Below are 144,179 nucleotides of genomic sequence, written 5' to 3'. Positions count from 1 at the left end.
TTTAATGCATATTCAAATAGCTGCTGTTTAAGCAGCCTTTTATAAATTATAATGCCACTAAAGCTCCAGGCCCATATCCACGAAGCAGCCTACGGCTAAAAATAGCTCCTATTGATGTTATTCTAGGAAAAATCTTAGAATTCCTCGAATTCTTAAGACGTTTCTTACAATTTTCCCTTGGTAAGATGAAAGTTGTCCGCAAAGCACCTTCGGCCTTGTACAACGGAGTTTTAGGGCCACATTCAATTTCTTTTGTTTTTTTGTTTTTTTTTGAACTTCGAGAATAAAGTCATAATATTATGAGAAAAAAGTCGTAATATTACCAGAATAAAGTCGTAATATTATGAGAAAAGTCATAATATTATGAGAATAAAGTCGTAATTTTATGAGAAAAAAGTCGTAATACTACAAGAAAAAAGTCGAAATATTATATTATGACTTTATTCTCATAATATTATGAGTTTATTCCCGTAAAATTACGACTTTATTCTCATAATATTACGACTTTATTCTCGTAAAATTATGACTTTATTCTCATAATATTACGACTTTTTTCTTGTAAAATTACGACTTTATTGTTGTGGCTGGCGTGCCTGGCTGGCTTTTGTTTGTCTTTTGTTTCTGTCTTTTGGTTTTCCTTCCAGGTGGTGCGCATTTGGGACTGAGTGGCTGTGTGGCTGAGATATCAGGACCTCACCCTGATCACCTGCGGCTCGTCAGGACTCACAGCTGTGGTGCATCTACATGGATTGGAACATGGTGGCATTTAAGACTGGAGTACACAGTGTGTATTTGCCAGAGACTTGACCTTGTGACCAGACGGGTGAGATCGTCGTCTCTAGAGCCATCTCCCATCAGTGGATGCAGAGAACGTCCAGGTTTGATGCATGGTCTGTGAAAGAGGAGGGGGTGAGGTCTCATGCTCGTCAGCACACTTCCTGAGGTACGTTTGGTTTTGTGACTAACATTTATACAGTCAGTAAATGTGGTGTCCCTCACACCTTATTATATTGAGCTGTATGTTAGTCGTTTAAATCAGCTTCCACTGCAGTGGAGTTTTGTGAACAGGGTGTTCTATGCCTGCAGGGTGGGAAGCTGATTTGCAATTAAGCCAGGAAGTGTTTGCTGTTTGTACACCTTTGAGTGGTCTCTCTGTGTTGAGTGTGGACTCACATAATGATTTCTTCTTTCACAGACTCGGTTTGTCGCGGCCACCTGGGGGGTGTCGGCGGGGTCCTTGGGGTCCGAACTGGTTCTGGCTCCGGACCGTTAGCGCTGCTGGGAGCGCACCGCAATCCACCACGCCAGACCGCGCACTTTTATATTTATCACATCACTGTTATGTTTATTAAACTCTGTTATCCTTTGTACCGTGCTCTGCTTATTTTATACTGGGTCCTTCAAACGCTGGTCGGTTCTCCGGGCTGCGTCCGATACATAACAGTAGTCTCTGGCCAAACATCACAGACCCAGCGGTAGCAGAGACGGTAACGCGCCGGGAAGGCGGCAGCAGACGTTCAGAAGTTATCCGGATCAGTTGCGGGTGCTCTCCGCCCGGATAGTGCATGTTTGAGAACCCATTACTGAATACTGATTCGTGCTCTCTTGCAGCCGTGTTTCCTGTGTGTGCCTTATCCGTGGGTCGTGGTGGAGTGTGACTGGCGACGGCTTCGCGTCACGCTCCGACCGGATAAGAGGTTTAAACGGGAGCTGCAAGAGTGTGTCTGTAATGGGTGAACACGCACGGCGGAGCTCTGTGGCACGGGTCGCTGAGCTTCCCGTGTTACAGTTGTAGCCCCGTTTCCCCGGATGAAGATAACTACTGTGGCTGTTGTGACAGCTCCGGCGTTATTTAGTTGAAACACATTTTGGTTGTGTGTTACACACAGCTGCGCACAGAAAAGCAGCTTGAGTTTGTTTTCTCTGTCACCAAAGGGGTTTTTATTTTTAGCACTCTGGCTCCCTCTTTTGGTGACTGAGTCACATTACCGTTAAGCTCTTAAGTTGGAACAGGTGTGTTCCATTTGTTTGAGCTTGACGGTATAAATCACTTATTAGTTTTGTGTTAGTTCATTTTGTGTGGGTGTTTTTTGAGTTGGTTTTTGTGTGGGATTTTTTTTTTACACTATTAGTGTCTGGGGTCGTGTCCCTGCAGTCTGTTTGGAGCAAAAAACGGACCCAAGCAACTTTATGTTAGTCTGTTAGTCTTTCTTTTTATTTCTTTTAGTTTCACCTCCCCAGGGTTTGATGGGACGGTCCCCTGGGGGGTGATGGGGGGGTAATTGGGTTGTTTTTTCTTTTTTTTTGTTTGTTTTTTGTTATGCCCTCTCTTCTCCTCTGACTCCAGCCGGGTGAGCCGTACGTGTCGGCGTTGCTGGAGTGGTGCAGTTTGGTTGTGCTGGGTGTTTCCCAGGTAACCTCTGCACCTGGGGGGCGGGGGGGGGGGGGGGTTCGGGGTGTTGTTGTTTTTTTTTGTTTGTTGATTCCCTGTTCCACCTCCGGCTTCAGCACGCCTTTGAGCCGTCTGCCATCGGCATGGCTGAGGTTTGGGGCAGTGGAATATACCCGCAGCTGGTGGCTGGTTTGGAAGTCGGAGGAGTGACGCCGTTTTGTGCTGTCTGCCATAACCGCTGTTCCACTCCTCCCGGTTGGCTTCTGGGGTATAGTCACGGTTGGTGACGCTGGACGTGCTTCCAGTTTCCACTGCGCCAAGGGGGTGGGGTTGGGGTTGTTTTGTTTGTATGTTTTTTTTTTTCTTTCCTTTTGTTTTTCCCCCCAGTTTCTGCCCTCAGGGTGTGACTGTGGTGTCCTCTGGGGGGAAAAGGGCTGTGGGTCCATCTAGCCATAGACGGCCGGGGCTGGGTCCGTTGGTCATGAGGGGAGGCGTCTCCTGGGGTTGACGGAACGGTCCTCTGGGAGGCGCTGGGAGTCCCCGTAGGTGACCTTGGATCCCAGAGGGACCTCGGCTGTGGTTATTACTCCTGGAGCTGGCGGGATGTCCTCTGGGGGGTGTTGGTCCCTACATGTCGTCGGGGGGGGTTAGCATTTTTATTTGCAAACTTAAGTTTGGGTTGTTTTTCTTTTCTCCTCTTCCCGGGGTTTGATGGAACGGTCCTCTGGGGAGGGGGGGGTGGTTTGGTTGTTTGTGTTTGTCTTTTTTGTTTTATGACTAATCAGACTGTGAACATGGTTGGACAAAGGCTGACTGCACAGGTTTAAGAACTCCTGGCCATACCTGTGATAATTGACAGACAGAAACAAAGGCAAAGATGCAGCCAGAGGAGAAGACATCAACCGTTCTGTTGGATGAAGATTCTGTTGGAAGATGAATGCAGATACGGTTTCCAGCCATGGTCCCTGGAGGGGGGTGTTTCTCCTGGGCCAGGTTTGTGTGGTCGCTGGGAGGCTTCCCGTGAGGGTGGGGTGCTGTTGTGGCTGGCATGCCTGGCTGGCTTTTGTTTGTCTTTTGTTTCTGTCTTTTGGTTTTCCTTCCAGGTGGTGCGCATTTGGGACTGAGTGGCTGTGTGGCTGAGATATCAGGACCTCACCCTGATCACCTGCGGCTCGTCAGGACTCACAGCTGTGGTGCATCTACATGGATTGGAACATGGTGGCATTTAAGACTGGAGTACACAATGTGTATTTGCCAGAGACTCGACCTTGTGACCAGACGGGTGAGATCGTCCTCTCTAGAGCCATCTCCCATCAGTGGATGCAGAGAACGTCCAGGTTTGATGCATGGTCTGTGAAAGAGGAGGGGGTGAGGTCTCACGCTCGTCAGCACACTTCCTGAGGTACATTTGGTTTTGTGACTAACATTTATACAGTCAGTAAATGTGGTGTCCCTCACACCTTATTATATTGAGCTGTATGTTAGTCGTTTAAATCAGCTTCCACTGCAGTGGAGTTTTGTGAACAGGGTGTTCTATGCCTGCAGGGTGGGAAGCTGATTTGCAATTAAGCCAGGAAGTGTTTGCTGTTTGTACACCTTTGAGTGGTCTCTCTGTGTGTTGAGTGTGGACTCACATAATGATTTCTTCTTTCACAGACTCGGTTTGTCGCGGCCACCTGGGGGGTGTCGGCGGGGTCCTTGGGGTCCGAACTGGTTCTGGCTCCGGACCGTTAGCGCTGCTGGGAGCGCACCGCAATCCACCACGCCAGACCGCGCACTTTTATATTTATCACATCACTGTTATGTTTATTAAACTCTGTTATCCTTTGTACCGTGCTCTGCTTATTTTATACTGGGTCCTTCAAACGCTGGTCGGTTCTCCGGGCTGCGTCCGACACATAACATTTATTCTCGGAATATTATGACTTTATTCTCGAAATCTAAAAAAATCAATTCTATGTGGCCCTAAAACGCTGTAGTAGCCTTAAGAGAGCTCCTAAGGTGCCAAACTGGTAAGAATAGGGAGAAGGACTTTTAAGAAACCTAAGAGAGTCTTAAGCAGAGAAGAAAGAGGAAGCAGAGATATTCTCTGTATGTAGTATGACAGTGAGTCAGTAACACGCTACCCGCTTGAGCTATGTAATTATTTTATCTGAATTTACTGTCTTAATGTATTTATAAATTGTTTAGGTTCTTGTTATCATATACACACTGTTAATATTATCACACACTCATCTTCAAGTACTCAGGGGGCTGGAGCCTATCCCAGGAGTCACAGAGCGCGAGGCGGGGTACGCTGTTAATATTTTCATTATTTTTATTATTATCTGTATTAGTATATTGTTATTTTCTTTTATTATTACGTCTATTTTGCCATTTGATTTTAAATGGACCACAATGGAAATAAGTGTTTTCACTTTCTTGTGTCATGCATGTATTTTTAATGTATGTAAAATTATATTATGTACTCAAAATGAATGTACTAAAACTCATGCATGCACGCTTTTAATATATAGATATTTGGCATGTGAATGAGGTATGTTCAAACATTTTCAAGCTGTGTAACAATTCATTTAATTTTGCTGAGTTTGATCATCATAAAGTTATCCTCATGATTACACGTCTTAATACAGTTCAGGTTATATGATCAGTTGATTTCACTGTCCATTCATAACTAGGAGAGCATGTGTGTTTTTTTAATTTCTCCTCCCCTTTCCATGACAATCAATCACAGCTCTTAGAGGACTGCGTCATACCCAGCAACGGTGTCAACCCCGCCTCTTCACAAAATTTTTTCTTTTTCTTTTCTTTGATTGTACTTTTTGTTATACCTTTTGGAATGATATTGCTCTTTTTTAAACAGGAATCTGGACATGCATCTTCAATTTAAAGTGGAATTTGTGTTATTCGGATACTTTAATGATGAAACTCCTGCTAAAAAAACATATCTGATCAACCTTGTTATTATTTTAGCCACATTTCATATACACACCAGCAAATTTTTAATCAAAACCCAATTTTGTTGTTTTCTTGGCTTATTTTAAATCATATTTGGATACCTTGAAACATTGCACGAACAAAAAAGCTGTAAAAACCAAAACCTTATTAAGAGAATTTAACTTTTAATCTGTTTTATGTACCCCGTTATGTAAGCTCTTTATTTTAATGCCTTTCTTTGTTTGCACACCTCAAGCCATTGTTCTTTGTGTTCTATGTTCTTTTTGTTTTATTAACTTGTATTGGTTATATTTGTGTAAATAAATAATTATTTAAAAAAAAAAGCCTCCTCACAAAAATAGGAGTTTCTGTCCCCTCCTTGCTCAGACTTGCTCTCAGACACATGCTGGCTCACTCGTAGGCTAAGATTGCTTGCCAGGAAATTTTAGGCTAAGTTAGGAGCTCTTTCAGAGGGCTTTGAGTTGCTTTGCGGATATGGGCGCAGGTCTTTCTCCTAGTTTTAACACAACAAAAGTAAAACTATCTATCTATCTATATCCCCTCATAAACAAAAGCAAAGCAAATTATTCAGTCATGTTACACTGTGTCACAATCAAGAGCATCACATGGGACCAGCGTTTAACCGTTGTCGATGAAATATCTAAAATAAATGTATTTTTTAGCATACCAGTATCAAATATGCAGTGCTGTGCAAAATGTTTGGGTACTTTACAATTTTGGTATATATGTGATGTTTGTTAGTTTCTTCATTAGTGTGCCCAAAATATAATTTCAGTTATTCAGATATTCTTATTCCAGACAAACAAACATAAACCTTATAATTACTTATCAATTAAAAAAATGTATTTAAATATGTTTTTGTTTGTTGTTGTTTTTTTTGTTTTTTGTTGTTGTTTGTTCTTAAACAGCCAAGTATATGACAACCAGTGGCAGCACTCCAGGTTTCTTGTCTTGATGGGTGCATGATTATTTAGTGGTGACGGGATTTACAGGAAAAATGTATTTATTTATATAATGGGTGAGTGAGTGATAGATCGTGTTGGCTGAGGATGCTGCCTAAGCATTTTGTTGGTGGTACCACCACCTTGAAACACTGCTTCAGGACTATTTGAAACCTTTGCAACATCCCTGTTTCGAAGCATTGTTCTGGAATTAGGAGTCAATAGGAAGGCATCAAGTTCTGTGATAAAAGGGACCTCATTACATAACTGTGTCTAAACAGGTTTTATGAAACAGTTGATTATTTCCCCTCTGGTGTTGCAACATAATGAAACAAGTGAATGAATTACGATCACACTGTTTTGGGGTTTCCTATTTAAAGACGACAGTCAGAGCTGGGGGGCTATATGTCCACTAACCTATATGGTGCTTGTTTTATAAATGTGAAGTCTTTACAATACATACATCCAGAAAGTATTGACAATGCTTCACTTTTTCCGCATTTTGTTATGTTACTACCTTATTCCAAAACAGAGTAAATTAATCCCCCCCCCCCAAAAAAAAAATTCTATGCACAACACCCCATAATGATAACATGAAAAAAAGCTTTTTTTTGAATTTTTTGCAAATTTATTAAAAGTAAAAAAGCTAAGAAATCACATGTACATAAGTATTCACACCAATTGCTCAAAACTTTGTTGATGCACCTTTGGCAGCAATTAGAGCCTCAAGTATTCTTGAATATGATGCTCCAAGCTTGGGGCACCAATCTTTGGGCAGTTTTGCCCATTCCTCTTTGCAGCACCTCTCAAGCTCAATCAGGTTGGACGGGGAGTGTGGTGCACAGTGATTTTCAGATCTTTCCAGAGATGTTCCATCTGATTCAGGTCTAGGCTCTGGCTGGGCCACTCAAGGACATTCACAGAGTTGTCCTGAAGCCACTCCTTTGATATCTTGGCTGTGTACTTAGGGTCATTATCCTGCTGAAAGATGAACTGTCACCCCAGTTTGAGGTCAAGAGCGCTCTGGAGAAGGTTTTCATCCAGGATGTCTCTGATCATTGCTGCATTCATCTTTCCCTCAATCCAGACTAGTCTCTCAGTTCCTGCCGCTGAAAAACATCTCCACAGCATGATGCTGCCACCACCATGCTTCACCGTAGAGATGGTGCCTGGTTTCCTCCAAACATGATGGCTGGCATTCATGCCAAAGAGTTCAATCTTTGTCTCATCAGACCAGAGAATTTTGTTTGAATTTTGCTTTGTTTTTCCCCACCGATGTTGATTTTCTTTCAGCAAAACATCACATCTAGGCTTGCATCTCAGAGGTACCTTCTAGCAAATTGTAACTGAACTTTCAGGTTTTCTTTTTAAGAAAATCTTCCTCTATACCACTTCAGCATGAAGCTGTGGGATACAAAATGCAAAACATGCACTGTGTACAATTTCTCCAATTACAGCCACATAAGCATATAACTTCTTCTGGATTGTCTGGTTGTCTTGGTGGCTTTCCTCACTCTTCTTGCACAGTCACTCAGGTTTTGAGAACTGTGTACTCCACACAGATTTACCATAGAGTGCCATACTGTTTGTAATTATTCATAATTGATGTCAATAAAGTCCAAGACACATTCAGTGACTTGGAAATGTTCATGTATCCATCCCCTGACTTGTCTGAAGCAAAATGGCAATAAACTGATTATTTCCAGGTATTATTCCAAATGATCTATTACTTATGCAACCCATCATCTTGGCTTTTATATTTTTAATTAATTTATATCAAGCTGTAGAGATTTGTTTTCAGTTTGAGTTTAAGATCATTTTAGAATTTTTTAGTTTTGTTTTTGAAATGGCATAAACAAATTAAGATGTGTGAAATACCAAGTGCGCCGATACTTTTGGAGGGCACTCTATGTAGACAGGTGTGTGTTCCTTTCAAATCATGTACAGTCAACTGAATTTACCCCAGGTGGACTCCAATTAAGCTGTAGAAACATCTCAAGGATGAATCAGTGGAAACAGGATGCACCTGAGCTCAATTTTGAGCTTCAGGGTGAAGGCAGTGAATACTTATGTACACCTGATTTCTTCTTTTTTAAATAAATTTGCAAAAATCTAAAAAAAAAAAAAAAAAACTTTTTCACATTCTCATTATGGGGTATTGTGTGTATAATTTTGAGGAAAGAAATGAATTTCATCCATTTTGGAATAAGGCTGTAACATAACAAAATGTGCAAAAGTGAAGCACTGTGAATACTTTCAGGATGCACTGTATGTGTTAATTCCCTAATTACAATATAGAATACATATGAGAATAACTTTTTTTTTTGTTGTTGTTTAGAAACAAATAGTCACCCTTCTAACAGGACACAAAAGCAAATGTGGAAACTGTTGGGGTAGAATAATATTAACTATACCAGTGGTTTTCAAACTGTGAACAACTGTGCTCCCCCCTGCACCAGAATTCTTTGGCGGGGTACAAGAGATGGGTCTCGAGAACCGGTTCTTTTCAAGAATTGTTAAGAAATGATTTGATCCACCGACATCAATAGCCTTTTTGCTTAACGATTCCCTTATTGGTCCTTCAGAGCGGCCATTGTTTTTGAGGGTGTTTTATCGGGACAATGATCATTTCTTTACGTTGATTGCAGACCCTGCAACGGGTCTGTAATCAACCACTTCTGCAGCGGCAGTTCTTGAAGCAATGAAGCAGTGCTCTGACCCACTGCTTTGTTGGTCAAGTCAAGTCCGCTTCTTAACCCCTCTGAAAGCCATTTAAAAATGTCAATCATGAGTCACTTTTGTGCGGATTAAAGTCACTAACTGGGACTCTTGTTTTGTTGCAGGCAAGAACGAGAATCGTCCTTTGTTCCGTTCACACAGCTCCAAATGCTGTGCCACTCTCTGCCGAGTCAAGTTAGAGTCCGGCCGGAATTAATAACTTCAAAGCGAATCACCGTTTTTAATCAAATGACACCTCTTTCCAAATGTTCCCGTTTCCATCACTTATTGGACTGTCGTCAGGCTCATAAGCTCTGACTGGATAATTTAATCGTACACGAGTGAATGCCAATGAAGACAACTGGACTGTTACCTTCCTTTATCTAATTTTCACAAAATTCTGATTCCAGAAGGAGAGTTTAGTTGTTGTTGTTGTTTTTTACAAAGCAACAAACAAAGTTAATCATACTTGCACACATTAACTTTGTATTAAATCAAATCAAATCAAATCAGTTTTATTTATATAGCACCAAATCACAACAAACAGTTGCCCCAAGGTGCTTTATATTGTAAGGCAAAAGCCATACAATAATTACAGAAAAACCCCAACGGTCAAAAGGACCCCCTATGAGCAAGCACTTGGCGACAGTGGGAAGGAAAAACTCCCTTTTAACAGGAAGAAACCTCCAGCAGAACCAGGCTCAGGGAGGGGCAGTCTTCTGCTGGGACTGGTTGGGGCTGAGGGGAGAGAATCAGGAAAAAGACATGCTGTGGAAGAGAGCACTAATGATTAAATGCAGAGTGGTGCATACAGAGCAAAAAGAGGTGAATAAAAAGAAACACTCAGTGCATCATGGGAAACCCCCCAGAAGTCTAGGTCTATAGCAGGATAACTAAGGGATGGTTCAGGGTCACCTGATCCAGCCCTAACTATAAGCTTTAGCAAAAAGGAAAGTTTTAAGCTTAATCTTAAAAGTAGAGAGGGTGTCTGTCTCCCTAATCCAAATTGGGAGCTGGTTCCACAGGAGAGGAGCCTGAAAGCTGAAGGCTCTGCCTCCCATTCTACTCTTACAAACCCTAGGAACTACAAGTAAGCCTGCAGTCTGAGAGCGAAGCGCTCTATTGGGGTGATATGGTACTATGAGGTCCCTAAGATAAGATGGGACCTGATTATTCAAACCTTATAAGTAAGAAGAAGAATTTTAAATTCTATTCTGGAATTAACAGGGAGCCAGTGAAGAGAAGCCAATATGGGTGAGATATGCTCTCTCCTTCTAGTCCCTGTCAATACTCTAACTGCAGCATTTTGAATTAACTGAAGGCTTTTCAGGGAACCTTTAGGACAACCTGATAATAATGAATTACAATAGTCCAGCCTAGAAAAAAATAAATGCATGAATTAGCTTTTCAGCATTACTCTGAGACAAGACCTTTCTAATGTTAGAGATATTGCGCAAATGCAAAAAAGCAGTCCTACATATTTGCTTAATATGCGCATTGAAGGACATATCCTGATCAAAAATTGTCTACCCAAACACAGTAGCCCAAAAACAATTAGCCTTGTGTTTGGGCTACTGGAATTTTTGGTCGGTCCATGGCCCCATCATGCCCCACCAAGCCACCTACGACAACACCACCAAGACAACTGCAGATGATTTTACAATAAAATATAATAAGAACCTTATTCAATGAAACCAGGTTTTCTTATAAACTACATGCATCCACATAAATTAAACTACATAGTTCTATAGCATAGTTTTAAAGGTGAGAGGTGATCACAGATATTTACAGTTATTCATAAATTATACATATCTAACATTTGAAAGGGTGTGGGAATATGAAATATGCTTAAAACATTTGCACAGCACTGCACATGATTATTATTAATTGATTACATTTTGATGTGATAAGACCAACACATATATGTGTGCACAGCAATGTTTTTTTGTATGAAATCTGTATTAAATGTATTATCTACCCACTCCCTCCCAAAAAATAAAAAATAACAATCTAAGCTCATGGACATCATATGTTCAGACTTTTTCCCATCACTAGTTTCAGGTGTTTTCACTATGACCTGAACCCACTGCCACTGTGAAAATATGGACTATTGCTGCCACCTTAAAAAATAATGTAGTTTGTCCATTTTTTAAAGAAATTATGTTTTTTACTGTGGAAATAAAACTAATGAGTTGATTATTGAAGAGTGCATTCTTCTGCCTAAGGTTTCCACAGCCTGAGGAGGCCGTCCTCACAGTATGTTGCGATCAGGTTCTCATGTGGGTGGTGAGCGATGCCAATTACGTCTTTCTCATGGACCTGTGGGACAGAGAGAGAGAGAAAAATCTCCATGTGGTTTATTTTCCCCGTCAGTCTTACAGTTTGTGTCTCCAGGATTTCTCCCACCAGCTGTGACAAATTTGTTTCAGAGAAAATGTGAAGGTAGACAAAAAAAAACAAAAAAAAAACTAATAATAGCAATCTTACAGCAGCAGTGTTAATAAATCATGTCTCAAAGGAGTGAGAGTAAATCGTGCCCTTACGGTCAGCGTTCTCTGCAGCCTCCCTGTTGTGTAGTTGAAGCAGTACAGTACCAAGTCCTCTCCCACGCAGTAAATCCACTCCCCGCGCGGTGACACGGTGCAGCACACAAAGTCTGAGCCTTCCTTTCTGCTGGAGCTCAGCGTCTTCAGCGTCTGAGGGACAAAAGCATAATGATGGTCCTATGGGTGGGAAAAAAATCTGATATCTGGGAGCACCTGCAAATGAAGGTTTAAGTCATTTTAACAAATAAATATGAATTGTCTCGACCCACACATTTGTTTTCTGCATCAAAACATCACATTAAGTTGATGAATATGAGAAACTCCAGAGATGTTCAGCCATCCAGAGTGGTACCATTTAGTGATCTGGGTGACCTCAATTAATTAAACAACCTTAGCAGAGTAAAGTGTGTGGAGTTGTGCCATTGTTTATAAAAATTACAGTTTATTCCATTAAGGTTTTTGAATTTATGGAGGTCACTCGGGTCACTAAATGGTAACACTCTGGATGATTGAATCACGTTTTGCAAAACTATTACGTGTCAAGGACTGGTGTCTTTCTGGATAATTGTCATCATCATCGTCGTCATCATCATAATGAATATCCCTGTGAACTCTTCAGCTTGAGCAAAACAAGTTTCTAAAATACCAAAAAAAGTTAATTAAAACTTCATTTTTGAAACACTACCATATCGTTAACTACCTTTTAGCTAAAAAACAAATGAAACGTTACACTAGGACAGATTATCAAAAATAAACTTCAGTTTTTGCAACGGAACTCTTCAAATGCTGAAAATAGACCTATATATATATATATATATATATATATATATATATATATATATATATAAAATACTGTTTCATAGGGACCATGCTGTTGGGACTATTTTTTTATGCAATTATGAAGTCAGTTACAGAATACAAAAGATGGCTGGATTAATGACAAAGGTTGATTAGAATTCTCAAAGGTTGTTTATCAGTAAGTTGCATTTGGAGTCACGTAGGACTCAGAATGAAATTAGCTGACATCACACAAATTAATGGAAAACATTCACGTTAATAACAGGTATATTATAAGCACTAAGATGGCAAAATTTCCCCATCTTCACAACCCCTACCTTGCACTTGAATCAAGTGGGAGCCAAGACATATCCTTGAGGGATGCCACAATTCCCTGGGAATGAGCCAGAGACTCTGCCATCATTCTACTGTGTAGCATGCTTCTGTGAGCCTGATCCAGTGCACTGGTGTCCCAGTTTTGCATACCCCAGCAACTGGGAAAGGCCAAGGAGACACCCACGTATCATCTGGGTGGTTGCCATTCAGTGCCAAAGGTATTTCTGTAATGTAGTAGATGCAGTGATGTACTGCATGAGGTCATACAGACACTGGACACAGGTGTTCGGTGATGCCAATAACTGAAGAGAATGAAAGGCCAGTTTTTAGGGTCCTGGTGCTTCCTGTCTTAATTTATGGCTGTGATCTTGGATGGTAACCAACAACGTAAGTGATGATTGGATGTCTTTGGTGCCAGTTTCTCTTTGGGGGATTGTTTAGTATGGCTGGAATGACTTTGTGTCAAGCAAACACTTATCTACTCAGATGCAGAGTCCTACGTGCATTATGAGGAATTGTCCAGTTTTACATTTTGACCATGTGTCGCCTTTCTCTGGGAGTGATCCAACACACATGCCTCAGTCATAAAATTTAAAAGAGAGGAAGAAAGAACCCTTCTTTGGGTCAGGCTGTATCTTCTGTAGTGAAAACACAGGGTGCTCTTCAAAATGGGCTTCTAGTTTAGCAATGCAAAAACAGAAAATTTGAGGCACTCCTGATTGAAAAATACTAATGCCTTTAATCAGAATTGGCTACATACCAACACATTTCAATTGTGCAGTCTTCATCAGGAATTTTTGAATTATCCTGGCAATGATGGCCAAAGGTCAATGATCCGTTCAATTACGGAGGTTAAGGTCACATTTCCACCACACAATCTTTTGTGTGGTGGAAATAAAGGAATATCTAGCCTAAACAAGGAACCACACATTTACTGATGCTATACTTAGCCTGCCTGCCTACCATAGTGCTTACTGTCTTCATGTCTACAGGTAATACGCCTATTAGTAGCATAGTCTTAACACAAATCTATGTGAATCTTGATGCCCCACCTTGTTGGAAATCACTGGCACAACAGCTTTTTTTTATAATTCTAGTGGACACACAAGACCATTCCATCCTCTGGCCACTTTCCACCTCAGAAAGGTAGAACATTTGGTGTTCACTTATGATTCCTAAATAAAGTGATATTGCCATCCCTGAAAATTTTCGTCACAGAAGTGAGCTCTCACCTTACCGTGCATGTCAAGATGAGCGCTGTACTGGATGGTGCAAACCAGAAAGGCTCTGGTTTTGGGGAAGAGGAATTACGTTGTTGATGGGGACATCTGATGTCAGGGACAGCGCTCTGAATGTGTGGATGCACTCACAAGTCTTAGCATTCCATATCTGAAATACACAAACAGAATATTAGCCACAAGGAACTTCAGTGTTTTACGATAACTTCCCAGATGTTTAATAAAATGTCATTTGTCCAGTGTGTGAATTGGGCGTTGTACCTTAATAGTACCGTCAGATGAGGCACTGATGATGTGAAGTCCATCTCGAGTGAAAGATGCATCATTTACAAATGATGAATGGCCTTTTAACTCCTTCAATGTTTTGCCTGATTTCAGTTCATGGATTCTAAAAGAAAATGATAGAAAAGCTGTTTAAAATACTAAACAACTAGCATGCTGGTTTAGCAGCCAGTACAGGACCCCGTGCAACTATAATGCTTGATGAGCCTCTTTTATATCCTTTTATATCTTTTATATATGTTCGACTTCTAAGGTGCCAAAAAAAAAAATTATTCCTACGTTTGTATAATTCTCAGTTTTCAGAGTTAAATTTAGACCTTTGAAAGAGTTAAGAGTTAAAGTATTAAATCTTTATTCATGATACCTTTGACAATGGCTGTGTTCAGATGTGACATGTGAAAGGGCCTTTCACACTGACATTTGGACGGAGTGGGACTACACAGAAAGGCATTGAATTTTGTCCAAGGACACAGACAGGTATCATAACTGGGAATCAAACCCAGGTCTGCATAGCAATAAAACAGCAACTTTTCCGACTGAGCTACCTGCTATAGACTCAACTGGTGGACAGGATTCAATTTACACCTTCAGAAAGAAATTACACATCAAGATTAAGCAATACTTGCATGATAAAACAAAAAAGAATGTCAATGCTTGTGCAAGTTTAATTGTGTAATGTATAAAATGATTTTGTCCTGGGCTATGGGCATGTGTGCGTGTGCACAGCTTTTCTTTGATGAGTGATTGTCCATTTTGAACTCTCTCCATGTTAGGCTGCTTTCTTCGCTCTGTGTGAACTATTGTTTTCCCTCCCCTCAGAGCACTCTATTGGTGTCCCTTTCATTGTTTTGTTCCTGCTGCACTTTTTTACACACGTACTCCAATCAAGGGTCAATAGTCTATCACAGGGCCACACAGAGACAAACTTATTCATTCACACCTATGGTCTATTTAAAGTTCCCAATTCACCTAACCTGCATGTCTTTAATGGGAGTAATTGAGGCTTCCTCCCACTTCTAAAGGGAACCCACACAGACACATGGAGAACATGCAAACTCCACACAGAAAGGACCAGATGGGAAACGATCCCAGGACTTTCTTGCTATGAAGCAACAGTACTAATCACCAAGCCACAATGCTGCCTCCTTTCTGGGTGGTGTTTTCTTGTTGTGTCCTTTCCCTTAGAGCAATCATGTGGTTTCTCTGGGTGGTTTTTGTTGTCCTCTTGCCACTCCTCTGTCATTTCCCATGTCAGTGCATATTTCTCTGTGCCTCCTATGTTCTCTCTCTTGCCCCAACCTATAATCAGGGTTGTTCACAAAGTTCCAACAAGTACCTCAACTGCATGTCATTAGTCCGAGGGGTAGCTGGTGCAATTCACTATCGGTTTCCAGACCTGACTGATTGTGTGTGTGGGGCGGGGGGACTTACTTGTAACCCCCACTCCAAAATCGGAGTGGCTATACGCCCAACCGTTGGTTCAATAAAGTAAATACGCAAGCACATACGCCCAACCACAACCGACCAATGAGCATGCTTCTAAGTTCACTTCCGGTTTCAATGCGGGGGTGGTGATATTTTCTCGCTGGACGGGCTGTGATCTAAAGCAGTTCTGTTACACGTGGTCTGTGATTGTGAGGTCGGTTGGATGTACTGCCAAATTCTCTGAAAAACCTTTAGAGACAGCTTATGGTAAAGAATGAACATTCAATTCACAGACAACAGCTCTGGTGGAAATTCCTGCAGTCAGCATACCAATTGCATGCTCCCTCAAAAGGTGCGGCATCTGTGGCATTGTGCTGTGTGATAAAACTGAACAGTGGCCTTTTACTGTGGCCAGCCTAAGGCACACCTGTGCAATAATCATGCTGTCTAATCAGCATCTTGATATGCAACACCTGCGAGGTGGGATGGATTATCTTGTCAAAGGAGAAGTGCTTAGACAAATTTGTGAACAATATTTGAGAGAAATAGGTCTTTTGTGCTTATAAAAAATGTTTTAGATCTTTAAGTTCAGCTCATGAAAAGTGAGAGCAAAACAAAAGTGTTGCATTTATATTTTTGTTCAGTATACATACCAGGTTATGCAGTGCAAAGAGAAAACAAAGGTTTTCCGAGTAAGAAAGGAAGAACTGGCCAAACAAATTGAGAGAAGGAGATATAATTGGCAAAGACGAATACCACAAGTTGGAGACAGAGGAATACCTTTATCTTGAAGCATTAAGCCCTAAACTATGACCCCCCACCTGACCAAAATTGGGGATATGGACAATGAATGTGCCCACCGTGACTCATTGAAGTTCAGAAATGGGACTAATGGCATGGATTTTAAAAATTTTATTGATAATAATTTTGGCAACAGCTGCTGGTCGTCAACGAGATATTAAAAGTTGTGTGGGAACTGACAAGCTGACCAGCGTGAGATATTACCACAGATTTTAATACACAGACAGTCTGACACTGAGATTTAGACACAATAAATGCACGATACAGAATTGTGTCGCAGGAGTTCCACTGAGGTTTATCACCAATCATGCATATTTTTGGTAAGAAGTACTAAAATTGTTTTAGTGTGATATTTCAACAGCATATTGAGGTAGCATGCAGGCAGCATGGAGGACATGAAAACAAAATCACATCTGTGCAATTAAAAAATATTACAAAAATATTCAAAACCAAAACTGACAAATTATATACCTGATAGTGTTTGTTTCTGCCCAAACAAGAGGCGTTTTATTTATATACACTCATATATGTATATTCACAACAGTTCACCATCATGCATTTTCATGTCTTAAGTCAAAAGAGATGAAAATGGGGATTCAAAGTGCACTGGTGATGTTGTGATTTTGTCCTGACGTAGTGCAGCACACCGACACACAGCTGTAAAATTTTATATACAGTTCATAAAAAAGGGGATGTGGTATGTTAAACTATGCTTAATAAAGTGCATACAGTGTGTTTAAACAATTTTACTACTGTTTTCTGCATTTTTAGTTCAAAGGTCGTGATGAACAACACTAAAATATACAGCAGTGTTCAGAATAATAGTAGTGCTATGTGACTAAAAAGATTAATCCAGGTTTTGAGTATATTTCTTATTGTTACATGGGAAACAAGGTACCAGTAGATTCAGTAGATTCTCACAAATACAACAAGACCAAGCATTCATGATATGCACACTCTTAAGGCTATGAAATTGGGCTATTAGTAAAAAAAAGTAGAAAAGGGGGTGTTCATAATAATAGTAGTGTGGCATTCTGTTGTGAAAGTGTCGTGACACGGACCCACAACAGGGGGCGTTAATGAACGGACAATGGATAAGCCAAAAGTAACAATTTAATGTTGTGAATCGCACAACGACGTACAGACAATAACAATATGGTGACTGTCAATCATACAACAGGTGACGTGTGGGCAGGCTCGACGATAGAAGACGCCTGGCGAGAGAAGAGCCGGATCCCACACAGCTTCCACCACCAACGGAGCTGAAGAACACCGGAGCCGCCCAGCCCTGTGCCCCAGGTGGCCGCTGTCTTCAGCAGTCAGACCCGGTACTGGGGAGGCAGAGACAGTCCTGATGAGTGTGAGTTCGCACACTCACTAATCCCACAGTCTGTATACAATTAGGAGGGAGAACCTCCACCTCCAGCAACAATTTCACCCGTGCAGCTCCTGTTGGTCTCTTTCCTGGATGGAGTGAGAGGCGAAGAACGTCGTCCTCTCACTGTCCGCCAATCCAGCCTCCGACAGAGCCCGCAGGAACACGGCTGCACACAGAACAATGTTTTGGACAACAATAATTACAGCAGAGAAGGTTACCTGAATGGTAGCTGATTTCTCGGCGGGGAGGTGGAGTTGCAGTCCGGCCTTTATGGTGGTGGTGATGAGTAGTGGATGAGTGACAGCTGGTACGGATGATGAGTGACAGCTGTCACTCCTGGTCGCTCCACGCCCTCTCGTGCTTGAAGCCCACACTTCAAGCAGGGCGCCATCTTGTGGTGGTGGGCCAGCAGTACCTCCTCTTCAGCGGCCCACACAACAGGATTCAGTCAGTGAGTTCATCAATTTTGTGGAACAAACAGGTGTGAATCAGGTGTCCCCTATTTAAGGATGAAGCCAGCAGCTGTTGAACATGCTTTTTTTTTCTCTTTGAAAGCCTGAGGAAAATGGGACATTCAAGACATTGTTCAGAAGAACAGCGTAGTTTGATTAAAAAGTTGATTGGAGAGGGGAAAACTTATACGCAGGTGCAAAAAATTATAGGCTGTTCATCTACAATGATCTCCAATGTTTTAAAATGGACAAAAAAAAAAAAAACAGAGACGCGTGGAAGAAAATGGAAAACAACCATCAAAATGGATAAAAGAATAACCAGAATGGCAAAGGCTCACCCATTGATCAGCTCCAGGATGATCAAAGACAGTCTGGAGTTACCTGTAAGTGCTGTGACAGTTAGAAGACGCCTGTGTGAAGCTAATTTATTTGCAAGAATCCCCCGCAAAGTCCCTCTGTTAAATAAAAGACGTGCAGAAGAGGTTACAATTTGCCAAAGAACACATCAACTGGCCTAAAGAGAAATGGAGGAATATTTTGTGGACTGATGAAAGTAAAATTGTTCTTTTTGGGTCCAAGGGCCGCAGACAGTTTGTGAGACGACCCCCAAACTCTGAATTCAAGACACAGTTCAAAGTGAAGACAGTGAAGCATGGTGGTGCAAGCATCATGATATGGGCATGTTTCTCCTACTATGGTGTTGGGCCTATATTGCATACCAGGTATCATGGATCAGTTTGGATATGTCAAAATACTTGAAGAGGTCATGTTGCCTTATGCTGAAGAGGACATGCCCTTGAAATGGGTGTTTCAACAAGACAATGACCCCAAGCACACAAAATTAATGCCTCACAGATGTGAAGAAATCATGAAAAACTGTGGTTATACAACTAAATACTAGTTTAGTGATTCAAAGGATTGCTAAAAAAGCAGTTTGAACATAATAGTTTTGCGTTTGTGAACACCCCCTTTTCTACTTTTTTCTACTAATAGCCCAGTTTCATAGCCTTAAGAGTGTGCATATCATGAATTCTTGGTCTTGTTGGATTTGTGAGAATCTACTGAATCTACTGGTACCTTGTTTCCCATGTAGCAATAAGAAATACACTCAAAACCTGGATTAATCTTTTTAGTCACATAGCACTAATATTATTCTGAACACTACTGTAACTGGAAAAAAAAGTCAAGTCATGGGTTTCAAATTGCTCAGTTTTTCATGTCTTCTCATGTATTCTACTGAGCAACAATTCTATACTGTAGTAACACCTTGGATCGCACTGTGTTTCACAACTTATTTTGTAGGTAAAAGGTCACATGGAACTGCATATTTAATGCATATTCAAATAGCTGCTGTTTAAGCAGCCTTTTATAAATTATAATGCCACTAAAGCTCCAGGCCCATATCCACGAAGCAGCCTACGGCTAAAAATAGCTCCTATTGATGTTATTCTAGGAAAAATCTTAGAATTCCTCGAATTCTTAAGACGTTTCTTACAATTTTCCCTTGGTAAGATGAAAGTTGTCCGCAAAGCACCTTCGGCCTTGTACAACGGAGTTTTAGGGCCACATTCAATTTCTTTTTTTTTTTTTTTTTTTTGAACTTCGAGAATAAAGTCATAATATTATGAGAAAAAAGTCGTAATATTACCAGAATAAAGTCGTAATATTATGAGAAAGTCATAATATTATGAGAATAAAGTCGTAATTTTATGAGAAAAAAGTCGTAATACTACAAGAAAAAAGTCGAAATATTATATTATGACTTTATTCTCATAATATTATGAGTTTATTCCCGTAAATTACGACTTTTCTCATAATATTACGACTTTATTCTCGTAAAATTATGACTTTATTCTCATAATATTACGACTTTTTTCTTGTAAAATTACGACTTTATTGTTGTGGCTGGCGTGCCTGGCTGGCTTTTGTTTGTCTTTTGTTTCTGTCTTTTGGTTTTCCTTCCAGGTGGTGCGCATTTGGGACTGAGTGGCTGTGTGGCTGAGATATCAGGACCTCACCCTGATCACCTGCGGCTCGTCAGGACTCACAGCTGTGGTGCATCTACATGGATTGGAACATGGTGGCATTTAAGACTGGAGTACACAGTGTGTATTTGCCAGAGACTTGACCTTGTGACCAGACGGGTGAGATCGTCGTCTCTAGAGCCATCTCCCATCAGTGGATGCAGAGAACGTCCAGGTTTGATGCATGGTCTGTGAAAGAGGGGGTGAGGTCTCATGCTCGTCAGCACACTTCCTGAGGTACGTTTGGTTTTGTGACTAACATTTATACAGTCAGTAAATGTGGTGTCCCTCACACCTTATTATATTGAGCTGTATGTTAGTCGTTTAAATCAGCTTCCACTGCAGTGGAGTTTTGTGAACAGGGTGTTCTATGCCTGCAGGGTGGGAAGCTGATTTGCAATTAAGCCAGGAAGTGTTTGCTGTTTGTACACCTTTGAGTGGTCTCTCTGTGTTGAGTGTGGACTCACATAATGATTTCTTCTTTCACAGACTCGGTTTGTCGCGGCCACCTGGGGGTGTCGGCGGGGTCCTTGGGGTCCGAACTGGTTCTGGCTCCGGACCGTTAGCGCTGCTGGGAGCGCACCGCAATCCACCACGCCAGACCGCGCACTTTTATATTTATCACATCACTGTTATGTTTATTAAACTCTGTTATCCTTTGTACCGTGCTCTGCTTATTTTATACTGGGTCCTTCAAACGCTGGTCGGTTCTCCGGGCTGCGTCCGATACATAACAGTAGTCTCTGGCCAAACATCACAGACCCAGCGGTAGCAGAGACGGTAACGCGCCGGGAAGGCGGCAGCAGACGTTCAGAAGTTATCCGGATCAGTTGCGGGTGCTCTCCGCCCGGATAGTGCATGTTTGAGAACCCATTACTGAATACTGATTCGTGCTCTCTTGCAGCCGTGTTTCCTGTGTGTGCCTTATCCGTGGGTCGTGGTGGAGTGTGACTGGCGACGGCTTCGCGTCACGCTCCGACCGGATAAGAGGTTTAAACGGGAGCTGCAAGAGTGTGTCTGTAATGGGTGAACACGCACGGCGGAGCTCTGTGGCACGGGTCGCTGAGCTTCCCGTGTTACAGTTGTAGCCCCGTTTCCCCGGATGAAGATAACTACTGTGGCTGTTGTGACAGCTCCGGCGTTATTTAGTTGAAACACATTTTGGTTGTGTTTCACACAGCTGCGCACAGAAAAGCAGCTTGAGTTTGTTTTCTCTGTCACCAAAGGGGTTTTTATTTTTAGCACTCTGGCTCCCTCTTTTGGTGACTGAGTCACATTACCGTTAAGCTCTTAAGTTGGAACAGGTGTGTTCCATTTGTTTGAGCTTGACGGTATAAATCACTTATTAGTTTTGTGTTAGTTCATTTGTGTGGGTGTTTTTTGAGTTGGTTTTTGTGTGGGATTTTTTTTTACACTATTAGTGTCTGGGGTCGTGTCCCTGCAGTCTGTTTGGAGCAAAAAACGGACCCAAGCAACTTTATGTTAGTCTGTTAGTCTTTCTTTTTATTTCTTTTAGTTTCACCTCCCCAGGGTTTGATGGGACGGTCCCCTGGGGGTGATGGGGGGGTAATTGGGTTGTTTTTTTTTTTTTTTTGTTTGTTTTTTGTTATGCCCTCTCTTCTCCTCTGACTCCAGCCGGGTGAGCCGTACGTGTCGGCGTTGCTGGAGTGGTGCAGTTGGTTGTGCTGGGTGTTTCCCAGGTAACCTCTGCACCTGGGGGGCGGGGGGGGGGGGGTTCGGGGGTGTTGTTGTTTTTTTTTGTTTGTTGATTCCCTTTTCCACCTCCGGCTTCAGCACGCCTTTGCGCCGTCGTGCCATCGGCAATGGCTGATGGTTTGGGGCAGTGGGAATATCCCGCAGCTGGTGGCTGGTTTGGAAGTCGGAGGAGTGAACGACGTTTTGTGCTGTCTGCACATAAACCGCTGTTCCACTCCTCCCTGTTTGGACTTCTGGGGTATAGTCACGGTTGGTGACGCTGGACGTGTCTTCCAGTTTCACTGCGCCAAGGGGGTGGGGTTGGGGTTGTTTTGTTTGTATGTTTTTTTTTTTTCTTTCCTTTTGTTTTTCCCCCAGTTTCGTGCCCTCAGGTGTGTACTGTGGTGTCCTCTGGGGGGGAAAAGGGCTGTGGGTCCATCTAGCCATAGACGGCCGGGGCTGGGTCCGTTGGTCATGAGGGGAGGCGTCTCCTGGGGTTGACGGAACGGTCCTCTGGGAGGCGCTGGGAGTCCCCGTAGGTGACCTTGGATCCCAGAGGGACCTCGGCTGTGGTTATTACTCCTGGAGCTGGCGGGAGTCCCTTGGGGGTGTTGGTCCCTACATGTCGTCGGGTGGGTTAGCATTTTATTGCAAACTTAAGTTTGGGTTGTTTTTCTTTCTCCTCTTCCCGGGGTTTGATGGAACGGTCCTCTGGGGAGGGGGGGGTGGTTTGGTTGTTTGTGTTTGTCTTTTTTGTTTTATGACTAATCGACTGTGAACATGGTTGGACAAAGGCTGACTGCACAGGTTTAAGAACTCCTGGCCATACCTGTGATAATTGACAGACAGAAACAAAGGCAAAGATGCAGCCAGAGGAGAAGACATCAACCGTTCTGTTGGATGAAGATTCTGTTGGAAGATGAATGCAGATACGGTTCCAGCCATGGTCCCTGGAGGGGGGTGTTTCTCCTGGGCCAGGTTTGTGTGGTCGCTGGGAGGCTTCCCGTGAGGGTGGGGTGCTGTTGTGGCTGCATGCCTGGCTGGCTTTTGTTTGTCTTTGTTTCTGTCTTTTGGTTTTCCTTCCAGGTGGTGCGCATTTGGGACTGAGTGGCTGTGTGGCTGAGATATCAGGACCTCACCCTGATCACCTGCGGCTCGTCAGGACTCACAGCTGTGGTGCATCTACATGGATTGGAACATGGTGGCATTTAAGACTGGAGTACACAATGTGTATTTGGCCAGAGACTCGACCTTGTGACCAGACGGGTGAGATCGTCCTCTTCTAGAGCCATCTCCCATCAGTGGATGCAGAGAACGGTCCAGTTTGATGCATGGTCTGTGAAAGAGGAGGGGGTGAGGTCTCACGCGCTCGTCAGCACACTTCCTGAGGTACATTTGGTTTTGTGACTAACCATTTATACAGTCAGTAAATGTGGTGTCCCTCACACCTTATTATATTGAGCTGTATGTTAGTCGTTTTAAATCAGCTTCCACTGCAGTGGAGTTTTGTGAAACAGGGTGTTCTATGCCTGCAGGGTGGGAAGCTGATTTGCAATTAAGCCAGGAAGTGTTTGCTGTTTGTACACCTTTGAGTGGTCTCTCTGTGTGTTGAGTGTGGACTCACATAATGATTTCTTCTTTCACAGACTCGGTTTGTCGCGGCCACCTGGGGGGTGTCGGCGGGGTCCTTGGGGTCCGAACTGGTTCTGGCTCCGGACCGTTAGCGCTGCTGGGAGCACACCGCAATCCACCACGCCAGACCGCGCACTTTTATATTTATCACATCACTGTTATGTTTATTAAACTCTGTTATCCTTTGTACCGTGCTCTGCTTATTTTATACTGGGTCCTTCAAACGCTGGTCGGTTCTCCGGGCTGCGTCCGACACATAACATTATTCTCGGAATATTATGACTTATTCTCGAAATCTAAAAAAATCAATTCTATGTGGCCCTAAAACGCTGTAGTAGCCTTAAGAGAGCTCCTAAGGTGCCAAACTGGTAAGAATAGGGAGAAGGACTTTTAAGAAACCTAAGAGAGTCTTAAGCAGAGAAGAAAGAGGAAGCAGAGATATTCTCTGTATGTAGTATGACAGTGAGTCAGTAAACGCTACCCGCTTGAGCTATGTAATTATTTTATCTGAATTTACTGTCTTAATGTATTTATAAATTGTTTAGGTTCTTGTTATCATATACACACTGTTAATATTATCACACACTCATCTTCAAGTACTCAGGGGGCTGGAGCCTATCCCAGGAGTCACAGAGCGCGAGGCGGGGTACGCTGTTAATATTTTCATTATTTTTATTATTATCTGTATTAGTATATTGTTATTTTCTTTATTATTACGTCTATTTTGCCATTTGATTTTAAATGGACCACAATGGAAATAAGTGTTTTCACTTTCTTGTGTCATGCATGTATTTTAATGTATGTAAAATTATATTATGTACTCAAAATGAATGTACTAAAAACTCATGCATGCACGCTTTTAATATATAGATATTTGGCATGTGAATGAGGTATGTTCAAACATTTTCAAGCTGTGTAACAATTCATTTAATTTTGCTGAGTTTGATCATCATAAAGTTATCCTCATGATTACACGTCTTAATACAGTTCAGGTTATATGATCAGTTGATTTCACTGTCCATTCCTAACTAGGAGAGCATGTGTGTTTTTTTAATTCTCCTCCCCTTTCCATGACAATCAATCACAGCTCTTAGAGGACTGCGTCATACCCAGCAACGGTGTCAACCCCGCCTCTTCACAAAATTTTTCTTTTTCTTTTCTTTGATTGTACTTTTTGTTATACCTTTTGGAATGATATTGCTCTTTTTTAAACAGGAATCTGGACATGCATCTTCAATTTAAAGTGGAATTTGTGTTATTCGGATACTTTAATGATGAAACTCCTGCTAAAAAAACATATCTGATCAACCTTGTTATTATTTTAGCCACATTTCATATACACACCAGCAAATTTTTAATCAAAACCCAATTTTGTTGTTTTCTTGGCTTATTTTAAATCATATTTGGATACCTTGAAACATTGCACGAACAAAAAAGCTGTAAAAACCAAAACCTTATTAAGAGAATTTAACTTTTAATCTGTTTTATGTACCCCGTTATGTAAGCTCTTTATTTTAATGCCTTTCTTTGTTTGCACACCTCAAGCCATTGTTCTTTGTGTTCTATGTTCTTTTTGTTTTATTAACTTGTATTGGTTATATTTGTGTAAATAAATAATTATTTAAAAAAAAAAGCCTCCTCACAAAAATAGGAGTTTCTGTCCCCTCCTTGCTCAGACTTGCTCTCAGACACATGCTGGCTCACTCGTAGGCTAAGATTGCTTGCCAGGAAATTTTAGGCTAAGTTAGGAGCTCTTTCAGAGGGCTTTGAGTTGCTTTGCGGATATGGGCGCAGGTCTTTCTCCTAGTTTTAACACAACAAAAGTAAAACTATCTATCTATCTATATCCCCTCATAAACAAAAGCAAAGCAAATTATTCAGTCATGTTACACTGTGTCACAATCAAGAGGCATCACATGGGACCAGCGTTTAACCGTTGTCGATGAAATATCTAAAATAAATGTATTTTTTAGCATACCAGTATCAAATATGCAGTGCTGTGCAAATGTTTGGGTACTTTACAATTTTTGGTATATATGTGATGTTTGTTAGTTTCTTCATTAGTGTGCCCAAAATATAATTTCAGTTATTCAGATATTCTTATTCCAGACAAACAAACATAAACCTTATAATTACTTATCAATTAAAAAAATGTATTTAAATATGTTTTTGTTTGTTGTTGTTTTTTTTGTTTTTTGTTGTTGTTTGTTCTTAAACAGCCAAGTATATGACAACCAGTGGCAGCACTCCAGGTTTCTTGTCTTGATGGGTGCATGATTATTTAGTGGTGACGGGATTTACAGGAAAAATGTATTTATTTATATAATGGGTGAGTGAGTGATAGATCGTGTTGGCTGAGGATGCTGCCTAAGCATTTTGTTGGTGGTACCACCACCTTGAAACACTGCTTCAGGACTATTTGAAACCTTTGCAACATCCCTGTTTCGAAGCATTGTTCTGGAATTAGGAGTCAATAGGAAGGCATCAAGTTCTGTGATAAAAGGGACCTCATTACATAACTGTGTCTAAACAGGTTTTATGAAAACAGTTGATTATTTCCCCTCTGGTGTTGCAACATAATGAAACAAGTGAATGAATTACGATCACACTGTTTTGGGGTTTCCTATTTAAAGACGACAGTCAGAGCTGGGGGGCTATATGTCCACTAACCTATATGGTGCTTGTTTTATAAATGTGAAGTCTTTACAATACATACATCCAGAAAGTATTGACAATGCTTCACTTTTTCCGCATTTTGTTATGTTACTACCTTATTCCAAAACAGAGTAAATTAATCCCCCCCCCCAAAAAAAAAATTCTATGCACAACACCCCATAATGATAACATGAAAAAAAGCTTTTTTTTGAATTTTTTGCAAATTTATTAAAAGTAAAAAAGCTAAGAAATCACATGTACATAAGTATTCACACCAATGCTCAAACTTTGTTGATGCACCTTTGGCAGCAATTAGAGCCTCAAGTATTCTTGAATATGATGCTCCAAGCTTGGGGCACCAATCTTTGGGCAGTTTTGCCCATTCCTCTTTGCAGCACCTCTCAAGCTCAATCAGGTTGGACGGGGAGTGTGGTGCACAGTGATTTTCAGATCTTTCCAGAGATGTTCCATCTGATTCAGGTCTAGGCTCTGGCTGGGCCACTCAAGGACATTCACAGAGTTGTCCTGAAGCCACTCCTTTGATATCTTGGCTGTGTACTTAGGGTCATTATCCTGCTGAAAGATGAACTGTCACCCCAGTTTGAGGTCAAGAGCGCTCTGGAGAAGGTTTTCATCCAGGATGTCTCTGATCATTGCTGCATTCATCTTTCCCTCAATCCAGACTAGTCTCTCAGTTCCTGCCGCTTGAAAAACATCTCCACAGCATGATGCTGCCACCACCATGCTTCACCGTAGAGATGGTGCCTGGTTTCCTCCAACATGATGGCTGGCATTCATGCCAAAGAGTTCAATCTTTGTCTCATCAGACCAGAGAATTTTGTTTGAATTTTGCTTTGTTTTTCCCCACCGATGTTGATTTTCTTTCAGCAAAACATCACATCTAGGCTTGCATCTCAGAGGTACCTTCTAGCAAATTGTAACTGAACTTTCAGGTTTTCTTTTTAAGAAAATCTTCCTCTATACCACTTCAGCATGAAGCTGTGGGATACAAAATGCAAAACATGCACTGTGTACAATTTCTCCAATTACAGCCACATAAGCATATAACTTCTTCTGGATTGTCTGGTTGTCTTGGTGGCTTTCCTCACTCTTCTTGCACAGTCACTCAGGTTTTGAGAACTGTGTACTCCACACAGATTTACCATAGAGTGCCATACTGTTTGTAATTATTCATAATTGATGTCAATAAAGTCCAAGACACATTCAGTGACTTGGAAATGTTCATGTATCCATCCCCTGACTTGTCTGAAGCAAAATGGCAATAAAACTGATTATTTCCAGGTATTATTCCAAATGATCTATTACTTATGCAACCCATCATCTTGGCTTTTATATTTTTAATTAATTTATATCAAGCTGTAGAGATTTGTTTTCAGTTTGAGTTTAAGATCATTTTAGAATTTTTTAGTTTTTGTTTTTGAAATGGCATAAACAAATTAAGATGTGTGAAATACCAAGTGCGCCGATACTTTTGGAGGGCACTCTATGTAGACAGGTGTGTGTTCCTTTCAAATCATGTACAGTCAACTGAATTTACCCCAGGTGGACTCCAATTAAGCTGTAGAAACATCTCAAGGATGAATCAGTGGAAACAGGATGCACCTGAGCTCAATTTTGAGCTTCAGGGTGAAGGCAGTGAATACTTATGTACACCTGATTTCTTCTTTTTTAAATAAATTTGCAAAAATCTAAAAAAAAAAAAAAAAAAACTTTTTCACATTCTCATTATGGGGTATTGTGTGTATAATTTTGAGGAAAGAAATGAATTTCATCCATTTTGGAATAAGGCTGTAACATAACAAAATGTGCAAAAGTGAAGCACTGTGAATACTTTCAGGATGCACTGTATGTGTTAATTCCCTAATTACAATATAGAATACATATGAGAATAACTTTTTTTTTTGTTGTTGTTTAGAAACAAATAGTCACCCTTCTAACAGGACACAAAAGCAAATGTGGAAACTGTTGGGGTAGAATAATATTAACTATACCAGTGGTTTTCAAACTGTGAACAACTGTGCTCCCCCCTGCACCAGAATTCTTTGGCGGGGTACAAGAGATGGGTCTCGAGAACCGGTTCTTTTCAAGAATTGTTAAGAAATGATTTGATCCACCGACATCAATAGCCTTTTTGCTTAACGATTCCCTTATTGGTCCTTCAGAGCGGCCATTGTTTTTGAGGGTGTTTTATCGGGACAATGATCATTTCTTTACGTTGATTGCAGACCCTGCAACGGGTCTGTAATCAACCACTTCTGCAGCGGCAGTTCTTGAAGCAATGAAGCAGTGCTCTGACCCACTGCTTTGTTGGTCAAGTCAAGTCCGCTTCTTAACCCCTCTCAAAGCCATTTAAAAATGTCAATCATGAGTCACTTTTGTGCGGATTAAAGTCACTAACTGGGACTCTTGTTTTGTTGCAGGCAAGAACGAGAATCGTCCTTTGTTCCGTTCACACAGCTCCAAATGCTGTGCCACTCTCTGCCGAGTCAAGTTAGAGTCCGGCCGGAATTAATAACTTCAAAGCGAATCACCGTTTTTAATCAAATGACACCTCTTTCCAAATGTTCCCGTTTCCATCACTTATTGGACTGTCGTCAGGCTCATAAGCTCTGACTGGATAATTTAATCGTACACGAGTGAATGCCAATGAAGACAACTGGACTGTTACCTTCCTTTATCTAATTTTCACAAAATTCTGATTCCAGAAGGAGAGTTTAGTTGTTGTTGTTGTTTTTTACAAAGCAACAAACAAAGTTAATCATACTTGCACACATTAACTTTGTATTAAATCAAATCAAATCAAATCAGTTTTATTTATATAGCACCAAATCACAACAAACAGTTGCCCCAAGGTGCTTTATATTGTAAGGCAAAAGCCATACAATAATTACAGAAAAACCCCAACGGTCAAAAGGACCCCCTATGAGCAAGCACTTGGCGACAGTGGGAAGGAAAAACTCCCTTTTAACAGGAAGAAACCTCCAGCAGAACCAGGCTCAGGGAGGGGCAGTCTTCTGCTGGGACTGGTTGGGGCTGAGGGGAGAGAATCAGGAAAAAGACATGCTGTGGAAGAGAGCACTAATGATTAAATGCAGAGTGGTGCATACAGAGCAAAAAGAGGTGAATAAAAAGAAACACTCAGTGCATCATGGGAAACCCCCCAGAAGTCTAGGTCTATAGCAGGATAACTAAGGGATGGTTCAGGGTCACCTGATCCAGCCCTAACTATAAGCTTTAGCAAAAAGGAAAGTTTTAAGCTTAATCTTAAAAGTAGAGAGGGTGTCTGTCTCCCTAATCCAAATTGGGAGCTGGTTCCACAGGAGAGGAGCCTGAAAGCTGAAGGCTCTGCCTCCCATTCTACTCTTACAAACCCTAGGAACTACAAGTAAGCCTGCAGTCTGAGAGCGAAGCGCTCTATTGGGGTGATATGGTACTATGAGGTCCCTAAGATAAGATGGGACCTGATTATTCAAAACCTTATAAGTAAGAAGAAGAATTTTAAATTCTATTCTGGAATTAACAGGGAGCCAGTGAAGAGAAGCCAATATGGGTGAGATATGCTCTCTCCTTCTAGTCCCTGTCAATACTCTAACTGCAGCATTTTGAATTAACTGAAGGCTTTTCAGGGAACCTTTAGGACAACCTGATAATAATGAATTACAATAGTCCAGCCTAGAAAAAATAAATGCATGAATTAGCTTTTCAGCATTACTCTGAGACAAGACCTTTCTAATGTTAGAGATATTGCGCAAATGCAAAAAAGCAGTCCTACATATTTGCTTAATATGCGCATTGAAGGACATATCCTGATCAAAAATTGTCTACCCAAACACAGTAGCCCAAAAACAATTAGCCTTGTGTTTGGGCTACTGGAATTTTTGGTCGGTCCATGGCCCCATCATGCCCCACCAAGCCACCTACGACAACACCACCAAGACAACTGCAGATGATTTTACAATAAAATATAATAAGAACCTTATTCAATGAAACCAGGTTTTCTTATAAACTACATGCATCCACATAAATTAAACTACATAGTTCTATAGCATAGTTTTAAAGGTGAGAGGTGATCACAGATATTTACATTTATTCATAAATTATACATATCTAACATTTTGAAAGGGTGTGGGAATATGAAATATGCTTAAAACATTTGCACAGCACTGCACATGATTATTATTAATTGATTACATTTTGATGTGATAAGACCAACACATATATGTGTTGCACAGCAATGTTTTTTTGTATGAAATCTGTATTAAATGTATTATCTACCCACTCCCTCCCAAAAAATAAAAAATAACAATCTAAGCTCATGGACATCATATGTTCAGACTTTTTCCCATCACTAGTTTCAGGTGTTTTCACTATGACCTGAACCCACTGCCACTGTGAAAATATGGACTATTGCTGCCACCTTAAAAAATAATGTAGTTTGTCCATTTTTTAAAGAAATTATGTTTTTTACTGTGGAAATAAAACTAATGAGTTGATTATTGAAGAGTGCATTCTTCTGCCTAAGGTTTCCACAGCCTGAGGAGGCCGTCCTCACAGTATGTTGCGATCAGGTTCTCATGTGGGTGGTGAGCGATGCCAATTACGTCTTTCTCATGGACCTGTGGGAACAGAGAGAGAGAGAAAAATCTCCATGTGGTTTATTTTCCCCGTCAGTCTTACAGTTTGTGTCTCCAGGATTTCTCCCACCAGCTGTGACAAATTTGTTTCAGAGAAAATGTGAAGGTAGACAAAAAAAAAACAAAAAAAAAACTAATAATAGCAATCTTACAGCAGCAGTGTTTAATAAATCATGTCTCAAAGGAGTGAGAGTAAATCGTGCCCTTACGGTCAGCGTTCTCTGCAGCCTCCCTGTTGTGTAGTTGAAGCAGTACAGTACCAAGTCCTCTCCCACGCAGTAAATCCACTCCCCGCGCGGTGACACGGTGCAGCACACAAAGTCTGAGCCTTCCTTTCTGCTGGAGCTCAGCGTCTTCAGCGTCTGAGGGACAAAAGCATAATGATGGTCCTATGGGTGGGAAAAAAATCTGATATCTGGGAGCACCTGCAAATGAAGGTTTAAGTCATTTTAACAAATAAATATGAATTGTCTCGACCCACACATTTGTTTTCTGCATCAAAACATCACATTAAGTTGATGAATATGAGAAACTCCAGAGATGTTCAGCCATCCAGAGTGGTACCATTTAGTGATCTGGGTGACCTCAATTAATTAAACAACCTTAGCAGAGTAAAGTGTGTGGAGTTGTGCCATTGTTTATAAAAATTACAGTTTATTCCATTAAGGTTTTTGAATTTATGGAGGTCACTCGGGTCACTAAATGGTAACACTCTGGATGATTGAATCACGTTTTGCAAAACTATTACGTGTCAAGGACTGGTGTCTTTCTGGATAATTGTCATCATCATCGTCGTCATCATCATAATGAATATCCCTGTGAACTCTTCAGCTTGAGCAAAACAAGTTTCTAAAATACCAAAAAAAGTTAATTAAAACTTCATTTTTGAAACACTACCATATCGTTAACTACCTTTTAGCTAAAAAACAAAATGAAACGTTACACTAGGACAGATTATCAAAAATAAACTTCAGTTTTTGCAACGGAACTCTTCAAATGCTGAAAATAGACCTATATATATATATATATATATATATATATATATATATATATATATATATATATATAAATACTGTTTCATAGGACCATGCTGTTGGGACTATTTTTTATGCAATTATGAAGTCAGTTACAGAATACAAAAGATGGCTGGATTAATGACAAAGTTGATTCTAGAATTCTCAAAGGTTGTTTATCAAGTAAGTTGCATTTGGAGTCACGTAGGACTCAGATGAATTAGCTGACATCACACAAATTAATGGAAAACATTCACGTTAATAACAGGTATATTATAAGCACTAAGATGGCAAAATTTCCCCATCTTCACAACCCTACCTTGCACTTGAATCAAGTGGGAGCCAAGACATATCCTTGAGGGATGCCACAATTCCCTGGGAATGAGCCAGAGACTCTGCCATCATTCTACTGTGTAGCATGCTTCTGTGAGCCTGATCCAGTGCACTGGTGTCCCAGTTTTGCATACCCCAGCAACTGGGAAAGGCCAAGGAGACACCCACGTATCATCTGGGTGGTTGCCATTCAGTGCCAAAGGTATTTCTGTAATGTAGTAGATGCAGTGATGTACTGCATGAGGTCATACAGACACTGGACACAGGTGTTCGGTGATGCCAATAACTGAAGGAGAATGAAAGGCCAGGTTTTTAGGGTCCTGGTGCTTCCTGTCTTAATTTATGGCTGTGAATCTTGGATGGTAACCAACAACGTAAGTGATGATTGGATGTCTTTGGTGCCAGTTCTCTTTGGGGGATTGTTTAGTATGGCTGGAATGACTTTGTGTCAAGCAAACACTTATCTACTCAGATGCAGAGTCCTACTTGCATTATGAGGAATTGTCAGTTTTACATTTTGACCATGTGTCGCCTTTCTCTGGGAGTGATCCAACACACATGCCTCAGTCATAAAATTTAAAAAGAGAGGAAGAAAGAACCCTTCTTTGGGTCAGGCTGTATCTTCTGTAGTGAAAACACAGGGTGCTCTTCAAAATGGGCTTCTAGTTTAGCAATGCAAAAACAGAAAATTTGAGGCACTCCTGATTGAAAAATACTAAATGCCTTTAATCAGAATTGGCTACATACCAACACATTTCAATTGTGCAGTCTTCATCAGGAATTTTTGAATTATCCTGGCAATGATGGCCAAAGGTCAATGATCCGGTTCAATTACGGAGGTTAAGGTCACATTTCCACCACACAATCTTTTGTGTGGTGGAAATAAAGGAATATCTAGCCTAAACAAGGAACCACACATTTACTGATGCTATACTTAGCCTGCCTGCCTACCATAGTGCTTACTGTCTTCATGTCTACAGGTAATACTGCCTATTAGTAGCATAGTCTTAACACAAATCTATGTGATCTTGATGCCCCACCTTTTGGAAATCACTGGGCACAACAGCTTTTTTTTTATAATTCTAGTGGACACACAAGACCATTCCATCCTCTGGCCACTTTCCACCTCAGAAAGGTAGAACATTTGGTGTTCACTTATGATTCCTAAATAAAGTGATATTGCCATCCCTGAAAATTTTCGTCACAGAAGTGAGCTCTCACCTGACCGTGCATGTCAATGATGAGCGCTGTACTGGAGTGGTTGCAAACCAGAAAGTGCTCTGGATTTTGGGGAAGAGGAATTACGTTGTTGATGGGGACATCTGATGTCAGGGACAGCGCTCTGAATGTGTGGATGCACTCACAAGTCTTAGCATTCCATATCTGAAATACACAAACAGAATATTAGCCACAAGGAACTTCAGTGTTTTACGATAACTTCCCAGATGTTTAATAAAATGTCATTTGTCCAGTGTGTGAATTGGGCGTTGTACCTTAATAGTACCGTCAGATGAGGCACTGATGATGTGAAGTCCATCTCGAGTGAAAGATGCATCATTTACAAATGATGAATGGCCTTTTAACTCCTTCAATGTTTTGCCTGATTTCAGTTCATGGATTCTAAAAAGAAAATGATAGAAAAGCTGTTTAAAATACTAAACAACTAGCATGCTGGTTTAGCAGCCAGTACAGGACCCCGTGCAACTATAATGCTTGATGAGCCTCTTTTATATCCTTTTATATCTTTTATATATGTTCGACTTCTAAGGTGCCAAAAAAAAAAAATTATTCCTACGTTTGTATAATTCTCAGTTTTCAGAGTTAAATTTAGACCTTTGAAAGAGTTAAGAGTTAAAGTATTAAATCTTTATTCATGATACCTTTGACAATGGCTGTGTTCAGATGTGACATGTGAAAGGGCCTTTCACACTGACATTTGGACGGAGTGGGACTACACAGAAAGGCATTGAATTTTGTCCAAGGACACAGACAGGTATCATAACTGGGAATCAAACCCAGGTCTGCATAGCAATAAAACAGCAACTTTTCCGACTGAGCTACCTGCTATAGACTCAACTGGTGGACAGGATTCAATTTACACCTTCAGAAAGAAATTACACATCAAGAGATTAAGCAATACTTGCATGATAAAACAAAAAAAGAATGTCAATGCTTGTGCAAGTTTAATTGTGTAATGTATAAAATGATTTTGTCCTGGGCTATGGGCATGTGTGCGTGTGCACAGCTTTTCTTTGATGAGTGATTGTCCATTTTGAACTCTCTCCATGTTAGGCTGCTTTCTTCGCTCTGTGTGAACTATTGTTTTCCCTCCCCTCAGAGCACTCTATTGGTGTCCCTTTCATTGTTTTGTTCCTGCTGCACTTTTTTACACACGTACTCCAATCAAGGGTCAATAGTCTATCACAGGGCCACACAGAGACAAACTTATTCATTCACACCTATGGTCTATTTAAAGTTCCCAATTCACCTAACCTGCATGTCTTTAATGGGAGTAATTGAGGCTTCCTCCCACTTCTAAAGGGAACCCACACAGACACATGGAGAACATGCAAACTCCACACAGAAAGGACCAGATGGGAAACGATCCCAGGACTTTCTTGCTATGAAGCAACAGTACTAATCACCAAGCCACAATGCTGCCTCCTTTCTGGGTGGTGTTTTCTTGTTGTGTCCTTTCCCTTAGAGCAATCATGTGGTTTCTCTGGGTGGTTTTTGTTGTCCTCTTGCCACTCCTCTGTCATTTCCCATGTCAGTGCATATTTCTCTGTGCCTCCTATGTTCTCTCTCTTGCCCCAACCTATAATCTGTAATCATTGTGATGTTTTTTTATAGGACACTTGGAGCAGTGTACTGGTGTCTCCTCAGCATTACTTTATTTTGTTATTATGTTATTCTTTTGCATTTGTGTGTTTTCCCTCTGCACCTTTGTTTTTTTCTTCTCACATCCCCTCAGTCATCGTGCTTTAATATTAGTTCCTTATTATTCTGGCTCTTTGTTGCAATCCGTTATTATGGTTGCATCACTTTTAACCAAAACTGGTGCAGCTTTAACTTTGGACCCCATAACATTCAGTCATAAGTACTCCAAACTGTACCTTTTTGGAATCCATTTGATCAGACAAATAATGTTGTATACTTCTTAATGTGATTGGAGCATTTCTACTCCTGTGTACTCCTTCACTGACCCCTGCCTTGCTACAGCTACAACCCTGGACTGGATGTCACTTTTTTTAAAGTCCCAATAAACAGGTGACCAAAATGTCATATCAAAAATTTTACTACCCTGTGTGGTTGTGACCAACCATCTGGCCCACGGACTACAATAACAGGGAACAAAACTGAACTGATTTTCAACATCTATTGCCTTACTTATTTAAAGAATTATACAATTTAGATCTTTAGAATAGATTGAGATGGTTTGGGCATGTGCACAGCAGGGACACTGAAGATGGAACCACCAGGCAAGAGGGGAAGATGGGCCAAAAAGGATGTGCTGAGGGATTATATGCAGGTGGTTGGCATTGGTGGCTGGAAGAAGATGCAGACGTCAGGATGACATGGAGATGGATCATCTGCTATGGTGGCCTTGAACATTAGCATAAAAAAGAAGGACAGTTTACTGACTTTAGAAAAATTAAGTGACGGTAGAGTGCAGAGACTGAGATATTTTTCATATTGTCAAACAAATAAAGCAGATGTTTTACTGAGATGCTGATGAGTTATTTTTGGATCCTCCAGCGTGCGGATTAGTCAAAGCATGACAAAGTGCCTAATACTGACAGACTCACTGTCTATGGGATGATGGTTTAGCATTTGTAATCAATTCAGACTAAGCCATTTCAGAGCAGGAACACGTGGCAGCTTTGTGCCTGAGCACATGCCGTCTCAGCTGCACCTACACAGTTCATGCACTTCAAACAAGACTCAGCCCACACATGTCAGAAATAGAACTTCAACCGCTTCACTACTGAGGGGAGTTGGGGTGAACTCTGATTTTATTTTTGTTTTGGTGAGCACATAATGACAGACGTGCACTGATTATTATCTGCTGTGGATAACTACAGAAACAACAAAAAAACTTAATCATCAAAATGTAAATTCAGGTGACAGCTTGTTCAGCAGAAATATGGTTTTTAATGGAAAAGAAAGCAGCTGGATTAACAGTGCATTCACAGTATTCACAGCGCTGCACTTTTTCCACATTTTATGTTACAGCTTCTTCCAATATTAATGAAATTCTTTTTTCCTCAAAATTCTACACACAATACTCCATAATGACAATGTGAAAAAGTTTTTTGATATATATATATATATATATATATATATATATATATATATATATATATATATATATATATATATAATATATATATATATATATATATATATATAATACAAATAATGGATGGTAAGGAGTCCAACATAGAGAAATATTGGATGAAGAAAAGTTATATTGGACAAGGCATAGCCGGGTCCAGTATAACTTTTCTGAATCCAATATTTCTCAACTCTCTCAAATGACCTGAAAACAAAGATTGTTCAACATCATGGTTTAGTGGAAGGATACTAAAAGCTATCTCAGAGATTTAATCCGGTAGTTTCCATTGTGAGGAGCATAGTGAGGAAATGGAAGACTGTGGGCACAGTATTAGCTAAGGCCGGCAGGGCAAGGGCAGGGCAAGAAAAATCTCAGATAAGCTGAAGGGAAGGATGGTGAGAACAGTCATAGTCAACCCACAGACCTACTCCAAAGACCTACAACATGATCTTGCTGCAGATAGTGTCTCTGTGCATCGTTCAACTATACAACGCACTTTGCACAAGGAGATGCTGTATGATGCTGTAATGCAGAGGAAGCCTTTTCTGCATACACACCAGAAACAGTTTCTTGAGGTATGCTAAAGCAAATTTGGACAAGCCAACTTCATTTTGGAATAAGGTGCTGTGGACTGATGAAACTAAAACTGAGTTATTTGGACATAACAAGGAGCGGTATGCATGGCTGAAAAAGAACACAGCATTCCAAGAAAAGCACTTGCTACCTACAGTAAAATTTGGAGGTGGTTCCATCATGCTGTGGGGCTGTGTGGCCAATGCAGGTACTGGGAATCTTGTAAAGTTGAGGGTCACATGGATTCCAGTCAATAGAAGATTCTTCAGAACAATGTTCATGAATCAGTGACAAAGCTGAAGCTGCTCCAGGGCTGGATCTTTCAACAAGACAACGACCCTAAACACTGCTCTAAATCTACTAAGGCATTCATGCAGAGGAACAAGTACAACATTCTGGAATGGCCATCTCAGTCCCCAGACCTGAATATTATTGAAAATCTGTGGTGTGATTTTAAGTTGGCTGTCCATGCTCGGAAACCAACAAACCTGAGATGTTTTGTAAAGAACAATGGTCCAAAATACGTTCAACCAGAATCTAGACTTTCACTGGAAGCCATAGGAAGCATTTCGAGGCTGTTATTTCTGCAAAAGGAGGATCTACTAAATATTGATGTATTTTTTCTTTTGGGGGCCCAAATTTATGCACCTGCCTAATTTTGTTTAAAGAATTATTGCACACTTTCTGTAAATCCTATAAATTTCATTTCACTTCTCGAATATCACTGTGTATTTGCTATATGATATATTTAACTGAAATTTCTGATCCAAACAACCAATGATTTCTAAAGTAAAATAATGGAAATCATCAGGGGTGCCCAAACGTTTACATACAACTGTATATCCTAATAATACTTTGTCCCCTTTTTTTGAGCTTAAATGTGGAACAACACAGGGATATTCTATGTCACTGCTCCTTTTTGCGATTGCAATGGAATCACCATCTGTATCTCTAAGTCAAAATATTGATATCAAAGGAATTCAGTGAGCAGGGGAGGAGCATAAAGCCTCAGTCTATGCAGATGACATACTACTTTTTATGATGCCTGTTGGCACTAGTTATGAAAAGACATCCTTAAATTCACTCCCCTTGTGACTGAATTTAAGGATGTCCTTAAGCATCCTTAATCCTTAAGGATGCTTAAGGATTAAGCTTGGGACTCCGACGACGGCGGTCGCATCTCCTCCACTCTCCCTTATCTCTGTTCTCTGCTTTAACCTACTTCACCAGACTGTTAATTCCTCAAATTATATTGGATACTGGATCTATTGGACTACTATTAGATTAACCATGGAATTGATCAGCTGGTCTCTGAACGCTATTGACACCATTTTTTCTACAAGAAGGTCAGAACCGGGGCATCCTACCTGCTCAGATGGAACGCATCCTGCGGGCTATGTTCTTGACTCCTGGAGTTCTTGGCGTGTGGCATGCTTTGCGCCTTTCTCTGTTGAGGACGTTGAGGATTTATTCATTTTTGGTCTTATGGTAGTAGGGCTGGTACGTTTTGGCTTATGTACTGCCCTGATCTACCGGAAAATTGGCAAGATGGCAGCATAAAGAAGCACGGCCCCTCGCTTGTGCGTCATGATTAACGAGGTTGGCAAGGCAGTGCATTCTCAGACTGTGATGACTCTTGAACTCAGACGCAAATTGGATGACATCTTGGAGCAGATGCGTGTCCTGCAGTTGAAGTTGAAGATTTCAGAGGCCGGTGAATATTCTTAATTCATAATTGGGATTTGGTTGTTCAAGTGGAACTGTTAAAAGTGTTTTTCACTGCTCAAACCACAACATTACAGGCTTATCAACCCTGAAGGTCAAATTGCCCAACTGTTTTCCCTCCAGAGGAAGTCTTCGGCCTGAGGAACATTTGGCTGTTTCTTATCTCAACTCACAAAGACAATAAACTGTTTTCACAGGACTGAAGCATGCTCCATTCCCTCCCCCCACCATCAAACATCCCCCACTCCGGTGTCTGCTCACGTCATTCCTTTCTCCTTCTGCGCGGGCGGTGCAGTTTTAGCTGCACCTGGCCTCCATTCCTCCCCCCAAGTTGACGGCGGCGCATCTCAGGGTTGCTGCGTGACCTTCGCCCACTTTCCTCAATTCGGATAATGGACTTCTTCAAACTTAGTGCACATAAACAATGTCAAATGTGTATGTGCTGTCTTAATTCTGATGTGTGCTATTATTGTGGTAAACAAGTAATAATTGTGGACTAATTGCTGTCTGAGGTAACTAGAGTGTAAACATAATTTCTCCACTGTGAGATCAATAAAATACATCTCTCTCTCTTTAAAATTAGCCCTAAGAAATTCAGATACATTGGTATACGGATCACAGATAAACATAAAGATCTTCATGCTGCTAATTATCAGCCCCGTTATCTCATTTAAATCAGGATATTAACGTTGAAATCCCCTGCTTCTCTCTTTGAGTGGAAGAATTAATACAGTTAAGATGAATATACTGCCTAAGGTTTTATATATTTTTCAGTGCTTTCCGGGGTTTTTTAACCATTTTTTTTTTACCAAATTAAATAATCAGATATCAAGTTTTATTCGAAAACACCTAGGATAAAGAGAAGTGAAGTGTATGTCAGAGACCTCGCTCAATGGAAGGGATTTCACTTCCTAATTTCTTGAATTACTATTAGGAGGCTAATATTAGCGTATTGCTATATTGGATGGTTAATGATAATGATAACACAGACATTGAATGGCTAAATCTGGAGGGAGCATCTGTAAGTTTCAAAATTGTACACCGTCTACACTGGTCTAATGCTAGAATTATGAAGAACAAAGCTAACATAGACCCTACTTGTGATTGATGTGGACAGGATCCAGCCACGCTGTTACACATGTTCTGGACATGTCTGAAGCTTCACAGTTTTTGGCAATCCATCTTTGAGAACTTTTCTAAGATTTTTGGGAAGGTGCTGGCGCCACCTCCATTCATTGCACTCTTTGGTATAGCCCAGATGGGCCCCCCTCTTGAGATGTGGGAAAGAACTATACTGGCTTTCTCGTTCAGCACCTCCAGCATACAGTCACTGGATCAGGGAGCTCATGTACCATATCAAGTTGGAGAAGATCAGATACACAATCAGGGGGTCTCCTAGAAAATTTTATAATGTTAAATTGTAAAAACACAATTAAAAAAATCCTTGATCAAAAGACACCTGAAGGACTCTCAGACCATGAAAAACAAAATACTCTGGTATGATGAGACAAAGATTGAACTCTTTGGAGTGAATGTCAGGCGTCATGTTTGGAGGAAACCAGCACCATCACTACAGTGAAGCATGGTGGTGGCAGCATCATGCTGTGGGGATGTTTTTCAGCAGCAGGAACTGGGAGACTAGTCAGGATTGAGGGAAAGATGAATGCAGCAATGTATAGAGACATCCTGGATGAAAACCTGCTTCAGAGCACTCTTGACCTCAGACTGGGGCGACGGTTCATCTTTCAGCAGGACAATGACCATAAGCAGCCAAGCAGCTGTGTGCTTACGGTCAAAGGAGTGGCTTCAGGATCAAAGGAGTGGCTGCAGGACAACTCTGCGAATGTCCTTGAGTGGCCCAGCCAGAGGCCAGCCCTGAATCTGATTGAACATCTCTGGAGAGATCTGAAAATGGCTGTGCAACAACACTCCCCATCCAACCTGATGGAACTTGAGAGGTGCTACAAAGAGAAATGGACAAAATTGCCCAAAGATAGGTGCACCAAGCTTGTGGCATCATATTCAAGAAGACTTGAGGCTGTAATTGCTGCCAAAGGTGCATCAACAAAGTATTGAGAAAAGGAGCTTTTATTTTTCATGTTGTCATTATGGGGTGTTATGAGTAGAATTTTGATGGAAAAACTGAATTACTCCATTTTGGAATAAGGCTGTAACATAACAAAATGTGATAAGAGTGAACCGCAGTGAATACTTTCTGGATGCACTCTACATTTATAAAGTACAGATTTTTAAGGGCTCAAATTATATACAGTGGGTGACATGTCTGGAAAACAGTTGCTAAAGATTATTGACACAAATATGCCATTGACACTGAGCTGATGCACTGTATTAAAAGTAACAAAAGCTGAGCAGAGAAGAACTTTAATACAAGAAAAGTAATCACATCTAGGTTAAAGTCTCCCATGTGCTTTCTGGCAAGCTGTAGCTGAAATTTTGTCTTTGTTTTAAGGAAACTGTTCTCTGTTCCATTCCATTGTGGATCTGTGACTGGTGATGCAACAATCTGGAAAACCCACACTGAAGATAATGGCCACAAATACTCCATCAACACTAAACTGATGCACAACACAAACAATGTATGTATGAATCGACTGACAGATAGAGATATACTGTGTATATATTATGTGTATTTTGTAATTATGCCATCTGCTGGCAACCAGCTTTTCACAGGCGGCAGTTTCTAATTGGTGGACTGATGATGTATAAGGTCCCTTCCTGCCCACCTGAGCTGTTTTTATCCTTGGTGAAGGCTTGATCCTGGAACACAGGGTTTTTTTTAAGGTTTAAAATGACCTTGTCAAGCAAATAAAGGCTTTTTAGCTATTTGTAATAGAAAACTTGGAGTTTTTCTTGTTTTTGGATATGCAGTTTCCCATCTAAAGTGCACTTCAAAGTGTTCCTTTCTCCTTTGTGCTTTTTTTTTTTTTTTTTTTTGCAATAAATCATATTTTGATGAGAAATAAACCTGCATTTGCTGTGTCCCCACAGTGTTTGACATACAGCAAGCTGGTGTTCAAGTTTGTAGTCTGTTATCATGTAAAATGTTCTAAAACTGATATCAAATGTTGTAGGTCCTTTAACATGAAATGTCATCCATTTGTACTGTAAAAGTGTTGGTGCACAAAAACATGAATACAAATAAAGATTTAAACATTACCCTGAACAGCAGCAGTATTTTAGAAACTGAATGTTACCTGATGGTTTGGTCGAAGGAGGCACTAAGGATCTGGCTGCTGTCCTTAGAGAAGCTCAGACACGTCACACCTTTGGTGTGTGCATGCTCAAACCGCCGCAGACACAAACCACTCTGGATCTTCCAAACCTTCCCCAACAAACACACATATTTTAGTCAGGGATTTTCAAATGGGACCATCAGATGAATTGATGATCATCATTACCCCGGCTGATAACACAAACCCGTTAGCATACAGTAATAACAGAACACTCTAATGGTTTTGCTTAAGTAGATAAATATGCAAATGCATGTTGACCAGCAAGAACATCAGATTTGCAGAAGCAAAGGTCTGACCTTTATTTTTCCATTCTGAGCTCCGGTAGCCAGGAGATCTGAATCGTGACTGAAGCACATGCATAGCACGGCATCATCCATCATCATGAAGCTGTCCTGGGCCTGGTACTTTAAATCCTAGTTCACCCACGCATGCACACAACACATCAACACAAAGACAGACACCAAGTAAGCAGACAAATCAAAACACTGTCATTTCTTCCAGCCTGCCACTGGGTGTATTTTCATAATATCTGCATAAATCCCAGACTTCAGGTCCTACATTAACTTTAGAAAGTACAACAACCACAGTTGGGTCATCTGAATAGCTGAAGTGACCGTCCCTGTCTGAGTAAGAGGAGTATAATAACCATTCAAATATTAACATTACAGGTTAGGAGCAGAGTCAAAATGTATATGTCACCTCCACTCAGGAGGTCATACTTTCAGTGTTGTTTGTCTGCATATTAGCATGACTACCACAAAAACTACCAAATTGTTTTCCTCAAAATTGGTCAAGAGGTGAGGTCTGGTCTGACATAGAACCCATTACCCTTCAACGTAGATCTGGACAAAGGGTGGATCCAGGATTTTAATTTTAACATCACAAGATAGAACAATATAGCTGATTTTCATCAATGTCTCTGAAATTACAGTTTTTATTGATTGCTTTGACCTGTTTGAAGAAACTGGGAACCTCTCAGCCTTCATCATCACCATCTCAGTAGAGCAGCAGACACCTCTTGCAAATGTGTTAACCCATTCTCATTGGATTGACACATTTCCCCCACCCTTTGTCAAAAAATTTAACACAGATGTCATTCAAGCAGTCAAAACTCAATTGTTTTAGCTACGGTATCCTAACAGAAACCATATGTTCCCAGCTATTAGAAACTATCTGATCAGTATGCAGTCACTGAAGCACCTGTTTGACACTTCACACAAATCTTCAATTTGCAATCAGTCTGTAATAGGCCTTAAAAGGTGCCATGCCTGTGTTTTTCTTTGCAAGCATGGATCAAGGAGGTCTAAGGCAGGTGAGAGTGAGAGTAAGATGAGTCCGAGGAAGAGGAGTCCGTGTGCGAGGTGGAGGTATAGTTGAAAAGGCTCAAGTTACTAATGAAATTTGGGCAACTATAATTGATCATGTTATAAATCATGGCCTTTCACTTAGAGAGGCTGGACAAAGAGTCCAACCTGTTGTAAACAGAAACACTGTTTTTCGACAGGAGAACAGGTAATGTTGTTATAGGCCTACAATATATACAGAAATATCTGCAGTACAGTAATATACAGTACTTTATGTAATTTTTTCCACATTCTCATTTCATGTATTTTTTTATAGAATCGAAAGGCTACCCGTCACTGGTGGTAGAAGAAGAATTTATAATGCTGAGCCGGAGGCAGCCATTGTCAACATGGTTGTGGCAAATAATGCCATTAGGCTGCGAGAAATCAGGGCTGCAGTAATTGCAGATCAGGGAGTATTTAGAAATATAAATACTGTGAGCGAGACCACTATAGACTGCATCCTCAGGAGGAACCATATGGCAATGAAACAGCTCTACAGAGTTCCTTTTCACAGGATGCTGTGAAGGAGGCTAGATGCCAATATGTGGAGGTAAGGAAACATTATTAAACTGTTTACCGATTACTCCTTACTGTAGAGTCACTTTTACGGAATTGTAATTTTGACTTTTTTTTTTCTTTAGAGAATAATGGAGCTTGAAGCCGAGGGGGCACATCACATCTTCATTTATGTAGATGAGGCCAGCTTCAATCTGTCTTCAATCAGGAGATGAGGAAGGAACCTCATTGGGCATAGGGCCACTATTGGAGGTCCAGGGCAGAGGGGCACCAACATAACTATGTGTGCTGCCATCTCCAATGATGGTGTCGTGTGCCATATCCCCACCATTGGTCCCTACAACACCAAGCGCCTCATAGCATTCTTGAATGCTCTTCATGACATGCTGATCCTGCCTCAGGAGAGAGAGCTGTTGAGGCCTGGCTGTCCACTGTTCGTCATCATATGGGACAATGTGGCATTCCACCACTCTCGTATTCTAAATGAGTGGTTTGTAGTCCACCCTCGGATGATGGTGCAATTACTTCCACCATATTCCCCTTTTTGGAATCAGATAGAGGAATTCTTTAGTGCTTGGAGATGGAAGGTTTATGATCATCGCCCCTATGATTGCATGCCCTTGCTCAATGCAATGACTGCTGCAGCCCAAGATAGTGATGCAGAGGCGTGCCAAGGCTGGATCAGGCATGCCAGAAGGTTTTTCCCTCACTGCATTGCCAGAGAGAACATTGAATGTGATGTGGATGAGGCCATGTGGCTCATTCATCAAGACAGAAGAGACTGTCAATTGTACTGTACTCTTACTGTACTCTATACTCTTATAGTATAGACCTACTAAAGTTTTTTGTTCTTTACCGTAAAAGATTGATTTTTTTATTTTCCAAATTTCTTATAGGCCTACAGTAATGGATTTTACGTATTTTGATTTGTATACTTTCTGTAGGAATATTTCAGGTGTCACCCACGAAAAAGCCTGAAAAAAAGAATGTAATGGAATCAATAAAATTTGCATCAAAGCATATGTGATTCTGGATCCATTTTTTGCAAGAAGGCAGCAAATGACACTAGCATGTAACAGTTATGGGCTACAATGTCAACTAATGGTGCACTGATTCATACTGAGTGCTGTATTTTGTATTTTGTTGTCCATTGTGTTATGATTGATTGTAAGTGCTCATACACTTGTGGGCAAGTTGTGCAGTTTGAAGGCAAAATTTGCTTTTGTCCCTTATTTTAAATGTTTTGGCACAGTTAGAGCCTTTTGCAAACAAAATGCGTAATTTTGACATTGGGGGCACTGTTTAGGCCTCTGTGTTAACTGTTTTGAAAATGTGGATTTTGAGTTGACTGTTGCGTCAAAGCAATCAATAAAAACTGTAATACATTGAACTCCATGAGAAAAAGGTCACGTGTTCACATCATGAGATATTTCAAAATATATGTAATTTGGTGCAGTTTTCATGAAGATCCAGATTTGATAGATGAAAATATAAATGTTATTTATATTGGTGAGTATAAGACAACAAATTCAGCTAGAAACCTGCAACTCAGTTTGTTTTCACACATTTTGTGCACGTACAAACATAATATTTATTTCTGATGGTGTAACACAATTTTTTTTTCATTTTTATGGTAATTTTCGCAGAGGAAAAATAACTCATTCTCCCCCATCCCTGCCCAACCAACACACACACACACACACACACATACATATATTAAATGAAATCAGAGTAAAAGTAAACACCAATTGCTTTTGCACTGCTTCACCTCAGGGAGCTTTGGTGTTTGTAATTTAAACAGAAGGACAGGTGCCACTCTGATTGGTTGATATAATGGACTTGAATACACCCATGCTTAATGAACATGGTAAATCCAACCCCTGTGCGATGTCATAGAGCACGAGGCGGGGTACATGCAGGACAGGACGCCAGTCTGTTGCAGGGCCACAAACACATAAACACAGACATACCCACACGCACACCTACGGACAATTTAAAGATTCCAATCCACCTAACCCGCACGTTTTTGGATGTGGGAGGAAACCGGAACACCCGGAGGAAACCCACGCAAACACAGGGAGAACATGCAAACTCCACACAGAAAGGCCACAGGTGGGAATTGAACCCATGACCTTCTTGTTGTGTGGCAACAGTGCTAACCACTAGTGCTTAGTATTCTCTGTTGTGTAAATGGAAGAATGCAGTCAGAGATGCACAAAATGCGCTTTTGCATTTGCTGTCAAAATAAGGCCATAAAATTAATCAAGCTGAGAGAAACATACAGTTGTTTTAGGACGTTAAGATACACTCATCATGGACATGAATGTCATTGTAATTTTGGGCTTTTAATGATGTCTTTGAACTGTTCTTTTGACAGGGTGGAATGATTGTACAGCATATATCATTAATGACTTTAAAAAACAAGAACTGGGTGCACAAGTTTGAATTTATTTTGGATCTTCTCTAACATACACAGGCTCAAATATATACATACACCCCGACAAAATTTTGGTTAAATGTTCCTTAGCAAGCTGCACGTCGACCAGACCATTGGTACTAAGATAAGATAAACTTCATTGATCCCACAGTGGGGAAAATCATTTGTTGCAGCAGCAAGAGTTGTATAGCAGTAAAGAAAAAAAAAATTTACATTAAAGAAAGGTAACTAGGAGGAGGGGAGGGGAGGTGATGGTCTAGTGGTTAAGCGTTGGGCTTGAGACCAGAGGATCTTCGGTTCAAACCCCAGCCTCACTGGAAAATCACTAAGGGCCCTTGGGCAAGGTCCCCAAGTTGCTCCTGATGTGTAGTGAGCGCCTTGCATGGCATGACATTGGTGTGTGAGTGTGTTTGTGTGAATGGGTGAATGTGAGGCATCATTGTAAAGTGCTTTGAGCACCTGATGCAAATGGAAAAACACTATATAAATGCAGTCCATTGACCATTTGCCATTTAACTAAATATATTGCAATGATGAGATGAACTCAAAGATCTAAAACTTTTTCCACATACACAATATCACCATTTCCCTCAAATATTGTTCACAAACCAGTCTAAATCTGTGATAGTGAGGACTTCTCCTTTGCTGAGATAATCCATCCCACCTCACAGGTGTGCCATATCAAGATGCTGATTAGACACCATGATTAGTGCACAGGTGTGCCTTAGACTGCCCACAATAAAAGGCCACTCTGAAAGGTGAAGTTTTGTTTTATTGGGGGGAATACCAGTCAGTATCTGGTGTGACCACCATTTGCCTCATGCAGTGCAACATATCTCCTCCACATAGAGTTGATCAGGTTGTCAATTGTGGCCTGTGGAATGTTGGTTCACTCCTCTTCAATGGCTGTGCGAAGTTGCTGGATATTGGCAGGAACTGGTACACGCTGTCGTATACGCCGGTCCAGAGCATCCCAAACATGCTCAATGGGTGACATGTCCGGTGAGTATGCCCGCCATGCAAGAACTGGGACATTTTCAGCTTCCAAGAATTGTGTACAGATCCTTGCAACATGGGGCCGTGCATTATCCTGCTGCAACATGAGGTGATGTTCTTGGATTGGCACAACAATGGGCCTCAGGATCTCGTCACGGTATCTCTGTGAATTCAAAATGCCATCAATAAAATGCATCTGTGTTCTTCATCCATAACAGACGCCTGCCCATACCATAACCCCACCGCCACCATGGGCCACTCGATCCACAACATTGACATCAGAAAACCGCTCACCCACACGACGCCACACATGCTGTCTGCCATCTGCCCTGAACAGTGTGAACCGGGATTCATCCGTGAAGAGAACACCTCTTCAACGTGCCAAACGCCAGCGAATGTTAGCATTTGCCCACTCAAGTCGGTTACGACGATGAACTGGAGTCAGTTCGAGACCCCAATGAGGACGACGAGCATGCAGATGAGCTTCCCTGAGACGGTTTCCGACAGTTTGTGCAGAAATTCTTTGGTTATGCAAACCGATTGTTTCAGCAGCTGTCCGAGTGGCTGGTCTCAGACGATCTTGGAGGTGAACATGCTGGATGTGGAGGTCCTGGGCTGGTGTGGTTACACGTGGTCTGCGGTTGTGAGGCTGGTTGGATGTACTGCCAAATTCTCTGAAACACCTTTGGAGACGGCTTATGGTAGAGAAATGAACATTCAATACACGAGCAACAGCTCTGGTTGACATTCCTGCTGTCAGCATGCCAATTGCATGCTCCCTCAAATCTTGCGACATCTGTGGCATTGTGCTGTGTGATGAAACTGCACCTTTCAGAGTGGCCTTTTATTGTGGGCAGTCTAAGGCACACCTGTGCACTAATCATGGTGTCTAATCAGCATCTTGATATAGCACACCTGTGAGGTGGGATGGATTATCTCAGCAAAGGAGAAGTGCTCACTATCACAGATTTAGACTGGTTTGTGAACAATATTTGAGGGAAATGGTGATATTGTGTATGTGGAAAAAGTTTTAGATCTTTGAGTTCATCTCATACAAAATGGGAGCAAAACCAAAAGTGTTGCGTTTATATTTTTGTTGAGTATATGTATAGATATGGTAAAATTATTGTACGGGATAAACTGCACAGATGTACATCTAATAAAGCACAAACAGTGGAGGTATACGTAGTTAATAGTGCAAAATCAGCAGCTGGTTATACTGTTAAAAACACTGTGAGGTATTATACAGTCTGACTGCAGTAGGAATAAATAACCTACGGAGGTGTTCAGTTTTGCACCGAGGGGTGAGAAGGGTTGTCCATAATTGCTGTCAGCTTAGCTAACATCCTCCTCTCAACCACCAGCTCTATGGGGTCCAGAGTACATTCCAGGACAGAGCCAGCCCTTCTGAATAATCTGTTGAGTCTCTGCCTGTCCTGCTCAGAACTTCCACAGCCCCAGCAGATGACAGCGTAAAGTATGGCTGATACCACCACAGAGCCATAAAAGGTCTTCAGCAGTGTCCTGCACACAGCAAAGGACCTCAGTCTACTCAGCAGGTGAAGACGACTTTGGCCCTTCTTGTACAGGACATCTGTGTTGTGTATTACTTAGTTATGCAAATTTTGGGTGCTGTGTGACACACAGCTGCTCAGAAAAATGTAGCCATAGGAATGGGCTCTAAATTATTATAGAGATTGCTGTCTAGTTTCACCAAGTATTTTGTTTGCAGCTTTTTGAGACAATCACCACTTTTATTCACAGTGCACCAGAAACACACAGAACTTAGAGGTACACAAACAGAACAAGACTTAAATTACAACAAAATACCAACAAAATGTCACATAATGACTGTCCTCCCACCTTTGCAGCAAATCCTCTGTGCTTTGAAACTGTGTGAATTTTGTCAACATGAGAACTGTAGCTTGTCACGTACTGTTATACCGCCCCAAAATCAGCTTTTGGTGACACCACGTGTCTTGAGGTGCAACATTTAAATGCATTTACCTTGCTTAATTTTCCGGTATTGAAGTTCCAGACCTCGATGAAGCCATCAACTGATCCTGTGATTAAATATTTGCCATCAGGGGAGAATCGAGCACATTCCACGTGCGACCATCGTCCAAACTACAGATTGAAGTGACAAACAAAAGTGCACTCTTTTTTTAAACCATAATGTGCAGAAGCTTTCTGAAATATATGGCAAAATGAGCTTCCCAAATGTCTCCACCATCCCTGCTGTACGGGATAAAAATTCATACAAAGATTAGTGAGTTCAGGAGAGAAAAGCAACATGTGCCTCACAAATAAATAAATAGTTCATATGTATTTGGACAGTGATTTCTTTCCTCTTTTTTCCACCATTATTTCCAACACCACAGTGGAGCTGAAATGAAATAATTAAGTGTACAATTTTAGCTTTAATTCAAGCCATTTAGGAATCACAGCGATTTTGAGACAGTCTCTCCAGTTTCAGAGCCCATAAGTAATTGGACAAACAAATTTTTAGAATTATTTAAATATGATTAATCAGTTTTGCAGTCTGTTGATGGATACATCAACACTTCCAAGTCACTGAATGCGTCTTGGACTTTATTTGCATCAATTATTAAGAAGTACTAGCAGTATGATACTGTATGGTAAATGGAAATGTAAAATGAACTGCATTTTTATAGCGCTTTTCCATCTGTATTAGACGCTCAAAGCGCTTTACAATTATGCCTCACATTCACCCAGTCTCACACACCGATGTCATGACCCACAATGTCACCTTATGTGACCTGTAATAGGAAGAAGCGTTTCCATTGTAGCTTTTCAAAATAAGGCTTTTTTGAATTTTCTAAAAAAATGACCTCCTGCAAGTTTTGTTATTTTCACTGATTTTTTTTTTTTTTTTTTTACATTTTGTAAATCTGTCTGGAGTTATCACATCTCAAAATTGAACATGCAAGAAGAAGACAAGTGAGAGAAGGCACCAAGACACCTCTGAAGGAAGGTTTATAGGCTTCTGTGCCTGTGACTGGAGAAAGTGTGCATAGTGCAAGTTGTGTCTGTCAGCTTCATCGTAATGTAAAACAAAGAAGGATTTTCATAAGAGGAAACAGATCAAATCAAAGCTCAAGTCTCCAATGTGCATTCTGACAAACTAGCTTAAATATATTGTTTTAGTAAAATCCTCTGTGTAAAGCAGGCACTCAGTAGTCTGGCTTTCAATATATAGGACCTCGGGTTGATTCAATCATGCTGTCTGCATCCTTGAACAAGACACTTTGTCAGCGTTGTCTCAGTCCATGCAGAATCCAGGGATATTCACTGTCAACAACAGGCATCATGGCTGAAATAGAACTTAGATTTTCATTTCACAGTTTCTTAAAAAGAAGACCTGTAAGTTCAGCTACAATTTGCCAGAAGGTACACCTGAGATGCAAACCTAGATTATGTTTTGATGACAGAAAATCGCCCTCTATACCTCTTCATCATGAAGCTGTATAACTTGTGATACAAAATGCAAAACATGCACTATGCACAATTTCTACAAACACAGCCACAGAAGGCTATAGCTTCTGGGTTGTCTGGATGTCTTTCCTCACTCTTCTCCTTGCTGCACAGTCACTCAGTTTTTGAGAACTGTCTACTCCACACAGATTTACCATAGAGTGCCATAATGTTTGTATTTCTTCATAACTGGTGTAAATAAAGTCTAAGACATATTCAGTGACTTGGAAATGTTCATGTATTCATCCCCTGACTTATATGAAGAATACTGACAATAAAACAGATTATTTACAGGTAGGTGTTGTGAAAGTGTAGGAACACGGACCCACAACAGGGGGTGTAAATGAATGGGCAATGGATAAGCCAAAACAGTAACAATTTAATGTTATGACATGCACAACGGAATACAGACAATAACAGGTTTGGAAAAACAGTCAATTATACGTTGAGTGATGTGTGGGCAGGCTCGAGGACAGGAGACGTCCGTCCAGAAACGAGCCGGATCCCACACGGCTTCCACCACCAACGGATCTGAAGAACACCGGAGCTGCCAAGTCCTGGCTCCCCAGGTGGCCACCGTCTCCAGCTGTCAGACCTGGTACTGCTGGCAGAGAACAGAAACAGCACAGATGAGTGTGAGTTTGCACACTCAGTAATCCCTCAGTCTGTGTTCCTTAAGGAGGGAGAACCTCCACCTCCAATAACACACTCGTGCAGCTCCTGTGTAACCACTTATCTGGTTGGGGTGTGAGGCGAAGCCGTCGCAACTCACACCTAACGCCAATCCAGCAGACAAGGAAACCACCACAGGAAAACGGCTGCAAAACAGATCAGACTATTACTCAGTTTAACTTCAGCAGAGAAATTACCTCTATGGTAGCTGATTTCTCGGCGAGGAGGTGGAGTTGCAGTCTGGCCTTTATGGTGATGGTGATGAGTCGTGGATGAGTGACAGCTGGTGCTGATGATGAGTGACAGCTGTCACTCCCCGTTGCTCCGATGTCCTCTCATGCTTGAAGCCCGCACTTCAAGCAGGGCGCCATCTGGTGGTGGTGGGCCAGCAGTACCTCCTCTTCAGCGGCCCACACAACAGGACCCCCCCCTCAACGGGCGCCTCCTGGCGCCCGACCAGGCTTGTCCGGGTGTCGTCGGTAGAAGTCGGCCAGGAGGGCCGGGTCCAGGATGAAGCTCCTTTTCACCCAGGAGCGTTCTTCAGGTCCATACCCCTCCCAGTCCACCAAGTACTGGAACCCCCGGCCCTTCCGACGGACATCCAGGAGCCGGCGCACGGTCGATGATCCGGGCAGGAGGCGGCGCCGGTCCAGGGGCACAGAGTGGAGAGGTATGGCAGGGCTTGAGTCGTGACACATGAAAGACGGGGTGAATCCGCAGTGAAGCTGGCAGCTTCAGCTTCACTGCGGCCGGACTGAGGACTTTGAGGATGGTGAAAGGTCCTATGAATCTGTCCTTGAGCTTCTGGGATTCCACTTGCAGGGGGATGTCCTTTGTGGATAGCCAAACTGCCTGCCCGGGCTGATATGTAGGGGGCGGGGCACGCCGGTGGTCTGCATGGGCCTTGGCCCTCGTCCGGGCTTTGAGCAGGGCAGAGCGGGCAGTACGCCACACCCGATGGCACCTCCTCAGATGGGCCTGGACCGAGGGCACCCCAACCTCTCCCTCCACTAGCGGGAACAATGGGGGCTGGTACCCCAAACACACCTCAAACGGGGAGAGGCCGGTAGCAGATGATACTTGGCTATTGTGAGCGTACTCGATCCAGGCCAGATGGTTGCTCCAGGCCGTCGGGTGTGCGGAGGTCACGCAGCAGAGGGCCTGCTCCAAATCCTGGTTCGCCCACTCTGCCTGTCCGTTCGTCTGAGGATGGTACCCGGACGAGAGACTTACGGTGGCCCCCAGTTCCCTGCAGAAACTCCTCCAGACCTGAGAGGAGAACTGAGGACCACGATCCGAGATGATGTCCGATGGAATCCCATGCAGATGCACGACGTGGTGGACCAGGAGGTCTGCAGTCTGCTGGGCCGTCGGGAGCTTCGGGAGGGCCACGAAGTGGGCCACCTTGGAGAACCGGTCCACTATCATGAGGATGATGGTCATGCCCTGGGACGGTGGGAGGCCCGTGACGAAGTCCAGGCCGATGTGAGACCAGGGGCGATGAGGCACGGGCAAAGGCTGGAGGCCTGGACGTATTCCCAGACGTCGGCTTCCAGAGACACCCACCAGAAGTGCTGCCGGACCACTGCCACAGTTCTTCGCACCCCTGGATGGCAGGAGAGCTTGGAACCGTGACAGAAGTCTAGGACTGCAGCCCTGGCCTCTGGTGGGACGTACAACTTGTTCGTCGGACCAGTCCCCGGGTCCGGGTTCCGTGTCAGGGCCTCCCGGACGGTCTTCTCCACGTCCCAGGTGAGGGTGCCCACGACAGTGGACTCGGGGATGATGGTTTCTGTTGGGTCTGACAGCTCGGTCTTGCCTTCCTCCTCATGCACCCGGGACAGGGCGTCAGATCGTTGGTTCTTCATCCCGGGGCGATATGTGATCTGAAAGTCAAAACGCCCAAAGAACAGTGACCAGCGGGCTTGCCTGGGGTTCAGACGCTTGGCGGTCCGAATGTACTCCAGGTTCCGATGGTCCGTGAAAACCGTAAATGGTACCGAAGCTCCCTCCAACAGGTGTCTCCACTCCTCCAGAGCCTCTTTCACCGCTAGAAGTTCCCAATTGCCGACATCATATAACTCAACAAAAATATAAACGCAACACTTTTGGTTTGGCTCCCATTTTGTATGAGATGAACTCAAAGATCTAAAACTTTTTCCACATACACAATATCACCATTTCCCTCAAATATTGTTCACAAACCAGTCGAAATCTGTGATAGTGAGCACTTCTCCTTTGCTGAGATAATCCATCCCACCTCACAGGTGTGCCATATCAAGATGCCGATTAGACACCATGATTAGTGCACAGGTGTGCCTTAGACTGTCCACAATAAAAGGCCACTCTGAAAGGTGCAGTTTTGTTTTATTGGGGGGGGATACCAGTCAGTATCTGGTGTGACCACCATTTGCCTCATGCAGTGCAACACATCTCCTTCGCATCATCCGTGAAGAGAACACCTCTCCAACGTGCCAAACGCCAGCGAATGTGAGCATTTGCCCACTCAAGTCGGTTACGACGATGAACTGGAGTCAGGTCGAGACCCCGATGAGGACGACGAGCATGCAGATGAGCTTCCCTGAGACGGTTTCTGACAGTTTGTGCAGAAATTCTTTGGTTATGCAAACCGATTGTTCCAGCAGCTGTCCGAGTGGCTGGTCTCAGACGATCTTGGAGGTGAACATGCTGGATGTGGAGGTCCTGGGCTGGTGTGGTTACACGTGGTCTGCGGTTGTGAGGCTGGTTGGATGTACTGCCAAATTCTCTGAAATGCCTTTGGAGACGGCTTATGGTAGAGAAATGAACATTCAATACACGAGCAACAGCTCTGGTTGACATTCCTGCTGTCAGCATGCCAATTGCACGCTCCCTCAAATCTTGCGACATCTGTGGCATTGTGCTGTGTGATAAAACTGCACCTTTCAGAGTGGCCTTTTATTGTGGGCAGTCTAAGGCACACCTGTGCACTAATCATGGTGTCTAATCAGCATCTTGGTATGGCACACCTGTGAGGTGGGATGGATTATCTCAACAAAGGAGAAGTGCTCACTATCACAGCTTTAGACTGGTTTGTGAACAATATTTGAGGGAAATGGTGATATTGTGTATGTGGAAGAATTTTTAGATCTTTGAGTTCATCTCATACAAAATGGGAGCAAAACCAAAAGTGTTGCGTTTATATTTTTGTTGAGTATAGTTCCTTTCAGCCGGGGTCAACCTGCGGGAAAAGTAGGCACATGGGTAGAGAACCTTGTCGGACTCCCCGCTCTGGGTTATAGCACGGCTCCTATCCCTAAGTCAGAGGCATCCACTTCAACTATAAACTGGCGTTTTGGATCGGGCTGCACCAGAACTGGGGCAGTCGAGAACTGGCGTTTCAACTCCCTAAATGCGGCTTCGCACCGATCCAACCAGGTGAAGGGGACTTTAGTGGAGGTCAGGGCTGTCAGGCGGCTAACTACCTGACTGTAGCCCTTGATGAACCTCCGGTAAAAATTTGCAAAACCGAGGAACTGTTGCAGTTTCCTACGGTTTGTTGGTTGGGGCCAGTCTCTCACCGCTGCAACCTTGGTCGGATCAGGGGCGACGGAGTTGGAGGAGATTATGAACCCCAGGAAGGACAAAGAAGAGCAGTGGAACTCGCACTTCTCGCCCTTCACAAACAGCCGGTTCTCCAACAACCGCTGCAGGACCTGACGTACATGCTGGACATGGGTCTCAGGATCCGGGGAAAAGATGAGTATATCGTCTAGATATACGAAGACAAACCGATGCAGGAAGTCCCGCAAGACTTCATTAACTAAAGCCTGGAACGTCGCGGGCGCATTGGTGAGGCCAAACGGCATGACCAGGTACTCAAAGTGACCTAACGGGGTGTTAAATGCCGTCTTCCACTCGTCTCCCTTCCGGATCCGAACCAGGTGGTATGCATTCCTAAGATCCAGCTTTGTGAATATTTGGGCTCCATGCAGGGGCGTGAACACCGAATCCAACAGGGGCAACGGGTATCGATTGCGAACCGTTATTCCGTAATAACGTAATCGATGCATGGACGGAGTCTGCCGTCCTTCTTACCCACAAAAAAGAAACCTGCACCCATTGGGGAGGTGGAGTTCCGGATCAACCCGGCAGCTAATGAGTCCCGGATGTAGGTCTCCACTGATTCGCGTTCCGGACGTGAGAGGTTGTACAGCCTGCTGGACGGGTACTCAACACCCGGGATCAAATCAATGGCGCAATCGTACAGTCGGTGCGGGGGAAGAGTGAGTGCCAGATCTTTGCTGAAGACGTCAGCAAGATCATGGTACTCCTCCGGTAACGCCGTCAGATTGGGAGGGACTTTGACCTCCTCATTAACTGTCACACCAGGCGGAACCGAGGATCCTAGACATTCCCGGTGGCAGGTTTCGCTCCACTGAGCCACAACCCCAGACGGCCAATCAATCCGGGGATTGTGCTTTATCATCCAAGGATAACCCAAAATCACACGGGAGGTGGACGGTGTTACAAAAAACACAATTTCCTCCCTGTGATTACCAGACACAACCAACGTCACAGGCTGTGTCTGGTGTGTGATTAGTGGAAGAAGGGTGCCATCTAGTGCCCGTACCTTCAAAGGTGAAGGTAGAGCCACTAGAGGGAGCCCGACTTCCCTTGCCCATCTGCTGTCCAGCAGATTCCCTTCCGACCCCGTGTCTACCAGTGCTGGGGCGTGAAGGGTCAGATCCCCACTCAGGATCGTAACTGGGATGCGTGTGGATTTACGGGGTCTCCCCGCGTGCGTGTTATGGCCCACCCTTAGCCCAGTTTCTAAGGGCGGGCATTGTCGTTTAACCGCTTGGGGCAGTTCCTCTGTAGGTGCTCACTCGAGCCACAGAAAAAACACTCCCCGCGGGCCAGCCTCTGTTGTCTGTTATTTGATTTGACTTTGGCCCTGCTCGTGTCCATAGCTTCGTCAGCAGGGGGAGCTGTTGCCACACGGGAGTCTCTGGCTGTGGAGCGTGGGGACTGCGGCACCCTTTCGGACCCGGAAGGAAGAGGGACAGCTCGTGCCCGGCCACGCCCCCCGCCCTGCTCCCGACGATGTACCTCTAATCGGTTATCTAATCGTATAACCAGATCAACAAGCCCATCAAAATCCCGTGGTTCGTCCTTAGCCAGCAGGTGCTCCTTCAGGACAGGAGACAGTCCGTTTCTGAAGGGGGCGCGGAGTGCAACGTTATTCCAGCCGGACCTCGCAGCCGCGATGCGGAAGTCGACTGCATACTCCGCTGCACTCCGACGCCCCTGTCTCATTGACAGCTGCACGGTCGAAGCAGTCTCACCTCTATTGGGGTGATCAAAAACCTGTTTGAACTCCCTCACAAACCCAGTATATGTCGTTAGAAGCCGTGAATTTTGCTCCCAGAGCGCCAGAGCCCAGGCGCGTGCCTCTCCTCGAAGCAAATTTATTACGTAAGCCACCCGGCTAGCGTCTGACGCGTACATGATGGGACGCTGTGAAAAGACGAGTGAGCACTGCATCAAGAAGTCTGCGCACGTCTCGACACAGCCTCCGTACGGCTCCGGAGGGCTTATGTATGCTTCAGGGGATGGTGGGGCGGTTCGTTGAACGACCAGCGGAATGTCTGTCTCTGGCACTCAGTCAGCAGGAGGAGGTACTGCAGCAGCGCCCTGAGCATGCGCTTTCACCTGGGCGGTGAGAGCCTCCATCCTCTGATTGAGAATAACGTTCTGCTCGGTAACTAAGTCCAACCGAGCAGTAAAGCGGTTAAGATTTGCTGCAGCTCACCTAACACGCCTCCTGCTGGCGCCTGTGCACCTCGCTCTTCCATTGGCTGTTCAAGCAATGGTTGACGCCCCTCGGGATCCATGACGCTGGCCGAGAAATCCTGTTGTGAAAGTGTAGGAACACGGACCCACAACAGGGGGCGTAAATGAACGGGCAATGGATAAGCCAAAACAGTAACAATTTAATGTTATGACGTGCACAACGGAATACAGACAATAACAGGTTTGGAAAAACAGTTAATTATACGTTGAGTGACATGTGGGCAGGCTCGAGGATAGGAGACGTGCGTCCAGAAATGAGCCGGATCCCACACGGCTTCCACCACCAACGGATCTGAAGAACACCAGAGCTGCCAAGTCCTGGGTCCCCAGGTGGCCACTGTCTCCAGCTGTCAGACCTGGTACTGCTGGCAGAGAACAGAAACAGCACAGATGAGTGTGAGTTCGCACACTCAGTAATCCCTCAGTCTGTGTTCCTTAAGGAGGGAGAACCTCCACCTCCAATAACACACTCGTGCAGCTCCTGTGTAACCACTTATATGGTTGGGGTGTGAGGCGAAGCCGTCGCAACTCACACCTAACGCCAATCCAGCAGACAAGGAAACCACCACAGGAAAACGGCTGCAAAAGAGATCAGACTATTACTCAGTTTAACTTCAGCAGAGAAATTACCTCTATGGTAGCTGATTTCTCTGCGAGGAGGTGGAGTTGCAGTCCGGCCTTTATGGTGATGGTGATGAGTCGTGGATGAGTGACAGCTGTCACTCCCAGTTGCTCCGACGCCCTCTCGTGCTTGAAGCCCGCACTTCAAGCAGGGCACCATCTGGTGGTGGTGGGCCAGCAGTACCTCCTCTTCAGCGGCCTACAGTAGGGGCACATTATGCAACCCATCATCTTCTCTTTATATTTTTAGTTAATTTATATCAAGTTGTAGAGATTTACTTTGAGTTTGAGTTTAAGGTAGATAGTTTTAGAAATGTTTATACTGAGAAGTCTGATTTACTTTTTGTATTTGAAATGACATAAATAAATTCAAATGTGCCCTTGTGTGTACCAAGGGCCGAACACTGGATATAAATGGCTGTAATTCCTAAATGGTTATGCAGTATTTTTAACCCATTGAATTAAAGATGAAAATCTACTACAAGTACATGCTGATTGTTTCATTTTGACTAATTTGTGTACAGAGGTAAATTATAAAATTGTATCAACGTTTAAATACTTGTGGAACTGACTATATAGTTCATATTAACACCAAGAGGATGGCGACAACATAGAATACACAGTATACGTACAACCCCTGGCAAAAATTATGGAATCACCGGCCTCGGAGGATGTTCATTCAGTTGTTTAATTTTGTAGAAAAAAAGCAGATCATAGACATGACACAAAACTAAAGTCATTTCAAGTGGCAACTTTCTGGCTTTAAGAAACACTATAAGAAATCAGGAAAAAAAAATTGTGGCAGTCAGTAACGGTTACTTTTTTAGACCAAGCAGAGGGAAAAAAAATATGGACTCACTCAATTCTGAGGAATAAATTATGGAATCATGAAAAACAAAAGAACGCTCCAACACATCACTAGTATTTTGGAAAACACTTCTGGAAACACGTGGTTCCATTACAACAACCTGAAACGTCATGCAAATTAAGTCGGTTACGTTAATGTGCAATCCTGTGCTGGTCTACCTTAATGTGTCGATACAATTGGGTTGGAAAGGATTCTTCTTCCACTTGTCTGTCCTTGGTTCTGGAGGGTTCAAGGGCCATATGGGGGGAAAGATGACCCTGGCACTGCTGTAACCTCAAAGCCTGTGGAACAAAGCATAAATTAGAGCTCAACAATGCAAACAGTACTCAGAAAAGCATGCAGGGTAAAACTGTTTGGTTTTTGCAATGTTTGCCATATTGAGCAACATGTACAACACAGTCAAAATTGTACATTGTGAACAACAGTTCATTTGTTGACTTCATAGTATTATATGTTGTGTGGATTTTGTCTCACCACTGGGCTAAGCTCCAGTCCCCCTGTAACCCTTTACTGGAATAAGCAGGTTTAGAAAATGTTTTGATGGAATTTGTTTCAAAAAATGGTGATTGTTGAAAGTAATGAGGTCACTGGACACAGGTGTCTGGGGACGTTGGTATCTTTGGGCTCCTGGTGCTTCCTGTCTTAATGGATGGTCATAAGACTTTGATACTATACTAGCAACAAGCAAAAAAAAAAAAAAAAAAGAGTTATACTCTGGAAAACATGGTACTTTGATCTTGGTTGGTTGAGCTGGAGTCTGTGGTGGAGGTGTCAGAGAGGAGGACGCTGAGGAAGCTGCTCAACATCCTGGAAAACACCTCCCACCCCCTACATGTCACAGTGACGTCCTGTCAGCGCACTTTCAGTCTTAGACTGAGACCACGGAGGTGCACCACAGGACGTCACAGGAGGTCTTTCCTGCCTGTGACAATCAGACTGTATAATTTCTCCCACTTCTGCAGGATGAATACATAGCGAACAGATTTATTCAGAGTTATTCAGTTATGTGCAATATTGTCAAACATGTTGTGCAATATATCTTCCAATAATTTTGCATAAATTTGGTGTACTTATTGTAAAAAATTAAATTCAATTTAAAATTTTAATTAAATTTAAAATTAATTTCTATTGAATACTAACACTTTCTGTAATTGTGTATTTAACTAACCATTGTTTATTGTTTCTGTACTCTGGCAAAATAATTTCCTTCAGGATAAATAAAGTTGACCTTTATCTTTATCATGCCGCTTCTCCTTGGTGGCCACTGGAATTCACCGTTACTTAGTAGTAGCAATTCTTTCGTTTTCAAAATTTCAATCTGAATTTTCACAAAACCTGTTGGAATGATTAATCTCATCAGGAGGTAGAGGTGGGCGATACTGGGAATTTTGGTATTGATCCGATACCAAGTAAATACAGGCCCAGTATCGCCAATATCAATACTGATACTTTTTTCATATTTAAGCTTCATACGAGGTCTATTAAAAAAGAAACCGACCGTTTTATTTTTTTTAAAAACTATATGGATTTGATTCATATGTTTTTATGTCAGCCAAGCTTGAACCTTTGTGCGCATGCGTGAGTTTTTCCACGCTTGTCAGTGACGTCATTCGCCTGTGAGCACGCTTTGTGGGAGGAGTGGTCCAGCCCCCTCGTCGGATTTTCATTGTCTGAGAAGTTGCTGAGAGACTGGCGCTGTGCTTCATCAAAAATTTTTCAAAAACTGTGAGGCACATCCGAGTGGACACCATTCGAGAAATTCAGCTGGTTTTCGGTGAAAATTGTAATGGCTGATGAGAGATTTTGGATTGTTTCTATCGCTGTAAGGACTTCCCACGGAGCGGGACTTCGCGCAGCGCTCCGAGGCGACGTCGTCAGCCTGTTTCAAGCTGAAAACTTCCAAATTTAAGCCTCTGTTGACCCAGGATGTTGTGAGAGAACAGAGAACTTTCAGAAGAGGTCAGAATCAGCAGTTTATTGGGACATTTCACTGTTAAAGGAGATTTTTTTAATGAAAGACGTGCGGACGGATTGGCGTGTCGGCTCGCAGCCAGCGCGGCGCACCCACCACAGGAAAAACACCTCCGTGTTGATAACCATTTGTAAAATCCAGGAGGCTTTTGGTGGCTTTCAGTTGAGTGAGTATCTGAGAAATTGTTTAACAGCAGGGTATGTTCCAACTTGTCCTTAAGGCTTCCAACGGAGGTGTTCCAATCCATCTGCACGTCTTTCATTAAAAAATCTCCTTTAACAGTGGAATGTCCCAATAAACTGCTGATTCCGACCTCTTCTGAAAGTTCTCTGTTCTCTCACAACATCCTGGGTCAACAGAGGCTTAAATTTTGAGGTTTTCAGCTTGAAACAGGATGACGACGTCGCCTCGGAGCGCTGCGCGAAGTCCCGCTCCGTGGGAAGTCCTTACAGCGATAGAAACAATCCAAAATCTCTCATCAGCCATTACAATTTTCACCGAAAACCAGCTGAATTTCTCGAATGGTGTCCACTCGGATGTGCCTCACAGTTTTTGAAAAAATTTTGATGAAGCACAGCGCCAGTCTCTCAGCAACTTCTCAGACAATGAAAATCCGACGAGGGGGCTGGACCACTCCTCCCACAAAGCGTGCTCACAGGCGAATGACGTCACCGACAGGTGTGAAAAAACTCTCGCATGCCCACAAGGGTTCAAGCTTGGCTGATGTAATCACACGTGATTCAAATCCATATGGTTTTTAAAAAAATAATAAGGTCAGATACTTCTCTAATAGACCTCGTAGATCCAAAGGATCCAAAAGACCAAGGATAGAATTTCGCCAAACATTGTATGTGACAACAAAATACTTTATTATCGCAATCAACATTTTTGTTTAAAAAAATATCACTCAGCACAACTTAAAACAAAATCTCCTGAGGTAGAGGGCTGACAAACCACAATACAAGGGTGCACTGCTCCGTGTTGTATGACACAGCGCAGCGCTGCTCTTACAGACAGAGAGTAGACTTTGATGAATCTATGTGCGCAGCAGTCAGTGCATGCGAGAGAGAAAAAAAAAGCTTGAGTATCGAACTTTTTACACGAGGATCGTTCAATATCAATACCAGCATTGGTATCGATATTAGGATTGATCCACCCACCTTTATCACGAGGACGAACTCACGAAATTGAAGATGGGATTTGGATTTTAAGTCTGAATCAGTTCATTTCTTTTATTTACTAGAGGGTGTGACGCTACATTCAGCTTGCAAGACGAGACAAGAAGATACACAATATTGGGTTCACAAGAACAAGAAAAGATTATATTTTAATGTTTTACTTCAACTGGAAAAAATAGCGTTTATACTGTAAATTACAAAATGTAAAGCAAAACGTGCATTTTGAAATGTTTTAACCAATCACCTTGTAATAAATGTGTGTATGAGTTATCACATGCAGTAAATGACAGAATGCACATGGCTGTAACACAAAATAAAACCCAAGATGAAGTCCTATGATTTAATCTCAGGTTAGTCAGTTAGTTAGCTGACACTTTCTGTACAATCCTTGACCTCCATCCTTTTGGATCCTTCTGGAAAATCTTGGAATTCCTTGAATGGCCATGTGAGGCAAACCTCAGCAGTCATGAAGCAGCACATAGAGCTGCAGCCGTTACTGACTGACAGCTGTAGTTATACAGCACGTTTACTGCTTTCGGTACTGGCCACACTTTCTTTCTGGTCGCTCAAAATCACCTGTCTTTTTATCTGCTCTGCTTTCACAATCCTCCAGGCATTCACTGTCACTCACAAATCTCTCTCGCGCTCACCCTCCCTCCTTCCCTCTCCTCCTTCACCCACTCTACACATGCATGCTCCTCTTATTACTGTTTGAAAACTGACTGGCTTGTGTCCAATAAAAGTTGCTAGATTTGTTTCCAGTTGCCTCAGAACGTGCACATTCTGCTCTGTCTCATTGCTGCGGTGAGTGATGACACAGCACCTTCTAAAAAGTTGAGAAATTTTCAACATAATGCACTCTGAAAGGCCGCAAAATAAATAAAATAGCCAATGTGCTCTGAAAAAAGACGCTACTCCACTCTACAAGACAGCGTTTCACCTCAAAAAAATATTATCATGTTTTAATATTGCAAGATCTCATCTCACAGCTGATTATTTATTTAAAAAAAAGTGAAATACTTTGATCTTGGCATGTTCATACAGTTGTGATGTTAATGATGTTTATATAACTCCTAAATAGATCCTTGTCATTTGATTGGTGGTTTGTATGTCACATGATATGGCTTATTCCTACCATTTGCCATTGTGTTCCATTTACAGTGCAATTTTGGTTCTATACGTTTTGTGCTATTGCATGCCTCTGCACACTCACACTAGGGGTGACTGCACTTAGCTTAAAAACAAACAGTGGCCTGACACAGTGCCCAGACTCACTGGGTAACAGATGGGAAGGCTGGATGCGCCCAGGGGGCTCCAGAGCGAGTTGGGGGTGGGGAGCAGAGAAACCAGTGTTTGCCGAGGGCAGAGCCGCACAGGCCATGTTGGCCCCACCAGAAGCCAGGTTGGGGCTGGTGTAACAGGGTAATAATATCCGGGTCGAATTCCGCCAAATTAACTCAAATTACTCATTTTTGTTACAATAAGTTCATATTATATGTATATATACCTGTTTGGCATTGAAGAGTGAGAAGTCCATATGTCTTTGAACGCACCTCACACAGCATGCAGCTGGTGCAGGGGGAGGGGCAAACTCAGTGCAGCTTGGACTGTGTGAGAGGTAAGACGTATGAAACTGGGTCCTCATATTGAGCACTTTTTCTGTAAATTCACGTTCTGTCCACGATTTATTTCCAACTTTAATGGTGCAGAGGTGTCTTTTGTGTGTGTGCGAAATGTTAAATGTAAGTTTTTGGGCCAAGTGTAATGCTTTACCTGGCACATGGTTTAAGCTAGCTGAGGGGTGCTTTGCTGTAGAGTCAATGTAAACTTACTTGCACCACACACTGCAAACGTGGCCTGTACTAATTTTATTTTACTGTTTTATTTTCTTAGTTGTGCTCTTTTATGAAGAGAAGTGTCTTGGACCACTGTGCTCACTGCAGTTTTTTTTTATGTCCAAACAGGTATGAGTTTGACAATTGTTTTGTCTTAAATTTTCTGTTCTATTTACTGTTATGGTTGTACATAAATGTGAATGACTGTTTTTATTTTACATATTTGGTTTATTCAGGTACTCAGTGCAGCTTGGACTGTGTGACAGTTGTGCTCTTTTATGAAGAGAAGTGTCTTGGACCACTGTGCTCACTGCAGTTTTTTTTTTATGTCCAAACAGACCCAGTGCAGTTTGGACTGGGCGAGAGTAAAGACAGACCACATCCAGCTTCTGTCATCCTTCCCGCACTACTCAATAGAACACAACGCAGGGGACACCCGGTTACAATGGTGCCGTGACCCATTGGATTCCAGAAGCGTCGGTGCCAACTCGACCACCGAGGGGTGCTCAGCTATTCACAAGTTTCCTCCTAGCTCGACATTGTGCGGTTGGATGACCTTGGGTTACTGTGGTTTAGTCTAATTTCATCTCTTGGAGACAGATTTAGCGTTTTGGTGGTTATCTGCTACACTTTTGTTTTTTACATCACATTTGATCTGTGTTTTGTTCACCATGTTCAGTAAAGTTGATTCTGGGGCAGATGATGGTGCTTCTGATGGCACAGGTGAGACACATGTGGGGATTGGGAGGGGCTGGTTTAGAGATGTTACCCAGACCCCCCGAGTGGGCATGTTGAGAATGCCTAGGTTCAGTTCTACTCGAGTACAGCCTCCGCAAGTTGATTTGAACCCACGTGTTGCTGGTGATTTTGAGTTTGGCACTTTAATATCAGACTTAGCTAATCAAATTGGTCAGTCTATTGCTGCTCAGCTACAGAGCAATATCGGCTCACGCTCGCAGCCTAATGATACCTTTCAAACAGCTCAGAACAGCACACCTTCTGAATTGAATCTGTCTGGTGTTAAACTCATTATGCAGTCTGATGTTAAAGACCCACCTGTCTTTAGAGGGGATGGAAGTGACAAATGTTCTGTAAATGAGTGGGTTGAAATGGTAGAGCTTTACCTCACAAAGAGAGCAATACCAGTACAACAGCAACAATCTGAGGTATTAGCTAAGTTACTTGGGAAAGCTAGAGATGTGGTGAAGGTTACTCTACGCAACCAGTCCTTACCATATGACTCCCAGGCACCTAGTGTAATATTTGATATACTAAAACAGAACTTCGGTGAGTTAGCATACTCCGCCATGCCCATGGCTGACTTTTACAACACTAGGCCACTCCCAAATGAAAGTGTGATGGAGTACTGGATCCGACTGAACAAAGCTATTGACATTGCTCATGAGTGCCTACGGAGACATGGTAGGGGTGTTGAGGACCCGGGCCGTGAAGTCTCGATGATGTTCATTAAATACTGCCCAAACCCGGTTCTCGCCAACAGACTGAGTTTTAAAGCTGCGGAGGAGTGGACAACAAGTGAAGTACAGGAGCGTATCAGTACATTCCAGAGGGAAATCAGAGCTAATAGCCATGAACAACTCCCTTCAAATAGTCTCGTTCCATGCCATTCCCAGTCTGCGGTGGTCCAGGAGCGGCCCGGTACACACCGGGAACAAGTGAACACATGCACACAATGTTTTCCAGCTTCATTGTGTCCTGTCTCCATGCAGGTGACCACCCAAACACCCACTGTTGTTACCCAAGCCCCGGTGACGGCGGGCCCCTACCAGCAGCTCCAGCCCTCATCAGTGGCCCATGCTGCGGTGCCAACAGTCTCGCCTGTCCCGCAGCGACCGATATCATCCACACCTCAGCCTCAGTTTGCAGTCAGCTCAGCGGCGAACCCTCCAGCTATTGTTGCGTCACCGTCAGTGGATTTAGAGGGTGTGCGCTCTCTGATGAGCCTATTGGACTGTCTAGTCACACGCTATAACTCAGAACCATACAGCTCAGCCCACCATGCAACAGTTGATTGCCCTCCCAGATTTTGCAAAGTCTGTAATGACCCAGCCCACTCGACACTGTCACACTGCAGGAGAAACAATCTCTGCCTGGCATGCTTCTCCCCAGGCCACTGGAAAAAGAACTGCCCTCGGCGGGGTCAAAGACCGGCACCAAACCTGATTCAGGACACTGTGAACCAGCACCAGCCTGCGGGAAACTAGGACACCCACATTCGGAGAGGGGCAGTGTGGGTGAAGCACAGACAACCCTCATTAATGTACCAGATCAGGAGCTTCTCTATGTCAACGCATGCTCTGCTGCTCCGGAGGGATACCAAGTTGTGGTCCAGGGGACAGCAGTGGTCCCAGCCTTCAGTGAGTTGTTCTACACCCAGGTCCAAGTAAATGACAATGTTGAGATAAAGGGTATGATCGACTCGGGGTCAATGGCTTGCACATTAAGTGAGGCAGCAGAGGCCAGGCTGTTGGAAAAAGGAGCCATGACTGGAGAGCCCAAGTCGGCGGAGCGGATCTTGCTGGTTGGATGTGGCGGAAAGCAGACACACCCAAAGTGTGTACATGATCTGACACTCTCTTTATATGGAATGAAGTGTGTTGTACCAGTCCTGGTGGTTCCCGGCCAAAGGGATGATCTGATTATTGGTTCAAATGTCTTGAAAAAGCTAATGAGTGTTCTGAAGAATGACGACGACTATTGGAGACACATCTCAGATGGGAGCAGGTACTCTCTCCCCGATTATGAACACTTTCTTGATATCATGTCCTGTTCAGTCAGATGGAAGGGGGAGGCTTCGCCAGATGTCATTGGTGCAGTGAAGCTGCCCCGGGCTGTCACGCTTCTCCCACAGCAAGAACACCTGGTGTGGGGCAAGCTGCCCAACAACACCCCAGTGTCCCCAGGCAGTACCATTCTGGTGGAGCCCTGTTCTTCCAAAGCCAGCCCAAGGAACATATTGGTGGGGCGCGTCATCGCTGCTATGTACGGTGACAAGTGGGTTCTCATGAAAATCACAAACCTCTCAACCCAACCAGTAACTCTCAAGCGCAATTCTAAGATTGCAAATGTGTCACCATGTCTTGCGGTTGAGGACTTGAATCTAAGTCAATGCCACAGCACGTTCAATGATGGTCTCAGTGATGCAAAGAAACCAGCTGCCTCAGAAGCGGATCTCAAAGCCAGGCTCGCTAAATTGGGCTTAAGCGACCTCGACATTGACTCCTGCCAGGCCAGTTTTCACTCCAAACAAAAGCTTGTGGATCTAGTGGAACAGTTCGAGACCATCTTTTCGCGGCACCCACTTGATTGTGGGGAGGCTAAGGGTTTCGTCCACCGTATCCATCTGACTGACGAGAGACCCTTCCATATGCCTTATCGCAGAGTTCCTCCAGCCCACTACCAAAAACTGCGTCAAGTTCTGTCTGATATGGAAGAGAGAGAAATCATACGCAAGTCCGTGAGCGAGTATGCATCTCCCCTAGTCATGGTTTGGAAGAAGGATGGCAGTTTGAGAATTTGCACTGACTTCAGATGGCTGAACGCACCAACACTGAAAGATGCACACCCACTCCCACACCAGGCTGATTGTCTCGCATCACTCAGTGGCAATGCATTCTTCAGCACGATGGACTTAACCTCAGGGTTCTATAACATCCCCATGTGCGAAGGCGACAAGCGTTTCACAGCCTTCACTACACCAGTTGGACTCTACGAATACAACAGAATGCCCCAGGGGCTCTGTAACAGCCCTGCATTGTTCATGCGCATGATGTTGAGTATTTTTGGTGACCTCAACTTCACCAGCCTACTCTGTTACCTGGACGATTTGCTGGTCTTTGCGCCAACCGAGGAGGAAGCCCTCGAGAGATTGCATGTTGTATTTGAGAGGCTGAGAGACAACCATCTTAAGCTGAGCCCAAAGAAATGTTGCCTCCTACGCAAGTCAGTCAAGTTTTTGGGACACTTTATAGATCGAAAAGGAGTTTCCGTTGATCCGTCCAGGGTGGAAGTGATTTCCAGGATGCCCAAAGAGACCCTGATGGAAGAGGATGGATGTACGCCTTCAGCGAGAAAATTGAAGTCCTTCCTGGGCATGGTTTTCTTCTACCAAAGCTTCATTCCCCGATGTTCAGCCATAGCCAAACCGCTGTTTGCCTTAACATCCGGATCAATGAGAAAGGGCAGGCATCCACAGTCGAGAAAAGGGGCTGGCACATTCAGGAAACTGACACCAACAGACTGGACTTCGGGCTGTGAGGAGGCCTTCGAGAAGCTGAAGAGTGAGCTTCTCGGATGTGCTGTGATGGCCCATCCTGACTTCGACAAGCCCTTTATTCTGTCAGCTGATGCGTCCCTAGACGGCCTCGGGGCAGCTTTATCGCAACTTCCCATCGGTGAAGATAAGGCTCGTCCTATTGCGTTTGCGAGTAAGACCTTAAGCAAGTCGCAACAGAGATACCCTGCCCACCGACTTGAGTTCATGGCCCTGAAGTGGAGCATCACTGAGAAGTTCAGTCACTGGTTGAAGGGGCACAGGTTCACAGTATGGACCGATAACAATCCCTTGAGTCATGTGCTGACCAAGCCTAAGCTGGATGCTTATGAACAGAGGTGGGTGGCCAAGCTTTCAGCCTATGATTTTGACCTGAAGTATATCCCAGGTCCCAGGAACGTTGTGGCTGATGCTTTGAGTCATGAACCCTTTGCATCACCTATCGGCGAGAGACTCTTGACGGAACCATACAGCCGGTTGGTCCAGGAGGCAGATGGAGCTGAGGTGGATGTGGTGCATGATGCTTTCCGAGTGGGCCTACAGTGCAACCAGGCTATCCGGTACCACCAGCTGACTGGTTATACCCAGAGTTCAGTCAATTCTCTAGCAGTCAGGGCTATACTTCAACACCATGATGATTGGCAAAGTGGCGTTGACTCAAGCTGTCCATCTTATTCAGCATGTGCAGTCATTGCAATCTCCAGGCGCTGAACCCCTGCCTTCTCTAACTTTGCGCGAGCTTGAGGAACACCAGAGTCAGGATCCTAATGTGTCTAAGCTGCTGCCTTTTGTCATGCGCAAAATACGCCCATCAAGACGTGAGAGGTCCGGATTTGGTGCCAGTCAGCTTACCCTTTTAAAGTCCTGGGACCGACTCAGAATCAGAGAAGGTATACTGTACCGTGAGTGTAAAGACCCTCTGACCAAAGTTAAGAGACTACAGTTCATTTTGCCGGTGAGTCTTAAGGACAGAGCCTTGGAAGGTATCCATGATTTGGCGGGTCACCAGGGCCAGACTAGGACTCTCCACCTCGCCCGGCAAAGATTCTTCTGGCCGAACATGGAACGAGACATCATTGAGTATGTCCGTCGCTGTCCTCGCTGCGTCCTCGCCAAGACACCGGAACCAGCGGCCCGTGCCCCATTGGAGAGCATAAAGTCAACTGCTCCTATGGAACTCGTTTGCATTGACTTCTGGTCAGCGGAAGACAAGAACAAACACTCCGTGGATGTATTGGTAGTGACGGACCACTTCACTAAGATGGCTCACGCCTTTCCCTGCCGCAACCAGTCTGCCAAGCAAGTGGCCAAGAGGCTTTGGGACAATGTGTTCTGCATTTATGGGTTCCCAAGAAGAGTTCATTCTGATCAGGGCGCCAATTTTGAAAGTGAGCTGGTGTCGGAGCTTCTACGTCTGTCCGGGGTGGCTAAGTCACATACCACCGCCTACCACCCTATGGGCAATGGGGGTACCGAACGCTTTAACCGTACCCTCGGGAGCATGATAAGAGCCCTCCCCCTAAGATCTAAGCAAGAGTGGCCCCAGCAAATTCAGACGCTTACCTTTGCTTACAATGCCACCACCCATGAGACCACAGGCTTCGCTCCTTTTTACCTGATGTTCGGGCGCATTCCTCGGCTTCCAGTTGACGTTGTGTTCCAGTCAGTCCTCCATGACTCAAGCGTTGCAGATTTCAGCACCTATTCAAGTACTCTCCTCGCAAACCTTGCAGATGCTGCCAGAATAGCCCAACAACATGCCTCTCAACAGCAGAAACGGCAAGCGAGTCAGTATAACAAGAAAGTCAAGGGTGTTGCTCTCCAGATCGGCGACAGGGTGCTGCTAGCCAACAGGGGCGAGCGTGGAAAAAAGAAACTGGCAGATAAGTGGGAGCCCACGGTCTACACAGTCGTGGATAGACAACCAGAGATCCATGTCTACAAAATAAGAAACTCCAATGGGCATTGCAAAGTCGTGCACCGAAACTTGCTATTGGATGTGAACTTTCTCCCAGTCGATGGACCCAATGAGCTTGATGCAGTGGATGCCTCAGGGGAGTGTGACTCTGAGAGCCTGGACCAGAGTGACGTAGACAGCTTACAAGCGGAATGTCCAAGGGAACATGCATCTTCGTGGGTTATGTCAAGATGTAGTCGAGGCTCCTTTGAAGGTTCTGAGGTGGATGCTGATGAGTTGGTCGACACAAGATCCTATCGTGCTGTGGCAGATGTGATGGAGGATGTTACCTTTGATCCTCAGCCAACCTCTGACTGCTTGGTGGGCAGCTCACCAGATATTGTCTTTGACCATCTTACAGCTTCTGACCCCATACCCACAGACCTGCTGACTGACCCTGCCCATCCTCCTGACTTGGACCAGACTAATCCTGACCCTGACAGTGGACCTGGACTACCCTTGGGCCCCACCTCTCCCCCGGGACGAGTAGTTACTAGGGCAGGACGTGTTATTAGACCCTCAACACGACTTATCGAGACGATGGTTCAGAAACCTGTAGTATGGGAGTTGTTACTGCCAACGTGGGTTGAAACCACGGTCTAAGTGGTTCTCTTCGTTGTCTGTTTTTTGTGCCTTGTTACACTATTTTGATTGGACCAGTTTGTTATGGGGTGTAGGCTGCACATCTGTAGTCCAAGAGGGTTAATAGGCCTGATCAACCTGTTAATACCTTTTGATCTGTCTGTCAGATGTATTTCAAGTCTGATTTCAGGGATTAGATCCTTGTGGTGTCTGGTCTGTAATTTTGCGGTGTGTAACGAATGTTTGTTGAATTTGGTGGAATTCTAGGAGGGGTGAATGTAACAGGGTAATAATATCCGGGTCGAATTCCGCCAAATTAACTCAAATTACTCATTTTTGTTACAATAAGTTCATATTATATGTATATGTACCTGTTTGGCATTGAAGAGTGAGAAGTCCATATGTCTTTGAACGCACCTCACGCAGCTGGTGCACGGGGAGGGGCAAACTCAGTGCAGCTTGGACTGTGTGAGAGGTAAGACGTATGAAACTGGGTCCTCATATTGAGCACTTTTTCTGTAAATTCACGTTCTGTCCACGATTTATTTCCAACTTTAATGGTGCAGAGGTGTCTTTTGTGTGTGTGCGAAATGTTAAATGTAAGTTTTTGGGCCAAGTGTAATGCTTTAGCTGGCACATGGTTTAAGCTAGCTGAGGGGTGCTTTGCTGTAGAGTCAATGTAAACTTACTTGCACCACACACTGCAAACGTGGCCTGTACTAATTTTATTTTACTGTTTTATTTTCTTAGTTGTGCTCTTTTATGAAGAGAAGTGTCTTGGACCACTGTGCTCACTGCAGTTTTTTTTAATGTCCAAACAGGTATGAGTTTGACAATTGTTTTGTCTTAAATTTTCTGTTCTATTTACTGTTATGGTTGTACATAAATGTGAATGACTGTTTTTATTTTACATGTTTGGTTTATTCAGGTACTCAGTGCAGCTTGGACTGTGTGACAGTTGTGCTCTTTTATGAAGAGAAGTGTCTTGGACCACTGTGCTCACTGCAGTTTTTTTTTTTATGTCCAAACAGACCCAGTGCAGTTTGGACTGGGCGAGAGTAAAGACAGACCACATCCAGCTTCTGTCATCCTTCCCGCACTACTCAATAGAACACAACACAGGGGACACCCGGTTACACTGGGGCACAGCAGGTTCTGTCAGATGACACCTGGGTTAGACAGGGCATCTAGGTCTTGCTACCAAGCTTAGATGGACACTGTAGGAAAGGGAAGAGCGCAAGTCCCTTTTCTCTTGTTTATAAATTAGTAAACTATCAAATGACAAGGATGTATTTTAGGTGTTATAGAAAACAAATAATGACTGTTTTTTTCATTGAAAAGATGGAACATTCCATCTTTCACCTCATGAAATATTCTTACAATTGCACTCATAAGTACGGAAGCCGACAGAGGACTTCATATAATCTTTTTTAATTCACCTTGTTATCCCGAGATAATGACATAATTAATTAGAGATCTCGAGAAAACAACACTTTTATTCCGTGATCTCGAGAAAACAGATAATTATTCCGTGATCTCGAGAAAACAGATAATTATTCCGTGATCTCGAAAAAACAAAACAATTATTTCATGATCTCCAGAAAACAACTGAGATTTCTAGCAGAGCTCTTCTGCGGAGGTGCCGCGGACTAATTTTGAAATTATCCCTTATTAAAAGACTTAATGCAATCTCTGCCTGTGTCAACCCGATCAAAATATTGCCTTATTAGGTGATCGATTATTCCAGACATTCTAAAGACCAGCGTTGCATCTGTACAGAATGAGATATACCCCGAAGTCATCATACAAGCCTCTTGGCGTAGCCTACCTGAATGACCCATTTGTCAGCTGTTTACTCGAGATCATGAAATAATTGTTTTGTTTTCTCGAGATCACGGCATAATTGTTGTGTTTTCTCGAGATCTCGAAACAAAGGCTGTGTTTTCTCGAGATCTCGAAACAAAGGCTGTGTTTTCTCGAGATCTTGAATTAGTTGTGTTGTTTTCTCGAGATCCTGAATTAATTATGTCGTCTCGGGATAACAGGGTGAATTAAAAAAGTATTACAAAAAGGGCCTCTGTCAACTTCCGTACATAAGCATTCATTATTTGTATACTATGTATTGACAAACACGGTACAGGGTAGCACAAACAGATAATAATGTTGTTACTCCACTACAAAGTCCCAGCATTGTTCAGCTGCGGCAGAAGGACACACTCTAACTGGACTCACTTGATTTTTCTCATGTGCTATCATCATGGGCCAATAAGCAATAATCACAGAGCAGAAATCAATTAGGTTTCTTGCTTTTTTCTTATAATTACAGAGAGCAGTGGGAGGAATATCGATTGTACTAACGCTGACTTGTTCCAGAAGGCCCATGAGGCGAGAAGGAGGCACCACGCTGACCTCCCTCACCAGCGCCTCGGCTATAGCTCTGCGCCGCTTCATCTTGCTGCTGCCATATGGGTATGCCTGCAGCAGGAAGGACAGGATGTTAAATTGCATAACCATTTACAGATGTGTGAGTCTGCAGACTGAACACCCTCACCTCATTCGGATCAAAGTAGGAGCACATCAGCAAGTTCTCCAGGTGAGCATACCTCTGCGGCTGAGTCTGCTTCAGCATGATCATCGGATCCGTTTGTTTGAGGAGAGAGCGAGCGGCTCCCACCTCCCTCATTTCAATCAGTTCCATCACAACCTGTTAATGCAAGAAAAATCAGAGATTTCTGATATCAGCCAATCTGTATCCGGATCACCTCCAAAATTCAGTGGTGTCTTCCATGCCCTAATATCTATGTATGGTGCAAATTTGGTGAGAATCCGTGAAGTAGTTTTGAAGAAATCTTGACCCAGAATCCAGATCTGGATCACCTTCAAAATTCAGTGGAGTCTTCCATGCCCTAATATCTATCTGTGGTGCAAATTTGGTGAGAATCCATGAAGTAGTTTTAACTTAATCCTTCAAAGCATATATAAAGTGAAATCTTGATTCAGAATCCGGATTCGGATCCAGATCACCTCCAAAATTTAATGGAGTCTTCCATGGCCTAATATCTATCTGTGGGGAAAATTTGGTGAGAATCAGCGAAGTAGTTTTGACATAATCTTTCAAAGCCTATATAAAGTGTAACTTGATCCAGAATCTGGATCCAGATCACCTCCAAAATGTAATAGGTTCTTCCATGGCTTAATATCTATCTGTGATGAAAATTTGGTGAGAATCAGCAAAGTAGTTTTGACGTAATCTTTCAAAGCATATATAAAGTGAAATCTTGATTCAGAATCCGGATTTGGATCCAGATCACCTCCAAAATTTAATGGCGTCTTCCATGGCCTAATATCTATCTGTGGGGAAAATTTTGTGAGAATCAGTGAAGTACTTTTGACGTAATCTTTCAAAGCATATATAAAGTGTAACTTGATCCAGAATCTGGATCCAGATCACCTCCAAAATGTAATAGATTCTTCCATGGATTAATATCTATCTGTGATGAAAATTTGGTGAGAATCAGCGAAGTAGTTTTGACGTAATCTTTCAAAGCATATATAAAGTGTAATCTTGATTCAGAATCTGGATTCGGATCCAGATCACCTCCAAAATTTAATGGAGTCTTCCATGGCCTAATATCTATCTGTGGTGAAAATTTGGTGAGAATCAGCAAAGTAGTTTTGACGTAATCTTTCAAAGCCTATATAAAGTGTAACTTGATCCAGAATCTGGATCCAGATCACCTCCAAAATGTAATAGGTTCTTCCATGGCCTAATATCTATCTGTGGTGAAACTTTGGTGAGAATCAGCGAAGTAGTTTTGACGTAATCTTTCAAAGCATATATAAAGTGAAATCTTGATTCAGAATCCAGATTCAGATCCAGATCACCTCCAAAATTTAATGGAGTCTTCCATGGCCTAATATCTATCTGCGGTGGAAATTTTGTCAAAATCTGTTCAGTAGTTTTGATGTAATCCTGCTAAGAGACAGACAGACAGAAAGATGGACAGACAAATAAATGCCGATGACTTTATTACGTCCTTGGCAGACGTAATAACATCTGCATTCAGCAGGTGGCGCTCATGACATGTGAGACCAACATGTGACAAGTGTAATAACGCTCGCCTGTTCGTAGAGGTCGATAAGCGTGTTGTCAGGCAACTTCAGGGACTCGATAGCCAAGAGGACGGAGTCCCAGTGTCCGCTGTTAATATCGGCAATGAAACTGTCGATACTTTCCACAGTGTTGAGTGAGACCGTGGTCTCCTCCTGTAAGGTGGTCAGTGTTCGGTAGAGGTTGTTCTCTTTGAGATACTGCATGATCAGGCGGATCACACTGCGGACACAAAGCAAGTTTACAATTTGTCAGTTAAGTCAGTTAAGTTATGTCAGTTAAAGGAGCTGAAGTCAGAGAGGAGTTGAAATTGATAACACTGGTCAAAAATAAATAAATAAATTGTTGCATGGACTTTGAGAACTGATTTTGGGTCATTTTGGGGTGCTGAATCCGAATCAGAGCTCAGATTTCCTCTATCACATCATGTTTTTTTGCAATCTGCATGTTCCATATTGATGAATTACTCAAAAGTTGCTCATTCACTCACGAGTTCAATCCCACTAATCGTGCACAAAAGCAGCTTCAAAAGCATAGTTTTTAAACCAGGTTCACGAAATGTGAACAGCAGCCGTAATATTGTTTATGGCGCCAAGAGGTGTGCCTGCAGCTTTTGCTTTAATGCTCGATACGAGAAATATGCTTTCATATCTCACAAACGTGATGTGATTGGCAAAAACTAACACCAGATTCGGGTTCAGCCCCCCAAATTACCCAATATCCATTGAAAAACTCCATGCAAGAAAAATCGTGTTGACAGCTTTGACAAAATTAAACATTTTGGGATGAATGTCTGAGTGTCACTCAGATGGAAGAAGCAGTTGTCCATTAACTGATGGCTAGTTTGATTTCTGTCCAAATGTCCTTGAGGGGAGGAGAAACATGTTCCTGTATGTGGAGCGCTTTAAAAATTAAAAGTCTTCACAAACACTTTCAAAAGTATACTGGTATTTGATTTTACACAATATTAAAACACAATGAGTAAAATTTACTGATAAAAACAGGTGACTAGGCTATATTTATTAGTACTTCTGTGAGGAAAATATTACCAAACATTCTCCTGTGCAGTCAAAATTTCCATCAGTACCTCCATAAAAATTACTGCATATTCAGCTCTGAAACTGTGTGGTCTGATAGTTACGTGTTGAGTAATGAAACTCTTATTTTGAGCCATTTTGATGTCCATCATTTCACAATGACCACAACATAAAATAAAGGCAGACAGGCCTGTCAGTCTCAACAGTGATGCTCACATCTGTTGTGTGGGCCGCCAGAAGAGGAGGTACTGCTGGCCCACCACCAGAGGGCGCCCTGCCTGAAGTGCGGGCTTCAGGCACGAGAGGGCGCTGCTGCCACGGACATAGCCGGGAGTGACAGCTGTTACTCATTACTTCCTGACAGCTGTCACTCATTCTTCATCATCTCACTCCATAAAACCCAGACGTCATCTCCACCTCATCGCCGAGATATCATACTTCATTGGAGGTAATATCCTCAGCCGTTTTGTGTTACAATATTATTTGTATATTGTGAGTGTTTGCAGGAGTACCGGTACCTCTGTCGGTGGAAGCTGAGAGAGTGCTAGAAGGCACTCTTTTCCCCTGAGGAATCACTACAGTACTCTGCAAGTTATAGAGTAAGAGGTGGAGGTGGCATTCCCACCGTTATTGTTACTGGGTGTGCACACACCTACACTTGACTGTCTTTGTTCTCGCCAGCAGTACCAGATCCGACAGTCGGGGACGGTGATCACCTGGGAATTCGGGACTTGGCGGCTCCAGTATTCACCAGGTTCGGTGGTGGCGGAAATCGTGTGGTTCCGGCTCTTCTCAGGACAGACGTCTTCTATTCTCGAGCCTGCCCACACGTCACCTTTGTAATTTGACTGTAATCATATTCTGAGATTGTCTGTATTTCGTTGTGCACATTTCACAACATTAAATTGTTACTTTTTGGCTCATCTATTGACCGTTCATTTGCGCCCCCTGTTGTGGGTCCGTGTCACTACACTTTCACAACACATCTCTGGGTTCTCAGCTTTTGAGATTGGGAGACCCCCAGGAAGAGCACATGGTGTCCTGAGGTCACTGGGCAATGTTGTTTGGCAATGTCAATGAAGATCCAAGTGTTTAGGATCCTGGTGCATCCTGTCCTACTGCATGCTTGTCAGACTTGGACACTAACCAGTGACCTAAGAATGGATGTCTGGATGTCTTTATTAGGTCTCCTCAGAAGATGCATTAGGTACCACTCAGGGACACAGATAAGGAATATCACTTGCATTTTGAGGGAATCTCAGCTACAACATTTTGACCAAGCAGCATGTTTCTCTGGACATCAACTGCATCAGAGTTAAGAATCCGAGCAGCTGGAGAAGGCCAAGTGGACAACCAGGCTTCACCTGAGTGCGGCAGATAGATGGTTGTCCTTGAGAGGTGGGGATGGACCAGTTGTCTGCCTGGACAGCTGCTCTCCAGGACTCTAGATGGTTCTACAGTGTGATGATGTTAGCAACATGTAAAGCCATGCATGCTCCCAAACCTAACCTGACCTAGCAGGTTGCTTGTGAAGCATTTGTGCTAATCGCATAGAACTGATGGCAACTTTTGTTTGTTTACAAGTTAACATAGGAATTAACTTATGACATTCCTCCACATTTTTTTCTTGAATAGTTTTATTTTACTGCCATTAAAAACAACAAAAAAATCTCATGTTTCAAATTTTAATGGATGCAAGATGAATTCCAACAAATACTGCCAGTGCTTAACTGTATCTAACATTTTACATTGGCAAATTATCTGCAGCAATTTCAATTTGCAGTTAAGTTTTTAACAGGACACCAACAAACAGTGTGGAGTTTAATGTCAGAGCTGATAACATAACTGCAACTTGATTACTGACCAATGACACGCTTTCATTTTCAAATGACGCTCCACATGCGCAAATTCTCTAGTGGAATAAACAATCAAAGCAAAAATAAATAATAAAATACAGCAATGATAACTTGAAAAAGGATTGTGCATCACTCCTTTGGAGGAAGGCTTTGTGATATTTACATTAGAGCTGCAACAACAAAGGATTATTTTTATAATCCATGAATCAATAGATTATTTTCTCAATGAATTATTTAGTTAAGTCCATATAATGTCAGAAAATTATGAAAAACATCTTTTGTTCACAGCCCAGAGAGATTCAGTTTACTGCAAGATAGGGCTACAGAAATTAGTAAAATAAACCACAAACTACTCACATTTATACAAAGATGAAATCAGGAAATTTGAATATTAAAAAAAGACTTAAAATGACAAGCACACTGAAAAACATCTGTTGGATTTGCATGATTTAAATATGCACATTGCACTCAAAAAAAACTGATGCATTGGTTGAACTCAATTCAATTATGAGCAGAATTTTCATCTAATAAATATTTGTAGCCCCAACTCAAATAAAGCACATGCATGCAAGATAATTTAATTTAGTTTAGTTTGGACTACATATATTTATTAGATGAAAATCCTGCCCATAATTGAACTGAGTTCATCCAATGAGTCATTTGTTTGTGTGATACACTCAAAAAACTGACTCAATGGATTGGATTTCCATCTAATAAATATATGTAATCCCAACTAAATTAAATCACTTTGTTTGCATGAATGTGCTTTATTTGAGTTGGGGCTACACATATTTATTAGATGGAAATCCTGCACATAATTGAATTGAGTTCAACCAATGAGTTATTTTTTGAGTGTGGTTGCTACAGCCCGACCGATATATCAGCCGGCCGATATTATCGGCCGATATAAGCCCTTTTCAAAGTACTCACTATCGGCCGAAATTTTGCAGACAGAACGCCGATAATTTCTCATAAACAGAACAGTTACTGAAATAATGTTTGTGTCGGCAATGTAAAATGTCCTTGCACCGTTTGTCCAGTACATGGAGCTCTGACTCCATTCAACTGAGAGATGCTTACACCCCTGCTTAAATATGTTCGTCACCACCCCCGTAGTTCGCCGTCACACTGCACTGATCGGCTGAAAAAAGCATACAAGTTTATAAGGATGTTGTTTGTAATAACTTTGCGATTACATTCACCCCACATTTCTCCCATTTCAGTTCAACTTTTACAGATGTTATTTTAAAGTTTTACATTCATGGCTCATGGCTCTGTATCACAATTGTTGGTTTGTGCATTATATGTTTGTTCCCTTCATATGTTTGGTTCTTTACCGTAATTGGTATTGTTGCTCTCTTATTATTGTTGGTATGTGTTTTATATGTTTGTTTCCTTACCGTAATTGGTATTGTTGTTTTCTTACCATTGTTGGTATGTGCATCATATGTTTGTTTTCTTTACCGTAACTGGTATTGTTGATATCTTACCATTGTTGGTATGTGCATCGTTGCTTGTTTATCATATTGGTATTGTTTTCTTGCCTCTGTTGGTATCTACTGTGGGAAATTACAAGTATTTAAACATATTATTTTCTTAATTTTTTATTAAAATCTAATTGACGGGAAACAGCTATGTACTTTATGTTAAATTTGAATAAAGGGGTGGGATTAAATAAGTTTTCTTCTTCCCACTCCTTTTTGAGCGGAAATAATGACCTGAGTTAATAGTAAATTTAATTTCTTGTTTAATTTATTGTTAAATTTTTTTTTTCAGTTTTTCTGTTTTCTGTTTTTCTGCATTTCTTATCCTCTGGTCAAATAAAACAGATGATGATGATGATGATGAACTCAGTTTGATTAACTCAGTTTATGTAGTAATGTGTCAAATGTGCTTCATTGCGTTGGTCACGCTTTTTATTAAGCCCACATTGTGTAGACCTTATTTCTAGCGTGAAAAACTTTCGTTTACTGCTAAGAGGTTGAAGCATTCAGATTAACTGGTCATCCGAAAGGGTTCTGGAATTACTGCCATTCGCCATTAATCCTCTGGGCCGATGCCGTCGTATACGACGGCTGGGACCAAGCGTTACTAAATTGTAAATAACTTTTTAATGATACGAGATAGAAATGTACTTTTTTTTTTTTGCTGAAAATTTAACTCCGCGGACTTTTGATCCACCATCGGCCATCTTGGTACTCCTCATAAAAGATGTGTGATGACGTGCGCAATGTGAGTGTCCAATGAGAATTGGTTCTCCATCACATGGTTTTCCAAAATCCAATCGTATGGCAGATTTACCTCACGTGATATGGCAAAGATCATTTTCAGGAGTGATATCTTACTAGTTGGCCTGTTTGAATAGCCCCCTAACTGCTCCAATTGCACTTTTGCATTTTTTTAACTTGAAAATTCTTCTCTGTTATAAAGTTAATCAATATGAGGACAAAGCTTCAGCTTTTAGCTCATACCTTTTTTGTTAAGAATCCAAAAAAGAACATTTTATTCATTTAAAAAATATCAGCCGATTTATCGATTATCACCATTTTTTCATCCAAATATCGTTATTGGCATCGGCCTCAAAAAATCCATATTGGTTGGGCTCTAGTGGTTGCACATGATCAGAATGTGTTCAACTATCATCATTTCTTGTGTATCTCAATAACACAGAAGAAAATGACATGATGTGCAATCAATGCACATATTTGCCACGCTTGCTTTTTCACATTCATGCAAACAAAGTGATTTAATTTAGTTGGGACTACATATATTTATTAGATGGAAATCCAATCCATTGAGTCAGTTTATTGAGTGTATCACACAAACAAATGACTCATTGGATGAACTCAATTCAATTATGGGCAGGATTTTCATCTAATAAATATATGTTGTTGGAGGCGGCGCCGGTCTGGGAGCACAGAGGGGTGAGGTGTGGTGAGGTTTTATTCGTGACGCATGAAAAACCGGGTGGATCCGCAGTGAAGCTGGGAGTCGGAGCTTCACTGCGGCAGGACTGAGGATTTTGAGGATTTTGTAAGGTCCGATGTACCTGTCCTTGAGCTTCGGGGAGTCCACCTGGAGGGGGATGTCCTTTGTGGATAGCCACACCTCCTGCCCGGACCGGTAAGCAGGGGCCGGGGACCGCCGGCGGTCTGCATGGGTCTTCGCCCTCATCCGGGCCTTCAACAAGGCAGAACGGGCGGAGCGCCACACCCGACGGCACCTCCGCAGGTGGGCCTGGACCGAGGGCACACCGACCTCTCCCTCCACCACGGGGAACAATGGGGGCTGATACCCCAAACACACCTCAAATGGGGAGAGGCCGGTGGCAGAGGACACATGGCTGTTATGCACATACTCGATCCAGGCCAGATGTTCACTCCAGGCCGTCGGGTGTGCGGACGTCACACAGCGCAGGGCTTGCTCCAGTTCCTGATTAGCCCGTTCCGCCTGTCCATTGGTCTGTGGGTGATACCCGGACGAGAGGCTCACGGTGGCCCCAGTTCCCGGCAGAAGCTCCTCCAGACGTGTGAGGAAAACTGGGGACCATGATCAGAGACGATGTTGGTGGGTATCCCATGCAGACGGACGACATGGTGGACCAGAAGGTCTGCAGTCTCCTGGGCCGTGGGGAGCTTCGGGAGGGCCACGAAGTGGGCCGCCTTGGAGAATCGGTCCACTATCGTGAGGATGGTGGTGTTGCCCTGGGACGGCGGGAGACCCGTGACAAAATCCAGACCGATGTGGGACCAGGGGCGATGAGGCACGGGAAGTGGCTGAAGAAGTCCCTGTGCCTTCTGGTGGTCTGCCTTGCCCCTGGCACAGGTGGTGCAGGCCTGGATATATTCCCGGACGTCGGCCTCCAGGGATGCCCACCAGAAGCGCTGCCGGACCACTGCCACGGTCCTTCGTACCCCCGGATGACAGAAGAGCTTAGAACCGTGACAGAAATCCAAGACAGCAGCCCTGGCCTCTGGTGGAACATAGAGTTTGTTCTTCGGCCCAGTTCCGGGGTCCGGGCTCCGTGCCAGGGCCTCCCAGACGGTCTTCTCCACGTCCCAGGTGAGGGTGGCCACGACAGTGGACTCCGGAATGATGGGCTCCGGTGGATCCGACAGCTCAGTCTTGACCTCATCTTCATGCACCCGGGACAAGGCATCCAATCTCTGGTTCTTGGTCCCGGGGCGGTAGGTGATTCGGAAGTCAAAACGCCCGAAGAACAGTGACCAGCTGGCTTACCTGGGGTTCAGCCGCTTGGCGGTCCTGATATACTCCAGGTTCCGATGGTCAGTGAAAACCGTGAACGGCACAGACGCACCCTCCAACAGGTGTCTCCACTCCTCAAAAGCCTCTTTCACCGCAAGGAGTTCTCGATTGCCGACATCATAGTTCCGTTCAGCTGGGGTCAACCTGCGGGAAAAGTAGGCACACGGGTGAAGAACCTTATCGGTCTCTCCGCTCTGGGATAGCACGGCTCCTATCCCTGAGTCAGAGGCGTCCACTTCAACCACAAACTGGAGGCTAGGGTCGGGCTGCACCAGAACTGGTGCAGACGAGAACCGGCGTTTCAATTCCTTGAACGCGGCTTCGCACCGATCCGACCAGGTGAAGGGGACTTTTGGAGAGGTCAGGGCTGTCAGGGGGCTAACTACCTGACTGTAGCCCTTAATGAACATCCTGTAGAAATTCGCAAAGCCGAGGAACTGTTGCAGCTTCCTACGGCTTGTTGGTTGGGGCCAGTCTCTCACCGCCGCAACCTTGGCCGGATCAGGGGCGACGGAGTTGGAGGAGATGATGAACCCCAGGAAGGACAAAGAGGTGCGGTGGAACTCACACTTCTCGCCCTTCACAAACAGCCGGTTCTCCAACAACCGCTGCAGGACCTGACATACATGCTGGACATGAGTCTCAGGGTCCGGGGAAAAGATGAGTATGTCATCCAGATATACGAAGATGAATCGGTGCAGGAAGTCCCGCAAGACGTCGTTTACTAATGCTTGGAACGTTGCGGGGGCATTAGTGAGGCCGAACGGCATGACCAGGTACTCAAAATGACCTAATGGGGTGTTGAATGCCGTCTTCCATTCGTCTCCCTTCTGGATCCGAACCAGGTGGTACACATTCCTAAGGTTCAGTTTGGTAAAAATTTGGGCTCCATGCAGGGGTGTGAACACTGAATCCAACAGGGGTAAAGGGTATCGATTACGAACCGTTATGTCGTTCAGCCCCCTGTAATCAATGCATGGACGGAGTCCGCCATCTTTCTTGCCCACAAAAAAGAAACCTGCACCCATTGGGGAGGTGGAATTCCGGATCAACCCGGCAGCTAATGAGTCCCGGATGTAGGTCTCCATTGATTCGCGCTTGGGACGTGAGAGATTGTACAGCCTGCTGGACGGGAACTCAACGCCCGGGACCAAATCAATGGCACAATCGTACGGACGGTGCGGGGGAAGGGTGAGCGCCAGATCTTTGCTGAAGACGTCAGCAAGATCGTGGTACTCAACCGGCACCGCCGTCAGATTGGGAGGGACTTTAACCTCCTCCTTAGCGTTTACACCGGGAGGAACCGAGGATCCTAAACAATTCCGGTGGCAGGTTTCGCTCCACTGAGCCACAACCCCAGACAGCCAATCAATCCAGGGATTGTGTTTAATCATCCATGGGAAGCCCAAAATCACGCGGGAGGTAGAAGGAGTTACAAAAAACTCAATCTCCTCCCGGTGATTCCCAGACACTACCAGGGTTACAGGTAGTGTCTTGTGTGTGATAAAAGGGAGAAGAGTGCCATCTAGTGCTCGCACCTTCACTGGGGAAGAAAGCGCCACTAGAGGGAGCCCTACCTCCCTTGCCCATCTGCTATCCAGCAGATTCCCTTCTGACCCTGTGTCCACCAGTGCTGGGGCTTGAAGGGTTAAATCCCCGCTCAGGATTGTAACTGGGAGTCGTGTTGAAAGATGAGTATGACCCACGTGAATGTTTTGACCCCCCCTCAGCCCAGTCTCTAAGGGCGGGCGTTCATGTTTTGACCATTTGGGGCAGTCTCTCTACTGATGCTCACTCGAGCCGCAGACAAAGCACTCCCCGCGGACCAGCCTCCTTTGTCTGAATGTGGCCCTGCTCGTGTCCCTAGCATCGTCAGCAGGGGGAGCTGTAGCCACATGGAGCGCTGTGGCTGTGGAGCGTGGGGAAGACGGCTCCCTTTCGGACCCGGGAGGAAGAGGGACGGCTTGTGCCTGACCATGCCCTTCGCCTCGCTCCCGTCGGCGTTCTTCTAACCGATTGTCCAACCGTATAACCAAATCGATAAGCTCTGCCAAATCCCGCGGTGCCTCCTTAGCCACCAGGTGCTCCTTCAGGACCGACGACAGTCCGTTTATGAAGGCGGCGCGGAGCGCAGTCATATTCCAGCCAGATCTCGCAGCCGTGATGCGGAAGTCGACTGCATATGCGGCTGCGCTCCGGCGCCCCTGTCTCATTGACAGCAGCACGGTAGACGCAGTTTCGCCTCTGTTAGGGTGATCAAAAACAGTTCTGAGCTCCCTCACAAACCCAGTATAAGAGGCAAGGAGCCGTGAACTTTGTTCCCAAAGTGCTGTAGCCCAAGCGCGTGCCTCACCTCGAAGCAAATTAATCATGTAAGCCACCTTGCTGGCGTCAGACGCGTACATCACGGGACGTTGTGCAAAGACGAGCGAACACTGCATAAGAAAGTCCGCGCACGTCTCCACACAACCTCCGTACGGCTCTGGGGGGCTTATGTATGCTTCAGGGGATGGTGGGGGGGGGGTCGTTGAATGACAAGTGGAATGTCTGTATTCGGCACCGGGTCGGCAGGAGGAGGAGCTGCAGCAGCGCCCTGAGCGCGCGCTTCCACCTGTGCAGTGAGAGCCTCCATCCTACGATTAAGGATGATGTGTTGCTCGGTCATCAGGTGCATCCGAGCGGTAAAGGCGGTGAGGATGTGCTGCAACTCACCAATCACGCCTCCAGCCGACGCCTGTGCATCCTGCTCTTCCATTGGCTGTCCAACAGATGGTTGACGCCCCTCGGGATCCATGACGTTGGCCGAGATATCCTGTTGGGGAAAGTGTAGTGACACGGACCCACAACAGGGGGCGCAAATGAACGGTCAATAGATGAGCCAAAAGGTAACAATTTAATGTTGTGAATGTGCACAACGAATATACAGACAATCACAGAATCTAATAGCAGTCAATCCACAAAAGTGATGTGTGGGCAGGCTCGAGGATAGAAGACGTCTGTCCTGAGAAGAGCCGGAACCACACGATTTCCACCGCCACCGAACCCGGTGAATACTGGAGCCGCCAAGTCCCGAATTCCCAGGTGATCACCGTCCCCTACTGTCAGATCTGGTACTGCTGGCGAGGAGCACAAACAATGAGACGTGGGTGTGTGCACACCCAGTAACAAAAACAAGGTGGAAGGTCACCTCCACCTCTAACACACACTCGTGCAGCTCCTGTCAATCTGGTTGGTGTGAGAAGCGAAGCCGTCGCGGATTACGCCAACCTCACTGATAAGGCACTCCACAGGAAAGCAGCTGCAAAATGAATTCAGACTAGGACACAGTTAGTTTCTGGCTGAGGATATTACCTTCACAGGTAGATGATATCTCGGCAACGAGGTGGAGATGATGTCCCGTCTTTATGGAGTGAGATGATGTAGAGTAGATGGGTGACAGCTGTCAAGAGATAATGAGTGACAGCTGTCACCCCCGGCTGTGTCCGTGGCGGCAGCGCCCTCTCGTGCCTGAAGCCCGCACTTCAGGTAGGGCGCCCTCTGGTGGTGGGCCAGCAGTACCTCCTCTTCAGGCGGCCCACACAACATATGTAGTCCAAACTAAATTAAATTAAATTATCTAAATCCATTAAATCCATTCATTCATTAATTCATCTTGCATGCATGTGCTTTATTTGAGTTGGGGCTACACATATTTATTAGATGGAAATCCTGCACATAACTGAATTGAGTTCAACCAATGAGTTATTTTTTTGAGTGTGGTTGCACATAATCAGAATGTGTTCAACTATCATCATTTTCTTGTGTATCTCAATAACATATAGAAGAAAATGACATCATATGCAATCAATGCACATATTTGTCACGCTTGCTTTTTCAGTTAACACCGAAAAACATAAATATGTACACTGAGCAGGGGTGGTGGCCAAGTGGTTAATGCACTTGGTTTCAGTTAGAAGGTTTCGGGTTCAAATCCCACCCCTGCCACATTTCTCCATGTAATGTGGTTGTGTCCGGCGTAAAACCTGTGCCAATTCAACATGTAGATCCACCTCGGATTTGCTGTGGCGACCCGAGTGCAAAAACAAGGCAGCAGCCGAAGGGACTTACTTTTACCAGATATATAAGAACATTTTGTATACATCCCGATCATGTGCAACAATGTACATATTTAAGACATTTTTTTCAAATAGTTGTATAATCTGATAGTCAAATGATCACTGCAGCTCTGCTCTGCGTGCACTCCTGCAAAGACGTGAACTAAATTAAATTCAGGCATTGTTGTCTACAAAAAGCGTCCATCCGAGTGCCCCAATTAAAAAACAAAACAGAAAAAGCACATTTACATCCCTACATGAAGAATTAGAACTCTGACTGCAAAAAAGCCTGTCGCAAATATCATCGTGTAAATATAGAAAGAAGAAAAGCAAGAAAACCAAACGCCACAAGGGCGCACGGCGCGCGCGCAGGGTCAGCTGACAATAAACAACAACGTCATCACACAGAATGTGCAAATGTGCAGCTGGATTGAGAATTTTAAAAGTCAGACACCGACCGATCTAGATAATATGATGCCGAGGAACTTTAAGAGCATGCAACTGGTAACATGCGCGCGTCTGTCACGGATCGTGGTCATAATTGTCTCTGCGCTGGGTTCGGCTGCGGGAGTGATCACGATCTTATGAAGAAGCAATGAGACGGACTTACTCGGCGGGATCCATCTCCACAGACATGCTGCTGCTGCTGCTGCCGCGTTCTGCTGCCGCACCGGACTGACGCCGCTCGCCAAAGCCACGTGAAAACCGTCTACCCAGCCCCGCCCACTACACGTGCTTCTCTCGTTTGTCTCGCATCCCGCCCCCCGGCTGTCCCCAGAAACCTTGTGATCGCCTTTGCCTCTCGAGGAGTCTTTGAGTTACACCTCCTGAGTGACGTGAACATGTTGGAGGGGAAAGCACGCGCCATGCTCATGTTGCCACTGCAGCATCAGCACCACACGGCCAGCGCGTGCTCAGCGTCATCCATCCAAAACAATGACCTCATAGTCAAAAGAATGCGGTCATAAAGTGTAATGCAGCTGCGATTTCTTGAATCAGCACGTGAACCTGTTGGTGAACACATGAGAGGTTCAATACAGCAAGATCAGAGAAACAAATCACACAGGAGGAGGTCATGTTTTATTTATTTAATTGCTGTTAATACCTTCACACATTACTGCATCCTCCACACTACCAAACCACCGTTTATCCTGGGTGGCAACCACCCAGGCATCTATCAGCCACATCCAGCTTGTCCTCCGGCCTTTGCGTCCATAGTGTGAGATGGTGAAGGAGCACTGATGACTGTCTTATGGTTCTCAATGAGAAAAACATAAAAAAAATTCTGTTGGATACATTCTGATCATGTACCGATGTACATATTTAAATCATGCAATTTGTCAGACTTTTTGTTTTTTCCTCAGGAGTTGCACAACAGATTGGGGTCCCATCTGTGGTCTATGCAGAACTCCGGAGTGGTAGTGATGAGAAGGGTACTTCAAACACTATTCTTTCAACTTTTGGTCTACTCTTAAATACCATCATACTTGTGGAAAATAGTGTCTCCGTTGGTGCACTATGCTAGTTTTGTCAAACATCTTCTTGGAACCTGTGGTTCAGATTTTTGTAGTGTTTTCAAAAACCATTAAATGGTGGATTTATGCAATAAATGTATCTGATGGATATTGACTTGAGTTGTGGATCTTGGTGTTGCTGTCAGCTTTAGGTCAAGGTACAAAACACTGGTATAAGTTGCACCTTTTTTCTGTATGATCAGCTCCTTCATCTGGGGTTTTTGTGCATTGTTGTGTACTTTTGTGATTAATTAACTTATTTAATTGATTATCATTATTATTATTGTTATTATTATTATTATTATTGGCATATGAGTCGCTAAGTTGCAGGACCTCCCATACTAGTAAAAAAAAAAACACCAAAAAAATGGTAACTTATACTCCGGAAAGCACAGTAAGTACACATAGACAACCAGGTCAATGAAGTGCCAGAGCACAGGATTCCCTGTCTGGAAGACAGCCGAGACATTTCGACCAAATGTCATGACTTGGGCGTGACTGAGTGGAGTGTTGATTGCTGTCTTCTACTTGTCACTTTTCTTGATGTGTTCAGTATGTCCAAAAATATACACATTAAAGTGATGCATTGTAAAACATTATTTGCACATTTGTAATGCCTGACCTGTTTTTTCCTCAGCTAATTCAATGTTTCTTTTTTAGATTTCTCTTACATTTAAAACGCAGCTGTTTAAAACCAGCTGTGCCAAGCCTTTATTCTGCTTATAGCAGGAAAATGTATGCATGCACAATGAAAAAATATTGGAAATTTTTGGAACTTTGGTATCTTTAACATGGATTAACATGAACCCTAGTAATATAATGACAAACAAAACATTAAAAAAGATTCTACACAATATGGCCCTTTACACAACCGGCACAGAAAGTGATTTGTTCATAGATATGTAAAATGGGTTTTCAGTGTTGGGGGATAATTTTGGCTACAAAGCAGAATATCTGTTTTGAAGACACCTGGTGGCCTATATTACCACTGTCTGCTGAAAAGATGTATGACTGAGTACCTTTAACTTACCCTACATATTTTGTGTACAATTAGAGTCTTCTGTGATCCCTCCGTTGGGCTCAAATATAGATACAAAACTAGCATGTTGCCCATGGGGATCCATGGGTTCTAGATTGGTTAGTGTTTATAAAACAGGTAGCTGATATTTTTCAAGGTGGTAATAAATTATGCAAAGTTTCTATAATGATTTTAACAGAAAGTGCAGGGAATTAAAATTTAAAAGTTTTGTGAATAATTGTATTTATTATTTGGCACATTTAGTTGATGTCATGTTTTAAAACTGGCAAGGTTGAGATATTTTCTTTGTTCAGAGTTTGTATGGTTACCAGGGAGTGTTTAATGGTGATATCAACATCCAGTGTTCACTGTTTTTTAACCTAATATCCTTATATTTGTCCGATCAACTTTCCGTTTTTTGCGGCATTCATCCTTGACCTAAAATACATAAGGATATTGAAATAGTAAATGTCAGCTCTCCCCAGTTTCTCCGCGATTGAAGGTATACGCACACACGCAAGAGGCCACTTCGCTGTTAATATATAGATGTTACCAACAGGTGGTGCATGGCTCTGTTTATCAACGTCCATTGTTCACTGTTTTTTTTACATACAGTTGTATGCATAAGTTCGGGCACCCCTGCCAATTTTCATGATTTTCCTTTATAAATCATTGGTTGTCTGGATCAAAAATTTCAGTTAAATATATCATATAGCAGACAAACACATTGATATTTGAGAACTTGTGTGGGCCGCCAGAAGAGGAGGTACTGCTGGCCCACCACCAGAGGGCGCCCTGCCTGAAGTGCGGGCTTCAGGCACGAGAGGGCGCAGTCGCCTCACAGGAGCAGCCAGGGTGACAGCTGTCACGCATCACCTGCAACAGCTGTTACCCATCATCTGATCAGCAGGGGAATATCAGCAGGAGGACGCCTCCACCTCTTTGCCGAGATATCGTTCTACCTGGAAGGTAACGTGCTCAGCTGACTGGTTAACAGTGATCTTTTGTGACTTTTGTGAGTTGTTTAGCTGACTCCTTTTCCAACGAGTGGTGGAGGTAGTTTTCCTGCCGTACGGATTCCTGGGTGCAGACGCACCCACATTTAATTGTTCTTTTGTTCCTCGCCAGCAGTACCAGGTCCGACACGCGAAGGCAGTGGCCACCTGGGAGGTCGGGACTTGGCTCCAGTATTCCCGGGGTCTGGTGGCGGAGGAAATCGTGTGGTTCCGGTTCTGCTTTGGACAGACGTCTCCTATCTTCGAGCCTGCCCACACGACACCTTTTGTGATTTGGCTTTTGTCTATTGTTGTAATCTGATTGTATTTGTTGTGCACATTCACAACAGTAAAGTGTTATTTGACCTCATCCATTGTCCGTTCATTTGCGCCCCCTGTTGTGGGTCCATGTACCTACACTTTCCCAACAGAACTGAAATGAAGTTTATAGGATTTACAGAAAGTGTGCAATAATTATTTAAACAAAATTAGGCAGGTGCATAAATTTGGGCACCCTTGTCATTTTATTGATTTGAATACATTTAGCACTAATTATTGGAACACAAAATTGGTTTGGTAAGCTCATTGACCCTTGACCTCCTTACACAGGTGAATTCAATCATGAGAAAGGGTATTTTATGGTGGCCATTTACAATGTTTCTCCTCTTTGCATCTCTTCTAATGAGTGGCAACATGGGAGCCTCTAAACAACTCTCAAATGACCTGAAAACAAAGATTGTTCAACATCATGGTTTAGGGGAAGGATACAAAAAGGTATCTCAGAGATTTCAGCTGTCAATTTCCACTGTGAGGAACACTGAGGAAATGGAAGACTGCAGGCACATTACTAGTTCAGGCCCAAAGTGGCAGGTCAAGAAAAATCTCAGATAAGCTGAAGCGAAGGATGGTGAGAACTGTCACAGTCAACCCACAGACCTGCTCCAAAGACCTACAATATGATCTTGCTGCAGATAGTGTCTCTGTACATCATTGAACTACACAGCACACTTTGCACAAAGAGATGCTGTATGACGCTGTAATGCAGAGGAAGCCTCTTCTGCGTAACGCCACAAACAGAGTCACTTGAGGTATGCTAAAGCACATTTGGACAAGCCAGCTCTATTTTGGAATAAGGTGCTGTGGACTGATGAAACTAAAATTGAGTTGTCTGGACATAACAAGGGTCGGCATGCAGGGCTCAAAAAGAACAGCATTCCAAGAAAAACACTTGCTACCTACAGTAAAATGTGGAGGTGGTTCCATCATTCTGCGTGTCTATGTGGCAAGTGCAGGTACTGGGAATCTTGTTAAAGTTGAGGGTCACATGGATTCCAGTCAATATCAGCAAATTCTTGAGAACAATGTTCATGAGTCAGTGACAAAGTTGAAGTTGCACCGGGGCTGGATCTTTCAATAAGACAACGACCCTAAACACTGCTCAAAATCTACTAAGGCATTCATGCAGAGGAACAAGTACAACATTCTGGAATGGCCATCTCAGTCCCCAGACCTGAATATTATTGAAAATCTGTGGTGTTATTTTAAGCGGGCTGTCCATGCTCGGAAACCAACAAACCTGAGATGTTTGTAAAGAAGAATGGTCCAAAATTCAACCAGAATCCAGGGTCTCATTGGAAGCTATAGGAAGCATTTAGAGGCTGTTATTTCTGCAAAAGGAGGATCTACTAAATATTGATGTATTTTTTTCTGTTGGGGTGCCCAAATTTATGCACCTGCCTAATTTTGTTTAAAGAATTATTGCACACTTTCTGTAAATCCTATAAACTTCATTTCACTTCTCAAATATCACTGTGTTTGTCTGCTATATGATATATTTAACTGAAATTTCTGATCCAAACAACCAATGACTTATAAAGGAAAATCATGGAAATCATCAGGGGTGCCAAAACATTTACATACCACTGTAAATCCCTAATTTCTCCTAAAATATTTGTCCGATCAATTTTCTGTTTTTGCGGCGTTCATCCTTGACCTAAAATACATAAGCATACCAAATGGCAAATGTCAGCTCTTCCCAGTTTCTCCTTGATTGTAGGTACACGCACAAACGCACGCATACAGAGGACACTTCGCTGTTAATATATAGATGCTACCAACAGACGGTGCATGGCTCCCATTTAGGCGTCTTTGACCTCTACTTGCACCATGCTGAACATGACTTTATGCTTGATATATGTTCAGGTTACCTGATCTAGCATCGGGGGGGTTACTTGATTAGGTGTATTTGGTGTGCTGAAGGCACACCTTATTCCTGTATTCTAAGGCAATATGGAAAGCTAAAGACTTCTATTTTAAACACTAGAAATCTTCTGAGGACAGTAACTTCAGCCAAGTGAACTGAGCTGTGCACTGCAGCAAGGACAACCACAAAAAGCTACTTCTGACCATGACATTATACACAGGCAGTATGGTGCAGATGGTAAATCAGATGTTCCATTGTTTCATATGACAGGACCGTGGAAAATCTGCTGCTGCTGGCTGTAAGACCAGCAGCTGTTCTCTGTGATGCGGCATGCTGCTTGGAAGTTAAACGTTTTCCGATTTTCTTGTTTAAGTGAGAAGAACAAACTAGATTCTAGACGATGCCCATATGTTATTGCTGCATGCGATGTTGCACTGCAGATTCAGGAATACTTGTTGGAAAATACCCTTTTATACAAGGGGCTCATGTCATTCATTTCCTACATGCAGTGAGAGAAAAGTACTGTGTTGAGCCTGTCACATGGTTCCCCAGGTTCTAGTAAGATGTCAGTCATTTTCTACTTCTTTCAGGAGAGAAATGGGGATAACATTCATTCATTTTCTATACCAAATTACTCCAATCAAGGGTCACAGGGAAGTTGAAGTCTATCCCAACAGTCGAACTGCAACCCTAAAAAAATAAATAAATGCAGGCGTATGTGTGCGAGTGTGTAAAATAACTCAGAAACAGGTTAGCACATTTTCGCCAAACTTGGTAACAATATTTCTTGGGTGAGTGTGTTTTTGTAGCACACTGGTCAAAGGTCAAGGTCAAAGTTATCAAAAAATATGGAAAAAAAAGTAAAGCCCACACCTGTGTGAGGATGCTGCCATCCAAGGAACCTCAAACACAGACACACACAGATCGGGAACAATATCACTCAAAGGCACCTAAGGTAGTGTTCAGAATAATAGTAGTGCTATGTGACCAAAAAGATTAATCCAGGTTTTGAGTATATTTCTTATTGTTACATGGGAAACAAGGTACCAGTAGATTCTCACAAATCCAACAAGACCAAGCATTCATGATATGCACACTCTTAAGGCTATGAAATTGGGCTATTAGTAAAAAAAGTAGAAAAGGGGGTGTTCACAATAATAGTAATGTGGCATTCAGTCAGTGGGTTCATCAATTTTGTGGAACAAACAGGTGTGAATCAGGTGTCCCCTATGTAAGGATGAAGCCAGGACCTGTTGAACATACTTTTCTCTTTGAAAGCCTGAGGAAAATGGGACGTTCAAGACACTGTTCAGAAGAACAGTGTAGTTTCATTAAAAAGTTGATTGGAGAGGGGAAAACGTATTCGCAGGTGCAAAAAATTATAGGGTGTTCATCTACAATGATCTCCAATGCTTTAAAATGGACAAAAAAACAGAGACGTGTGGAAGAAAATGGAAAACAACCATCAAAATGATAGAAGAATAACCAGAATGGCAAAGGCTCACCCATTGATCAGCTCCAGGATGATCAAAGACAGTCTGGAGTTACCTGTAAGTGTTACCTGTTACCTGTAAGTGCTGTGTGAAGCAAATTTATTTGCAAGAATCCCCCGCAAAGTCCCTCTGTTAAATAAAAGACGTGCAGAAGAGGTTACAATTTGCCAAAGAACACATCAACTGGCCTAAAGAGAAATGGAGGAATATTTTGTGGACTGACGAGAGTAAAATTGTTCTTTTTGGGTCCAAGGGCCACAGACAGTTTGTGAGACGACCCCCAAACTCTGAATTCAAGCCACAGTTCACAGTGAAGACAGTGAAGCATGGTGGTGCAAGCATCATGATATGGGCATGTTTCTCCTACTATGGTGTTGGGCCTATATATCGCATACCAGGTATCATGGATCAGTCTGGATATGTCAAAATACTTGAAGAGGTCATGTTGCCTTATGCTGAAGAGGACATGCCCTTGAAATTGGTGTTTCAACAAGACATTGACCACAAGCACACTAGTAAATCAGCAAAATCTTGGTTCCAAACCAACAAAATTAATGCCTCGCAGATGTGAAGAAATCATGAAAAACTGTGGTTATACAACTAAATACTAGTTTAGTGATTCACAGGATTGCTAAAAAAGCAGTTTGAACATAAAGGTTTTGAGTTTGTAGCGTCAACAGCAGATGCTACTATTATTGTGAACACCCGCTTTTCTGCTTTTTTTTTTTTTTACTAATAGCCCAATTTCATAGCCTTAAGAGTGTGCATATCATGAATGCTTGGTCTTGTTGGATTTGTGAGAATAGACTGAATCTACTGGTACTTTGTTTCCCATGTAACAATAAGAAACATACTCAAAACCTGGATTAATCTTTTTAGTCACATAGCACTACTATTATTCTGAACACTACTGTATGAGGACCTGAATTAATAATCCTACATATGCTCACAAGGTCACTGCTCTCATCCCCAGACCATTACCTCTCTGAAGTAAATCAGTCATAATAATCAAATCCTATGAGTGACTTTACACTAATGTCCCCCCAAAAAACACAAAATGATGTTAGAATTATTCACAACCAGTGCCAAGGCTTGAGAGGGGAACAGAAAAAGCTTTTTATCAATCAGTACATCATTCATCATCATGTCATCTCATGGATGTCTGCATTCATCATGTTCATCTTCCTGTTCTCATTTCCACAATTCCTCCTGCAGTCAAGTCCATAAATATTTGGACAGAGAGAATTTTTTTTTTTTTTTTTTTTTTTTTTTTTTTTTTTGCAAGTTTGCCTTTGCACACCATCACAATGGAGTTGAAATGAAACAATTCAGACTTGAGTCTCTTGTGTGCTTTTTGGACCCTTACCAAAAAATAGTACTGATAAGTATATAAAAAGTAAACTGGAAGTATACTTGAAACATACTTGCATGTACTACTTTTTGGTAAGGGGAAAACTATAGCTGAAATTTCATGCCTTCTTTTAAAGAAATGTTATGAAAATAAAATGATTTTTTATTTTACTTTATTTATTTTTTTACTTAGTTGATAAAGAAAAACAACATAAAGCACTACATAGTTACCAAATTATTGGGTGCACAAAATGTTGGCATAGTGTAAGTATACACATGTGCACACAGGCATGTGCGCGCACAAACACACAGACAAAAAAAAAATTCCAAAGTAAAATACATTCACATCTTTGTCGAGAACACAAAAATAGTGTCTGACAATCAGTCAACAGTAAAATGATTGTTTTTTCAGATTTTCAAGATTTTCTCACATAAAACAAATTATGTATTTAAAAGGTGAAAAGTCACACACTTTTCTTATGAATAAATATTACACATATTTCACAACTAAGACTGTCAAATGTGAATCTGGGCAATAATTCAGTCGTTTATGGTGTGTCATGGAAATATAAGTGTGATTCTCAGTGTATTGATTATTGTGAAATTAATAAGGCAATTTAAATTTAATGGATACTTATTTTTGATAGATTTGTTTAATCCACTATATCATGTGGCGATCGTCTGAAAAAATTTACTAATCCTACTGAGAGACAAATGAAAATAATATATTTTTAACAGCAAATACATATTTCAGCAAATACATTAACAAACAAGACAAAACAAAAATATTTTTAAAATCTTTTTTCTTCTGCATATTTACTGGGAACGGGTTTAATGTCCTCCACCTTGTTTTCTCCCCTCCCTTTTTTTTTTTTTTTTTGACCTCACATTTTAAAGCACACTTGCATCATCACGTGTTGATTGACTTGACATATCGCGAGAACAGCAGAGAGCTTCTGCAAGCTTTGAGGACAGGTGCGCTGGATTTAGCAGATCACGTGTTGTGAGTGATCACCGTCTGTGTCTGCTTCAGGATTTTAAAGGGTGAGTGTTTAGAGGTCCGCTTATTTGGGATTAGGTTATAATGTGACAAAAACTGAGAATTTCACATGTTTGCTCATTTTTCAATTTTTCCATTAAAGTGACAAACATGCCGAGGAATAACAACCAGGTGAGTTCAATCAAAACAGACTGTTTACAAGGCTTTCATTCAGGTGATCTGTTTGACTTGCATATAGAATTAAAGTGTCCTAAATAAAGTATTCAGGCAGGCTGTTTTATGCTCATTGTGATTGGGATTTCAATTTATTTCATTTTATATAGTGCCAAATCACAACAAAGTTGCCTCAAGGTGCTTCACACAAGCAAGGTCTAACCTTACCAACCCACAGAGCATGCACACAGGTGATAGTGGTAAGGAAAAACTCCCTGTGAGGAAGAAATGTCAAGCAGACCAGACTCAAAGGGGTGATCCTCTGCTTGGGACATGCTACCAACACAAATTACAAAAACAATTCCTAAAAAAAATGAATTAAGAGTAAAAAGCATAGTAACATACTATGCCAGTATGCTAGCCATATGAAAGGGAAAATAAGTGCGTCTTAAGTCTGGACTTGAAAGTCTCTGCAGAATCTGTTTCATTGACGCAGGGAGATCTTTCCACAGAACAGGGGCACGATAAGAGAAAGCTCTGTGACCCACAGACTTTTTATTCACCTTAGGAACGCTAAGTAGTCCTGCACTCTGAGAACACAAAGCCTGGGCCAGTACATAGGGTTTAATTAGGTCAGCTAAATAGGGAGGCGCCAGTCCCTGAACAATTTTTAGTTTGGTAGCAGAACCTTAAACTCTGATCTCACAAGGACAGGAAGCCATTGAAGAGATGCCAAAATGGGCATAATGTGATCAAACTTTCTGATAAGTGTTAATTTCTTAATGCGGCCGTGAACTGTGTTTTTTCTGCAGAAGATGCAGAGTGCAGCTGTCCGGCTGACTGAGCTGCCATTGGTTCGTTCTCTCTGTGCAAAGCTGACCGTCCTGTATGTCGGCACCAAATGCAGCCACCCAAACCTGACGTCTGTGTGTGAGGTGATGGAGAACAGTGTGGTGGCTCTGGGCACAGTGGCCTGTGACACAGTGCTGCCTGTCATCATCAAACTGGAGCCTCAGAGTATGTACGCTGTGCAGCCATAGGCTGGATTCATAAAAATCTCTGTTAAACGGTGGCAGTGGCCTTGCTGGTCAGCAGGCCTCTGCTTTTGGAAATAAAAGACACTGACGGTGTCAAATTGTGAAAGTTCAACGCAGTATGTGAATCAGACATGTTCCGAAAGTGGACCTGCACCACATTGAAATTCTACTTCATTGCAGAACTTGTGGAATTGCACAAAGCACTCATCCAGAATTGTAATTATTGTTCAAACTTGGAAGTATTTGAGGGGCAATTACACCCTAAACCATTTAAGATGAAATTATTCACAAAGTTGATAGGACAAGGTTCAAGGTCTGACTTAGATTTGACTGCCAAAATGGACAAATTTTCAACATGACATAATTCAATGAAATTTCATTGATTCTAAAGTAAAAATATCTCAGGAATTTAGATCTGAAAAGAAAAATGCAAAAATGTTGATAGTTTAATAGCCATGAAGGATTCATTAAAGGCACTGACAACGCTCAAACATAACAAATGTAAATACACATCTCTCCATGTAGATCTATAATAATTCTCAGTACATGAGAACTAGACACACATTTATCACACAGTAAACATTAGGTTAAAAAAAAAGTTTTTGGTGTATTCCCAATGAATTGTTTTTTTTTTTCTTGGCATTATCTCTCATTCACTCTGAAATCATATGAAAATAAGCCAATTTATGCCTTTTCATGCACATTGGCATACTCTTTTGAAAAAAATTGGGGCACAATGTGTGAGATACTAATGATAGTACATATATTGTGATTTTTCAGGTGGGCACCAGGACCCAAAATTCAATTCTTAAAAAAGCTTGCATTTTTTTTTTCCAGGACCAGATATCAACACAATAGTCTATCTTGTGATACGGCATATTGTTGGGTTCATCAAGTTAAGTTTTCAGGCATCTACAATGAAAAGTGACAAAATGATGTTTGTTTGTTCTTTAAGTCATTTTTTTTCACACATTTGCATTTCACAGTAGGTGGAGTCAGTATTTGGACTCCAGCTTTTACAAAACTGGGGATACAGCACGTCCCAATGGCTTATCTGCTTTATCTTGTTTTGTTGATTAAAATGGTATATAGCACATGCATGTCAGTGCCATACTTGGTGTCATATATTAGAAATAAATGTAAATCTTACCTTTGGGAGAACTCATTGCCACTTTTGTCACCAGACTTTGAGACACCAGGTCAATTAGAAACCAGAAAGAGGAATCCTTAAAAACTAGATACCATGCAAATCAAGATCTTATACACAATAGTTTAAAACCTTAAAATACATCAATGTTTTGATACTGTGATACAGACCTCCTGACATGAAGTGCAAAACTTTGTCACCAAAAAAAAAATTTTTTTTGCTTGGTTTTTGACACAAGTTGCCAATAAATGACTACAAAAATGCATCTTTTTTTTTCAAGCACCACTGAAAAGACATTTTTTTTTGCTCTAGAGACATGTTGAGTATTAGTTTTGTCTATCACAGAATTTTTTTCACACTTGTGGCAGTAACTTGTAAGTCAGACCTTGAACTTTGTCTTAGGCACCTAAAGTAGGGTGACCATATTTTGACTACCAAAAAAACAGGACACCCGGCAATGAGATACTCGAAGTTTACTCAGATGCCTTATAATTTCAATACATTTAAAGTATGCTTCCTCTGTATGGATAGAAAATTATTACTCAGAGAAACCAGGATGTGTCCTGGGAAAACAGGACGTTTGGTCACACCAACCTAAAGCCTTATTCTGCCTCCAGAAATCTGAATGGCTATCCTTCTGGTGTGCTAGAACAATTACACAATCTGTTTCTCCAGTGTGGGGAAATGGTGGCAACTGGAAGGTGTGATCACATGACTTCAGTTTGTCATCAGACTGTGTGGTTGTTTGGGAAACCCAGTCTCATGTTAATTTTGTGCTCTCGTCACAAAATGAGTCAAATTTTTGTAACAGTTTTTTTTTTTATCTTATTACTAACCCTACCCCTAAGCCTAACCATAACCCCCCCCTAGACCCCACCCCCTCCACAGCACTTTTAATTTTGTGTACCCCTCACGGAATTTATTAGAATAAATTTGTGCTTCTGTTAGGAAATTTTTGCGCTTTTCATGACAATATCACAAACCAATAGATGAATGTATATTTTGTGATGCTGAATCACGACGTGCCTTGAGATATGGTAGTGTTTGGGGCAGTTGTTAACAGTAGGGTCAGTGTTAGTTTATGCATTTTTCCATCAGGTGTGGAAAAACTAATTGATCACATGACCACTAAAATGTGATGTGACAGCAGCTAGAAAAACACACTGATTGCCCTCGCATCCATACAGATAACCACTTCCTTTAGAACTGGAAGTCAAATCTGGGAGTGGGGTGGGGTCCCATTTGCATATTGTGTAGAACAATAAAGTAAAGTCCCTTCGGCTGCACTCAGGGTCGCCACAGCATGTTGAATTGGCACAGGCTTTACGCTGGATGCCCTTCATGACGCAACTCCACATTACATGGAGAAATGTGGCAGGGGTGGGATTTGAACCCGGAACCTTCTGCACTGAAATCAAGCGCATTAACCACTTGGCTACCACCACCCCTGCACATGTATGCCTGCTGCTAATTTCATTCATGTATCTGTGAGAAGACCAGACACATCCATCAGATGGCGATGTGCAGCAGGTGGCAAATTTCAGATTTGTCATTGTAACAAGTAGAACAAAAGTTAAGGTGCAGATATCAACCTGAGTAAACCACATGCAGACTTAAAAGGTCTGGGGAAGAAAAGAAAATAAACAAGTGAAGCAAAAAATTTTAAAAGTATGTAGTAGTACAGTGACTGTATATAAAAGAAAAGTATGTACGAACTGGATATTTCAGTGGCAGTAAAAATTGCACATGAACAAATATTGCACTCATTTCAAGTGTGACATAGCTCTTTGGTTCCAGTGACATTCATAGCTCTAACAGCAGTTGCGTAGAAACTGTTTTTGAATCTATTTGTACTTGTATCTGAGATGCAAATAACCAAAACACAGCTATTTGAATTGATGTGGTGCATCAGAGTTTGAGTTTATCCTTTATATTATACATGTTTAGCCGCATGTTCTCCCTGAATTGCTGGCTGTCTGAGTGGTGTCCAAAAAATGAGGTGGGCTTAATAGATAATTGGCAAAGCTGCTGGGGAAAACCTGGTCTTGTTAGGAGAGACGGCATCCATCCCACTTTGGATGGAGTAGCTCTCATTTCTAGAAATCTGGCCAACTTTATTAAACCCTCCAAACTGTGACTATCCAGGGTTGGGACCAGGAAGCAGAGTTGTAGTCTTACACACCTCTCTGCAGCTTCTCTCCCCCTGCCATCCCCTCATTACCCCATCCCTGTAGAGACGGTGCCTGCTCCGAGACCACCAACAACCAGTAAAAATCTATTTAAGCATAAAAATTCAAAAAGAAAAAATAATATAGCACCTTCAACTGCACCACAGACTAAAACAGTTAAATGTGGTCTATTAAACATTAGGTCTCTCTCTTCTAAGTCCCTGTTAGTAAATGATATAATAATTGATCAACATATTGAGTTATTCTGCCTTACAGAAACCTGGTTACAGCAGGATGAATGTTAAATGAGTCAACACCCCCGAGTCACACTAACTGCCAGAACGCTCGTAGCACGGGCCGAGGCGGAGGATTAGGAGCAATCTTACACTCCAGCTTATTAATTAATCAAAAACCCTGACAGAGCTTTAATTCATTTGAAAGCTTGACTCTTAGTCTTGTCCATCCAAATTGGAAGTCTCAAAAACCAGTTTTATTTATCTATCGTCCACCTGGTCATTACTGTGAGTTTCTCTGTGAATTTTCAGACCTTCTGTCTGACTTAGTGCTTAGCTCAGATAAGATAATTATAGAGGGCGATTTTAACATCCACATAGATGCTGAGAATGACAGCCTCAACACTGCATTTAATCTATTATTAGACTCAATTGGCTTTGCTCAAAATGTAAATGAGTCCACCCACCACTTTAATCATACTTTAGATCTTGTTTTGACTTATGGTATGGAAATTGAAAACTTAACAGTATTCCCTTAAAATCCCCTTCTGTCTGATCATTTCTTAATAACATTTACTTTAATGGACTACCCAGCAGTGGGGAATAAGTTTCATTACAGTAGAAGTCTTTCGGAAAGCGCTGTAACTAGGTTTAAGGATATGATTCCGTCTTTATGTTCTCCAATGCCATATACCAACACAGTGCAGAGTAGCTACCTAAACTCTGAGTGAGATAGATTATCTCATCAATAGTTTTACATCCTCATTGAGCACAACTTTGGATGCTGTAGCTCCTCTGAAAAAGAGAGCCTTAAATCAGAAGTGCCTGACTCCGTGGTATAACTCTCAAACTCGCAGCTTAAAGCAGATAACCCGTAAGTTGGAGAGGAAATGGCGTCTCACTAATTTAGAAGATCTTCACTTAGCCTGGAAAAAGTCTGTTGCTGTATAAAAAAGCCCTCTGTAAAGCTAGGACATCTTACTACTCATCACTAATTGAAGAAAATAAGAACAACCCCAGGTTTCTTTTCAGCACTGTAGCCAGGCTGACAGAGTCAGAGCTCTATTGAGCCGAGTATTCCTTTAACTTTAACTAGTAATGACTTCATGACTTTCTTTGCTAATAAAATTTTAACTATTAAAGAAAAAATTACTCATAACCATCCCAAAGACATATCGTTATCTTTGGCTGCTTTCAGTAATGCTGGTATTTGGTTAGACTCTTTCTATCCGATTGTTCTGTCTGACTTATTTTCATTAGTTACTTCCTCCAAACCATCAACATGTCTATTAGACCCCATTCCTACCAGGCTGCTCAAGGAAGCCCTACCATTATTTAATGCTTCAATCTTAAATATGATCAATCTATCTTTATTAGTTGGCTATGTACCACAGGCTTTTAAGGTGGCAGTAATTAAACCATTACTTAAAAAGCCATCACTTGACCCAGCTATCTTAGCTAAGTATAGGCCAATCTCTAACCTTCCTTTTCTCTCAAAAATTCTTGAAAGGGTAGTTGTAAAACAGCTAACTGATCTGCAGAGGAATGGTCTATTTGAAGAGTTTCAGTCAGGTTTCAGAATTCATCATAGTACAGAAACAGCATTAGTGAAGGTTACAAACGATATTCTTATGGCCTCAGACAGTGGACTCATCTCTGTGCTTGTCCTGTTAGACCTCAGTGCTGCTTTTGATACTGTTGACAATAAAATTTTATTAGAGATTAGAGCATGCCATAGGTATTAAAGGCACTGTGCTGCGGTGGTTTGAATCATATTTATCTAATAGTTTACAATTTGTTCATGTAAATGGGGAATCTTCTGCACAGACTAAGGTAAATTAGTCTGTTCCACAAGGTTCTGTGCTAGGACCAATTTTATTCACTTTATACATGCTTCCCTTAGGCAGTATTATTAGAAAGCATTGCTTAAATTTTCATTGTTATGCAGATGATACCCAGCTTTATCTATCCATGAAGCCAGAGGACACACACCAATTAGTTAAACTGCAGGAATGTGTTACAGACATAAAGACATGGATGGCCTCTAATTTCCTGCTTTTAAATTCAGATAAAACTGAAGTTATTGTACTTGGCCCCACAAATCTTAGAAACATGGTGTCTAACTAGATCCTTACTCTGGATGGCATTACCCTGACCTCTAGTAATACTGTGAGAAATCTTGGAGTCATTTTTGATCAGGATATGTCCTTCAATGCGCATATTAAGCAAATATGTAGGACTGCTTTTTTACATTTGCGCAATATCTCTAAAATTAGAAAGGTCTTGTCTCAGAGTGATGCTGAAAAACTAATTCATGCATTTATTTCCTCTAGGCTGGACTATTAATTCATTATTATCAGGTTGTCCTAAAAGTTCCCCGAAAAGCCTTCAGTTAATTCAAAATGCTGCAGCTAGAGTACTGACGGGGACTAGGAGAGAGCATATTTCACCCATATTGGCCTCTCTTCATTGGCTTCCTGTTAATTCTAGAATAGAATTTAAAATTCTTCTTCTTACTTATAAGGTTTTGAATAATCAGGTCCCATCTTATCTTAGGGACCTCTTAGTACCATATCACCCCAATAGAGCGCTTCGCTCTCAGACTGCAGGCTTACTTGTAGTTCCTAGGGTTTTTAAGAGTAGAATGGGAGGCAGAGCCTTCAGCTTTCAGGCTCCTCTCCTGTGGAACCAGCTCCCAATTCGGATCAGGGAGACAGACACCCTCTCTACTTTTAAGATTAGGCTTAAAACTTTCCTTTTTGCTAAAGCTTATAGTTAGGGCTGGATCAGGTGACCCTGAACCATCCCTTAGTTATGCTGCTATAGACTTAGACTGCTGAGGGGTTCCCATGATGCACTGTTTCTTTCTCTTTTTGCTCTGTATGCACCACTCTGCATTTAATCATTAGTGATTGATCTCTGCTGTCTTCCACAGCATGTCTTTTTCCTGATTCTCTCCCCTCAGCCCCAACCAGTCCCAGCAGAGGACTGCCCCTCCCTGAGCCTGGTTCTGCTGGAGGTTTCTTCCTGTTAAAAGGGAGTTTTTCCTTCCCACTGTCACCAAGTGCTTGCTCATAGGGGGTCGTTTTGACCGTTGGGGTTTTTCTGTAATTATTGTATGGCTTTTGCCTTGCAATATAAAGCGCCTTGGGGCAACTGTTGTGATTTGGCGCTATATAAATAAAATTGATTTGATATTCATTACACTATGTAACACAATTTTTGTTCCTGGCTTCTAAGTGTTATATTTCAACTGCTTATGTCTAAAGTCTATGGAAAAATGACTACATTCAGCACAAACTTTGATTTTTTTTTTTTTTTTTTAACATTCTAAAAGTTTCTTGAAATTTCTAGATAATTTTGGAAACTTCTAGAAAATTCTGGACAGTTCTAGCAGTTAAAGAATATTCTAGAAGACTACTCAGTAGTAGTGAAGGCGAATCGAGAATATTCTTAAACAGACAAATTTCAAAATATCATTGTCCTGATCACAGTAGCAAAGTTTCTGAATAACAGTTATTTTCTATTTATTTAAGGCATAACAGGTTAGGAAAACACACTGTACCTAGGAACAAAACAAAAATAAAAATTTGCTACATAATGTTATATCATTTATAGTTGAGCTATCATGGCAAACTGTAGGGACTGGACTCAGTCTTTCTATTAACTCAGCATTTTGCAAGGTCCATAACCTAAGGTTTTACAAAACCGAGGAACATTCTACCTAAACACATCCAGCGTTCCCAATAAGTAATAGGTTCTAAGCCTTATACCAAAGCAGGGGAAGGATTTTTGTCATTTTGTTTTGCAAAGCATGTGTGCATTTGCATGTATTATGTGAATTTGCTGCAGACACGAAGGAGATCTTATCTAACAGGAAGTAGAACTTGTTTGTTATAAGTTGTATTGTTGATGCTGTGGTGAAGAATGGTCATGCCACATCTCAGATTAACATGCTCTTCAGGTGCTTGCAGTTGGAACCTGATGTGTGCATTTAGACAGTTGATTGCAAAAATGAGACTTGAAAATTATTTAAAGCTACATATGAATGAGGCTGGAAATGGATTTGGGTTTTTACACTTTTCTTTATTTTTTTTTTTTACACTGGCTGTCTGAACAAGGCTTCAGAAACTCAAGTGAGCTCTCTTGCAAGTTTTCACTCCGACTCGTACAGTTATGTGAAATCACGCCAAGACACTTGTGATTGTGGACCGGATTTTTTTTTTTTTTAACATGCAGTTTTAATGTTTTAGTTTCTGCAGTGTCCAATGTTAAAATTACATGAGATCTGGAACTATTGGCATGAGCACCAATGAGTGAATGGATCTAAAAACAACTTTGAAATTTTGGACTGTGCCATGTTGGCAGCTTTTAAATTGTAATTTGCAGTTATATATTAGTTTTAAATGGACTGCATTTATATAGTGATTTTCTATCTGCATCAGATGCTCAAAGTGCTTTACAAATAATGCCTCACATTCACCCCGATATGAGGGTGCTGCCATACAAGGTACTCGCTACACACTGGGAGCAACTAGGGGAGTAAGGACCTTGCCCAAGGGCCCTTAGTTATTTTCCGGTCAGACTGGGATTTGAACTGAGGATCCTCTGGTCTCAAGCCCAGTGCTTAACCACTTGACCATCACCTCCCCTAAGTTTAAATGGGAATGTTGGCACAGTGGGACATGTCTAGGATTGTTCAGGCAGGCACATGCAAAGTCAGCCTTTGGTTTTCATGGGATTTATGAAATGAAATCTAAGTTTCTGGTGTCCACTGGGCCCACTGTTGCTTATGTGCCATCAAAGATCAACAATCTGCACCCATTTACTCTAATCGGTGAAATAATTTGATACTTCAGAGTGAAAACCTACAAGCCTACACAATCTTGTGCTACATAATTTCAAAATTGTATGTTCTAGAAATTTCACCATTTAAAAAAAACAAAAAAAAAACTTTACTACAATTCATAAACAAGAAAATTAATGTAATTCAGTTTTAATGGGGTCTCATGTTGTGATCTACCATCACATAATTACTGGAGCACAGATGGTCCATAGTGGAGTGGGAAGATGGTGTTCTGACTGTTTCTCTGGAAAGTTCATGGAGAGGGTCATGGTGGAAAAACAGTCTTCTACTACCTCTTATAGTTGAACACAAGTCTGGTTTCTTGTCACACATCCTCTAAGTCCTCAAGTTTTGTCTGCTTGGACAATCACTCCTACTTCTACAACCCCTGGCAAAAATTATGGAATCACCGGCCTCGGAGGATGTTCACTCAGTTGTTTAATTTTGTAGAAAAAAAAAGCAGATCACAGACATGACACAAAACTAAAGTCATTTCAAATGGCAACTTTCTGGCTTTAAGAAACACTATAAGAAATCAAGAAAAAAAGATTGTGGCAGTCAGTAACGGTTACTTTTTTAGACCAAGCAGAGGAAAAAATTATGGAATCACCCTGTAAATTTTCATCCCCAAAACTAACACCTGCATCATATCAGATCTGCTCGTTAGTCTGCATCTAAAAAGGAGTGAACACACCTTGGAGAGCTGTTGCACCAAGTGGACTGACATGAATCATGGCTCCAACACGAGAGATGTCAATTGAAACAGAGCATTATCAAACTCTTAAAAGAGAGTATATCATCACGCAATGTTGCAAAAGATGTTGGTTGTTCACAGTCAGCTGTGTCTAAACTCTGGACCAAATACAAACGACATGGGAAGGTTAAAGGCAAACATACTGGTAGACCAAGGAAGACATCAAAGCGTCGACAGAAAACTTAAAGCAATATGTCTCAAAAATCGAAAAATTGTACAACAAAACAAACGAGGAACGAATGGGAGGAAACTGGAGTCAACGTCTGTGACCGAACTGTAAGAAATCACCTAAAGGAAATGGGATTTACATACAGAAAAGCTAAACGAAAGGCATCATTAACACCTAAACAGAAAAAAAACAAGGTTACAATGGGCTAAGGAAAAGCAATTGTGGACTGTGGATGACTGGATGAAAGTCATATTCAGTGATGAATCTCGAATCTGCATTGGGCAAGGTGATGATGCTGGAACTCTTGTTTGGTGCCTTTCCAATGAGATTTATAAAGATGACTGCCTGAAGAGAACATGTAAATTTCCACAGTCATTGATGATATGGGGCTGCATGTCAGGTAAAGGCACTGGGGAGATGGCTGTCATTACATCATCAATAAATGCACAAGTTTATGTTGATATTTTGGACAATTGAAATGATGTTTGGGGATGATATAATTTTTCAAGATAATGCATCTTGCCATCGAGTAAAAACTGCAAAAACATTCCTTGCAAAAAGACGCATAGGGTCAATGTCATGGCAAAGGGTCAATGTAAATGAGCAGATCTGATTTGATGCAGGTGTTAATTTGGGGGATGAAAATTTACAGGGTGATTCCATAATTTTTTCCTCAGAATTGAGTGATTCCATATTTTTTTCCTCTGCTTGGTCTAAAAAGGTAACTGTTACTGACTGCCACAATTTTTTTTTTTTTTGATTTCTTATAGTGTTTCTTAAAGCCAGAAAGTTGCCATTTGAAATGACTTTAGTTTTGTGTCATGTCTGTGATCTGCCTTTTTTTTTCTACAAAATTAAACAACTGAATGAACATCCTCTGAGGCTGGTGATTCCATAATTTTTGCCAGGGATTGTAGTAAAACGTAAGCTGTAGTGATTTGTTTCATACTCGTGTTCCTTGCAATATCAGAATGGGTCTACTTCTAGAAGTAGAACCAGACATGTCAGAAATCCAGTAGATTTTCAGAAATGTATGAAGCCATTGCACCATTTTTGAAGTGTATGCAACTTTTGAAGTTGGAACATATCTAAATATTTGAAATTGCAAGACTTTGTTTATTGCAGAGAAATGAAATCCTAAACCAGGGCATCACCACCCACCCTCCCTATTGTTCTAACTTTTCTTGCTCCACTCTTTGCTAAATGGAAAGTTAGGAATGCATTTCAATCTGTTCATGGGACACAAGTTGAAATGCTATGATGTAGTTAAATGAAGATAATTGCTTCATGTTTTTTTTTTTTTTTTTTTAATCAATAACCGGATTCTTTTTCTTCCTCTCCCTCTTTAGTTTCACTTGCAAATGACATTGCTTGTAAAAGTCTTGACTGGCTGGAAACTGCATTCCCAGTGCTTCACGAACCCACAGAGCAGGTGAACATCCTTATTTTTTTCAAATTCTAATGAGAAGCAGAAATGAAGACCTCTGATGGTTAAAAAAAGGTAGAAGTAATGTCTGTGATTTTGTACTTGACAGATTGGTATTCGTGCAAAGAAAAAGATACTGGAGATCCAGGACACCGTGAGCGGTGCTGCTAATGGAACTATGGTCTGTGTGCTGCACACGGTCATGTGGGTGATGGGGAGGGCACAGCGGGTGACTGGTTTTAACGGTTACACGGCTGATGGTGTGGCTAAGCAGTCACTCATGGTACAAGCCATCAGTGTGGGACTAGACTCGGCTCTGAACACATCAGAGGCTCTGATGAATCAAATGCTTCCCCCAACTAAAGATGACAAAGGTCTGTATATGTTAGGTTTGTTTTTAAGATGACAATAAGTGTGCACTACCTCTTTATTTCTTAAAATATGTTGTTGGTATTGCAGAAGAGGAACTTCAACTGGTGGAAGGTTTTGAGGCAAATGTACCCAAGCAAAGCTACACAGTGCGACTGTTTACTCTCACTGTTAAACTGTACAGAAGAACTTATCACAGGGTGGCGGAGAAGATGACCTCTGTCCAGGTTCAGTCCAGTTTCTCCCAATCCGGACAGTTACTAAACATCTATGGTTGGGTGTAAATATTGACTGAATGTCATTTGGATCTCTGCAGGTCATGAAGAGCTTACAGAGTCCTTCAGGTCTGGTTCAGGACCTTCAGAGTGGCTGGCGGTCCTGGAGCCTCCAGGGCCTACCCCGGTACCTCCAGGACCAGGCTGTGGCTGTGTCCATATTTGTCTCTCAGATGTACAACTTAACGTGCCCTTCAGCTAGACACCAGTCCAACATCAGAATTCCTTTGAAGGCTGTTGGGGCTTCATGGGGTCAAAGGAATGTGGGTCAAGTCCATCGCCAGGTGTCACCGAGTTGCAGACTGAGGAAGTCTGCGAGGAAGTCAGTGGTTGCTGGACAATAACTACAGGGTTAAGGGCTGTGTGCGGTACTGATAACTGAGTAACATGTTTACGTATTTTTGCCGAATGTATTGAATGGAGGAAAAAATTAAAATCTATGGAAATGTTTGTAACTTCACAAACCCTTGTTCTTTGTCCTTCCGCTCTGCAGCAAAACATTCTGAGACTATTTGTGCAGGGGTACCCATGACTGACTGATCTAACAGTCAGGTCATCCCCTTCTCCCAGCATAATGCAAAACTTCCATTGATAACAAGTTTAATCAAAGGAAATGCCTGGATATAAAGTGTGGTAATCTGTCAATAGATTGAGCAGGTTTTAAAATGGTTACACTTAGTGCAATAAATGAATTTACAAAGTACAGGGTGAGCCAAGCCATTGACACCTGGACATTTTAATTTCCCCTGGTAACAAAGCAAACATTTAAACAAATGACTCCAGTGTAGAGAATGCATTTCAGAATTTAAGGGCATGAGCTGAAAATACTTCATAAACCACTTCTCATTGCCACTGACTCGGCCTCAATGTAAAGACCTCTTTTAAAGGGTCTTTACATTACATACTCAAACACCTGTCCAATTAAAACAAATGGCGAATAAGCCAATCTCATGGCAGCAACTCAGTGCAGTTATCTCAATATGGTGAAAAGTTCAAATGGAGCATCAGAATGGCGGAAAGGGTATTTAAGGGACTTAGAAAGTGGCATGGTTGTTGGTGCCAGATGGGCTGGTCTGAGTAGTTCAGATGCTGATCTACTGGGATTTCTAAACTACCCTATCTACGGTTTACAGAGGATGGTCTGAAAAAGATATCAAGTGAGCAGTAGTCGCGCGGACAAAACTGTGATGTTGGAAAATAGGCGGGTTTGAATAGGTGACTGTGGTGCTGTCATGTCAATATAGACCAACATCTCTGAGGACCATTTCCAAAACCTTTTTGAATTTATGCCACAAAGAACTAGGGCAGTTCTGGATGCAAAATGGGGTCCAACCTGGTACAAGTAAGACATACCTAATGGAGTAACCAGTGAGTGTAATTGGCTGCTGACCTGTGCTGCTCTCCTCTGATCAGGGTTGTGACAAAACCAGCAGAAAAGCCTCTCAAACTTAGCTCTACTACAAGAAAACACCAGAACTTAAAATGGGCCCCCGTATATAATCATCTATGCTGTAAAAGTCTTGCAAAATACATTATGTAAAAATACTATGTTGAGTTGCTGGGGGGGAAGACCTCGTAACATTGCTTGAGTAATTACAAGTGAACATCTGTGAACACTTGGAGCAGACAGCTGCCAGTCACACAGATCCAACCTCATCAAGTTTGCGGACGACACGACTGGTGAGCCTCATCAGCAATGGAGATGAGAAGACTTAGTGAAGTGAGTCTCTCTCTCTCTCTCTCTGAATGTGGAGAATGAGATTGTTGTAGATTTCAGATAAGTGTGTGCACACAGCACGTTCCACTGACCAGCACTGGGTTCCTGGGTGTGAACATCTCAAATGACCTCCCCCAGACCAGCATACCGCATCACGGTCCAGTAAAGCACAACAGCATCTCCGCTCCCTCCAAAAGTGAAGATTCAGAGCTCCCCCCCCCCCCCCCCCCCCCCCAGTTCCCATCATGTGCATCTTCTAGAGACACCATTGAGAGCATCGTGACCAGCTACGTCACCGTGTGGTACTGCAATAAACTCCGTGTGGTGAGACCATCTGAAACATGCCTCACCTGTCAAAGTCCTCTGCATTAAGTGATCCCACTCACTTGTCGCACAGCTTCTTCAGTGTGCTGCCATCAGGAAGGAGACTGCAGGGCCTCCGGGCCAGAACCAGCCCACTGAAAGACAGCTTCATCCACCAGGCTGTCAGGAAGCTGAACTCCCCCTGCTCTGCCCCCATACACATGAATTTTACTCTCCCCTTGAACTAATTACACTCATGCATGTGCGCACACACAACCCTGCCACCCCCAAGAAACCGTTTTCCGTCACACACACTTGATCATTCCCAGGAATTGGTTTACTGTCTCGCCACCAGCCACTTTTGAGTCTTGCACCTGCACTTTACTCAGGCTGCTGCTGTGTGCTGCTATTTGAGCTTGAATCTGCACAGCATTTTTTTTTTTTTGGTTGCTCAAAGTATTTTATTATTGTACTATTTTAAGTTTGCTTTTCACTTTATTCTATTTTGCATGCTCTTAATCTCTCTTGCATGTTTACATTTCTATTCTTAATCACTTGCACCGTGGGCCTCAGAGGACTGCAATTTCAATTTTGCATACATCTGGTACACATGGCATTGATAATAAAGCTAACTTTGACTCTAGCACTGGTTGTTGGCCAGAATGCTTAAGGTAAGCAGCTAACTAACTGGTTGTTTAAAAAAAAAAAGTTTCTTCCTTTAATGGAGTAAATCTGCAGATTTTAGCCAGTTAACCTGTGACGGTGTTTGTGGGCTAGATCAGCATCATCTTATTTTAATGTTTGCTCCTGATAGCCCACACAAGTCTTATTTGTAAAATTCTGAAGCTCTTTAATGGCTCATGTTCAAATTGAACTTGCATGAGTTGCACTTATTTAAAATAGATAAAAGGAGACTACTTTTTTCAGTTTTCAATGTAGATCAAATGAAAGAATTTACAAAGCAATGAAATATGCTGCTGTTCCACTAGTACTTTAAATGTAACCAAACACACAAAAAGAGGCATGGCCCATTACAGACTTTATCAGCTTGGCTCTTTCAGAAGTGGAGATGGACTGGTTGTCTGCCTAGGTGGATGCCATTCAGGATACAAGGCAGGTCTGTACTGTGAATGTGGCAACATGCAGCATCAGTAGTGCAGCAGATAACAGAATATTTACAGAGGAAATTCAAATCTGGAAAGAAGCACCAAAGTTGGCACAAATACTCAGACATTACTCTTTTGAAAAAACTGAGAAACCACTTGAATTTTCAGTAGGCGGCCAGGTAGAGGTCAATTGAAGAATTACACGGGTCAAAATTTAACAATGTTTCAATCATACTGAAAGCTATACCACATTTGTCTGATCACAACAATACCAAAAAGGTATAGTTTGGACTATCTGACTGAATGTTATGGAGTTACAGGGTAAAAACAGCAAGAATGGTAACAAAGGTCAGCATTAGTTTGTACAGGGGTCAGATATTAAAGTTGCTCTAAATATTGCAAAATGTGATGCAAATTATTGGTAGAGTTAATAGGGTTTTAAAAAGGAATAGTTTGCACTATGTGGCATGCTTAGTTATGTTACAGGGTAACATGTCACATGTCATAGAATCCAATGAAAGTTGACTGCTCTACCTTTACCTTGCAGACCATTCAACACAGTCAAAACTATTTCATTTATTAATCCTATTAGTTCAACCAATAATTTGCACCGCTTTTTACCAAAATTGGAGCAACTTTAACTTTTGACCCCTGTACAAACTGAAATTGACCTGTTTTTACCCCATAACTCCATAACATTCAGTCATATAGTCCAAACCATACCTTTTTGGTATCGTTATGATCAAACAAATGTGGTATAGCTTTCAATATGACTGGAGCATTTTTAAATTTTGACCCCTGTGTAATTCTTCAATTGACCCCAACCCTGGCCGTGTACTGAAAATTCAAGTGGCTACTGTTTTTTCAAGAGTAATGTCTAAGGAGTATTTGTGCCAACTTTGGTGCTTCTTTCCAGAAATGCACAATTATCTGCTCCACTACAGCAAGTACTCTCTGATCTGATCTTTCATCAGCACAATATAGTGTGACTAAAGCTCTAGGCTGGCAGATTAAACTGTTTTAAACTAAGTAACTTCTTAAGTGTCTGTACTGTACATATACAAACCAAACCTGACATTCATACAATGGCTGGCCGGCTGTGATCTTGCTCTTAATGGGAATAACAGCTGTATCCATTCACCACGCACCTAACCTATTGTAAGGTTTCAGTCATATCTGTATCGTGCCAAACCCAGAGGCCATAATTCTCCCATTTAAAAAAATGTTACTGTAACTGTTCTTGAATTCTGTGACATTTAAAAAAATCACCCCACCCCCAATAAAGTTGAAATGCTAAACCACCCAGGAACCCATTCTACTAAAGATTTGTTTGATCAAACAACCCTTTTGTGTCACTTCTTGGCACTTTTTGCTTTAGAATTATTCCAAGGAAAAATAACTCCTGCAGTAAAATGTGTAAATTTATGTAATACTGTCAGTCTGGCAAAGCTCAAAGGAAACATTGTAATTTCTCACCCTCCTAATAAAGTATTTTCACCTTTTGACACTAATTGAACAGTTCAGCCACCTGTTTGTGTTAATTTCATTCCAATGTATTTAACTCTCTGGAGTCTTGGCTATTTTGGGGTGTTTTTGACTACTTTTGTTTTTATCTTCATAAATTTACTTAAACTGTTTACCTGGCCTTGTTGGGTGTCACTGGTCACTGGTGTCACCGTGTGACAAGTTTTTCTTTCATTCTGACATACTGCATTAAAATGGTGACCCAATACTCACCCCAAAACCTAAAATTCGAATCTTTTTTTTTTTTTTTTTACTGTGAAAACCTGAAATACTCATATGTTTAACAAACCATTTTCATAACAGAATGTAAATATAAATTGTAAATTTCAAAAATGTAAAAATTAAAATGCAGGAAATGTTCAGGCATTTTTTTATGGCTTTTTCCATGCAATAAGATGCCACACAAATTATATTTGTGCCACTCAGAAAAACAATTCCTGTCCACTGCACATCAGTAGCTCCAAAAATTTGTAGATATTCCACCTCAATATATCCATGTGTATTGTTCCCCAATTCCTTGTTTTTGTAGCATTTTTATTGGTACAGACTGTCCTGGCTGTGCTAGTGACCCTCCAAAAACAAGTTAAAGACTTTATTTAAACTGGCTTTTCACACTTGGTGGGGAGGTGACATGTTCTGTTATTTTTATGTTCTTTTTTATGTCGTTTTAAAATTTTATTCTGTGTTTTATTTTTGTGAATTTGTTTTTAATGTTAAGCACTATGGACACCAGTCGGTGCTGTAAAGTGCTTTATAAATAAATGTTGATTGATTGAAAACAACCCCCCCCCCCCAAAAAAAAGCATCTTCATGCAGCTATAAAGACTTGATGCGCTATTCCAAATGCACTATTTATGTATTTTTTGTACTCCTTTTCTGTCGCAGACAGAGAAACTGAAGTCCCATTCACAAAATGTGCGTGTGCACCCCACCCCCCCATGGAGTTGGGGATTGTGACTGGTTAGCTCCTGAGTTTTCCACCAATATGTAAACTCCCCTGTCTCCTGCTGCAGTTGAGGGAGTTGTATTTCATTCCAGCCCTCACTCCTCCAACTGAAAGAGGAAATCACTCATTTGCTGGCGCTGTTTGCAAAACAAAATTTAAAAAGTGGTGTGGAGGTTGAATTCTACATGTTCAACACGCATTCAAACAGACAGAGTGGAGCAGATTGTGTGCTATATCTGCTTAAATGGGTCATGTGACTTAACATGAGGGCTCGTCAATCAACTCCAGAGGGTTAAAGTACTCATTATGGCTTGTTTGGATTCAGGAAAATGAAAGAAGGACTACATTACACAGCCTACATTATCAGCAAAACATTACTTTATTTGAATAGGATTTCACTTTTGGCTGGACTCCGATTTGGATGTAGATGCCCTCAGAGAAGACAGGCGACGCCGCTTGGCAATCTGTTCCTGGCGCTTCTCTTTGGCCTCCTGTTGGCAGGAAGATCAAAAGATACCACATTCAGCCAGAATACATGGAATTTAAAATTGCTCTGTAGTTTCTGTTCAGTGAGTGTGTCTCAAATAAGTGCATCTCCAAAAATCAGAATATTCTGGAAAAATTTGAAATGTCAGTTATTTCAAAATAAAACTAATTTTTTCAAATAAACATTTCAAGTGTTTATTTGAAGTTGATAAATAATTTTTGCATTAATTTGATAATTACAGCAATACAGGGAAAAACACTAACTTAAAAATATCTGAATATTTCATTTCAGGTTTTATGTATCATAAAAACAAAAAACGTCGCGTTTGGTTCAGTTGCTCTTAACCTGGTTCTCAGACTACCAAATGCACTCTCCATCTCTCTTTTCCATCTCTCCCTGCTCTGCCAAAAACTGATTAGCTCATTCACAAGCCCGTTGGCACTTGATTGGCTGCACACCTCAAAGCAGCAGAAATGTTTTTGTATGCTTTCCCAGATTTGTGCGTCAAGATGATCCCGTCTCTGAGGTCTACAGATGATTCCTTTGACTTCATGCTTGGTTTGTGCTCTGACATGCACCGTCAACTGTGGGACCTTATATGTAGACAGGTGTGTGGTAGGGGGTGCACGATATATCCGGTTTAACCGGTTCACAGTATAAACTTGGCCGATGGTACAGATTTGGACTCCACCGACTAATTGCAATAACGGCCGCAGTTTTTCCATCCAGGAAAACTCCCCGTGTCTGTGAACCACTTTGATACAGACTGCGGGGGAGCGGGGGGTATTCTGAGCTGAGGTGTGTCTCAGAGCCGTTGTCTAATTATTTCAGTGAGGTGGAGGCTACGTCGTGACCTGAATCAAACATATTAGAAAGCACCAAATTAAATACTGCAAGGATTCTGTAACTGAAGCAGGAACAAAATCAGCCAGGGAATGATGATTTACACAGACCGACTTCAAATACAAGTATTTTTATTAATTTTTTTGGTGGTTTCGTATTGAGTTGTGTGAATGTGGAAACGCTCTGAAAACGCTTCATGTATTCAGAGCGGGTATGCGGGTGTGTGGAAAAAGCGGTTTTATCAAATTTTTACTAACCGAAAAACTGACAAAAAAGTGAACTACTTCCAGAATACTTTCTTCCCCCAAAAGCTCCTGCAATGCATTTTACTCAACTCCAACAGCAAGAAGTGCTGATTCCTACCCTTCTCTCCAGGAAACAAATCAACCACCTAACCAAAGTGAAACTTTTATATGCCAATCTCATCTTGCAAACATTGTGTAACTAATCGATATCAGCTCCATCCATATACGTGGATCTCCCTGAAAGGGGAACTGCAGGATTTTTCCAACTTGGACCACACACACACACGAGGTCTGTTAAAAAAGTATCCGACCTTTCTATTTTTTTGCAAAAACCTGATGGATTTGAATCACGTGTGCTTGCATGAGCAAACCTTGAACCTTTGTGCGCATGCGTGAATTTTTTCACGCCCGTCGATTGCATTATTTGCTTGTAAGCAGCCTTTGTGTGAGGATGGGTGGAGTCTCTCGTCGGATTTTCTTTGCAAGGAAAATGGCAGAATGACTGGAGCAGCACGACTGCATCAAATTTTGCCAGCAACTGGGCGACAGCCAGGTGGAAACCATTCGGATTATTCACACGGCTTTCGGTGACGATCCTATGGGCATCACACAGATTAAGAAGTGGTACAACTGGTTTAAAGATGACCGCACAACGGTGGAGAGCGAGCCAGCTCCGGTTGGCCATCAACATGCTGAAATGACCAGATCATTTCCAAAGTGAAAGCTGTGGTGATGTGGGACCATCGTGTGACTATCCGCGAAATTGTGGAAGAGCTGGGCATGTCCCAGCATGTCCTGTGAGACTTCAACATGAAGGCGCTTTTGCTCCGTCAGCAGCTTCGTGCCGAAGCCATCGGCATGAATTTCGCTGCAACTCCTTTCATGGCCAAATCTTCTGTCACAGTGGAATGTGCCGAAAAAGTGCTGATGTCCACCTCTTCCGCAATTTTTCGGATAGTCACACGACAGTCCCGCATCACCACAGAAAGTCCACAGAAACGTTTTATAAGTTCAGACCATGGCTGAAGACAATGTATTTCATCAGTCACTTGTCATGAAAATGATGACATCCATCATAAGTTGCTCATGTAGCATCCAGCTGTGAAAGAGAAAACACCAAAACATTTACAAAATAACGGCACACTGCACAAAGAAGCACATACCTTTGTTCGCTTGGCCAGCAGCTTTGCGTACTCAGCAGCCTCCTCCTTATTCTTCTGGGTGCGCTGCCTCTTCAGGGCGATACGACGACGCTTGTGCTGCAACACACGAGGTGTCACGAGTCTCTGGATTTTAGGAGCCTTAGTTCTGGGCTTCTTGCCTGACAAGGAGAGATAAGACATGGATTTATCCATGACAGGTATGTGCTGAGTAGGTTTAACCAAAAAGTTCATTTTGGATAACTTAATCCTGCACAGAGAGACAGTTTTAATTACTGTTAGGCCTATCACAATAGCACATTTACATGAAGAGAAAAAACAAGTAAGTGTCTCCATAGAAACCAACAGGGTTCCCACCATTTTTAAGACATTATTTACAAGGATGGGCAGCACTTTGGCTTAGTGTTTAATACTGTGGCCTCACAGCAAGAAAGTCCTGAGATCACATCCTGCCTGCTGCTTTCTGTGTGGAGTTTGCATTTTCTGCCTGTGTACATGTGGATTCCATGTGGGTGCTCCAGCTTCCTCCCACTTCCAAAGATGTGCAGGTTATGGGAAATGAACACTTTAAAATGGACAACACAGTGCATCCGGAAGGTATTCACGGCGCAGAACTGTTTCACATTGTTATGTTAGTCTTATTCCAAAATGGATTAAATTATTTTTTTTCCTCAAAAATTCTACTAACACCATATGATAAAACAAGCAAAAAAACAAAACAACAACAAAAAAAAAAAAACTAAGAACTCAGAGATATGCTCTAACCAGATTTCGTTTGGCTTCTTCTTTCGGGGTCACCACAGAAGACCATCTGTCCCTATCTCATCTTGTCCTCTGTAACTTCCTCTGTCACACCAATCACCTGCATGTTCTCTCTTACTACATCCATAAACCTCATCTTTGGCTTCTCGCATCTCCTCCTGCCTGGTAGCTACACTAAAAGAATATTTTTGGAGTAAAACTAATTTTGTGAATGTGCTGTGTCTTACCTTCTTTAGTCAGGGGTCTCCTCACAACATACTGCCTAACATCATCCACCTTAGCCAGATTAAAGAGCTTTCGGATCTTGCTGGCCCTCTTGGGACCAAGACGGCGAGGGACAGTGCTGTCAGTCAGTCCAGGAATGTCCTTCTCACCTTAGGAGAAACAAGGAAAAGCATGCATCAAACAACTAACAGCCCACAATGCATCTAGAAAGTCTTCACAGGGCTTCATGCTTTTTACATTTTGTCATGTTACAGCCTTATTCCAAAATAGAGGAAATTATTTTTCCCCCCTCAAAATTCCACACACAATACTCCATAATGACAATGTGTAAAGTATTTTTTGTTTTTGTTGTTGAGATTGTTGCAAATTTATTTAAAAAAAAACCAAAAAAACAAAAACAAAAACTAAGAACTCACATGTACATATCTATTCACAGCCTTTGTCATGTAGCTCTAAATTGAGCTCTGGTGCATCCTGTTTCCACTGATCATCCTTGAGATGTTTCTACAGCTTAATTGGAGTCCACCTGGGGTAAATTCTGCTGACTGGACATGATTTGGAAAGACACACACCTGCCTACATATAAGGTCCCACAGCTGACAACTATGTCAGAGCACAAACCAAGCATGAAGTCAAAGCCTACAGAGCACCGTGACAGGATTGTCTCAAGGCACAAATCTGGGGAAAGGTACAGAAACATTTCTACTGGTTTGAAGGCCCCAATGAGCACAGATGCCTCCATCATCCAGAGATGGAAGAAGTTTAGATCCACCAGGACTCTTCCTAGAGCTGGCTGCCCATTTAAACTGAGGGATCAGGGGAGAAGGGCCTTATTCAGAGAGGTGACCAAGAACCTGATGGTCACTCTGCCAGAGTGCCAGCATTCCTCCCTCGGAACAATCATCTCTGCAGCAATCCATCAATGAGGCCTGTATGGTGGAGTGGCCAGACAGAAGCCACTTAGTAAAAGGCATATGGCAGCCCGTCTGCAGTTTGACAAAAGGTATCTGAAGGACTCTCAGACTGTGAGAAGCAAAATTTTCTGGTCTGAGACAAAGATTGAAATCTTTGGCGTGAATGTCAGGTGTCTTGACCTCAGACTGGGGTGACGGTTCATCTTTCAGAAGGACAATGCATACAGCCCAGATATCAAAAGAGTGGGTTCAAGACAACTCTATGAATGTCCTTGAGTGGCCCAGCCAGAGCCCAAACCTAAATCCGGCCGAACATCTCTGGAGAGATCTGAAAATGGCTATGCACCGACACTCCCTATCTAACCTGATAAGCTTGAGAGTTACTGCAAAGAAGAATGGGCAAGGATAGGAAGAGAAAAGGCTCCACTGACTGATCTGATGGAGTTGCAACTGTAGCACAAAGTGACAGAGGGACTTGTTTTCAGATGTCGTTTTCTTCAGGATGTGTTGATGAATCCACTAAAACTCACAACTAGGACTTTATATTTATTGTGTGAGTGAATTTACGCCGCATGAGGACCGCATCTTTCAGCCAATTAACAAACAGCACCAATTGACGTATTTTGACTTATGAGAACGCCCATAAAAAAATCCATAAATTAGCTACATAATTGTTTAAGCTGCAGTATTCAGTGTGTGAAAAAAATAGCGGCTTATAGTCCAGAAATTGCGGTGTGTGTATATATACAGTGGGGCAAAAGAGTATTTAGCCAGTCCCTGATTGTGCAAGTTCTCCTACTTAGAAAGATGAGAGAGATCTGTAATTTTCACCATAGGTACACTTCAACTACGAGACACAAAATAAGAGGGGGGGGGGGGAATCCAGGAAATTACATTGTATGATTTTTAAAGAATTTATTTGTAAATTATGGTGGAAAATAAGTATTTGGTCATTAACAAAAGTTCAACTCAATTTTCTGTAACATAATCTTTGTTGGCAATGACAGAGGTCAAACATTTCCTGTAAGTCTTCACCAGGTTTGCACACACCATAGCTGGTATTTTGGCCCATTCCTCCATGCAGATCTCTGGAGCAGTGATGTTTTGGGGCTGTCACTGGGCAACATGGACTTTCAAGTCCCTCAACAAATTTTCTATGAGGTTGAGGTCTGGAGACTGGCTAGGCCACTCCAGGACCTTGAAATGCTTTTTATGGAGCCACACCTTTATTGCTCGAGCGGAGGGTTTGGGATCATTTTCATGCAGGAAGACCCAGACACGTTGCACCTTCAATGCTCTCACTGATAGGAGGTGGTTTTGGCTTAAAATCTCACGATACATGGCCCCGTTCATTCTTCCCTTAACACGGATCAGTCGTCCTGTCCCCTTTGCAGAAAAACAGCCCCAAAGCATGATGTTTCCACCCCCATGCGTCACAGTATGTATGGTGTTCTTGGAATGCAACTCAGCATTCTTCTTCCTCCAAACACAAGGAGTTCTATTTGTTCTATTCTAAAATGTTCTATTTTGGTTTCATCTGACCACATGATATTCTCCCAATCCTCTTCTGGATCATCCATATGCTCTCTGGCAAACTTCAGATGGGCCTGGACACATACTGGCTTAAGCAGGGGGACACGCCCAGCACTGCAGGATTTGAGTCCCTCTCTGCCTGGTGTGTAGCCTTTGTTACTTTGGTCCCAGCTCTCTGCAGGTCATTCATCAGGTCCCTCCATGTAGCTCTGGGATTTTTGTTCACTGTTCTCATGATCATTTTGACCCCACGGGATGACATCTTGCGTGGAGCCCCAGACCAAGAGAGATTATCAATGGTCTTGTATGTCTCCCTTTTTCTTACAATTGCATCCACAGTTGATTTATTCACACCAACGTACTTGACTATTGTAGATTGACTCTTCCCACCCTGGTGGCACAGCTACAATTGTCTTCCTGGTGTCCTGTGACAGCTCTTTGGTCTTGGCCATGGTTGAGTTTTGAGTCTGACTGTTTGAGGCTGTGGATAGGTGTCTTTTATACAGATAAAGAGTTCCAACAGGTGCCATTAATACAGGTAACAGGTGGAGGACAGAAGAGCCTCTTAAAGAAGTTACAGGTCTGTGAGAGCCAGAAATCTTGCTTGTTTGTGGCTGACCAAATACTTATTTTCCACCATAGTTTACAAATAAATTCTTAAAAAAAAAAAATCCTACAATGTGATCTGGATTTTTTTTCCTCATTTTGTCTTCATAATTGAAGTGTACCTATGGTGAAAATTACAGACCTCTCTCATCTCCCCAAGTAGGAGAACTTGCACAATCAGAGGCTGACTAAATACTTTTTTTTTTTTACCCCACTGTGTATATAAGTAAGTCCCTTCGGCTGCTCCCTTGTTTGCACTCGGGGTCACCACAGCAAATCCAAGGTGGATCTGCATACTGAATTGGCACAGGTTTTACGCCGGATGCCCTTCCTGACGCAACTCCACATTACATGGAGAAATGTGGCAGGGGTGGGATTTGAACCCAGAACCTTCTGCACTGAAACCAAGTGCATTAACCACTTGGCCACCACCTACACAAAAATCACAGTTCGGTACGTATCTCGGTTCTGAGGTCACGGTTCAGTTCATTTTTGGTACAGTATGGGAACAAAATGCAAAACCTAAGTTTGCTTGTTGTTTAAACCAACAATTTATTGTAATATTATACAAACAGGAAAATAAAATAATTGTAAAGTGCTGCCTGGTAATAAGTTAAATAAAATGTTCTCAAATATTGACAAATATATGAAATATTATAAAAAATAATTTCCTATTAAACAGCCTTTAACAAAACCTTTCCACAAGTCAAGAGCAATACAACAGTTCCAACATGAGGCCCTGTTCAATTTTATTAGAACCACAAATAAATTTGATTCTTGGTTCGTTTATTTATTCTGCCATTAAAATTGGCCATCACTTATTAAAATAAAATAACTTCAAGGCCAGGGCTTCTCAAAGTCTGGGGACTATTTAATCACAGCGCAGCAAACGAGGTCAGTAGGCTGAGCAAGTGAGTGAGGAGGATTGTAGATATCCCTCCGCTCAGTGCTTTCAGGCTGCTACTGCAGAGGAGGAGGGGAGATCCCCTGCCGCTTGGTGACGGACTTTCACTTTCAGTCGACAAACATCAGAAAAGTCTCTGGTAACACCAGGAAAAGTAGCTAGATTTGTCGCTAGTCGCTTTAGAGAAAAGAAGTTGTCAAGACGGTATGGAAAGCCGCCAGATTTAGCGAGAAAGTCGCCAAGTTGGGAACGCTGAATGTAAACACGCAATGTGAACTTACCTGTGAACAGCCCTGTACCGAAGCGAACGTCCCGTACCGAAACGGTTCAATCATTACAAATACATGTGCCGTTACACACCATATACGAGGTCTGTGATAAAAAAAGCGGTCCTTTTTATTTTTTCAAAAAAATAAATGGATTTGATTCATATGTTTTTACATCAGACAAGCTTGAACCCTCGTGCGCATGCATGAGTTTTGTCATGCCTGTCGGTGACGTCATTCGCCTGTGGATAGGCTTTGAGTGAGGTGTGGACTCCCCCTCCCGTCGGAATCTCTTTGTCTGAGAAGCTGCTTTATCAAATTTTTTCAGGACCGGTGAGGGATATCCGTGTGGACACTATTCGAGAAATTCAGCTGGTTTTCGGTGTAAAGTTTAACGGCTGATGAGAGATTGTGGAGTTTCTTTCACTTTAAGCACAGCCCACAAAGCGGATCGGCGCGGCGCGGTCGGAGGTGGCGTCCGTCTGGCTGTTTCGAGCTGAAAACATCCTAATTTAAAGCTCCGTTCACCCAGGACATCGTCAGAGTACAGAGAAGTTTCAGAAGAAGCCGGCATCAGGAGTTTACCCGGACATTCCACTGTTAAAGGAGATTTTGTAATGAAAGAACGTGCGGACGAATTTACAGAGTCGGATCCGTGACGACGTGGCAAATCCGTCTGCGCCGCGACATGAAAAACACCTCCGTGTTGAAAACCATTTGTAAAATTCAGGCGGCTTTTGATGGCTTTCAACAAGTGAGTATCTGAGAAATTGTTTAACAGCTGGGCATGTTCCAACTTGTCCGTTAAGGTTTCCAACAGAGGTGTTTTTCCTGTGGCGACCCCCCGCGGTCGGGTCGGGCCCGACATGCGAATCTACCCGCACATTCTTTCATTACAAAACCTCCTTTAACAGTGGAATGTCTGGATAAACTCCTGATCCCGAATTCTTCTGAAAGTTCTCTGTTATCTCACGACGTCTTGGGTGCACAGAGCCTGAAATTAGGAAGTTTTCAGCTTGAAACAGCGAGACGACGACACCTCGGAGCGCAGATCGCCGTCAGGCGCCGTGGGCCGTCCTTACGGCGACAGTAAAACTCCAAAATCTCTCATCAGCCATTAAAATTTTCACCGAAAACCAGCTGAATTTATTGAATGATGTCCACTCAGTTGTGCCTTACAGGTTTTGAAAAAAAATTTTTATCAAACAAAACAGTCTGAGCCATTCCTAAACAATGAAAAAAAAAAAAAAAAAAAACGACGAGAGGGTGGGCCAGTCCTCACTCAAAGACTGCCCACAGGCGAATGACGTAACCGACAGGCGTGAAAAAACTCTCGCATGCACACGAGGGTTCAAGCATGTCTGATGTAATCACACGTGATTCAAATCCATATAGTTTTTGAAAAAAAAATAATAAGGTCCGTTACTTTTCTCACAGACCTCATATATTTACAAATTATATTATACTAATATATATATACATACATACATACATACATACACACACACACACACAGAGAGAGAGAGAGAGCGCAAGAGAGACAGAGTAATGAGAGAGCAAAGCAGTTCAACCAACCATGGTTACAAGAAGGTCGCATCTGGTAAGCAGCTCTTCAGTTAATCTGGCACCATACTGTCCCGCCTTAATGACTACAAACCAATCATCAAGGGTCCACTGCAGTGCCTCAAATACACTTCAAGTGATGAACAAACATTCTAAGTTTGAGATCAAGCCCCACCACCAAGATAGGCTGCTGTCTATGTCTGTCGGCTCATTTACATACAAAAATCTAAGTGTGCAATTCAAAAGCTTCACTGCCCACACACTTCCATATGTCCTTTACAATGGCAATGAAAAAATGACTAGCATGCAGAACCTCTTAATATTTTTTACACTAAACATGGTGATGGTAAAAATAAAAAAGTCTTGACAGAAGTGGCCTGCACAGCCATTAAATACATCACAACATACATAAGAAACTCATAATAGTTCACCACTGTTAATCGAGTTCATTGTAGGTATTATTATTACTGCCTCAGAGTACAGACACGAGGTTGTCAGCATCAATATTATAATGTTAAGCATAAATAGCCTCAAAGACATTTACCGTATAACACACACAAAAGGTTTACTTTAGTGATTTGATCACATCAGCTGGCTGTGCATCTGCAGTCAGAAGGAGATGCACAGCAAACATCTGTACAAGCCACATGCGTTTCCAGGAATCTAAGCGGAGTCGTCAATTCCCACTCCATTCAGCCACAAATATGCCATCATGCCACTCAAAGCATACCTACACATGAAACACGTTTTAGCCTACCCTGTGCATCTCAGGTGATGTTTAATGCCAAGTTTTGCATAGCCTAAAACCCCTATACATACACAGATTCCTTAAAGTGAGGGCAGCAATATGCACGTGTGTACATATAGCCTTATTTTTTAATATCTAAACTACTGTTGAGCCCTACAATAAGAACTGAACAGTTTACCTTTCTTAACAATGACCAAGTTGAGTACACTGAGGTTGGCATCAACAATGCAACCACGGACAGATTTGCGTTTGCGCTCTCCAGTCCTGCGAGGGCGGTAGCAGGAATGACCCTTGCTGAGAAGCAGACGCACACGGCCATGGGTCAGCACTCCCTGCTTCATGGGGAAGCCTTGCTTGTCATTACCGCCACTGATGCGTACCACATAGCCCTGAAAAAGCAGAATAAATAATTACACAGTGTGTCAATTTGATAATCCAACTTGCTCAACTAAATTTTCCAACATTCAAACAAAAGAGGATTAATATTTAGCTTTACAGTGATTTTTCTTCTCTATAAAGCAAGATGTGCCTATGTGTGTGGCTCACACATCTCTGTCAGATCAGCCTCAGCTTTCAGATATGGCTTACGCATGGCACCATGGTGTGCATGCTTTATTAAGACTTTTTTGGAGATTTATTTACAAAACCTTTATTTGACGTCACCAACTTTTATTTTCATGTCAGCATCTTTACTATTCGAAGTAGGGCGTGTGTGCAGTGTTCATTGATATTCCTGAAGTTTTTAGAGCATGCAGTTTTGGATAGCTTATCTGCATTGCTTTATGGCAGTCATTTTGAGACGACTGATCATTCGCTTCCCTGTGATTTCACTTGCTATCTATTGTTAGCATGTCAAGACAGCCAGCCTACCATTCTAAATGATGCTTTACCAGTTTATTTTGACCTTACTGTCCTGACAAATACCGGTCTCATAAGCTAACATGGTCTGTTTTTTAGATTTAATTCTAACCTATAATTTCAATTCATTTTCAATTTATTTTCATATATACAGCACCAAATCACAGCAGAGTTGCCTCAAGGCGCTCAACCTACATAATTTCCAGATCACTGCTTAAGGTGCCTTGACACTCGCGTGCATTTTGGCTCCGCACTTTTGCGCACTTTGTAGTGACAATGCCACCCGCTGTGTTCCCAGGTGGAAGCCACGCTTGGTGCGCTGGACGCTGCATATATAAAATAATTATTTCGTAGCACATCAATCATTTTCTCTCAGAATTTGGCTGTTGAAACCACCTCCAATTGCTTCCAGAATCAGAGAACTGTTCCGGCTGCCCTCCCCTCTCTCTATTATGTAGAGAACGCATTTGGCATAGTCTAAAAGGTAATTATTTATTTTATATTGTAATAGCTTGGTAAAACAGTTGCATGCTCATTCCTTCCTATGAGTAGCTGTAAAACTATGTTTATGATGGATTTAACATCTCGTTATAATCGTTCAGATGAGCTGCGCTATGATGTGCTGCACAGGTGCACTCACGCAGTGTTTTTTAATTGTTTGCACAATGTTCACGTGAAGTTTACATAATTAATGCGTGACAGACATTTTGAACATTGCAAAATTTTCTTTGCGCACTTACAGGAAGCTGAGATTTCCAACAGTTTACAATGACTTTACTGCACGGCAGATTGCGTGCAAGTGCGTGGATCAAATTCATGCAAGTATCAAGGTACCTTAAGTACACCTCTTTGTACATCCCACCTTCAAACAGCCTCATATGACCATGCCATCCATGAATTATCTGCTTAAACTCCCAATTTTCCATAAGAATACAAACTTCCTACAGGCACTGCACCCTTATGGCAAAAAAGGAATTACACTGGGGCTCTGGCAGGGAAAAATAAACTTAAACACATAAAAGATCCTCAATATAAAATGAAATTCAAGTATATGTTTTTGACCACCCATCGCCGAGCTCCATCTATTTTTAACAAATTATGCAGCAGGCGCTTAAGAATGACCTGCTCATTTTCTGATTGCAGCAATTACCACTGGAGTCAATCTGTACTACTCAGAACAAAATAAACAACAGAAACGGTAAACACCACAACAATCTTAAGTCGGAGTAAGTAAGGGCCCAAGTAATTTAATGCTGTGTTCCTTGTTTCCAACATATTAACCCGAGTTCAGAGTGATTCTTTCCATACTTGGATCACGTGTCAATCCAGCATCAGGCCGCATCTAATGAAGCCGACTGCAAGCCAGCATAGGCAGTCTCCTTTTAGCACGGCCCATTCACATGAACGCACAGCTGTTTTGATTTTTACTGCAACTATATATGTGCTCTGTATCATGTGATATATAAACAATTTTACTTCCCCATACCCCTCTTTTTTGTGACTTAAGGTGCCCTACGACTTTGATCCGCGCACTTCGTCCTGACAATCCCACCCGCTGTGTTCCCAGCTGGATGCCGCGCTTTGTGTGCTGTGTATATAAAATAATTTTTTCATAGTGGATTAATCATTTTTCTTTCAGAGTTGGCTGTTGAAAACACCCTCGTTTCCAGAATCACAGAGGACTATTCCAGCTGCACCCCCCACGCACTTCATGAGGTGAAGAACGCATTTCGAATGTCTTGTAATGTTTATATTGTAATGGCTTGGTAAAACAGTTGCATGTTCAGTCCTTATGAGCAGCTGTAAAAGTATGTTTATGATCAATTTAACATCTCGTGCAGTGCACTGACACAAATCACTTGCACTCACATGCAGTGTTTTTGAATTGTTTGCACAATGTTCACATAATGTGTGATGGAGATTTTGAACATGTCAAATTTTTCTTTGCACTTGCACAGTTTACAACTGTTTACATATGTTTGCAATGAGTTTACTCTCCTGCACAGCAGAGTGTGTGCAAGTGCGCAGATCAAAGTGGTGCAAGTGTCAGGGCACCTTTAAGAAATTGAGAGAGCTGAACAGTTTCAACCAGCCACTGTTACAACAACTGGTCACATCTGGTAGGCAGCTCTGCAGTTAATCTGGCAACACACTGTCCCGCCTTAATGACTAGAGATCAGCCAAAAAGGGTCCACTGGTGTGCCGTGGTGTGTGTAGTGATCATACATGTCCTGATTAGCATCAACAGTACATTCAGATATACTGGACTGGCTTCATAAGAATAATGCTTTGCAAAATCTTTCACTCTGACTATTGTCCTTGATATCAACTTCAGGTTCATTTTTGAGAATTTGTTTCTGAACTAATACGGTTCACAAGCGAGTGTCTCACAAAAGAATATTTACATGCAGAATGTACTTGGCAATCAGCCAAATAGTGGTTACAAAGAATCAAAGATGTTATTAACTAGAGTCCGCACTTCCAATGCTGCCTACTAAACGCGAATGTCCCCACACAGCGACATGACACCTCCTAACCGTAAAGTGCCCGGATGTTAATGCATTTTCAATGCGGATTCCCGACTGAACACACTCAGAAAAACACTTGCAAAGTACATGTTAAAATGTCATTCTGACCTGGGTATCGAACCAGTAAAATTCATTTACATTAACCCTTGTGTGCTGTTTGGGTCTGTGGGACCCGTTTTTACTTTTGTTCAAAAGAAAAACAGAACAGTGAATTATTTTTTCAAGCTCAGAATCACTGGCTTTGGGTCATTTTCTTTGAAGAACAAATCAAAACATTTTCTATGACCGCACACCCAACACCCCCTGTACACATTTATATTACCTACAATTTTTATGAATTCCGGAATCAGAGGACCTGTGTATCTTTATCCCATAATCTCACTATCTGGGCCTTCTGTGTGTGTGTATGTGTGTGCACAAAAGGGGGTGCGCACATGTGTTTCTGCCAATGCTGTTCCCAGCACAAGGTTGCAAGCAATCATAGCTGTCTGCTCTCACATTCCCGCACATCTTACCTCCTTTCTTGGGGGAACCAATATTTTTCTCCAGCTGCCAATCGCAAATTAGGAGTGGGACACGATATAAATAGCTTTGCCAGTGTGAGCCACTATCACAACTGATGAGTATGGCGAAATGATTTTCTGCTCAGAGGGCCTTAGAGTTCATTTTTGAAGAGATTGAAGATTCTGATGATGATGATGCAGAGTTAGAGGCTTCAGAATATGAACACCATATTTCTGAAAATTCAGAGTCTGAAAGTGATTCTAAAGAAGATGAAATTGAACACCAGCCATTTACAAAACGAAACCGAGTCACAGGACCAGCCCGCCAGGAACCAGCCCCAGGACCAGACTGCCCACAGTTAGTCCCAAGGGGAGAAAAATGGATGTCAAGAAATGGAGAAATTGAATGGTCTTCTTTCCTGAGGGATGAGCCACCACGCATACCTGCCAACATCATAAAAATGCAACCAGGAACAATGCGGATGGTGGTTTCGCATGTGCAAGACATCAAGTCATCGTTTGAACGTTTCCTCCCAGATTCCATTCAAAAAATTATTCTAGGTTGCACTAATTTAGAAAGAAGACATTTTTGGAGAGAGATCGAGGGAGATGGATTCAACCCATTTACAAGCCTACATTGGGCTTCTTATCCTAACTGGAGTTTTTAGGTCAAAAGGAGAATCCACAAAGTCCCCGTGGGATGCAGAAAATGGCAGAGAACTTTTCCGTGCCACAATGTCCCTTGAAAAATTCCACATAATTTCCAGTATTACCCGCTTTGGTAACTGAGATGACAGACCAGCTCGATGGCAGACAGACAAGCTTGCGGCCAACTAGACATAACTGAAGAGTTAATGGTCTATGTCGTCGGACGACACAGGGACGGCAGGCAACATACACCTGTTTGTCGACCTAATGTCACGGACGAAGTGACAAGAATAACCAAAGCCACTTACTTATGGAAGGAAATGTCTCCCTTCTTCCTCCTCTTGTGACATTGCCAACATGCGCAGCTTTCCAGCATATTCCACCCGTTTCTTGACAAGACTAATTCTATTGTCTACGGGCGCTTCTCACAAAGTTGCCAGGAATTAAAATGTTGAGCACGCCTCCTTGCTAGGACACGGCTCAGTGCGTCTGCAGCCTCTAGTTCTCATTTATAACCTCTTTGCAAAGAACCCAACAATCTATCACTATATTATATATTGAACATCAAATCTAAATAATTGCAAATCCAATAGAAATGCTTCATGCAAACATGACAATGCAAACAAAATGATGGTGTCCAAAACTTCAGAATGAAAGAGTAAAAACTACTAATTGGTTAAACAGGAAAACATCAGACGTACAACTAGATTATATGGAGAAATGTCAGTCAAAATGTCAGATAAAGCCGGGTTCACACGGCAGGATAATTAGGCCGATATCGGACCCGATCGTCCCCTTCCAACAATCTTAAGGATGCCCCGACAATCGTGATGACGCTAAAGATAATCTTATCAGATATTCCTGCCGTGTGTAGTGTGTTCAGAGCGCTCTGATTTGCTCGGAAGGACGTCAGGAGCGCGCCGATCACAAATCGGGGATATTCAACATGTTGGATTTTTTTGGCCTGATATCGCAGCATGTGTGGTGCCCCTCGACCACAAACGAGCACACAGCCTGCTGAATGTGACATGCAGCCAATCAGAAAGCAAGGTGACGGACACACAGAGCGGAAAATAAAATCAAAACAGATGTTCTGACTTAACAGAAAGTCCGGTGGTCGCGCTGTCTCCACTCCTTTAAAGAACACCTTTTCTTTTTGTATCATTGTTTCCCTCCATTTTAAATAGTCCACAAAGTACCTCCGTTTGTTTAATCTGAAGTCACGTTTAATCTCGAGAGATTTTGTGAGACTTCCTGTCTGAGCTGTGAATGTTCGTGTGTGACATCTGTTCGTGTGTGGTGTTGTTGTCCTTACTGTGTGGCTGAACACCACACACTGTACGACCAAACCTGTTAGATCCATGATTTTTTATCTTCACGTGTGTGGTCTCTCAGGTTTTGGAAACCTAAAGATAATTTTAAAATCCTGTCATGTGAACCAGGCTTAAGACTGCTTTCTCATGAGAAAGCAGCGAGAGGGTGTGTAAGACCAAAGTGCCCCCAACTGTAAATATGACAGGTGTGTTGTGCATTCTGTGCTTCACAACAAGACGGACGGACTCAGAGCTTGAAAAGACCACTGTTACAGCCACCTCCAAAAACCAGTAGACCACGGGCTGTGTAGTCAATTAATAGATATAATAATAATAATAAAAAAAAGATAAGTACATATAAATAACTAAAAACAAAAACGAATGAATGAATGAAGAAATAAAGGCCAGAGGTTGTCCTATTTGTCTAGCAGTAAAGCATAAAAAAAACACTGTTATTACTATGAATCAGAATTGTCAGATCATTAGAAATGATAAGGCCGTGTGTGAGCATGTATTTCATGATGTTGATCAAATATTGGTCTATTCTAATTTCTTTGAATATCAATGGGTCACACATAACCAACAACAGAATTCACATAGACAAAACAGCATAAACTTCATTGCTTTGTGACACCATAACCAACACGTTACATTAGTATTTCACAATCTTCAAAAACAGCCACCCAAGTAGATAAATACAGCGATACACCGTCAGTGACTCACAGCGTATAATTCACGATATAAAAAAAAATAAGCTTATCTACGTATAGAAGCTGCAGCTTCTACTTTACTTTTGATGCACTTTGTAGTTCTTTCAATCTGTTCTGAGTCAGTAAAGTGTGAGTATCCACCATCGTCTGGTATTGGAGGTTTAGCATTATTATTATTATTATCACTAAAATCTGCTGACATCTCCAAGTATTGATACACATAAAATACACTTGTTCTTCATCCAAAGATCAATCAATCAATTTTATTTATATAGCGCCAAATCACAACAGTTGCCCCAAGGCGCTTTATATTGTAAGGCAAGGCCATACAATAATTACGTAAAAACCCCAACGGTCAAAACGACCCCCTGTGAGCAAGCACTTGGCGACAGTGGGAAGGAAAAACTCCCTTTTAACAGGAAGAAACCTCCAGCAGAACCAGGCTCAGGGAGGGGCAGTCTTCTGCTGGGACTGGTTGGGGCTGAGGGAGAGAACCAGGAAAAAGACATGCTGTGGAGGGGAGCAGAGATCAATCACTAATGATTAAATGCAGAGTGGTGCATACAGAGCAAAAGGATAAAGAAACACTCAGTGCATCATGGGAACACCCCAGCAGTCTAAGTCTATAGCAGCATAACTAAGGGATGGTTCAGGGTCACCTGATCCAGCCCTAACTATAAGCTTTAGCAAAAAGGAAAGTTTTAAGCCTAATCTTAAAAGTAGAGAGGGTGTCTGTCTCCCTGATCTGAATTGGGAGCTGGTTCCACAGGAGAGGAGCCTGAAAGCTGAAGGCTCTGCCTCCCATTCTACTCTTACAAACCCTAGGAACTACAAGTAAGCCTGCAGTCTGACAGCAAAACGCTCTATTGGGGTGATATGGTACTATGAGGTCCCTAAGATAAGATGGGACCTGATTATTCAAAACCTTATAAGTAAGAAGAAGAATTTTAAATTCTATTCTAGAATTAACAGGAAGCCAATGAAGAGACGCCAATATGGGTGAGATATGCTCTCTCCTTCTAGTCCCCGTTAGTACTCTGGCTGCAGCATTTTGAATTAACTGAAGGTTTTTCAGGGAACTTTTAGGACAACCTGATAATGAATTACAATAGTCCAGCCTAGAGGAAACAAATGCATGAATTAGTTTTTCAGCATCACTCTGAGACAAGACCTTTCTAATTTTAGAGATATTGCGTAAATGCAAAAAAGCAGTCCTACATATTTGTTTAATATGCGCATTGAATGACACATCCTGATCAAAAATGACTCCAAGATTTCTCACAGTATTACTAGAGGTCAGGGTAATGCCATCCAGAGTAAGGATCTGGTTAGACACCAGGTTTCTAAGATTTGTGGGGCCAAGTACAATAACTTCAGTTTTATCTGAGTTTAAAAGCAGGAAATTAGAGGTCATCCATGTCTTTATGTCTGTAAGACTCCTGCAGTTTAGCTAATTGGTGTGTCCCCTCTGGCTTCATGGATAGATAAAGCTGGGTATCATCTGCGTAACAATGAAAATTTAAGCAATGGCGTCTAATAATACTGCCTAAGGGAAGCATGTATAAAGTGAATAAAATTGGTCCTAGCACAGAACCTTGTGGAACTCCATAATTAACCTTAGTCCGCAGCGCAGTGCCTTTAATACCTATGGCATGCTCTAATCTCTGTAATAAAATTTTATGGTCAACAGTATCAAAAGCAGCACTGAGGTCTAACAGAACAAGCACAGAGATGAGTCCACTGTCTGAGGCCATAAGAAGATCATTTGTAACCTTCACTAATGCTGTTTCTGTACTATGATGAATTCTAAAACCTGATGATCAGTTAGCTGTTTTACAACTACCCTTTCAAGAATTTTTGAGAGAAAAGGAAGGTTGGAGATTGGCCTATAATTAGCTAAGATAGCTGGGTCAAGTGATGGCTTTTTAAGTAATGGTTTAATTACTGCCACCTTAAAAGCCTGTGGTACATAGCCAACTAATAAAGATAGATTGATCATATTTAAGATCGAAGCATTAATTAATGGTAGGGCTTCCTTGAGCAGCCTGGTAGGAATGGGGTCTAATAGACATGTTGATGGTTTGGATGAAGTAACTAATGAAAACAACTCAGACAGAACAATCGGAGAGAAAGAGTCTAACCAAATACCGGCATCACGGAAAGCAGCCAAAGATAACGATACGTCTTTGGGATGGTTATGAGTCATTTTTTCTCTAATAGTTAAAATTTTATTACCAAAGAAAGTCATGAAGTCATTACTAGTTAAAGTTAAAGGAATACTCGGCTCAATAGAGCTCTGACTCTTTGTCAGCCTGGCTACAGTGCTGAAAAGAAACCTGGGGTTGTTCTTATTTTCTTCAATTAGTGATGAGTAGTAAGATGTCCTAGCTTTACGGAGGGCTTTTTTTTTTTTTTTTTTATAGAGAAACAGACTCTTTTTCAAGGCTAAGTGAAGATCTTCTAAATTAGTGAGACACCATTTCCTCTCCAACTTATGGGTTATCTGCTTTAAGCTGCGAGTTTGTGAGTTATACCGCACCGTGGAAAATTCTACAGCTAGCCAGGCCCCTGTAGTCGGTGCAGACCAAGGTAGCTTAGCCGCCGTTAGTTCCCCCCTGGCAGATCCCGGGCAGTCGGGAAAGCAGGCTGACTGGGTGACTGTGAGGAGGAAGCGTAGCCCTAAACAGAAGCCCCGTGTACACCGTCAACCCGTTCACATCTCTAACCATTTTTCCCCACTCGACGATACACTCGCCGAGGATCAAACTCTGGTTATTGGCGACTCTGTTTTGACAAATGTGAAGTTAGCGACACCAGCAACCATAGTCAATTGTCTTCCGGGGGCCAGAGCAGGCGACATCGAAGGACATTTGAAATTGCTGGCTAAGGCTAAGCGTAAATTTGCTAAGATTGTAATTCACGTCGGCAGTAATGACACTCGGTTACGCCAATCGGAGGTCACTAAAATTAACATTAAATCGGTGTGTAACTTTGCAAAAACAATGTCGGACTCTGTTGTTTTCTCTGGGCCCCTCCCCAATCAGACCGGGAGTGACATGTTTAGCCGCATGTTCTCCTTGAATTGCTGGCTGTCTCAGTGGTGTCCAAAAAATGAGGTGGGCTTCATTGATAATTGGCAAAGCTTCTGGGGAAAACCTGGTCTTGTCAGGAGAGACGGCATCCATCCCACTTTAGATGGAGCAGTTCTCATTTCTAGAAATCTGGCCAATTTTCTTGGATCCTCCAAACTGTGACTGTCCAGCGTTGGGACCAGGAGGCAGAGCTGTGGTCTTATACACCTCTCTGCAGCTTCTCTCCCCCTGCCATCCCCTCATTACCCCATCCCCGTAGAGACGGTGCCTGCTCCCAGACCACCAATAACCAGCAAAAATCTATTTAAGCATAAAAATTCAAAAAGAAAAAATAATATAGCACCTTCAATTGCACCACAGACTAAAACAGTTAAATGTGGTCTATTAAACATTAGGTCTCTCTCTTCTAAGTCGCTGTTGGTAAATGATATAATAATTGATCAACGTATTGATTTATTCTGCCTTACAGAAACCTGGTTACAGCAGGATGAATATGTTAGTTTAAATGAGTCAACACCCCCGAGTCACACTAACTGTCAGAATGCTCGTAGCACGGGCCGTGGCGGAGGATTAGCAGCAATCTTCCATTCCAGCTTATTAATTAATCAAAAACCTAGACAGAGCTTTAATTCATTTGAAAGCTTGTCTCTTAGTCTTGTCCATCCAAATTGGAAGTCCCAAAAACCAGTTTTATTTGTTATTATCTATCGTCCACCTGGTCGTTACTGTGAGTTTCTCTGTGAATTTTCAGACCTTTTGTCTGACTTAGTGCTTAGCTCAGATACGATAATTATAGTGGGCGATTTTAATATCCACACAGATGCTGAGAATGACAGCCTCAACACTGCATTTAATCTATTATTAGACTCTATCGGCTTTGCTCAAAAAGTAAATGAGTCCACCCACCACTTTAATCATATCTTAGATCTTGTTCTGACTTATGGTATGGAAATAGAAGATTTAACAGTATTCCCTGAAAACTCCCTTCTGTCTGATCATTTTTTAATAACATTTACATTTACCCTGATGGACTACCCTGCAGTGGGGAATAAGTTTCATTACACTAGAAGTCTTTCAGAAAGCGCTGTAACTAGGTTTAAGGATATGATTCCTTCGTTATGTTCTCTAATGTCATATACCAACACAGAGCAGAGTAGCTACCTAAACTCTGTAAGGGAGTTAGAGTATCTCGTCAATAGTTTTACATCCTCTTTGAAGACAACTTTGGATGCTGTAGCTCCTCTGAAAAAGAGAGTGTCTGACTCCATGGTATAACTCACAAACTCGTAGCTTAAAGCAGATAACCCGTAAGTTGGAGAGGAAATGGCGTCTCACTAACTTAGAAGATCTTCACTTAGCCTGGAAAAAGAGTTTGTTGCTCTATAAAAAAGCCCTCCGTAAAGCTAGGACATCTTTCTACTCATCACTAATTGAAGAAAATAAGAATAACCTCAGGTTTCTTTTCAGCACTGTAGCTAGGCTGACAAAGAGTCAGAGCTCTATTGAGCTGAGTATTCCATTAACTTTAACTAGTAATGACTTCATGACTTTCTTTGCTAACAAAATTTTGACTATTAGAGAAAAAATTACTCATAACCATCCCAAAGATGTATCGTTATCTTTGGCTGCTTTCAGTGATGCCGGTATTTGGTTAGACTCTTTCTCTCCGGTTGTTCTGTCTGAGTTATTTTCATTGGTTGCTTCGTCCAAACCATCGGCATGTTTATTGGACCCCATTCCTGCCAGGCTGCTCAAGGAAGTCCTACCATTATTTAATGCTTCAATCTTAAATATGATCAATCTATCTTTGTTAGTTGGTTATGTACCACAGGCCTTTAAGGTGGCAGTAATTAAACCATTACTTAAAAAGCCATCACTTGACCCAGCTATCTTAGCTAATTATAGGCCAATTTCCAACCTTCCTTTTCTCTCAAAGATTCTTGAGAGGGTAGTTGTAAAACAGTTAACTGATCACCTGCAGAGGAATGGTCTATTTGAAGAGTTTCAGTCAGGTTTTAGAATTCATCATAGTACAGAAACAGCATTAGTGAAGGTTACAAATGATCTTCTTATGGCTTCGGACAGTGGACTTATCTCTGTGCTTGTTCTGTTGGACCTCAGTGCTGCTTTTGATACTGTTGACCATAAAATTTTATTACAGAGATTAGAGCATGTCATAGGTATTAAAGGCACTGCGCTGCGGTGGTTTGAATCATATTTGTCTAATAGATTACAGTTTGTTCATGTAAATGGGGAATCTTCTTCACAGACTAAAGTTAATTATGGAGTTCCACAAGGTTCTGTGCTAGGACCAATTTTATTCACTTTATACATGCTTCCCTTAGGCAGTATTATTAGACGGTATTGCTTAAATTTTCATTGTTACGCGGATGATACCCAGCTTTATCTATCCATGAAGCCAGAGGATACACACCAATTACCTAAACTGCAGGATTGTCTTACAGACATAAAGACATGGATGACCTCTAATTTCCTGCTTTTAAACTCAGATAAAACTGAAGTTATTGTACTTGGCCCCACAAATCTTAGAAGCATGGTGTCTAACCAGATCATTACTCTGGATGGCATTTCCCTGATCTCTAGTAATACTGTGAGAAATCTTGGAGTCATTTTTGATCAGGATATGTCATTCAAAGCGCATATTAAACAATTATGTAGGACTGCCTTTTTGCATTTACGCAATATCTCTAAAATCAGAAAGGTCTTGTCTCAGAGTGATGCTGAAAAACTAATTCATGCATTTATTTCCTCTAGGCTGGACTATTGTAATTCATTATTATCAGGTTGTCCTAAAAGTTCCCTAAAAAGCCTTCAGTTGGTTCAGAATGCTGCAGCTAGAGTACTGACGGGGACTAGCAGGAGAGAGCATATCTCACCCGTGTTGGCCTCTCTTCATTGGCTTCCTGTTAATTCTAGAATAGAATTTAAAATTCTTCTTCTTACTTATAAGGTTTTGAATAATCAGGTCCCATCTTATCTTAGGGACCTCGTAGTACCATATTACCCCATTAGAGCGCTTCGCTCTCAGACTGCGGGCTTACTTGTAGTTCCTAGGGTTTGTAAGAGTAGAATGGGAGGCAGAGCCTTCAGCTTTCAGGCTCCTCTCCTGTGGAACCAGCTCCCAATTCAGATCAGGGAGACAGATACCCTCTCTACTTTTAAGATTAGGCTTAAAACTTTCCTTTTCGCTAAGGCTTATAGTTAGGGCTGGATCGGGTGACCCTGGACCATCCCTTGGTTATGCTGCTTTAGACGTAGATTGTGGGGGGGTTCCCATGATGCACTGTTTCTTTCTCTTTTTGCTCCGTATGCATCACTCTGCATTTAATCATTAGTGATCGATCTCTGCCCCCCTTCACGGCATGTCTTTTCCCTGGTTTTTTCCCTCAGCCCCAACCAGTCTCAGCAGAAGACTGTCCCTCCCTGAGCCTGGTTCTGCTGGAGGTTTCTTCCTGTTAAAAGGGAGTTTTTCCTTCCCACTGTTGCCAAGTGCTTGCTCATAGGGGGTCGTTTTGACCGTTGGGGTTTTTCATAATTATTGTATGGCCTTGCCTTACAATATGGAGCGCCTTGGGGCAACTGTTTGTTGTGATTTGGCGCTATATAAGAAAAAAGTTGATTGATTGATTTTAGAATTTTTATGCTTAAATAGATTTTGCTGGTTATTGGTGGTCTGATGATGCATCCTGTTCACTGTAGACAGCCATGTTGTCACCAAATGTCACTGACTCGCTGTCTTACACCGATTGTCATTGGCCAATTGTTTGTAATCAATGGAACAACTGGTTAGTTCTGTTCCAGGTTTAACAGGTATTTTTAACATGTAAATTAATTAATGTACCCAGATATTGTATCTGAAAAGTAACTGAACATTTCCTGTAATATTCTCTACCAAATACACAAAAATCACTCACTCCCTTTTTAGGTCACACAAAGTTACAATATATTGTGGGGGCTTGGAGTCTATAGCCTGTTTAGCTCCTTGCCAGCTAGGGATGGGCTGATCCAATCCAATATTTGTATCTGCTTTCGATACCAACATAATTCGAAGATCAGAAATTTCTGATCCAACCTGTGGAGTTTTCCAATCCAAGAGCTGTCTGTGTTTCTGCTGAAATGTCTACACAATAAGCAAAGTGCATATCTCGGGCCACGCGGTGCATTATGGATAGGCTAAATTTTTCGACTACCAATCCACAAGCTATAATGGCGGAAAGCAGCAAGGAGTGCTATGATTTGGATCATTTCAACCGCTGGAAAGTTGACGATTTAAAGCGTTTTTGTAAGCTCCGCGGATTGCCTGTTACAACCAGGATTATGTACAGCAGTGGACAGAAACGGAAAGAAGAGCTGGCTGCCACTGAGTGTGCTGCATCGTTACAGAAACTACCGTTGGTGCCGACGAAGGAAGAATAGAGAGCTGCTGTCAAAAATGACCAGTCCTTGTTGATAATTGGAGACAAACAAATTTCTGACCCCTTGAAGGCAACTGACAGATGGTTAGACGAAGTCCAGAGTCTGAAACTGTGGATATTGCAGAATATTTGCTAAGCAGGGATAAGAAATCGCTACTCCACCGGCTTCGTAATGACTACAATGAAGGTGGGTCTCCCATATAACCTCTTTGGTGTCACGTTTGTTTTGATAAGTTGACAGACATACAATAATATGTGGATGCATGCAGTGTGTTTATAGAACGTGTCAATATTACAATATTACGCGCCACGTCATTCATGGCCTGACATATACAGTCATAAGCCGATACACGAAAACGGCGCCATCAACCACATTATAATTCGGCACAGTTTCAGGATATTGACAAAATAAATGTGTGCAAGAAACTTACAATTTTAGTCCATCTTTTACGTCCGTCTGGATCTTTCTTTTCTGTGGGGGAAATTGTGTCGAATGAATGGAGGTTTACAACCACATTTCTTCTTCTTTCCATCTTTGTGTGGACTGGGCGGAGCTTTGAAATCGTGTGTTTTCAGCCAACTTACAAGCCTATAAATTCCGTTTGCGCATTTGAAAACAGCACAATGCGCACCTGTCATTATTGTATGCGTCGCTTAAGGCTTAAAACCTTTGAAATAATCCCTGTAAGCCTCCACTTTTACAATCCGCTAATGCTACTGTAGACGAAATTCAATGGGAGCGGTGTGTTTGGTAGTTGGAATTTTTGCCCCGGTTTGACCTACGCATGTGCAGATGCGCTGCACAATTCGCTTATTGCTTTTTGCTGCTCTGCTTGCTAGCTCCGTAATTGGGGATGGGGAGGTTTCACTGAATGGAGGCATTTCTCAATGAGATGCAGTTGCGAAGTAATGTGAAATGCCTCCGCTCAGGAGGTCCCTTCTGCAGTTAGTAGCCAGCTGATATGTCCGCTGAAACACTGCAAAGCACAGCACAGCAACGTGCAATGTTTGCAAAGCCAAACACAGCAACGTGCAATGTTTGCAAAGCCATGGTGCAGAAAGGTGGAAGCTCCGTCGCGACCCTCAATACAGTGAACTTAAACATTTGAAAAAGCTCCATATTAAAGAGCAGGAGGAGTGTTTAACTGAGAGAAGAAAGACTAAAAGAGCCAGGGTGTAATGATTTACCCAGGCTGACTCCAAATATGAGGAAATTAATTACTTTTTATTTATTTTTTTTGGTGCTTTCTTGTTGTATTTTGGAAATGCACTCCATCCTGAAAATGGTATGTGTGCCATCCGGTTTTCAAGAGATGAAACTTCAGTCACTGACCCAACAATAAATACAAGTACTTAATTATTTCACCAAAACATCAAATCTAGGCTTGCATCTTAGATGTACCTTATGGAAAATTGTAGCTGAACTTTTAGGTTGTCTTTATAAGAAAATCCTCCTCTATACCACTTCATCGAGATAGAAAATAACCTCATAAAATCAACAATATTAGTACTATTAAAGCAAACAAAGCTCTGGTATCGGAATAGTATTGGTATCGACAGATATCCAATAGTAATATTTACACTCTCCCTTTCAAGCGCACAAGTCTGTCATTGACAAAGGTCGGTCCGTGTCGCTGTGCTTCATATTCACAGTGAAGCCACAGCGATAACAGCCAGCGATGCCACTGTACTTATTTTTTCAAGGCATATTTTACTCCCCTTCACTTCAAATATACACCAAATCTGTTTCTGAAAGATTAAAGTGTCATCCCTCAATCATAATCGAATCATGAGGTGTCTAAATTTCCACTCCCAAGTAGAGAAGCACGCACAAAGCCACATGTCCATAAAACGGTTACCTAATGAGCCAGCAAGAGGCAAGTAAACTATTAGTGTGCATTGACAGTATATCACTGGGCATGCAGGCAACCTAATAAAAAATCCCTGATGTATATGTGACTGACTGGGATTTCATTAAATATAGAAATATTCAAAATAAATTTGTTGCTGAATAGACAAGAAGAGGCTGTCAGAAGTGTCAAAACTACTGCCTGCTGTTCATTATTGAGAAAGGTGCCACACTACAGAAAGAATCAACTGAAGGACCACTCATACAAGGAGATACAGTGAGAACCTGCATGCCTGTGCTTACCTTCCACTCATCTCCCAGGGGGTCAGCCGATACCTCAGTGGCCATACGCTTCTCATAGAAGGTGCGAAGCTTACGTTCATCATCAACTTCTATCAGCTTCTGGCAGCCAGTAGCAGGAAAGGAGATGTTCAGCTGGAACAAGACAGATTTTTATTTGGAGCAATTCCTCATAAAACATTTCATTTCAACAGTAAATTTAAATATTATACAGCACATCCTGAGCTATGACTAAAATCAGGCTCCCCAAGGACAGCGCAAAGACAATACAGGTGCCAGTATAACTGTACGTGACATTCTTAGTTCCAGTATCATCTACCCCTAAAACAGTCACAGCAGAACCAGGATGTCGCACAAGTTAGACATTTTCATTCGGCTGTCTCCAAGTCTTCATACCCCACGGATGCTTGCAGGTTTTACCCTTGATTTTTGTGCTATTACGATGGGTAACTACTGTACAAAGCTGAATTACTTTCTTTTTGTCTTTTTTAATTAGTGTCATGCAGCTAAGCTGTAAAGGCACTTATGCTTATTGTTGTTACTACCTACTTTGTTGTGCTGTAGCATACAGTTAAGTCTAGATTTAACAAAATGGAACAGAGGCTGGGGGCTGTGTGCCCTAAATCGATGTTACAGACAGAACACCCCCCCCCCCCCCCCCACACACACAGACACAAAATTGGTCCACCCTGCCTTCACTGTGCATGCGTCAATACAGCAGCACTTCTGAGACTGACCCTCTACAACCAAAGCGATCAAAGGGAATGATATGATTATTAACCATCAGATGACAAGGTAAAACCTCTTAAATTATTCTAAAGGTGTCCTGACACTTGCACGCACAAAGTCGTGATGATCCCACCCGATGTGATCCCAGCTGGACGCCGTGTTTTATTCCACTGGATGCCACGCATTGTGCGCTAGACACTGTGTATATAAAATAATCATTTCCTAGCGGACTAACCATTTTCTGTCGGAGTTGGCTGTTGAAAACGCCTCTAAATCGCTTCGGGAATCACAGAAGCTGCTCCAGCAGCAGCTTTTCCCTCTCTCTTGTGCCCTTAATGAGGAGAAAGCATTTGGAACCACCTAAAATTGTAACTATTTGTCATGTTTATATTAATAGCTTGGTAAAACAGTTACATGTTCATCCCTTTTTGTGAACAGTTGTAAAATTATGTTTATGATCGATTCAACATCTCGTTATAATTGTTCAGACAAGCTGCGCTCTGATGTGGTGCGCTGATGCAATGACTCACTCACATGCAGTTTTTTTTTATTGTTTGCGTAATGTTCACATGAAGTTCACGCAATTAATGCGTGATGGAGATTTTGAACATTTCAAAATTTTCTTTGCGCACTTGCACGAAGCTGCACACCGTTTACAACGGTTTAGGAGTTTGAGATGAGTTTAGTCTCATTCACGGCAGAGTGTCTGCAAATGCATGGATCAAAGTTGTGCAATTGTCAGGGCACCTTAAAGTCAGCTTTAAGCAGAAACGAGGCAGTTTTAAGTACAAATGAGGCAAGAATTGCCTCATTTCGCTGCTGATGCACGGAAATGTCGTAGGCGCAGCAGCACGTCAGATGCCTGCCGTGATGCTGTGCCACTCTGATCGGGGCGCCATCTTTTATTACGAATTAATGAGGAATTCATGTAGAAATGATTGCTGTACAAAAGCTTCAGATATCTGTCTCTGAGACAGATGATGAATGGAGTGCAGTTTTAACCAAAAACGAGGTGATAATCGGTGAATCACAGCTGACGCTTAGAAATGACTATGCTAATGCTCCGAAATCACACGTGCACAGTGAAGGCAGGGCAAACCAATTTTTAGGGGGGGGGGGGGGGGGGGGGGACCGTTTGGTCAGCAACACCAGAACTCTGTTGAAACCGACCTCTCGCTTCAGTCAAGGACTGTGAGAAAATCACAACTGCGAAACAGCAAATTATAGCGCGACAGAGTTTTATGGCCTTACGTAAGTTTGGGTGAGCTAGGTATGCATTTCATGAAATTAACATTTACTGTCCCCATTTTGCTCCATTTCATATTTTAGTATAGCAGTGTTTATGACAGAACATTTTAGGTTGTGGATATGGTTACGGTAAATCTAACTATGCGTTGGCAGGTTATTATTATGGTGGCGACGTGACATCCTATCCCTCACCTTAACGGCAAAAGCTATGTACACCACTGACGTGTAAATTAAGATTCAGTGCAAGCCTATTTGCACCACCCTCATCTACACAAATTTAGTGTATAATATTAAATACAATATGGCTTCCTTTACTCTCCCCGGGTCAAATTCAAAAAGCCTTCTGATAAATATTTGATCCAAACTAGCAATATTTTTAAGTTTCCTCCAGCATAAACTGCCGGCCCACACCATTCCAAAATGCAATACGGCTGCATAATATACACCAGGTGGTTCAAATTACACATCTGTATAACACAATATGCACTTGTGGTGTATATAGCCAGTCCACACCTTAACTGCTCAAATCTTCGAACATTTTAAGTGCCACAGTACATATGTTTGACAAGCAGGTCTCAGAATAATTAAAAACGAAAATACTCATTCTCATGCACAGAAGTTTGTATAAAAAAAAACAAACAAAAAAAACAACCAAAACCTACACCATCTTCAAGTGACATTTTGTTTACACCCGACACCAAACACAGACCATCATGTAAAAAAGAAACGAGTGTTTTTTAAAAGCAGGTATTCACACACTTGTTTTAATTAAGACAGACATTCTTGATTCTTACTAAAAGGTGGAATATTACCTAAGCGGACATTTGGGACACTGTTCGGGTTTTTAATCGCCCCCTCTTCATGCAAGAATCCAAACGAAGTTTGAAACCCGAACTTAGACTAATATAAAAAGCTATCCGGTCAACACTTTCACCATCAAGGTATTTCGGGTCACAAAACGTTAACTTCGGGCACATTTGCAACAGCGCGCAGCCATGTTTTCTCCAGCGTCAGATGAAGCTAAGCTGTCCGTGTAATCAATGTTCATCCTCAGCAACACGGCCGCTAATAACGCAGGAAAGTAAGCTACTTTACAGATCAGAATCACTGCATCACACATAGTAGAATATCCCTCAAATATTATCAAAACAGATAAAACTATAGACAAAAGAAGTTTGTACCTTCATCTTACCAAACCAAACCCGCGACGGTCCGCCACGGAAAAGAGAACGGATATCCGGCTACAGATCTCACATAAGCCGGTCAAAATATCGCGATAACTGGATATTGTCAACTGAAACGTTTCTGATGTGGTTTTTCCAGATAAAAAATAAAGTAAGATCAAATTTAGATTTATTTGGTTAATAGATTTTATCAGTTGGTTTGGAATAGCATTGGAATACATTGGTTATATACATCTTGATAAGCTTTCCACTTTGGACCGATATATTCAAATTAAAATTGATGTCTCTTTTAATTTTGGTTTGTTTTCATTAAGTTTATTTTTTTTATTGTCCTGGAGTGACTTCATTTTTGGTCCTCAGTAAGGTGAATACCCAGGTATTTCATTTCAAATTTCTTTTACAGTGAGTCATGAAGTGCAAAAAAGTTCACAGTTTGTTAAATTTAACGTTGATCCTGCAGCCTTCGAGATTTTTATTATTATTATTTTTTTCAATGCTTATTGGGATTTGGTGTTTTTTTTTGTTTTTTTTTAGAAATAATGTGTCAGCTGCCACACATATATATATAAGGTGTTTCATGGTTTCCTTGACTTTGAACTTTGACCAAATTACTCCAAAATCTAACCACCTCTAGATATCTATCCAAGTAACGTTCCCACCAAATTTGAT

The 144,179-nt window shown here is 42.2% G+C and overlaps 3 protein-coding genes across 4 annotated transcripts; 1 reads left to right on the top strand and 2 right to left on the bottom strand.

Annotated features, from left to right (window-relative positions):
• Nucleotides 1–30,663: 30,663 nt before the first annotated feature.
• smu1b (SMU1 DNA replication regulator and spliceosomal factor b) lies at nt 30,664–86,862 on the bottom strand. 2 transcript variants are annotated; one of them, XM_034188139.1, is made up of 12 exons: nt 86,721–86,862; nt 74,869–75,079; nt 73,298–73,450; nt 73,105–73,221; nt 59,087–59,209; nt 49,445–49,564; nt 42,439–42,555; nt 42,104–42,231; nt 33,745–33,871; nt 33,473–33,634; nt 31,115–31,267; nt 30,664–30,887 (listed from the first exon to the last, which is right to left on the bottom strand). In XM_034188139.1, exons 1-12 carry the CDS (start codon nt 86,744–86,746, stop codon nt 30,789–30,791), a joined length of 1,536 nt encoding a protein of 511 aa, XP_034044030.1. In that variant the 5' UTR covers nt 86,747–86,862; the 3' UTR covers nt 30,664–30,788. The 2 variants fall into 2 exon arrangements, with proteins under 2 accessions (XP_034044030.1, XP_034044031.1); XM_034188140.1 differs by having other exon boundaries at nt 73,111–73,221.
• Nucleotides 86,863–95,785: 8,923 nt separating this feature from the next.
• On the top strand, nt 95,786–108,720 carry LOC117526118 (perilipin-2-like). Its single transcript, XM_034188143.1, has 6 exons — nt 95,786–95,854; nt 96,649–96,853; nt 107,540–107,622; nt 107,726–107,990; nt 108,076–108,212; nt 108,302–108,720. The coding sequence occupies exons 1-6, from the start codon at nt 95,834–95,836 to the stop codon at nt 108,602–108,604; spliced, it is 1,014 nt and encodes a 337-aa protein (XP_034044034.1). The 5' UTR covers nt 95,786–95,833; the 3' UTR covers nt 108,605–108,720.
• A 5,493-nt stretch (nt 108,721–114,213) lies between these two features.
• Nucleotides 114,214–143,577, bottom strand: rps6 (ribosomal protein S6). Its single transcript, XM_034188153.1, has 6 exons — nt 143,508–143,577; nt 140,353–140,484; nt 124,291–124,501; nt 117,581–117,727; nt 116,595–116,752; nt 114,214–114,347 (listed from the first exon to the last, which is right to left on the bottom strand). The coding sequence occupies exons 1-6, from the start codon at nt 143,511–143,513 to the stop codon at nt 114,252–114,254; spliced, it is 750 nt and encodes a 249-aa protein (XP_034044044.1). The 5' UTR covers nt 143,514–143,577; the 3' UTR covers nt 114,214–114,251.
• Nucleotides 143,578–144,179: the final 602 nt, after the last annotated feature.

This window comes from Thalassophryne amazonica, chromosome 15 (assembly GCF_902500255.1).
Source record: "Thalassophryne amazonica chromosome 15, fThaAma1.1, whole genome shotgun sequence".
Taxonomy (NCBI): Eukaryota; Metazoa; Chordata; class Actinopteri; order Batrachoidiformes; family Batrachoididae; genus Thalassophryne; species Thalassophryne amazonica.
Note: the sequence above shows the minus strand (reverse complement) of the source record. Positions and strands in the feature narration are given on the sequence as shown.

Bases quoted from the DNA above. Each gene is read 5' to 3' on its own strand.
- smu1b (XM_034188139.1), bottom strand. From the start codon at position 86,746: ATGTCTGTGGAGATGGATCCCGCCGA. The intron at 49,565-59,086 runs GTAGACCAGCAC...TTCAATCTGTAG, and splicing joins AATTGTATCGACACATTAAG to TTTGGACGATGGTCGCACGT. The intron at 42,232-42,438 runs GTCAGACCTTTG...TTGTTGGGGAAG, and splicing joins CTCAGAATGGAAAAATAAAG to GTTTGGAAGATCCAGAGTGG.
- LOC117526118 (XM_034188143.1), top strand. From the start codon at position 95,834: ATGCCGAGGAATAACAACCAG. The intron at 95,855-96,648 runs GTGAGTTCAATC...TTTTTTCTGCAG, and splicing joins TGCCGAGGAATAACAACCAG to AAGATGCAGAGTGCAGCTGT. The intron at 107,623-107,725 runs GTGAACATCCTT...TGTACTTGACAG, and splicing joins TTCACGAACCCACAGAGCAG to ATTGGTATTCGTGCAAAGAA.
- rps6 (XM_034188153.1), bottom strand. The intron at 124,502-140,352 runs GTAAGCACAGGC...CTGCTTTTTCAG, and splicing joins CCCTGGGAGATGAGTGGAAG to GGCTATGTGGTACGCATCAG. The intron at 117,728-124,290 runs GTAAACTGTTCA...GTTTCTCCTAAG, and splicing joins CTTGGTCATTGTTAAGAAAG to GTGAGAAGGACATTCCTGGA.